Raw genomic sequence first — 144,179 nt, forward strand, 5'->3', positions numbered from 1 at the left:
TTGGGGCATTAACGTTGCGTGGTGTCGAAAGCGTTCCACAGGGATGCTGGCCCATGTTGACTCCAATGCTTCCTACAGTTGTGTCAAGTTGGCTGGATGTCCTTTGGGTGGGGGACCATTTTTCATAAATACGGTTGCTAGAATCTCGACAAGAACCAAAATATGTGATAATATTTATCCAGTGCTAGCCTCTCTACACTGGCTTTCTGTAAAGGCTAGGGCTGATTTTAAGGTTTTACTCCTAACCTACAAAGCATTACATTGGCTTGCTCCTACCTATGTCTCCGATTTGGTCCTGCAGGATATACCTACACGTATGCTACGGTCACAAGACGCAGGCCTCCTAATTGTCCCTAGAATTTCTAAGAAAACAGCTGGAGGCAGGGCTTTCTCCTATAGAGCTCAGTTTTTATGGAATGGTCTGCCTATCCAAGTGAGAGATGCAGACTCGGTCTCTACCTTTAAGTCTTAAGTCTTTACTGAGGACTCAATCTCTTCTATGATTGAGTTTAGTCTGGCCCAGGAGTGCAATGGTGGACTGCAATTCACTGGAGCGACGAACCGCCCTTGTCTCTGCCTGGCCTCCCCTATCTCCACTGGGATTCTCTGCCTCTGACCCTGTTATGGCTGAGTCACTGGCTTACTAGTGCTCTTCCATGCTGTCCTTAGGAGGAGTGCATCCCTTGAGTGGGTTGAGTCACAGTTGTGATCTTCCTGTCCGGTTTTGCGCCCCCCTCGGGCTTGTGCGGTGGAGGAGATCTTTGTGGGCTATACTCAGCCTTATCTCAGGGTAGTAAGTTGGTGGTCTGTTGATATCACTCTAGTGGTGTGGGGGCTGTGCTTTGGCAAAGTGGTTGGGGTTATTTACATGGATAACGTCGATGATAATGATATTGATGCTTGATTTTGACTGGCTAAGAAAAAGTAGAACTCATCTCCTCTGGGCACCGTTCACTCTATGTATGGTACCAGTGGCGATTTTAGCATGTAAATCTTAGTGGGGCAAATAAAATAACAATGTTTCAGATGTATGCCAGTAAAGCCACTACACAACACTAAACAGAACATTAATAGCACGATAACAGTGACAAACGGTTCCCACAAACTGTTAGGGCCTACATAAAGCTGTCCCAACAGCAGAGCTTTCTTTTCAGCACCATGGAGCGAATCCTTACCACCAATACACCTGGCTATCAGCGGAGCCTTGTCTGGCAGAGAAACAGTTCATTCCGCTTCATTTACTGCCTTTAAAAAAAGCATAGCTGACATGTCAGACTTGCTTAAACAAATGTGTTTTCTATTGACAATTGATGTACAAACTATGGCATAAGGGAACGACGAGCGGATAAGAGGCCATCCGTAATTTTGATTAATGAGCGAGCTAGGATGGACATAGTCAAAATAACTATTTTTTTAAGCAATTTTGAAATGTACAGCGACAGAATTCAGAACATGGGCCATTCTTACAGTATTCTCCCTGTACACCAAGTCAGACCCGTAGGATAAATAAATGGGGCATATAAGCAGTCAATGAAAGCTCTTACAATATTCAATGATGACATTTCTCTAAAACAGGCTATAGGCTACATGTGCACGACCAAGTCAGAACAGTAGGCTAAGTTAGGAGGGGGAAAGGGACCAAATTATTAGGTTGAGGCACATGGGCTACTTACTACACAGCTTACTACACAGCATACACTTAGTATTACTTTCTTAGCTACAGTACACATATAGCTCTGGCATATTACATAATTTATGCAGCAGCATACAAGACATTTTTGGACACACCTTGTTGTGCTGTGCTCACTTGAACAGGAAGGAGGTGCGGCGGTCTTTTGCGGGCAAATTTGTCATCAAAGTCTGGCATTCTCTGGATTTATGGTGCTTTCAAGACATCTGTGAACTCGGAAAAAACATGGTTGAATCATAATGCTAGTTATCTTCAGTTTGGAGCTCTAGAAAGAGACCAGAGTTCCCGACTTGGATTTCCGAGTTGGATGATGGTTCAAAATGTATTTTCCCAGTCGGAACTTGTTTTTTTCGAAGTTCCCAGTTGTCGTGAACTCACTGAAGTCTGAGATTTCCCAATTCCGAGTTTCCAGTTGTTTTGAACACGGCAGAAGTCATGCTGGATTGACAGCATGGCCAATGTATTCAACTTTTTCTGGCCCACTGTGTTGAATGTTAATCCTTTTAAACGTGGAAAAGAGAGCCTTAAACCCAGACTTGGACCACACACCCACTCCACTGAATAGCAGGCTATTGATTGCTTTCCAACGCTTGCAGTTAGGCACTGATTCCTTCAAAACCACTCATTGTTGAATTTGCGATTTCCAACTTGTTGTGTAATGTTTATGTCCAATGGCCGATGAGCACCGATACGTTTTATCTATAATTTCTCTTCAGAATTTATTTTCATATGACGAGGATTGAAAAGGATTTGCCTGTAGATTGTCGACTTGATATAACGTGACTTGATGTAATTTTATCTGTGGCCAATCACCTTGAACCTCATTGGATGGGCACTTCTAATGTAACTATGGCAGCACCCAAGGGACTTACATTTTTTTCGTGCTCTCCCTGTAGATTTTGTGGTTACGTAGTGTTCCCATGAGTGACAGAACACTGAGCCAATCACGGGGTAACTAGATATCATTACCAACCCCTACACTCCCTATTTTCCGCTGGCTGCCCCACCACCACAGAAAGCACTGAGCTTGGCTGAAACACCTGCATTTTGGAGCTGCATTACTCAACAAAGCAAAGATACCATGTTTGTATGCGGCTTTATTAACTCAATTATATATATATTTTTTATATTGTTTACAAACTGATATGTGACACATATTAATGCCAAAATAACCATGCTAAACAGGCAACAACAAAAAACAGCTAAACAAGTGGGTCTCTGCCCCACCTGCCTTGTATGACCGGTCGCCACTGTATGGTACTACACGGATCAAAATTAAAAAGTGAAACATTGTTTCCCAAAGTCGGACAGGCAGACTTCTAGGCTTATATTAACCCTGCTGTACCAAACTAAATGCTAGGCTGGAAGCACGGGGAAAACATGTGTGAATTGAAATAAATACAAGAGATGATTCAGACAGCAACATGATATTCTAATGGAGGCACAGTGATCATTTTCAGATGTAACTGTTAGCAGGCATAGGGGTGTCTATGACGGCCTACACAGCATGACCTGGAACGCTGCTTGTCCAATCAGCATCCAGGATACCAAACAACTCGTTTTATAATGTTTTGTGCACTGTGTATATATGGCTCTGCTGTCTGCTCCCACCTAACACTCATTATAAACTGGGTGGTTCGAGCCCTGAATGCTGATTGGCTGACAGACGTGGTATATCAGACCTTATACCACGGGTATGACAAAATATTTATTTTCACTTCTCTAATTACATTGGTAATATAATAGAAATAAGGCAACTTGCAAGGGATGTAACCAGGCAATCTGCGTTGTGTTGTACATTAAAACAGCCCTTAGCCGTGGTATATTAGCCATATACCACATCCCCTCGGGCCTTATTGCTTAAATAGTACTCCATCCGAACGTCATTGCCCATTGTCAGGTAGTCTAGAAAGCATGTTGGGAGTGTTGCAAATGAAAAGCACTGCATGAGGCACAGCACACTTTAGGCACAAAACATAACAGTCCATCCTCCGTCAGGTTAGGGCTCACAAACTCACTCCCTTTTCTGCTTAGGCAGCTGGACTGTTGAAAGTATACAATGGGCTGATCTGGCATCAGGTGTGTTTACTCAGATCTGGCCAAGCATCCCACTGCTGTCATCAGAACCCTTCCCCCTTCACACACATGCATGCTCTCTCGTTCTCTCAGTAGCACACACAATGTGGGATCTGCTTCAATGATGCAAAAAGAACAGTGTGCAGGACACCATGAAAACAAACTCAAAATCTATGAAAAATCTATGCCCCAGTTGAGATTTCATGAGGTTTTACTCAAAAGCCTAAGCAAATCTTAGATAATCCTTTGTGCTGTGTATTAACTCAGCAACCCTTTCCTCTGAAACATAATGTTTTTTTTCTCATCTCCCCAGCGGCTTCGTTTTTTTTTCTCCAGGATGTGGCTTACATTTTCTGCATCACCCATCTCAGTACACTTAAGTGGCACTCTTCCTCGACTTCACAGACGTTTGCATATTTGCATATAAACTTCAGAGAATATGCGAGTGACAATAAAATGACACAAGGACCGACTCTGGAAGTTGCAGACATTTTCAAACACACGGAAGCTGCGAGTGCAGCTCTAGACATTACTGCAATACTCTGGATGGATCCATATCTGATGTGATCCGATGTAAATCACCAACACAGTAAATAGCCTAAGTCTAGGGGCTACTTATAAAAGTAAAATGGATATTCTGAAACGTCCAGTTTTGAAGTTAGGCCTACTCTACCTTTTGGGCTCTGGATGCTGATTGAATCTAGCCATTGTGTTACAGGCACATCATTTTCAGGGGGGCGGTACAGATGCGTCTGCAGCTAAGGTAAGTTCCCGCCCCATGGGTGTGTGTCTATGTAGGCTACGGGCGAGCGCACTGCATTCACCTGCCAATGCGTCTCCCCTTCAGTAGCCTACAGAGCTGTCTGTGGTGTAGTGCGCCGCGTCAACTTTAGCAACTCCTCAATTTCAAGGAATAACAGATATTAACGAGAACAACAAAGTGGGATTGTACACTATTGACCGAGACAAGAGTAGAGAGCAGGAGACAAATATTGCAAGCTTAGGTGATTGCCAAGTTCATTTGGATCCATAGCTTTGTTGCTGGGGATTCGTGCAGGATCTCCGCGGCTTCATTCGTACACTGGGGACGGAGAAGGAGAATTTAGTAGGATTTTGTTATATGCCTTCTAAATGACTCTTATGACTGGAATCTGCGTAATTTCCACCGGGCAATAATAACCAGGTAGGCACAACCGTAGGCTACTTAATTGATCTAATATTTTCATGCATAAGGTTTTTTTCAGCCAAATCATGACTCATATGTCCGTGTTGAATTATTTATTATCCTAAGAGATTATTATCAAAACAATGCCTCCAGTAATTGAGTCGAACTACAATTGGTGATTTATACCTATTGTCTCTTATGTATTATTATTTTCAGTCCACTTAGCCAAACAATAAGTTAATGATGCTTTGTTAGGTCTCTGTTATTTTTTTAATTATTATTAGGCCTACACATTTATGATTTTTATTTTTGCTGTATGGCTGCACGAGGAACCATATAAGCGTTCAGATCCGGTAGGCTATGGTTTGATATTAGCCATAATATCTCTGCATTTCAAACCGCTGTAGGAGCTCTTGCATGGTCTTTTCAGCTACTTCTCACGAGCGTCACAAGAAGCCAGCATTTTATAGCGTTCAAGTTTCTTCATCCAACAACAGGCTGCAGAAGCCTGCGCTCCTAATTGTGTGAAAAGTCAAGACTGTTCGTTGTTCGCTTATAACAGGAACATTTTCCCACTTATAGCCAGCCTAATATCTTTTAAGCGTAGCCTAATTTATTTTCTATTGCACAGACTTTTAATGTTATTCTCGTTAATTATAGCCTAAACCCCATTCCCGAATAAATAAGGAATGTGTAGTGTTTTCTTTATATTCATTAAGCAGCGGTGGCCCATCTCTGTTGTCACCGCTGCAAAAAGCCTCTGCGTAAAAACAAAAAAAAACAAAAGAGTTCATATATACAGTGCTAGAGGCATCACTACAGACACCCTGGTTCAAATCCAGGCTGTATCAACAACCGGCCGTGTTTGGGAGTCCCATAGGGCGACGCACAATTGGGCCAGCGTCGTCCGGGTTTGGCCGGTATAGGCCGTCATTGTAAATTGTAACTGACTCGTCATTGTAACTGACTTGCCTAGTTAAATATCGGTTAAATATAATAATCATATATATATATATATATATGCCGAGACGCGCTTTTAAATGGATAGTCGCTCTCATTCAGAACTTGATCCAACGTCCTTTTATTGCAGTTTTAACCCCATACGCTCATGACCGAACAGAACAGTGATATATGACCAAAGAAAGTATTTAAATAGCCTTTATGGGTTCCAAACCCCATAAATCAAGCACAATATTTAAATTATCTTTACTAATGTGTTGTTTTGTTAAATATGCCTATCCTGGGTGCTTTTAGCGTTGCGGGTGTATTACATACACTAGCAGTGCTTTCAATTGAATTGGGTTGCACAAAAGATTCCTTCCGAAGCCAGAAGTTCAAGTTGTGCTGGTGGGCGGTATGGTTGTTCATTATGAAGGGGGGATTTGGGACAAAATATCTAAATCATCATATTATATTATTAAATAGACTTTCGAACGGTAGGTCTGTTGTAGACCCACTCATTTTCTGCATTGGTCATGTCAAAATAAAAGTCCCCCAAAACATATTCCTTTTTTGTTCACATATGGTGCATGTCAGTGGAGGTTCCTCAGAGGAGGAAGGGGAGGACCATCCTCCTCGGTGAATTTCATAAAAATAAAAATAGTGAACCATTAAAAACATATCCTTTTTAGATAAAACTATATTCACGTTTCACCAAACACAGTAATTGATTAAAACACACTGTTTTGCAATGAAGGTCTACAGTAGCCTCAACAGCATTCTGTGGGGTAGCACCATGGTGTAGCTGGAGGACAGCTAGTGTCCGTCCTCCTCTGGGTATATAGACTTGAATACAAAACCTAGGAGGATTGTGGTTCTTACCTTCTTCCATAGACATGCACAGTAATTATGGCAACTTCCGGAGGACGTCCTCCAACCTATCAGAACTCTTGCAGCATCAAATGACATGTTGTCAACCCAATCAAAGGATCAGAGAATTAATCTGGTATTGAACGCATAAACTACAGCTAGCTAGCACTGCAGTACATAACATTTGGTGAGTAGTTGACTCAAAGAGAGAGAAAGACAATAGTTGAACAGTTTTGGATAAATTAATGAATGTAAAAATTAAGGAAGAGAGAGAGCGGGAGAGAGAGAGAAAGAGAGAGATATTTCCTTGTAGTTTTCTTTTCACTTTCACTTAGCTAGTGAATGCAGCTAGGTAGTTTAGCCTACTCAAACAACCGGTTCAAACAGAGAGGGATGCTATGTTAGCTAGCTGGCTATGGCTAGCCAACACTCAAACTCTTCCAAGTCAAGGTAAGTTTCGCTTTTTTTTACATTTATTGCTAAACTGCTTGCTGACTGTACTCTGTAGTGCATGATTGTCGCGGGTTTACTAACGCGTTAGTTCTAGTAGGCATGTTGACTAGCTATGACGTTAGCTAATATGGTGACAATAATGTAGGCTGTGTGTAGCAGTTAGCTGTTATGATATGAAGGTTTGGCTTGGAAAGTTTTTTTTTCCAGGTCACAATATAGCTGATGTGTTGAGACTGAAGTCCCTAAGCAATAGGAAAAGGTGCGAGAAGGAATTCTACAGCGAGCAAAATTAACATGCTGTTCGTTGATCAGTAACTGTAATACAGTACTTAAATTGGAATCTTACTTCGTTATATTACTCATTACCGCAAAAAGTTATATTATTACTGTTACTTTGTAAAGTATTACCCCCAAAACTGGTGGCATGTGTGTGTGTCAGAGGTTTTTGTATGGGGTGTGATACAGAGCTGATCATCATCTCACTCTCTCCCTCTCTTTCCCCAGGTACCTGGACTCTCTCTCCTCTTCTTCTCTGTAAGCGGAGGGACCATGCTGTGGGACAAAATGTGGTGGCTGTCCACCATGCTGGCCCTTTCGGCCCAGGCACTGCCCACATTGCCCATTGAGCCCCTCTCTGCCCCTCGGGTTTTCCTCTCCTTCAAAGGTAAGACACACTTTTAGATATCTTGCCAAGTTGGTGTGGTTCTCTGTGACTCTGAAACAGGTAAATAGTATTTCCCTGTATGTGAGCTTTAGTGGTTGCTTTTATTTTCCCAGCTCATCCTAGCTTCGTGTTTGCTCTTGGTGAAATGTAGGGTTTAGGGGGACTAGGAAGGCGTTACAGACAGCTACGTGCTTGGCACACCGTGGTGTCAGTGTGAGCCCAGCCACTTCTCTCTGGCTGAAGCTTTTTTATCTGCTGAGAGAGGAGGTTGACGAGAGACATGAGCAGGGGAGAGAAGAAGTGCTGTTTGTGCCTACTGGTCAGGGCCAGAGACCAAATCTTCATTAAACAGACTGTCTGACTGACTACCACAGTCCTCCAACAGCGCTTCGTCTGCCCTCGGCAGAGCCCAGTGTATTATGAATACTTAAATTGGCACGTGAGGCCCTGTCTGTGTAGTGAACTGTACCTTGAAAGTGGACCTTTATGGTGTACCATAATCTCTGATGCTTTATCAATCCCGTTGCACTGTGTGCATGTAGGGCTAATTGTGATGTGAACCCCGGTGTGGAGCTCAAAAGAGAGGAGGCCTCGCTAAACCTCCAGATGTCTTTAAATCCTCATCACCTCATGTGGGGAATGAGAATAGATTTTGCACTTTTTTTTTTTTTTTTGCCTGTGAGTTATGTGGAATTGGGCAACCTGAGTCTCTCTCTCTCTCTCTCTCTCTCTCTCTCTCTCTCTCTCTCTCTCTCACTCTCTCCCTCTCCCTCTCCCTCTCCCTCTCCCTCTCCCTCTTTCATTTTGCTTACTTGTCGGTTTTCACTCTCTAATTAAATTGGTTTTCACAACCCACTGGTTTCAAGTTTACAATCGCACTGCTCCAAAATGGTCATTTCTTTCCAATTTCCTTTAAATCAGCTCCTTTTTTGTTGTTGTTATTCATTGGTTGTTGAGAGATCTATAGGGTCGTTCCATTTGAATTCAATCCCTTTTTGACCACATCCCTTTTGATTTGAACAAAACTTTCCATACATGTTTGCCCATAGTGGAAGTGTTCAGAAAGGGACTTTTTGGACCTGAATGTTAAAACATTGAGGTGCTCAAATTTGACCCATTTTGCATTCCCCGCCATACCATGAGACATCCAAGTCTTAGTCACTGGAAAAGATTAACGGTTGAGTTTGATATCATTTAAAAGCTTTTACAAACAGCGTTATCTATTTTATCATGTTGCATGCTCTTGAATACAGGGTGGGTGTCATATTCTGGAAAATAAATGTACTAGAATTTATAAAATTGACATTTAAAACTCAAATTGGGCCACAAAGATTGTTGGAAGCCCACACATCAGAGAATGTTGACTTGAATGGGGATATCAGTTGTTTTAAATTATACTGTCAATATTGTATAGGAAACCTATTTAAATGTAAATAATGGAATAGACAATTCCCAAATAAGTTGACATTCGATGGTGGGTGGACCGGCGGCCATCTTTGTGGTAGTGATTGGAAGTTACCATTTCAATTCAATTTCAATGGTGTTTCAGCTACATTGCAGTGGTCTGAAGGTCCAGTCTCTGAATCCTATTTCTATGATTGAAATGATACCCACCCTGAGCATGCTGTGTCTCAACCAATGGTGGGCACAACACAAACACATCAAACGATGTAAAATAGTGTCTAAGTTACAACATATGTAAAAATGGGGGTTTGTTGACGTTAAAGGTAAAAAATAAATAAAATAATCAATCATAATTTGTATTTAAAAAAGAAATTCAAGAAATTATCAGATAGGTTGAAAACATTGTCAGATTTGAAATTATATCAAACTCTGTTAATATTTTCCAGTAATGAATACTTGGATGTCTCATGGCATCGTGGGGTATGCAACTTTGAGCACCGATGTCTCTTGAATGTTTTTGGCATTTAGGTCAAAAAAGTCACTTTATGACCTTTTCTACCATGGGCAAAAAATGAATGGAAAGTTTTGTTCAAAACAAAAGGTCAAAGGTCAAAAAATATTTGAAATCAAATGGAACGACCCTATATGCTTGACAGAGCAACTTCACTTTGCTGGTGACTAGAATTGAACATGAGCTGCACATTTTCTAATTGTGTTGTTTTGGCTCACACTAAGGGGAATTGCTTTTAAATGTGCCTATATTGATTCCTTTATGGACCTTGGTGAGCCAAATAATTAGCTACACATTTTACAAAGCATACACATGGGGGCGGGGGTGGGGGGGGGGGGGGGGGGGGGGGGCAAGATTCCTTGGAGCTTTCCAAGGGGGCTCGACTGAATTTTAACAACCTCTTGAAAATGCAACTCTAATCTCCTTATAACCATCCAACTGTTTTTAACAAGCTTTTTGTTTTCAACGCTCCAAGCTTTACACAACCTATTGCACCCACTGGTTCATGCTGGCAATCTCTGTCTATTGGAACAGTTATACATTGTGGACTGTGTTGGCAAAATGCAGAAGCTAACCTGTGGCATTAATGTGGCTTGTGCTGGTCATCAGAGGGGTTAGACTTTGGCCAGCCCTATCTTCTGAGGAGGTATCAGACCGTCAGACAGAGTAACTAAAACAAGTTTGGGAGTTCATTTAGTATGTCTGGCATTATTGATTGCTTTGAATATTGCTTTGAATATATATATATATATATATATATATATATATATATATATATATATATATATATATATATATATATATATATATATATATATATATATATATATATATATATATATATAATATATAAATAAATACAAGCACTTCCTTCTTTGGATGAGGACTTGAGTGCTTGTAGGCTCCTGCTACTTGGAGAGCATGTTCATCATCAGTCAACTCATTCAGGGAACCTGCGCTACAGACAATCTCACAGAGACCTTGGACTGATGCATCTAAGATATAAGAGGCATTTTTTCAGTTAATACAACTACCCTGGTTGAATCCACATTCAAGTCATGTTGGTTCACATTGCCATTTAATGCACCTTTGTCATCAGTTCAAAATTGAGGTTGTATTTTAATATAAATGTTACAGTATAGATCTAGTTTATCTTCTGTCGTTTATTTCCTGAGAGAGAGAGAGAGAGAGAGAGAGAGAGAGAGAGAGAGAGAGAGAGAGAGAGAGAGAGAGAGAGAGAGAGAGAGAGAGAGAGAGAGAGAGAGAGAGAGAGAGAGAGAGAGAGAGAGAGAGAGAGAGAGAGAGAGAGAGAGAGAGAGAGAGAGAGAGAGAGAGAGAGAGAGAGAGAGAGAGAGAGAGAGAGAGAGAGAGAGAGAGAGAGAGAGAGATCTGCTGAATGAGTGAACGCTTTAAGGATTTACATGCTAAACGGTGGCCCGGAGGGGAGAGACGCGTCACATGCTAGCCATCACATAACTCCATTGTGACATGACAGCAGATTCACTATGATTAATTCCCAGCACAGTGGTTAGGAAAAGCTAAATGCTCAAGGTTGCACATGTTTTTTAGAATGTCGTTTTCTGTCCTTCTGAGCTGTATAATTTCTATATATTTATTCAACTGACATTCTCGTCTGAGCATTGAGTTCATTTCCAGTGTTCTTGACTCAGAAATCATTTTTAGTTTCCGTTGAATAATATCAGTCGGTCTACCTTATCTTCAAATCTATGCTTAAGTCCCCATCAGGTCTGAGCTTTCTTTATAAGTCCCTACCAGTTGTCTGTAGTATAGTGAGGTCTATAAAAAGCAACCAATGAGTGGGTCAGAGTCAGTGCAGGGCTCTGAGTTATCACCTGTGATACGGGAAGAGCAAACAGCGGCTCAGAGTAAAGGAATGTCCACTCAGGACTCGTAAGCATCGATCATCTCCCACACTGCTTTAGCAGTGTAAGCCGAAAGGGGAAGAAAAAACACTGGCCCGTGTAGAAACAGGCAGGCAGGCAGGCACACCATCTACACCTATTGTATACACCACAGTACCGTTGAATAAAGCTCTCCCTTATACAGTCACACACACACACAAAAACTGTCGTACGCGCTCGCATACAAGTACAAACACATTTTCAAAGTGCTCATCACAGGCTGCTTAGCCAACAGATTTGATGGTTATGAGATAAAGAGGGCACTTGGGTCTTCAAAGAACAGAGAGAGTGTGTTTACTGACATTGCTGAGACCCATACTAGATATGTAGACGTTGCCTCACTTCCTCTTCCGGCTGGTGGAAATTGCTGACAAAGTGGATGGTGGAGGTTGTAATACAATTGTTGCAGCACAAACAAAGCACCGCCGTTGTGTTCCTAATTCAGTGTACCTTTCTGCTGTCTTTGTTTGTGAAGAGTGAGTAGGACTGACTGGTTTTAGCTTCTGATTCTAGCTTCTTATTTATGCTCAAACAAGCTCTATAATTACATGCTATTTCAGGGTGTGGGGCTCCCCAGGGGTCATGACCCCCCCCCCCCAAAAAAAAACCAGGATCCAGTCACACTTGGGCTTAACTGACGGCCCCCACACCCTGGGAGAATGGGAGCATATTAGCTAGTAATAGCTTGTTACACTAATCTTCAGTCGCATTTGATCGCGTTTAACGTCGTTTTCCTTTTGCCTTTGGTTCAGGGTGAAACACCTGGAAACAGAGTTGCGAGGGAGAGAAAGGAAAAAAAAACAAAAAAAAACAACCCTTGAAATGGGAGAGAAAACGCGCGGCCAGACAGTCATATAATTGGACTACTTCTCACACCGAATCTCAAGGTCACTTCAACTTCCCCTGGCTTTTTTTTCTTTCCCCAACTCGCTTTATCTTTCTCTATCACACAACCTTACGGTTTAAATCGGGATCACAGTAGCACAAAGAGCTCAGCGTTAGCGCACCGCTCCTGTCCGTGCTCTCAGGGTGGACGATGTTAACGCCGAGAGATCGTGTCTGACTATGTGTCTGCGTCCCCTGTTCTGTGAATTAGGCTGCTGCTCACAGTGACCTTCACTTAGACTTCCTTCATTGTTGCTCTCTGGCTCTGCGATTACAATAGCCCAGATTTCTTAGATTAGGAGAAGAAGAAAAAGAACCGCGGGCAGACATAGTGCCATGCCTACTGTGGCTGGTAAGAGAGTAAAAACTATTCAGGGTTAAATGGCCTGCTGAAAGGTGCTTCCGAAGCTTTCCGCCTGCCTGTGGTTCGTTTCTCCACTGTATGGGTTGTCTGATACCCTTGCTGACGTGTCTGCTGAAAGGGGGAGCATTATGGCGGTCCATTTGTGCTCTGTCTGTCTGAGAGCCTTGCGACTGAGCGTTCAGTGTCTAAAAGAGAGAGAGGTGGCCAGCCGAGAAAGAAAGACAAGGGAGTGAGAGGAGAAAAGTCCGCAGTCAGGTCTCCATGTAATGGACACGAGGTGGGAGTGTGTGTGTGTGTGTGTGTGTTTGCGTGTGTTAGTTGGTGGGTGGGTGTCTGTGTGTGCGAATAGTGAAACAAAGAGAGTTACATGCCCATGCGTTTATCTCCCCCCATCTCCTTCCATCTCTCTCCCAGGCTCCAAGGTTCATATTTATTTGGGTCAATTGTAAGTGTGACACTGGAGCCAGAGCTAAGTGCCCCGGCAGGCCTTACCCAGAACAGAGGCCCTCAGCAATCAATGAGCCGCTGAAAGCTTATCCACAGCTAACCTGCCAAGAGACAGCAAGTGCACAGACCCAGGGTGACTTTGTCAAGCCTTCCCAAGTCTTCCCAGGCAGAACAAAAACCTGCCCCGGGCTCCAGACCGACATACTGACGCGGACACGGTTTCGGGGTGCAACACTCCCAATGAGACCAGAATCAAAACCATCAGTACAGTACAAGGCTTCTTGCTTGCCACTGCCAATCAGTTATGACATATCCACTGACTCCTTCAATAACCGTTGCCTCTCCCTTTGTATTAAACAAAAGTTCACTTAGAAGACATGAAACTTTGTAAAGGTATAATGATCACCGGGGAAACCGTGTCTGGGTCTCCGGTTATGTCCGCTACTCGCGATTACTCAACGTTTCATTTTCATAGCAAGCAGGTAGAGGTGAGAGGGTAGAAGCCATTGATGAACTTGTCTTAAAGTTGATTATGGTTCCAGGGTATCTGACCACATGACCAGGTACAGGGAACACCTGACAGAATGGCATCACATAGACCCAGCAGGAAACATAAAAAGAGACCGCAAATATCTTGATGATTTGCATCATTTGCTGACTATTGATGCACACCCTCCCACCTCTGTAGCACGGAGTCCCCTAACCCAGCTGACACAGAGACCCACTGCTGTTAGGTAAGGATGGAGTGTGCCATGTAAGACATACAATGTAAGGGGCAGCTGACATAGCTAGTACATCAGTCCACGCATGTAATGTCAAAGCCCCTGCCTGCTCTCCTCTCCTCTCCCCTCCCTACTGTGACTGAGCTATTCCACCCCCTCTGCTCTGCACATCTGCTGCTGCCGTGTCATATGTCATCTGCGTCCCGCCTCCTCCCTCCCTCGCTCCTCTCTGCCGGCTGTGTGTGTACACAAACGTTGATAAAGAGATGCACATCGCTGTCCCGGACAGACAATTTGTAATACATGCAGTCATGCCTTTGCTGTGTGTTTTGCAGAATGGGCTCTGAGAAGCCAAGTCGGTGCAGTTCCCACGTGTCACTTGGGCGGTCTGATAGTTTAGGTCTAGTGGGTTTGGTGCTCGTCCACTGATCTACAGATTGGGGGGCGGTGGATGGAGATCTCTGGGTTGCCAGTTTTCGACTCCCATGCATGAAATGTGTATCGGCAGTGTTATGGTCAGCAGGCTCATAGCTCCCCTTCACGTCTGTATTTTTTTCCTCGCTAAGGCCTCTGACAAATTGCTTCAACAGAATTATATGAGGTGGCTGTGGCACGCAAGCCTGGAGAGAACATGATTATCTCGCTGGCTGTGTTTCTCTCCGGAGATGACAGGGTGGTATATCCCAGCAACCTCTGCTCCACAGGATTCGTGCTGTCAAGCTGGGATTATTCAAGGGAGGAAAAACAGAAGGTGACAACTCAAGCTCTAAATATAGTGTCCTTCATGTCTCTGTTTCTCTGTGTGTATCCTCTCCTCCTCCACCTCCTCCTCTCCTTACACCCTCTCTTGTTGCTTGTTGATAAGGGGATGGCAGGGGAGGCGGAGGGAGGGAAGGAGGGGAGTGACTAGCATGCTTCCCACAGCTGGGGCACCCCGTTTTAGCACGCTCCAAAGGGGAAAGGGGAAACTGCCAGGTCTGCAAGGTCTCTGAAGTGACCAGACTTTCACTGGGGGAGAGGAGGGAGGGTAGTATATTTTTTTCCATGGCAAAATGTTTAACACAAAGCAGACCAAACTCAACTTTGAAAACCTGCTGTAGGCAAAATATTGTGTGCTATAGCACGGAAAATAAATACATGTGATTCTGGTTGACAACATAATGATGTTTGTTTCCAAGTATTCTCCTCTGTTCTTTTCTGTGTCGTTTTATGTCAGCCCTGTCGTATAATGGCTGGCATATTTCTACCATCAAGCTATTAATCCCTGGCTCTCCCCTCTCCAAATGATGTCATGGATTTAAAAGAAAGACTTGAAGCACTTCAAAACTATTCTTCAATCAACGCGAAGGGACAGCAAATGAAAAGCAGGCAGGCTGATGCAGTTTATACTAGTGTGAGCAGAGTAGTTCATGTTAGCAGGACGACAGTGACGAGACAGAGCCATTACCAAATAATTATTCACGCTGCAATCTCGCTCCATGGAGTTATAAAGGCACACCATCCAAATGAATTCCTAATCTGTACAGGGAAAGGACAGATTCCCTTATCTCCGGGATCTGCTTGTCAGCCTGTCTAACGTAGGCAGGCTGTCTAACGTAGGAGCCCTGTCTAACGTAGGAGCCCTGTCTAACGTAGGCAGGCTGTCTAACGTAGGAGCCCTGTCTAACGTAGGCGGCCTGTCTGACGTAGGAGGCCTGTCTGACGTAGGCGGCCTGTCTGACGTAGGAGGCCTGTCTGACGTAGGCGGCCTGTCTGACGTAGGAGGCCTGTCTGACGTAGGCGGCCTGTCTGACGTAGGAGGCCTGTCTGACGTAGGCGGCCTGTCTGACGTAGGAGGCCTGTCTGACGTTGGAGGCCTGTCTGACGTTGGCGGCCTGTCTGACGTAGGAGGCCTGTCTAACGTAGGAGGCCTGTCTAACGTAGGCGGCCTGTCTGACGTAGGAGGCCTGTCTAACGTAGGCGGCCTGTCTAACGTAGGCGGCCTGTCTAACGCAGGCAGGCAGGCAGGCAGGCAGGCAGGCAGGCAGGCAGGCAGGCAGGCAGGCAGGCAGGCAGGCAGGCAGGCAGACAGACAGACAGACAGACAGACAGACAGACAGACAGACAGACAGACAGACAGACAGACAGACAGACAGACAGACAGACAGACAGACAGACAGACAGACAGACAGACAGACAGACAGACAATGAGGTGTGGAGTGAGTTTGAGAAGATGCAAAAGTTGTCAGAACCAGAGCCTGCCTGTCAGTACAGTACTGACATACACACACTATACTCTTCCATATTCTCCTCGTTCTCACCCTCAATCTTTCTTTACTCTGTTTCTCTTTATTTCACCCACATACTGTACATTTTTTTACCTTCCAACCGTGTTCCTCCCCGTTACATTTAAGCTCCCTAGAGGGTGTGTACTTTAATAGCCTGATGTTTTTAAACTTCATTTTTATCTATGCGTGTGTGCATCTGTGGCATTATGTTTTGAAAACCAGATCGGATACAGCTTCCATGGTTTTCCCGTAGTGCGGGTTCCAGTTTCCCCAACACATGAAATGCTTCTTCAGAATGCAATATCACATGTAGATCATCGTTTACTTCACATGGGGCCGCTTTGGCATGCTTGGTAAATGGTCCTTCTGTTTCGCTCTCTATGCTGTGCAAAGGGGGGGCAACACTCAGCAGGGGTGAGAGACAGCCACATTCTGATGCATTTGTCTAAATGTGTGTGTGTGTGTGTGTGTGTGTGTGTGTGTGTGTGTGTGTGTGTGTGTGTGTGTGTGTGTGTGTGTGTGTGTGTGTGTGTGTGTGTGTGTGTGTGTGTGTGTGTGTGTGTGTGTGTGTGTGTGTGTGTGTGTGTGTGTGTGTGTGTGTGTGTGTGTGTGTGTGTGTGTGTGTGCGTGCGTTCGTGTCTCTTGATGTCTGCTGCGGCTTTTTTTATCCCAGTTGAAATGTGACAGACAGGATAAAAATAGGCTCAGTGGAAGATGCAACGATGATGTTGTCTAATTTCCTTTTTTATCCCCTATAAAACAGAATTGAGGACTGCTGAACATTCAAACATGTATTCAGATATATTCAGATATGTCTTAGGCCTAGTTTAGGTTTTTGTTTGGTTTTCACATGCAGTTGACCATTGACTATAGGCGTCAATGGTCTTCTGGCCATTGTTCCTCGTGAATGTCAGAAACTACTTGGTGAACCCTTGCCAATCCTTTGCTTCTAATGAAAGAGTATGCAGGCAGAGGCTATAGAGTAAACCACAGCCCCTGATATTAAGATGCTGTTTGACAGCAGCGGAGTGGGGAAGGCGAGGGATGGAGGATAAGGGGAGCACTTGCAGTTGGAAGGCACAGACAAAGATGATAATGGATATTTCGAGAAGTGTTTCTCTTAAGATTCAAAGTGACAGAGAAGGAGGAGGAGATGGAGGAGGATGAGTGTTTGAATATTCATCTCCTCAAGCCTGTGTGTGTGTGTGTGTGTGTGTGTGTGTGTGTGTGTGTGTGTGTGTGTGTGTGTGTGTGTGTGTGTGTTCACTCAGCTCTTGTTTTCAGGAGGACAAAGAAAAATGGAGCCACGTGTCTGGAAACAGGAACAGAGGTGGAGTGTGACAGTACTTTGGCGTGGTTGCCATAGCAGCGTTGCTGTCACTTCTCCTCTCAAACAAACCAAACTGAGTTCAAATGACTCTCTCTTCAGAGGGAAAAGGAATGCAATCTCTGGATTGGTCTTATTTCCCCTGGCTTTTGTTGTTGTGTCTGCACACAGATGGAGTCTGAAAAAGACAAGGATAGAGGTCTGCTAGGTAAGATAAATGTGGATTTTCGGAGATAGTTTAACCCTCATACGGATTCATACAGATTCAATATTGGGAATGCGATTGAGGTTTGGTTTGGTGTGTGTGTGTGTGTGTGTGTGTGTGTGTGTGTGTGTGTGTGTGTGTGTGTGTGTGAGAGAGAGAGAGAGAAATCAGAGACGTAGAGAAGGAGAAAGTGGAAAAGTCGATTCCCCAAGGACACAGACACCCTGTGGGTCCTCCAGATGTTGCCCCTGTGTTTGTGGGAGTTCTCTGGGGGTTAGCAGTCGGGCCCTGACCCCAGGGCTGAAATTAAAGGGACGGGAGTGATGGGGGGTCAAGGGCGCCTCTCTCTCGCCCTGCTGGCCCTGTTTATCCAGCCAGACATGAATGATTCCTCAAGAAACCCAGACAACGTATTATTTTTAAACAATGTTCTGAACAAGGAATTCATAGACTTTCAAACATATTGACTGATGAAGGTTTATTATCCTTTCATGACCTAAAAATATGTATAATTTACCTTGTTCGTCATTTTATTTAACTTGCAGTTGAGAACCGCTAGGCGTAATTATGACTTCCCATGGAATCCACCACTCCCCTTCCATCCACTGAGTTATTAGGTAGCCAGAACACAAGTTGAGGTTTTGTGTTCTATCTATATAAAGAAAGCTACTAGAAACCCTCCATAAACCAATGGGAGGAGTTACGAAATGGAACATATATTTTAAAGACTACTAACAAAATACATACTGGAAAAGAGTCTGGAACAATCTTCCAATGTTGTCCCGAAATCTGAGTCATCGACTAATACACCACAAATTAATTCACCGATTTTATTTGACTCTGCGGAAATGCCAATTTAAACTTGCTCCTATACTAATTTGTCTGTTGTGTTCTCAAATAAATATTGGAAGCTACATACACATGATGTGGGTCTGCCCCAGTGTGAAGACCTCCTGGTCACATGATGTGGGACTGCCCCAGTGTGAAGACCTCCTGGTCACATGATGTGGGACTGCCCCAGTGTGAAGACCTCCTGGTCACATGATGTGGGACTGCCCCAGTGTGAAGAGCTTTTGGTCACATGATGTGGGACTGCCCCAGTGTGAAGACCTCCTGGTCACATGATGTGGGACTGCCCCAGTGTGAAGACCTTTTGGTCATAGTTTGCCAGGTCTGTGTCGAGCATAGTTGGTGCTGCCATTCCCTATCTCCCCAATATATTATCGTTGAATGACGACTCTTCACTAACTCTCACAGTACCCCAGAAACGGTTGTCTGGACTGACTGAGGTGACCAGATAGTGACCAGATGGAAGCCTCCACATAAGCTCTGCATAACTCAATGGCTTCAAAAAGTCCTTGACATTCTTTCACTAGAGCTCTACACAGCTCATGTGAACAGCGCCAAACAGCATTAGATACATTCAATAGAGCAGTTGAAAAGGTCAAAAGCTTATAATGAGATAATGTAATATAATCATGTTTGTATTTCTATATTATATTTTGAGTATCTGTATCGAATATGTATCCAGGCTGATTCTATTCATGTGTGACTTGGTCCCACAAAGAATTTGACAAACATTAGATAGGTTACCCATGATGTTTTGTTTTATACAAAATGAGCCCCTGAGGGGAGGGAGGGAGTGAGTCACACATATTGAGAAGAGGGAGGGAGAGGGGAGATGGGACATTTCTCTACTGTTTTTCGTTACTTTATCTATATACATTTGAAGTCAGAGGTTTACATACACCTTAGCCAAATACATTTAAACTCCGTTTTTCACAATTCCTGACATTTAATCATGGCAAAAAATTCCCTGTCTTGGGTAATTTTGTTTTAAAAATGTGAAATGTCAGAATAATAGTAGAGAGAATGATATATTTCAGCTTTTAATTATTTCATAACATTCCCAGTGGGTCAGAAGTTTACATACACTCAATTAGTATTTGGTAGCATTGCCTTTGAATTGTTTAACTTGGGCCAAACGTTTCGGGATGCCTTCCACAAGCTTCCAACAATAAGTTGGGTGAATTTTAGTCCATTCCTCCTGACAGAGCGGAGTCAAGTTTGTAGGCCTCCTTGCTCGCACACGCATTTTCAGTTTTGCCCACAAATTTGCTATAGGATTGAGGTCAGGGCTTTGTGATGGCCACCTCAATACCTTGACTTTGTTGTCCTTAAGCCATTTTGCCACAACTTTGGAAGTATGCTTGGGGTTATTGTCCATTTGGAGGACCCATTTGCAACCAAGCTTTAACTTCCTGACTGATGTCTTGAGATGTTGCTTCAATATATCCACATCATTTTCCTACCTCATGATGCCATCTATTTTGTGAAGTGCACCAGTCCCTCCTGCAGCAAAACACCCCCACAACATGATGCTGCCACCCCTGTGCTTCACAGTTGGGATGGTGTTCTTCGGCTTGCAAGGCTTCCCCTTTTTCCTGCAAACATAACAATGGTCATTATGGCCAAACAGTTCTATTTTTGTTTCATCAGACCAGAGGACATTTCTCCAAAAAGTACAATCTTTGTCCCCATGTGCAGCTGCAAACCGTAGTCTGGCTTTTTTATGGCGGTTTTGGAGCAGTGGCTTCTTCCTTGCTGAGTAGCCTTTCAGGTTATGTCGATATAGGACTCATTTTACTGTGGATATAGATACTTTTGTACTTGATTCCTCCAGCATCTTCACAAGGTCCTTTGCTGTTGTTCTGGGATTGATTTGCACTTTTCACACCAAAGTACATTCATCTCCAGGAAACAGAACGCGTCTTCTACCTGAGCGGTATGACGGCTGCGTGGTCCCATGGTGTTTATACTTGCCTACTATTGTTTGTACAGATGAAAGTGGTACCTTCAGGCGTTTGGAAATTGCTCCCAAGGATTAACCAGACTTGTGGAGGTCTACAATTATTTTCTGAGGTCTTGGCTGATTTCTTTTGATTTTCCCATAATGTCAAGCAAAGAAGCACTGAGTTTGATGGTAGGCCTTGAAATACATCCACAGGTACACCTCCAATTGACTCAAATTATGTTAATTTTGCCTATTAGAAGCTTCTAAAGCCATGACATAATTTTCTGGAATTTTCCAAGCTGTTTAAAGGCACAGTCAACTTACTGTATGTAAACTTCCGACCCACTGGAATTGTGATACAGTGAATTATAACTGAAATAATCTGTCTGTAAACAATTGTTGTAAAAATTACTTCTGTCATGCACAAAGTAGATGTCCTTAACCGACTTGCCAAAACTATAATTTGTTAAAGGAGACCTGGGTGGTCAATGTGTAATAAATAGGCCTATGCCAACTTTGAGAAGTGATTTTTCAAATATGATTTTGTTGTGTGACCAACTTTTTATTACTTATTTTTTTGTGAGGGGTTCAGATCAGATACTCAATAATATTGAAAAAGTACAGTTGAAGTCATTAGTTTACATACACTTAGTCATTAAAACTCGTTTTTTAACCACTCGACAAATTTCTTTTTAAGACTCCATAATGTTTCATCTGTAGATGCTACTAAGCTAAAATTGGTGTCATATGAAGCTTAACCGCTTGCTCTGTAATGAGAAGTATTTAGATATAAAAAAAAAACATATTCATTGATTAATATATTTAACTATACTGTAAACATGATTATAGAAATGCATTGATTTTACTAATTGTTCAATATATTGTTAAACATAATAAACTCTACAGGCATATCAAAGTTCCAGAGTGGGACCTCTGCTACTTTTAATTGTTTTGGCCCTTTTTATACAGAGAAATTGGCATAGTAGGCAATGTAACCAATCACAGCCCTCCTTTTACTTGTATCATTGCACATCCTGCAAATCACCAGCATTTTGAATCCATTTTCACATTCATTCTGTTGGTAATGCTTACAAATTGGATCACAACTCTAAAAGTAGCAGAGGTCCCACTCTGAAACTTTGATATGCCCGTAGAGTTTATTATGTTCAACAATATCTAGAAACATGAACCAAATCAAAAGTGTTATATTTTCAATATTCATGTTTCTATTTGTCAATATTCATAAATGAATGTTAAAAAAGTTAATGAAATCACGATACCACTCGTATTACAGAGCAGTGGTGAAGCGTCAGATGACACTGTTTGTTTTATAGCAGCAGCAGATGATACACTATGGCGACTCAAAAGCGGCCTGGGTAAGCCCAAAATGTCATTAACAGGCCAACTTTGATAAATGATTTCTGAATTATGCTTTTAGATACAAATGTCAAAAAGGACTATTCTTTGGATTACATTTCGTGAAAATCCTAAAAACCCGGGTCTTTATTTGTCTTGTTATCATGAGGAATGACTCATATTGTTTATTAACATCAAAATCAAATCAAATGTTATTGGTCGCATAAGTGTATTTAGCAGATGTTATTGCGGGTGTAGCTAAATGCTTGTGTTCCTAGCTCATACAGTGCTGTAATATCTAACACACAAATCTAAAAAGTAGAAGAATGGATTTAAGAAATATCTAAATATTAGGATGAGCAATGTTGGAGTCCGGAGTATAAATATATATACACTACATGGCCAAAAGTATTCGTGCATTTGGCTATTTCAGCCACACTCGTTGCTGACAGGTGTATAATATCGAGTACACAGCCAACATTGGCAGTAGTGGCCCGTACTGAAGAGCACAGTGATTTTCAACGTGGCACAGTCATAGGATACCACCTTTCCAAATTTCTTCCCAACTAGAGCTGCCCTGGTCAACTGTAAGTGCTGTTATTGTGAAGTAGAAACGTCTAGGAGCAACAGCGACTCAGCTGCGAAGTAGTAGGCCACTCAAGTTCACAGAACTGGACCACCAAGCGCATAGCGAGTAAAAATTGTCTGTCCTCGGTTGCAACACTCACTACTGAGTCACAAACTGCCTCTGGAAGAAATGTCAGCACAATAACTGTTTGCTGGGAGCGTTATGAAGTGGGTTTCCATGGCCGAGCAGCCGCACACATGCTTAAGATCACCATGCGCAATGGCAAGCGTCGGCCGGAGTCGTGTAAAGCTCGCCCTCATTGGACTCTGGAGCAGTAGAAACGCGTTCTCTGGAGTGATGAATCATACTTCACCATCTGGCAGTCTGACGGACAAAGCTGGGTTTGGCAGATGCCAAGAGAACGCTACCTGCCCGAATGCATAGTGCCAACTGTAAAGTTTGGTGGAGGAGGAATAATGGTCTGGGGCTGTTTTCCTTGGTTTGGGCTAGGTCCCTTAGTTCCAGTGAAGGGAAATCTTAACTATACAGCATACAATGACATTCTAGACGATTCTGTGCTTCCAAATTTGTGGCAACAGTTTGGGGAAGGCCCTTTCCTGTTTCAGCATGACAATGTGCACAAAGCGTGCACAAAGCGTGCACAAAATGAGGTCCATACAGAAATGGTTTGTTAAGATCGGTGTAGAAGGACTTGACTGGCCTGCACAGAGCTCTGACCTCAACCCCATTGAACACCTTTGGGATGAATTGGAACCCTGACTGCGAGCCAGGCCTAATCGCCCAACATCAGTGCCCGGCCTCAATAAAGCTCTTGTGGCTGAATGGAAGCCAGTCCCTGCAGCAATGTTACAATATCTAGTGGAAAGCCTTCCCAGAAGAGTGGAGGCTGTTATAGCAGCAAAGGGAGGACCAACTCCACAGTAATGCCCATGATTTTGGAATGAGATGTTCGACAAGCAGGTGTGGATGTTCTTTTGGCCATATAGTGTATGGGGAGGACAGCTGACTGGCTATCTTATTAGAGATACTCGTTATCTCTGGGGAGTAGTAGGACGGGGCCGATGAACGGTGCAAAGGTAGTTAGTTATGGAGCTATTGCTGGTGGTAAGGAGGGAGAGCCTGTCCCATACCATCCCAGTGATGTGTTTTAGACGTGGAGCGACGAATCACCAGAGAATGTGCTGGCCTGGCTCTTCTCTTGTCGTGACAGTTAGAGGGACATGACGAACTGATGGACTAGACTTGTCTGGGAGAGAGAGATAATTAGGGGAGGGGAGTACAGGAGATGGTGGTGGATAGAGGGAGTGAGAGAGAGAGTGACAGAGAGAAAGGAGGGAAGAGTGACATGGATGGGAAAAAGATGGAGCGAAAGAGCGCTTCAGACTTGGGAGACTAAAAACAGGAGTGAGGGAGAGAGGAGGTGACGGAATGAAAACCTGGAGGGTGAGATGGAGAGGGCTGAGCTACTGCTAATGTATGGAGGGGCATCAATGTCAGGCCTGGTATCTTAAAAAGGCTAGGGCTGGATGGATGGATGCATGGGGGGGGGGGGGGGAGTGTGGGAGCTGGAGGCGTACTCAACAAATTGTCTGTCTGTTTCCCATTAGCTGTCTCTGAGTGTTGGTTGAGTGTTGGTTGAGTGTTGGTTGAGTGTTGGTTGTGTTGTGGTTGAGTACTGGTTGAGTGTCGACATTCTATAGAGTGATCCTTCATGCCAATGCTCTGACAGTAACCTCATATGCCTTAATCCTCGACTGTTAGGTCCTACTTGAACGTCAACAAACAAACCTACTTTATTCACAAATTTGAATTGTCATACAAATTATGTTAAACTAACTGTTTCAGATCACTTGGCATTGTGAGCCTATTTGGACTGAAGCCCAGATAATATAACTGAGCCATACCATTTACTCACTGATGATATAAGTTGTTGTCTGCCAAAATGAGAATATCTACAAATGTGTATTGTTTTTGTGTTCAGGAGTTGGACAACCTCAACAGTTACTCTGAGGATGGGGTTTTCTGTTTAAGGCGCAGGTCTGGGAGATCCCTACTGTGTGTGTGTGTGTGTGTGTGTGTGTGTGTGTGTGTGTGTGTGTGTGTGTGTGTGTGTGTGTGTGTGTGTGTGTGTGTGTGTGTGTGTGTGTGTGTGTGTGTGTGTGTGTGTGCTTGTGTGTGTGTGTGCTTGTGTGTGTGTGCTTGTGTGTGCTTGTGTGTGTGTCTTCACTGAGCTCTTGTTTTCAGGAGGACAAAGAGAAATGGAGCCACGTGTGTCTGGAAACGGGGACAATGCCCATGTTTGGAGGTGCAGTGTGACAGTACTTTGACTTGGTTGCCATAGCAGCGTTGCTGTCACTTCTTCTCTCAAACAAACCAAACTGAGTTCAAATGACTCTCTCTTCAGAGGGAAAAGAAATGCAATCTCTGGATTTGTCTTATTTCCCCTGGCGTTTGTTGTCGTCTCTGCACACAGATGGAGTCTGAAATAAACAAGGATAGAGGTCTGCTACTTAAGATAAGTGTGTGTGTGTGTGTGTGTGTGTGTGTGTGTGTGTGTGTGTGTGTGTGTGTGTGTGTGTGTGTGTGTGTGTGTGTGTGTGTGTGTGTGTGTGTGTGTGTGTGTGTGTGTGTGTGTGTGTGTGTGTGTGCATATACTGTATTTATAAAACTGCTTGTTTGGATCCTAGATGCTGATTGGTTGATGGCAGGGAGATATAGCAACACAATCCCCGCATTCCACAGGTAATGCCTATTAACAGTTCCATTAGATGTATCAATGCGCATGCACTGTCTCACAGCCCAGCCAGTTAATTTATAAATTTGATCTCCTCCAGAAAACAGTATCAAGACAACATTTCCCCATGCTACTAGCCTAGCATTTGGTTTGGTACAGCGGGGATTAATACAAACCTATGTGATCTATGCAAAGAAAATATATATATTTTTGCAATCTCCACCATGCCATGCGTAGGAACAAATTAATTTATCAGGATAAGTATCATGGACACTGTATATCCAAATAAATGGCAAATAGTATGCTGTCATGTCCGCTGCTTAATGTGATTGTTTGTTAGCTTGCCTTTAGTTAGCTAGCTAGCTCGCAAAGGATAAGTAATGTTAGCCTAGCACAGGGCTCTCCAACCCTGTTCCTGGAGAGCTACCCTCCTGTAGGTTTTCGCTCCAACCCCAGTTATACTAACCTGATTCAGTTTACCAACCAGCTAATTATTAGAATCAAGTGCGCTAGATAAGGGTTAGAGTGAAAACCTACAGGAACAGGGTTGGTGAGCCCTGGCCAAGCTATCCTCCATAACTATATTATTGACTTGACAATCAGCTGGTTTTTGCCTATTTATACATTATTTATCAAAGTATTATTTGCTGAAGTTCTTGTTTCCTATTTATAAATCATTTATGAAATCATTACTTATTGAAGCTTGTCTCTCGTCATCATTGAGCCTCTGCTAGCTTTCTAGCTAGCTATATTCCAATTATTTGTTTATCTTAGCAACATGGAATGAATAGAATGTACGACTGGGTCAAAACATCCCAAAATAAATAACGACCAGCCTCTTTGGTTGGCAATTTCTGAACCTCAGGAACTAACGACGGGCTTTTGTCAGGACCATATCGTCTGGTGGAAGGTGAAACAAAACAAATGTACTCATTAAAATCAGTTTTTTTTAATGAAAACATGTCATGAATCCTTTTTTTTTTAATGGTGGCAACAGTTTTATAAAAGCAATAAGGCCCTCGAACCCTGGGATCGATCACCCTCGGGTTCTCATGCCTTATTGCTTAAATATATCACTCAGGAGCACTCCCAGCTGCAAAACTCTCACCAGAGAGAAAGGACTTTCCCCTTTGGAACACACAGAAACCCATTTTCTCATTGCATGTGGTGGGACAGGGACCAACGAGCTGTCTGTCTATGGGAGTACGAGAGGGATCAGGGATGGGGCGTGTGGTTGGGAGTGACCGCTGATCTTGTGGGAGGGAGGCTTCTAGTTGTGCTCAACTGCTGGATGTAAAACAGCTTCAGCAGCATTCCTCCTCCTTCCCTCAGTGACAGCACTATTTCACCCCAGTTCCCTTCGCTAACCAACAGTGAGGTCATACCCTACATTCCTACCTCGCCCCCCTCCGCTAACCCATCAGGTGCACTTGGAGGGTATCAAAGTTCCCGCTTTTTTAAATACAAATAAACAGAGCATTTTGTCTGGCACGCCGTGCGTGTTAAAATGCACCGTGGTTTGGTCACACACCACAGAAATGTGTAGGCTACTATATTTGAGACCACATCCTGGATCCAGTGTTATCTCTCGCTCTCACCTTTCATACAGCATGCATATTGTACTGAACATGAATTCAAACAAGTGTGGAACAGTAGTGTGGCTGAGTCAAATGCTGAACACTTTCCAGCCCCACCTTCAGGCGTAGTATAATGCACAGGTCCAAGACTCCATCCACCTGGATGTATGTTCACATCTCTTTCCCATAGTCATTGTGGCTTTCAGGCTAGGGAAGGCAGAGTGCATGTGAGAGTCAGTCAGTGTGGGTGTCAGAACATTGAGGAGCAGTGACAACTCCTCAGAGAGCACCTTTGGGTGGACTAAGGCTTTTGGAGGCTTGGATCCCTCCAGCAGACTTTTTCCTGGAAGAGGAACAGAGAGAGAAAATGGCCTGAATTTAGAATGAAGAGACTGGGGGATTGTAGATTGTATGTGGTGGGACATGAGGTTCCGGACCTTGTTTTCGCGGTTCATGCACTGATGGGGTTTCTGTTGCGTGGATAATGTGCTGATTGTTGGAGGAGGAGATGGCCTCTCATCCCCAGTCATTGTGGTGGTTGCATTGACATGATGCCAAGATTCTCCCCATGTCCTGCCTCCTTCACCCCCCTTCACTCCCCTCTAACCCTCCTGCTTTGTCGGTTGCCCCTGTTCTCAGGAACCCTCTGTCGGTATCTCAAATGGTATGTTGGAAATGTGGGGCCTGCGTGGAAAAGTCTCTGTATGTGTGTGTGTCAGGGGAGAATGACTGCCCCCTCTCATTGAAACCACGGAAGTTCAAGGCCGACCTGCAGGCATTGTTTGCAGAAACAGGATCCCCCATTATAGTAAGTGAAAAATGGCGATCTTCGTGTAAACAATACATGCTTTTTGAAGAGAATCATGGTAACAGTAATTGCTTCTATTACACCAGATATATGTCCTTGAATTGATTATTGTAATATCGCACAAAGATAAGTTATAAGGATAATTTAGTTGCTAATGGCAGTCTGCAGTACCTCAGCCTAGCCTTCAATTTGAGTTCCTCAATGACAAGGCGGCAGCACTGAGCTAGCCTGCAACATCACTTCCTGGAGTAGCTCAAACTGTGCATGTTATGTCTCCATGAAACACCATCTTAACTGACTTAATTTGGCTTCAATGCGCTATTGAGTCTTCACATAGAAATGAATGGTGTCACGTGATGATCGATAGCTTTGTCCATTCATATACAGTCATTTGTGTGTGCATGTGTGTGTGTGAGAGAATGAAAAAGAAGAACAGGGGCCGCCGTTCCCAATGCTGTTGTTGTTGGTGGTGTCGCCTCCTCACTCATCCCAGTGAAAGGAATGCCACGTCTCAGTAGAAGGGCATTTGTGTGGGCTGGGTCCATCATTCAGTTACTGTCTCAATGGAAGCCAGGAGTAGTGGCAGACGACATTGGCACTGAATTCATGTTAAATTAATCTCACTCTCTTTCTTGCACTCTCTTTCTCCATTCTTTCTCCCTTACTCACTCCTCGTGGCGCCCCAGAACTTGGAAATGATCCAAGGCTTTTATGTTCTTGAGAATTTCACGTTACATGAACTGATGTTTTCTCGCTGTACCCTGTGTTAAACCTTCCATACCGTGAATCTACTGTCCTCTAGGAACCACATGGTGAACATTAATGCCATGATCAGTTAGACAATGACATTCTACTGCAGAGACACAGTATTTCTAAGAATCCCCAGAACAGTTAGAGAATGTGATAGTTCTACCCATTCCAGTGTTATGGTTCTATTGGAACCCCACCACAAAACACCTCGCAGCTTCACTTGTATCCCTTATGCTGGCTTTGGCCCCCATGGTTCACGTTAAGATAAAGTGTCTCTCTATGGTTTCAAATGAGGTGATGTACATTGCGCGCATGTGAATTGGGGGGCATGGCATTTCTTCTCATGGCATGCCTGCTCTGTAGAGTCATTTGTAATGGTGTCTACTCAGTTGAGCAACACAGAGAGAGAGGAAACAAAACCAACCTCTTTTGGCATGAAAACGATGGGGAGGAAACCGGCATAGTTGACAACAATAATCACCTCCTCTATTGACTCTCAGCTAGCCTGGAATATATTAGCCTGACTGTTAATTAATCCAGCGTCACTGGGGAATGGTTACGCACAGCAAGATTTAAATACTACCACCCATGACCAGATTATGTTGTTCCCGTTATTGAAAATGTTTGTGCTTAATTAAACCGTCGTTGCATGGTTAATTCATAATTAACAATGAAATGAAGACATTCATTTAGACCAGAACACATCCCAATGATGGCAAGGCTTACTCGATAGCTTGACAATTTACAACCGCCCTACTGTTGGCATAGGAAAGATGATCGCTATGAATCTTGTTCTCTCCTTGCTCCTGGTAGAAGTGGAAAGGTTAAGCTGTTGTAAAATGACAAAAAAAAAACTCTGGCTTCTGTCATTGTGCTGTGCAGGACTGGATACTCAGTGTCATGTTCCAAGAAGATCGGGGGAGAGAACATTTTGATGAATGACTTTAAAGGACTGGGTTTCTCAATGCTGTGTGAAATCACCAAGCTAACATGAAACAGTTTAAATGTAGTTGTAAAAGCTTCAGAGATGAAGAATTGGCTTTGTGCTTTTGACCTGAGCCAGGGAAGGATTTGGGATCTGGTAAGTGGAGGAATAATATAGATGACACTGAAGTCTTTTGGTCTGTAATAACACTGCCTAGGACAAATATCTCAATTTATTTGAAGTAGTTGTTTTATTCCCAGCATACCCATCACTGTTAAAATTCAACAAGATAGTCGACAGACATCATATAGATTTTTGTTCATCATCAACCCTACATGGTCTGATGAAATGCTTTTAAGAGGTGTCCAAATGTCCATGCAGGTTGAGTTTCTGAACTCTCAGAGGAAGTTTCCATGCTGAACCTTGACTGACGTCATACCGATACAGTCACGGCTACAGTTACCCAGAAAATAATATTGAAATTAAAGGTTTTGTCCCTTAATATTTTTCACAAGATTACAAGAGTCGTCCAGCTTGTATCCTGTGTGACCGGTCAGAGCAGTCCTTTGCCGATGTCAAACCGAATTCACGAGCGAGAGGCTGTGAGAGAGAACCTGGCAGGCTGCAAACAAACAAAACCTTAAGCGGGAAAAATAAGATGTCTGCTGTTGGAATGAGAGTGGTGAAAAACAGATAGCAGCGATATGAGGTAAAGGGAGAGAGTGTGGAATGGTCTATGTTTGGGTTTCTTATCAGAGTGGATGGCGTGAGCTTTGATTTCTGAGCAGGTATGACAGTGTGTGATAAGAGAGTTTTAATCCCCTCTGTGTGTCCCTGACTGGAGTCCCTGGCCTTCCCCAAACACACGCTCCACAGAGAGAGTGAGAGGGTGGAGCAGGAAGCAGGACCACCACTTCCCACTGTCACGCATGCTATTTTTGCCCCCGCCCTAAATGTGCAGGCCACAGAAAGAAAAAAAACGATGCTTCCAACTAATATTTCCTCTCCTCAAATCTGTCTGAGCATCTCCCGTTGGAGTGTTTTGTGTTTTACTTGGTGAAAATGCTAGGAATGTTATCGAAATGTTGGAGGGAGAAACCAAGTGGCCTGTATGAGGAGCTAATAAGCAGTCAGAAAGTTTCTCGTCCCGCAATCTGTCCCGACGAAGGAGAGAGGACGTCAGTGCCCATAGAGAAATAGCTCTTGCGGTGCTGTTTTCGAACTGTAGAGAGCTCTTTCTTGGCTGTGGTTGGGGGTGAAAAGGTCACTATAACGGTTCTTGTATGTATTTGCTGTTCTCGTCTCACACTGCGCAATAGCCAACAATTACATGCCATAGAAATTGGCAACATTTTATGATCTGCGGTTTCGTAGCTGTTCGTTGCTGAGAGTTTTGTTCCGCTTGGCGCATACATTGAATTCATCTCTTAGTCTGAACAAAGGGGCAATCTTATTAGCCAATTTCATGGCGGGTTTATGGTTAATTGCTGTAACGATGAAAAAAGAGAAGATAATTTAGACTGCACTAATGAGAGGAAAGGTTCATGGAGGTTACCAGCACCGACGCTGGGGCTCTGGTGGGGCTCTGGTGGGGTTGTGTTAAATCAAATCAAATCAAATTGCATTTGTCACACGCGCCGAATACAACAGGTGTAGTACTTACAAGCCCTTAACCAACAATGCAGTTTTAAGAAAAATATGTTTTAAGAAAGTGTTTACTAAAATAAACTGAGGTAAACCAAAAAATTCAAAATAATAATAATTTAAAAAGAAGAAAAAAAGAAAAATGACAAATAATTAAGGAGCAATAATAAAATAACAGTAGAGAGGCTATATACAGGGGGTACCGGTACAGAGTCAATGTGCAGGGGCACCGGTTAATTGGGGTAATATGTACATATAGGTAGAGGTAAAGTGACTATGCATGAATATTAAACAGAGAGTAGCAGCAGCGTGGGGGGTATAAGCTGTTAAGAAGCCTTTTGGACCTAGACTTGGTGCTCTGGTACCGCTTGCCGTGCGTTAGAAGAGAGAACAGTCTATGACTAGGGTGGCTGGAGTCCTTGGACATTTTTAGAGCCTTCCTCTGACACCACCTGACATAGAGGTCCTGGATGATAGGAAGCTTGGTCCCGGTGATGTACTGGGCCGTATACTCTACCCTCTGTAGTGCCTTGCTGTCAGAGGCAGAGCCGTTGCCATACCAGGTGGGGACGCAACCAGTCAGGATGTTCTCGATGGTGCAGCTGTTGAACCTTTTGAGGATCTGAGGACCCATGCCAAATCTTTTCAGTCTCCTGGGGGGGGGGGGAATAGGCAGTGTTGTGCCCTCTTTACGACCGTCTTGGTGTGTTTAGACCATGATAGTTTGTTGGTGATGTGGACACCAAGGAACTTTAAGCTCTCAACTTTCTCCACTACAGCCCCGTCGATGAGATGAAGGCGTACTCGGTCCTCTTTTTCCTGTAGTCCACAATCATCTCCTTTGTCTTGAGAGTGTGACGGACAAGATGAACTAGTCCCTGCCTCTCATCTTTTTCTCACTTAATTTTTCCTCTGAACGTTTTGTAGAATTAAGCAACCTGAGTGTCTCTCTCTCTATCTCTCTAGTCTATAGGCGGTATCTTTATCTATAGATGTCTCTGTATAGATCTGTGACGTGATCCATAGCGATATGGACCGTCACGGGTCACAGTCACTTTTGACTATTTTAGTAACTGAAGCAAATGCAAAGTCTCCTCCAGCTCCCCCACATTAACCCTACACTGCACACTGACCCTAGTTGTCACGGGTGAGAAAAGGGTTGCAGGGTCATAGGGTAGGATGTCCCATCTGTCTGTCAAACATGAAAGGGCTAAAGTGACTGGCTGGGCGATGGTGTTTTAATGGGCTGGGTTAGTGTGTCAGTCAGCACGGGGAGTTAAAAAGGCTCTGGATTACCGAGACAGACAGTAATCTATAGGCCTGTCAGCCTGTCCGTCAGACCAGCCTTGGGCAGCGTCTCACTAAATTACAGAGGAGGATGAGCAAGAAGGGCCTGCCCATTCCAGACTATTCACATTACCCATCGTAGATGTAATGGCTGCCGACATGTTTAATCTTGAACGACAAATCTTCCTTTCACAGCACATGAATTTGCACTATTGGAATGTAAAATGGCAGTTTTAGCCTGCAATTATTTTGTGAACGTTCCTCGTTTTGAAAGGTATTCGGGCCCATTAGGTTTGAAGAGCGTTGGCTTTTATTTTTCTATTCGCTCTGCTGTTTGGCTGTAGAGACCCAGACGGACCAAACAGACGTCCTTTAGGACAAAGCATAGGGTGTCTATTAGTTTGGACCCCACGCTACCTCTCCTATGCACAATATATATTTCAAGGTCATTCAATACTTCATGTTGGACAGCAGAGGTAGATCTCTCGTCACACCTCTGACAGGATACGTTCTCAGTTCTCACCTTGTCAAACCAGCCTCCATTGAGACCCTGTTCATATCACAACAAGCTAAAGCGACAGGAGTGTTTGTAGTGACTGAGGTTTCAATGGGGAAATGGGTTCAACTGTGAGATGTTTTGTCAACCGTTTCCTGCCGTTACAATCACCTCCACAGGCCCTTTCCACTATTTCCATCGAAACAAACGCCTATAGCACTCCCCTCATGACAACCCCAGCCCTAACAGACAAACAAATGGGACAGAGGGGAGGATTCAGCCTTGAGGATCTCCCTGTCAGTCAGAGCACCCTGCCGACTCCTCTTTCTCCTCTCCCGCTCCCCCTAACCCCCACCCACCACTCCTGCTGCGTTCTCCTCAAAGCCTGGGTCACATTTATGATGTGTGTGAACATACCAGAGGGTGAGTGTTTTGTATGTCGTCTTTTACGCTTCCCCATGAACGAGGTCCAACCGAAGTTTGCTGCATTCACACAGTCTGGTCATATTCAGAATGGTTCCATTGTAACAATGTAAAAGAGAGCGAGAAAGTGAGAGAGTGAGAAGATGCTCCTGGGTTGGGATAAACAGAGGTGGTGGTGGGATGCTCTCCATGCACACCAGCTGCTCTATTGCTCCTCTGCGTCTCCGCCACTGATTTCAAAGTGCACTTTGTGTTGAGCGTGAGATCCTCTGGGCCGCTCCCGCCGGAGCGGTCACGCCGCCAGGGAGTAGGCTGGTTGGATCAGTGGCCCGTAATTGACGGTGGTTTGTTCTTGCGGGGAACCAGATTCCAGTGGGGGTGTTTAGCCCTCGGATGAGCTGCTTCAGAGACGTCGAGAATCCAAAAGCCAAGGCCCGGCACAGAGATGGGAAAACAGAGTTCACATTTCTGAAGATCCGTTTCCCAATCTCTCCCCTTCTCTAATGTCTCTGAATGAAAACAGCATAGGAGTTAACTGGGATAACTTGTCAGAGGTTTCAGATTGTTTGAGAATTTACTCTGGAATTCTCTGAGTAACCTGTTGGTTAATATGTTATTTTAAAGCCAAGGTCATTTTGAGAGGGTATAACAAACCCGAGGGAGTGAGTTTGCTCTCTGAGTGTAATTATCCACAGAATCCTTATGCTGGATTCTGTGTTGATTTATTGATTTGTTATACCGTACCCGTGAGCAGCCTAGCTGCCGGTAATAGAATAGATTAGTCATGGAATGGTATGGTATGTTTTATCCTTTTTCTGAAGACTTCTCTTTAGGGAATTTGGGCAGACAGGAGACTTGACCTTCAGCAGAATCCATTGAATGGAATGGAATAGTATAGTAGCACTTTGTCAAAATTTGACTGCACTAGTCAATCAAGCAAATACAGACACAAACAAAAAGGTTCATATTTGATTTGTTCCTCAGACCATTCCACCAATGGGTTGAAAGGGAGGCCATACAGTAAGCATTGAGGAGGGATAGGAACATTAAATATAAGACAGATACTATACTATACAAACACGGATCAAGATGATTGATGTTGTTTTAAGAGGTGATTTCATATTTCTCTTGGTGAAGCTGAAATGGGGGGAGCATTTCGTTGTGGTGGGGGGTTGATGTCTCCCCCATCATGGACTCCATGCCTGTCACATCGTCTTAGTGGCAGGGCCTCCATCTGCTGCTCAGTGAGCACAAAGCCTGTCAGCTGAATGAGCCAGCCTCTCTGCAGGAAGGGCCCAACACTGACACCCCATCACAGACCCGCGCCTCCACGACTCCGCGCCACACAGCACAACAACCAGCCACCACGCCCTCTTTATCCCAGTGTCTTCTGCCTGTCACATGGCATTAGCTGGAAGAGGTCGGGCTTGTGGTCTCTGTTGACACCTACCTGGTCGGGGGTGACCCTGGCCTTTGTGTCCCACAGACGGAGGGGTCAAGTGGGTGTATGCAGGGCAGGCAAAGCCCTGGATGCCCCCATCCTGGTGGAGGCAGAGGGGTCTGAGGCTTGTAGTGTAATAACCACCCAGTCCCCAGTGACCCCTGTTCTGTAGGGCAGCTAGCCACAACATGCTGATGACTCTGAGAGGGGGATCTGTAGGGTTGAGTGTTGTAGTCACTCCCACCGAGTCAGGTTGTATAATATATTTTCACAATATAGACCTGTCCCCTCTCCCCACTGGCTCTCTTCATTCCGTACAGCGATAGGGGCTTTTATGAGGTACCACATCATGCAACAAGAAGAGTTAAAACATTCTCTATGGGCTCATCACTTGTGCTAAGGCCCCATGCGAGCCGTTTGAGTCTTATTTCACGTATCTATTATCATCCATAATTTATAATATAATATATCATTATTATAATTAGTATAATAGAATGATGAATATATGCCATTTAGCAGGCGCTTTTATCCAAAGCGACTTACAGTCATACATGCATACATTTTCCGCATGGATGGTTCCTTGCTCTACCAGCTGAGCTACAAGGGACCATTTAAAACTTCTTACGGCTGAAATCCCGGTAACGGGATCGATTTGACAACTGCCAGTGAAAGTGCAGGGCGCCAAATTCAAACAACAGAAATCTCATAATTAAAACTCCTCAAACATACAAGTATTATACACCATTTTAAATATAAACTTGTTGTTAATCACACCACAGTGTCAGATTTCAAAAAGGCTTTACGACGAAAGCATACCATGCGATTATGTTAGGTCGGTGCCTCACATGAAAACACAGCCATTTTTCCAGCCAAAGAGAGGAGTCACAAAAAGCAGAAATAGAGATAAAATGAATCACTAACCTTTGATGATCTTCATCAGATGGCACTCATAGGACTTCATGTTACACAATACATGTATGTTTTGTTCGATAAAGTTCATATTTATATCCAAAAATCTCAGTTTACATTGGCGCGTTATGTTCAGTAATGTTTTGCTTCCAAAACATCCAGTGATTTTGCAGAGAGCCACATCAATTTACAGAAATACTCATCATAAATGTTGATGAAATTACAAGTGTTATGCATGGAATTAAAGATATACTTCTCCTTAATGCAACTGCAGTGACAGATTTCAAAAAAGCTTTACAGCGAAAGCACACCATGGAATAATCTGAGTACAGCGCTCAGAGACCAAAACAAGCCATACAGATACCCACCATGTTGTGGAGTCAACAGAAATATAATTATAAATATTCACTTACCTTTGATGATCTTCATTGGAATGCACTCCCAGGAATCCCAGTTCCACAATAAATGTTTGTTTTGTTCGATAAAGTCCATAATTTATGTCCAAATACCTTAGTTCACAAATCCAAATTCAAAAGGCGCAGGCACTTAGTTCAGACGACAGTTCCATTACAGTTCGTAGAAACATGTCAAACAATGTATATAATTAATCTTTAGGATGTTTTTATCATAAATCTTCAATAATATTCCAACTGGACAATTCCTTTGTCTTTAGAAATGAAAAGGAACAGGGCTGGTGGTCACGGCCGCGCGCGAGACTTAGCTCATGGCATTCTGCCAGACACCTGGTTCAAACAGCTCTTATTCGCTCCCCCTTCACAGCCTGAAACAAGGTTCTAAAGACTGTTGACATCTAGTGGAAGCCTTAGGAAGTGCAATTGGACCAAATTTTACACTGTGTATTGGATAGGCAAAGACTTGAAAACCTACAAACCTCAGAGTTCCCACTTCCTGGTTGGATTTTTGCTCAGGTTTTTGCCTGCCATATGAGTTCTGTTATACTCATAGACATCATGCAAACAGTTTTAGAAATGTCAAAGTGTTTTATATCCAAATCTACTAATAATATGCATATATTAGCTTCTGGGCCTGAGTAGCAGGCAGGTTACTCTGGGCACCTTATTCATCCAAGCTACTCAATACTGCCCCCCAGCCATAAGAAGTTAAGGAACCATATAAGGAACCATTTAAGGGACCTTATAAGGAACCATTTATGGGACCATTTATTATGATCCAGTGGAATACCATTTAGGAGTGAACCATAAGCCCCTGCTTCAGAGTGAACTAGCAGGCCCTTATTGCATGCATCAAGTTTGGACTGCCTTCACCCCCCCGCTCTTTCTACCTGCGACACGCTGCCTGCCAGAGAAAGGACAGGAGGAATCAAGAAATGTAGGCTTGCGTTATCTGAATGAGCGGTTGGCGGAGTGTAGGGGGCGTGTTAGTCTAGAGGCTGCTGGCAGGATCAGACAAGGCGTGGTGGTGGGGAGTGAAGGTGTCCAAGGTAGCTAGGGGATAAATCAGAACACGACATTAACGCACCACGCACAGCCTGAGAGATGGTGGTGCCAGATTCCTCTCCCAGAACTGCCATGACAACACCTTCAAAGAATCCCCAGTGTTATGGATGGAGAATGGTGGAGGGGATATTAAAACAAACAGAGGAGGTTGATACATGGAAATAGTGTGTGAGAGACATTGGCTCAGTTTCCCCATCATTCCTTGCCACTGAAAGATGGGTGCTTTGATTATGTGAAATATGAAGCCGTTTCGGTTATCTTCCACTACCCGTCACCTTTATTTCAATGGAGCATCCCGATGCTGATTAATGGGTTGATTGCAACGATTGAGCAAAAATACTTTCCCTCAAGTAACACATGAGTTCTGTGGTTTTTGGAATGAGTTCAGATCTACAGTAGAATCACACTGCAGAATGTTTTGTGACACTGTAAACTGCGTTGTAAAGGTGGTTGCTCTTTGCATTTGATTAAAGCATGTCTCTGGCAAGGTGTGTTACGGGTGACCAAATGAGTACCTGGGACTTAACCGTAGGTAGATGTCATGTTGAGTCTTGGCCAAACTATTTTACCCTTGGCTAGCTGTTCCAGAGTCTGAGATTCGGCATAACCTGTGGCCTGGCTTAAAGTGACTGTGAAAGGGCACACTGTGGGATGCAGAGTAAATGTATATTTCTCCACACCTTTTCAGCCTTCAATCGTCTCGTAGGAGAATCAGGTGATAATTCGTGTTCAATGGAGGCCGTATTTACAGTTGCTTCAGAAAGAGTGTCTGCATGCTGCACATTTCCTGTCTATCAGAATGGATTGCCATACTGTAGCATGGCAAGACAATTTGCTTCTACATCCGATATAATGAACAGCATGGCTGTTGTTATACCTCCAGCTTATTCTAAACAATACAGTGTTTGCCTTCTTCTTTAACACTTGGCTAAATCGGGTCCCTCTAAAGCTCTGAGTAATGAGGTCAGGGGAATCGCAATGTTATTGTTGGCCACATTGTACGCTAAATCCATCTCAGACAGAGTCGAAAGGTTAACCAAGAAAACATGGCAGAGAAGAAGTGGAGGAACTCCAAACACACCTCACCGATGAATGTAATCGTACCTGATTCTGTGAAAACAACCTCTGGCAAAACGTATTAATTTCTCCGTCCTAAAAGTGACTTCTTACGCTCACCTTTCAGTCACAGGTTGGTCAGACGGCGAAGTAATGCAACCAAGCCCACATTACTGCCAGCCTCCCACACAGCATAGGTTTCATTTGTAAACTTCCAGCTGACTTTCTGTAAACCAAACCTAAATTATACAGGTAGCTGTAGGATGATTGTACACTCATTTTACAACCTTGCAGTAAAATGTAATTTTTCACTGTTCAACTCTGAGCCAGAGTGACTATATTATGACTATAATTATAGCTTTTTAAAACACTCTACTACAGTACTATATAAGCCCCCCTCTCTCTCTCTCTCTCTCTCTCTCTCTCTCTCTCTCTCTCTCTCTCTCTCTCTCTCTCTCTCTCTCTCTCTCTCTCTCTCTCTCTCTCTCTCTGTGATGTGTATTTAGCAGCCCTTTCCCTCAACACTACATAATTGGACAGCTGAGGCTGCAGCCTGGACATGTTGAGGTATAAAGAGGGAGGGAGAGTGACATTTCTTCTCTTGTTTGTTCTTGACGTAAAGAGACAAAAGCACAGGAAGACAAATGAACGGGAAAATGAATAGAGAATTGAGTATTTTGACATGGATAGAGAGGAAAGCGTCAGGAGGAGAGGAAAGAGTTGCCTGACTGTACAGAGTGTTCATGTAAGTCAGTGTGAATGCTGCTGGGGCCTCTTATCTCCCCAGTTCTGTGCTGCTGGCCTTGTGTTTCTATTTAAGGCCAGACAACTTTGGCTACCTGGGAGGGACCCTACAAGTCCAGTGCCTCCTAACTGGTGTGGTCCACTCAGCTCACACCAGTTCTCTTTCTTTCCCACCTCTGATGGCCACAGCCATTCATGTCGGTCAGTGTTCCTCTCAGTGTCAAGCCACTCGCTCATGGTTAGACCACGGAACGCCTCCCAAAGCTACGCCTGTGACTGTGACTGTGAGTGAGCTGCTTTGAAATGAAAATGAAAACCGAGTGGAGTGTTTTCTGCCCCCTTCAGTCAACCTGTAGCATCTCTCTCTATGTTTTTTTTGTTTTACAGTCATTCAGGCTCAGTGTCAGAGAGAGCAAACCCTGAGTTGCCAAGGCACTCCTGCTGCCAGGCTAGCATTGATAACTGACAGCTCTTAGGCCATGCTGTCAGACTCCTCCACCCTGGGGACTCCTCCCTCCATTCTCACCCCTCTAGCCCACCACCATCACTCCTGTCCTGCGGTTGTAAAAGGACCCGGCGTCCTAGGCTCCCCTCGCTGCCCTGGAGTGGAACACCCTGAGCGGGGAGAGGGAGAGCGGTGGATGACTCTGTCCCAGTAGACCCTGAGGCAACACTCAGTCCTAGTTGTCTCTCTAAATATACTTCCTAATTACCCGCACTCATTTCCCCATCTACCTCTCCTCACCTACCCCTAACTACCCCTACCTTCCTCTCACCATGCGGGCCACGACCCTGTTACAGGAGAGGGGGAAGGGGAAGACAGCGACACTACTCCCCAAATAAAGCCCAGCACTCCGTTGTATGTGTAAAGATATGTGGGAGGAGCATAGATCAGGCTAAAGAGTCAACCTAGTGCACCCCCTTTACTGTGGGGCTATGTGCGTGTTTTGTTTATATAATCCCCAGAAAAAAAACACTTTATGTAGGGTGGGAAGACATTTTAGATCCTTAAGTGAGTAGAAAGTGAATCTCCAGTGTGAATCCCATCATGGGCGTGTTTGTGCTGCTGACGGTGAGAGTGTGCCCGGTCAGAGGTCTGGTGGAGATAGAGAGAGATAGAGAAAGAAAAAATTGGATTCGCCTGTCTTTTCCCACGTAAAGGCCACAATGAGGATTTGGAGGTTCAGCGAGGCCTCCACTTCTTTGAGTGGAAGAGAGATGGAGAGATAGATGGATGCTCTGTTCATCCACGCCACCATCAACGTCTCTGTCTCATTATTCAGCCCCTCCCTGCTCCCTCTGACCTCTGCCCTCTAGTCTCAGCACCGGGCCAGCTACACACACAGAACCACCCTGACCCTACCCCACCCCACCACCGACTAGCCTATAGCACAGCTACAACAATAAACACAGCTTCCTCATCATAACAGAGGCTAGTTTAGCGGCTACGTATACCCCACTGCAGCCTCTAATCTACTATGAATACCCCACACCCACGCGCTAGCTCACTAGCCAGGAGCCCAGACAGCGCCACTGGGATACAGGCCCCATGGTAAACAAACAAAGAAAGGAACCATCGTTCCCCACGTTCACCAGAACCCAGGGATTAGTGTTCTGAGAAACGGGGTAGCCAATAGACTGATGTGCTGCAGGGCAACAGGGTTTACGGTATTAGCAGCTCTGCATAAATTTAGCATATTTTTGGCATCTCCAAGACTATTTTTTGCTGTTGAATATGGAAACTATATTTTGAGATTCTTGGAGACACGTTAGAATGATTTGGTGCAATGTGCTTTGTTTTAATTTTTTTTTTTACAGGTTATTGTTTTGTTGGAAGGATGCCATTGAATACAGAGAGACAATAAAGAGAGACAATAAAACATAATATGACTGTATTATGTCAAGGTTCAGTTCAATATTAAATTCAGGGACAACTCAACCCCTCCTCCCTTGACTGTCAACACCTTTCCAGTGTCTGACCATTTCACCTTCCTCCAGTATAGTTTTTCTGATGGTAACTCCGCCCCTAGGCTATTGCGCAGATAAGCCTGGGATATGAACGATTCAAAGTTGGCTTTAGTGGGAGTGGCCATCGAGTTATATGGGAGTAACCTTACTGAGTAAAGTATTTGTCATAATTACATTTTTTTGCGAATCACACCACATGAACTGTGGCTCCAAATGGAGGCAGAACCCAGGCAGGAACTTGAGGTGAACAAGACACAGACGCGGGAGGGTTAGGGGACGGTGTTGTGGGAGATGATTGTGGGAGATGATTGGTTGGTAGATTATGATAATTATGCCAATGCCTATGCGCCGGGAGTTTGATGCGTTGGTCCATCCAAGGTCTTTGCACATTTGGGCGGGAGTCACTGGGAGCGAAATTATTCTGATGGAGGCTGAAAGAAGTGCCTCCCCACTCTCCCCCTTCTCATCCCACTCCACCTATCCCTAGCCCCTGATTGTGATCAGGCAGAGGGGCGTGCCACCCTGACCCCTGAGATAATCCCAGATTATGCTGAAGCGTGTACGGGACCAGGATGAGCCTTTTCACCAGCCCCCTGGTGACCTTTCACCTTTAGCCCCTGACCCTGGGCTGCTGCGGGTCGGGCATCTGTCCATGGCCTTGTTTGGCGAGGGAGAGGGAAGGGTGTAAGCGACAGTCTCAACTATTTACCTCAGAATAATACTGTCCCACCCAAACAACCTCCCAGAGCTCAGTGTGTATTAGTGTGATCTAAACTCAAGGATTGTCCTCGACTGCTTTTCCCCAAGTGCAGAGTGCAGTTCTGCTAATTTGGTTAGGCAACTTGATTTTTGCGCTTGCAAAACTGAGAGATTACAGGTATTTTCTGGACAAAGTACAAGTGATGATTGAAGAGTCAAGCTTGCTTGGACTGTTTGGTTGAGTTATGCTTAAAAAAAGCCATTGGCATCACTCTGGAAAACATGTCACTTTTTGTTTCGTCAGTCGGTAACATCCCTGGCTGGGTTCTGGCAAGGACAAAAGTTAGTAATGGGATGGCACATTTTCAACTGCCTTTAAATTGACTGACGATGTATGCATTCACTCACCTTGAGGCAACTCCTTCCGAAGCAAGAAGTCCTCTCCTTCTTCCACTCACATCTGCAATTGATCCACGTCTCTTTTCTCTCAGTCGTTTTCCTTTAACGAAGAGAAGTCAAGATCAGGTACACTGACAAGAGGGACAGAGAGAGAGAGAGAAAAGTCCTGTCATCCGAAACAAGCCCAGATAGATTTTTGATAATCTCCTGTTTCCACCCAGGAGCTCAGCTGAAGGAACAGAGCTGCTCAAATCAATGTTTCCTCTTCCTGACCTCTGCACTGGGAGATAGGTGTCCCTGATTGAATGTAGGGATCAGAGATCTTTGCTCGCTGCTGCACTGTCACACACACACACACACACACACACACACACTGTCAGTCATAGCTGTGGAGGAGCATGAGAGCATCGGAGTGACAACCTCCAGAGGCTCGGAGATAAGACTTAATCTGGTGGCAATTATTTCTCCTTGACAGGTGAAGGTAAACACCAATCAGCTCCTGTGACTTGTGTTCTGTGTCAATAGTCCAAGCCCAGTGGTTGTTGGTGGTGGTAGGGGGCTGATTATGAGGTGTCGATCGGAGACAAACACCAAGCTGTCACATCACAGTTCCCTGTGATAAGGGGCTTTTCTTTCTGATCAACCTGGCTCTCCAGTTACTCAAATCCTTTCGTTCTTTTTTTTATTTCAAACCATCATTTTTTTTGTTCCGTTCCACTGTTCCGACCAGCAAAATAAAGTTCTGAACCGGGTTATAACTCGCAAAAATTGGTGAAAAAAAAAATCTGAATCTGTTTTTGTACATTAGGCTCGACCTTAAATTAGCAATGGATAGAGCAGCTTGCTATGGAGTTGGCAAGCTATGTACATGCATTGGACAGACAAGTGGTGCGACATGCGACTGAAATTTTGCGGGTGAGGAGAGCGCCTGGGCATGAAGTGCTGGGCATTTTGTTGTCATGTCATGCATTATCTGAATTAGGCCTACAGAATTATACCTAGGAGGAGCGGCTTCTCCTGGAAACAAATGCCTAGAAAGTAAAATAATGTTACTGTTCCGGGACAGTATAGATCCCTGGTTCTGTTTCTCAATTCAGTTCTGTTCCCTGAACCAGTTCCAACACCTGGTTCTCTCTGTGTCCCTGCCTCTGTGAGGCTCAATGAATGTCCTCTTTTTCTCACGCTTGCTTTTGAACACATAATTATGGGCAACTCTACGGTAACAGAGTGATGCTGAGATTTTTCACTTTAAAATGTATGCCAAAATAAACCCCAGTGATTGCAAAGTTAAATAAACAATGCAACTCTATACACCAGGACGACTTCTAACATGTTACTTGTGTTACTTGAAAAACAGTGCAGAATGATGGTTTGTGCTGTTGGTGCCCTCATTCTGTTACCAAACTTTGCATCTGCACTGTTCTTCAAGTAAATTTATTTTTTGCAAAAAAATGGGAAATTGTTCAAAGTGGTCATTGTGCAAGGAGTTGTGTGGTTTGTTTAACTTTGCAAGCAATGCTTTTAGTTTGACATGCATTTTAAAGTGAAAAGTCTAAGCATTACTCTGTCACCATGGAATTGCCCTTATACACTCATACCAAATCATGCAAGCTTTCTGATAGAGATTCATGTACGACCCAAGATAAGTGTGGCCGTCTTTGTGTCCCTTGGGGATGTGTCCCTTAGGGATGTGTCCCTTGGGCTTGGGGCTCAGTCTGGCCTTGGGGCTGGGAGTTGGGGCTGGGGTTGGGGCTCCAGCTGAGAGTTGGGGCTGGGGTTGGGGCTCAGGCTGTGGTTGGTGCTGGGAGTTGGGGCTGGGGTTGGGGCTCAGGCTGAGAGTTGGGGCTGGGGTTGGGGCTCAGGCTGGGGTTGGGGCTGGGAGTTGGGGCTCAGGCTGAGAGTTGGGGCTGGGGTTGGGGCTCAGGCTGAGAGTTGGGGCTGGGGTTGAGGCTCAGGCTGAAAGTTGTGGCTGAGGTTGGTGCTCAGGCTGAGAGTTGGGGCTGGGGTTGGGGCTGGGAGTTTGGGCTGGGGCTCGGGCTGGGTGCAGCTGGACAGGGTCACATTGTGTCCTTGGTGGACAGAGAGAGGTGGAGATAGATGTGTGGGAATAGGTAACAGATTGGAAGAGAAACAGTTAACTATTGAGAAAGTATTATTTTCTTATATGTAGCAGCTCGTCAGTAGGGTTGCAAAGGGTCGGAAACTTTCCGGTACATTTCCGGAAATATTCCTGAAATTTTCCATGAGAAGGTAAGCCTGGCAATTTGGAGAATGTTGCTTAAATTCGTCAAAAAAAGTTAACTTGTAACAATTAACCTTTTTTTGTGGGTACACATAAGGCAATTCTCTGCATATTTTGGTTAAACTATCCCCAATTCAATGGAATTGCAACCCTCTGCATGCACAGTGCATTCTTCCATCACATGTGCAGTGCACTCTTCCATCACATGTACAGCTGATTCTCAAGATCTTGCAAGCTAATGAGATGCTATTGAGCCCACACTACTACACTGTCTGAGCCAAGGACTACATGCTTTCTGGTAAGTTTTGATTACAATACTGGGTGGGGTGAATATATTTTGTATGACATAGATTATTTTTTGTTAATAGTAAATAGTAGCCTACAGCAAAGTGTGTTTAAATAATTTCTAACTTAATAGCAATTTCTGTTAGTTCGTTTTTGCTACCATGTGGGTTTTCACTTGCTTGAGCCTGCTAACTGAGGAGTGTTAATTCACCTGTTTCCATACGTGTTTCATTTTAAAACATTTATCTTACAAATGAGTTGTTTAATCTAACTGCTTAACTATTTATTTGTACATGGAATTGTGTTTGTTTGTTTTTACTCATTTTTTTCTAACCTTTACAGGAAAATTCCACAGGCACTATCTGATGTGTGGAGACATTTCACTGCAGCTAATTTAGAAGGAAAAGCTGTGTACATTTGCAAATACTGTGCCAAATCATATGTGAAGAATGCAACAAAGATGCAGAATCATCTGGCCAAGTGCATAAAGTTGAATCAGTGAATATGATGAATCAGACACCTTATTCGATAGCAACAGCTCATGGTCCTCCTGGAATCAGAAGTTTTTTTGACTCAATGGAAGAACGTAGTCAGAGAAATGCTGATGAATGTCTTGCTCAAGCTGTGTATGCAACTGGTTCACCTCTAATGCTCACAGACAATGTGTATTGGAAGAGATTTCTGAATGTTCTTAGTCCAGCATAGACCCCTCCAACCAGACATGCTTTATCTACTCATTTGCTGGATGCAGAGTTCAACAGAGTTCAAGTGAAGGTCAAGCAAATCAATGAGAAAGCAGACTATATTGCAATCCTCTCTGATGGGTGGTCGAATGTTCGTGGGCAAGGAATAATTAACTACATCATCTCCACCCCTCAACTAGTATTCGACAAGAGCACAGACACAAGAGACAACAGACACACCAGTCTCATTGGAGATGAGCTGAAGGCAGTCATCAATGACCTTGGACCACAGAAGATATTCGCACTGGTGACAGGCAATGCTGCAAACATGAAGGCTGCTTGGTCTAAAGTGGAGGAGTCATTCCCTCACATCACACCCATTGGCTGTGCTGCTCATGCATTGAATCTGCTCCTCAAGGACATCATGGCACTGAAAACAATGGATACCCTCTACAAGAGAGCCAAGGAAATGGTTAGGTATGTAAAGGCTCATCAAGTTATAGCAGCAATCTACCTCACCAAGCAAAGTGAGAGTAATAAGAGCACCACATTGAAGCTGCCCAGCAACACCCCTTGGGGTGGTGTTGTCATTATGTTTGACAGTCTCCTGGAGAGGTAGGAGTCTCTCCAAGAAATGGCCATATCAGTCTGCCAATATGGACAGCCCCATCAAGAGGATCCTCCTGGATGATGTATTTTGGGTGAGAGTTGTAAGCAGCCTGAAACTCCTGAATAGCAGTAGCCATCCTGTCATCCTGTTCAGACTCTACTTGCAGATGTAAGAGAAGAAATGTGTACTGCCCTGCCCATTTCACTGTTGCTCCAAGCTGTAGAAACGGAAGTTCGGAAATACATTAAAAAGCGTGAATACTTCTGCCTGAAGCCCAGAGTACATGTTGGACCCCAAGTATGCTGGCAAGAGCATCCTGTCTGGTGCAGAGATCAACAAGGCATATGGTGTCATCACTACTGTGTCTCGCCACCTTGGCCTGGATGAGGGCAAGGTTCTTGGCAGTCTGGCGAAGTACACTTCCAAGCAAGGGCTTTGGGATGGAGATGCAATATGGTAGTTGTGCCAACATATCTCATCAGCCACCTGGTGGAAGTGACTTTGTGGATCTGAGGCTCTTTCCCCTGTTGCTTCCATCATCCTCCAAATCCCACCAACATCAGTTGGTCGCTGTTTGGGAACACACACACCAAAGCACGCAACAGGCTGATTGATACAAGGGTTGAAAAATTTGTGGCCATCCAGGCAAATTGTTGGCGTTTTGAGCCTGACAACAAACCATCCTCAACAAGGTTGGAAAATTACAGTGACGATGAGGCCTCTGAGTCTGATGTTCAAGAGGTGGACATTGAGAAGGTCCAGGGAGAAGACATGGAAGCCTGAGAGGAAGACAGCCAAAGCTTTAATTTCTAGAATATCATTTTACAGATGAATGTTGAAAACGTTTTGGGGAGATGCGATGGATAATTGGGGATCATTCAATATTCCCTTTCTTTTGTTGTTCAGTGAAATCATCCCATGTGAAGAGTCAACTCATTTAATTAAAGTTAAATTTGTAACTAAATCGTTTTTTATTATTATTATTTCTATTGAAAGGATTTAATAATTTGCAAAAATGTCTACTTTTGACAAAATGTTTATGTTTCTGTCTCCATATGATATGGTAAATATATCCACTGCAAAAAACATCTACATTTAAATGGTATTAATATTAATTTGCATATATTCCCGTTAATTCCCATACAGTCCCGTTAATTTCCACGGAAAGTTTCCACCTCTGAATATTCCCCAACCCTACTCGTCAGTATGGTCAAACGGTGTCGTATGCTCTGTATCATACATGCAAGACGACACACACACCACACACACATGCACACACACATCACCCACACACACACACATGGCTGGAGACAAGCCAAAGCAAGGTGAGCCACACCTTCCCATTATGGGACTCTGAGTGGAGACGGGAAATTCAGACAACATGCCGGGGATGCCTGGGCAGGTATGTGGGATTTTCTGCTGTCTGCACCTTCCTTCCTCCTCCCCTCCCCACCTTAGTGCTGCAGGCAGATCAGGGGAGATCTCCAGGTCTGATAGCGGCTCCTCACACAGGAAGAATCATGTCGGGCAGAGGGGCTCTACAAACTCTCACAGCGCAGTTCACTCCCCAGCAGATCCTCACACAGAGAGACCTGGGCAGGTATACAATGGGTCTCTCTCTCTCTCTGTCCACCAAGGACACCGTGTAACCCTGTTCAGCTTCACCCAGTCCATTCCCCAGCCCCAACCCCAACCCCATCCCCAGCCCCAACCCCCAGCCTGTCCACGCACCTGGTAGAAAAGAACAGGGAGCAGAGGGATTAAATCAACAGGTGGACAGACAGACCATATCATTTTACCACCAGATGTCACTGACATGCTGGCCTTGGTCTGTGGTAGACAGAGCTCTTTACCAGTTACATTCTCAGGCCTACCTATGATGGGATGTTCCATTAGGTCTGCCCCATGTTCCATAGGGCCGAGGTCATCCCATTCTCGATTGCAATACCTTTTGTCGTTCTCCCTCATCTCACCTGTCAATCTCCCCTGAGCTGCAGTAAATGGGACAGGTGCTTAAATTCAAAGTCTCTTTCCTCCTTAACCTTATCTCCTCATCATAACCATGAGGTCCTGGGAAACACGTACACTCACGCGCACACACACACACACACACACACACACACACACACACACACACACACACACACACACACACCAGTGGAGTTGAGCCCTGTCTAGCTGTGGGTGGTTGTGGTTACAGAGGCCTTGGTGAGAGCTCCAGTGGTGTATACCAGATCCTTCTGCTCTGGATGGAACGCTTGCATCCCATCCCTGCTGGAGTTTTTATCACCAGAGTGTACAATTCATGTGAAGGGAACGTTTCTCCTCGATATGCTTCCTCTCACTTTCAATATATCGATATGAAGATAAGACGATCCGATTCGCAACTGAGACGAGCATATATCTTGCAAGGATCACATGCAAGTACTAAACGTTGCACTCGCTGGAATTGAAGTCGCTTTGGACAAATGGAATATAGTATATCATCCCCGAATGGCTTCGATCGACTCAGTGCAGATGATAGCTTTCCCGTCCCGTCTTTGTAGGATGATGTGGATTTGAGAGCCATCATCATACCATAGCTTGGATATCACCATGCCTCTACCAGTAGCTTAGTTACAGTGGACACATGCTGGAACCTGCTTATGGCAAAGGAAATTCATACTTCTCAGCTATGCCAGATTGCACTTCAGTTTGCCCATGGCCCATGGCAACGGGAAAGGATACGCTGAATGAGAACGATACGCCGTTCACCAGGAGTACTGGGTGCCAGGCAGTCTTTCAGTCCAGTGTACTGTAGCTGTCACAAAAGGGATTGCTAATCTGATTCGGAGGTGAGAGCGCTAAGTAGCCATATAGCCCGTCCTGGCTGTGGCTTGAGTTCAATCCTGTGTTCGTTCCTTCGTCCGTGTCATTTCCTACAGTAGACCTTTAGTGCTCAGTAATTCTGGACAGATACAGAGGAAGAGGACAGGCAGGCAGGAGAGAAGCAGACATCTCACCTCAGTGTGGATCCCGTTCAGTCACTCCCTCAGTGTCCCCCCCCCCCCCCCCCCCCCTCCCAGTCTCCAGATCCCCAGTCAGATGTCATGCAGGGGCATGCTTTACTGTACGTTCGGCACTCCTGATGCTTCTCATTCAGCCAATTTGAAACTAGAGACACCTCCCGTGTTTGACAGTGCAGTCAGTTTAGCCACAAGGAATGTGCATCGCGAAGTCCCATGCCAAGATTTTTTTCCTCTGTTTTGTTTTATGTTAAACACAGCCAGAGAATGTTTCCATTATCCGATAATGCTCTTTGCTTACAATGGAAATTTGCTCTGAGAAAGAAAATGCAGCAAGGGGTGAGATGTATTTTTAAGATGATTGTTGGATGCAGTGATCGTTCCAAAACACAATTACATGAAATGTCCATTTTGCAAAACAAACCACAGTGCACAAGTAGTATTTAATGTAACTTAAGACTGTAATTATTCTATTTTAAAAGTGATTCATTTAACGTAATGTTTTGATATCGTTTCAAGGCAGAGAACATGCACCTCCACTGTATATTTGTTCAACTAAACTCAGCAAAAAAAAAGAAACATCCTTTTTTCTGGACCCTGTCTTTCAAAGATAATTTGTAAAAATCCAAATAACTTCACAGATCATCATTGTAAAGGTTTTAAACACTGTTTCCCATGCTTGTTCAATGAACCATAAACAATTAATGAACATGCACATGTGGAACGGTCGTTAAGACACTAACAGCTAACAGACAGTAGGCAATTAAGGTCACAGTTATGAAAACTTAGGACACTAAAGAGGCCTTTCTACTGACTATGAAACACACCAAACGAAAGATGCCCAGGGTCCCTGCTCATCTGCGTGAACGTGCCTTAGGCATGCTGCAAGGAGGCATGAGGACTGCAGATGTGGCCAGGGCAATGAATTACAATGTCCGTACTGTGAGAGGCCTAAGACAGTGCTACAGGGAGACAGAATGGACAGCTGATCATCTTCGCAGTGGCAGACCACGTGTAACAACACCTGCACAGGATCGGTACGTTCGAACATCACACCTGCGGGACAGGTACAGGATGGCAACAACAACTGCCTGAGTTACACCAGGAACGCACAATCCCTCCATCAGTGCTCAGACTGTCCACAAGCTCAGACTGTCCAGCTGAGAGAGGCTGGACTGAGGGCTTGTAGGCCTGTAGTAAGGCAGGTCCTCACCAGACATCACCGGCAACAACGTTGCCTATGGGCACAAACCCACCGTCACTGGACCAGACAGGATTGGCAAAAAGTGCTCTTCACTGACGAGTCGTGGTTTTGTCTCACCAGGTGTGATTGTCGGATTCGCGTTTATCGTCGAAGGAATGAGCAGTACATCGTACTCTGTACTCTGGAGCTGGATCGATTTGGAGATGGAGGGTTCATCATTGTCTGGGGCTGTGTGTCACAGCATCATCGGGCTGAGCTTGTTGTCATTGCTGGCAATCTCAACGCTGTGCGTTACTGGGAAGACATCCTCCTCCCTTCCTGCAGGCTCATCCTGACATGACCCTCCAGCATGACAATGCCACCAGCCATACTGCTTGTTCTGTGCCTGATTTCCTGCAAGACAGGAATGTCAGTGTTCTGACATGGCCAGCGAGGAGCCCGAATCTCAATCCCTTTGAGCAAATCTGGGACCTGTTGGATCGGAGGGTGAGCGCTAGGGCCATTCCCCCCAGGAATGTCTGGGAACTTGCAGGGGCCTTGGTAGAAGAGTGGGGTAACATCTCACTGCAATAACTAGCAAATCTGGTGCAGTCCATGAGGAGGAGATGCACTGCAGTACTTAATGCAGCTGGTGGCCACACCAGATACTGACTGTTACTTTTGATTTTGACCCCTGCCCCCCCCCCCCCCCCCCCCCCCTCCCCCCTTTGTTCAGGGACACAGTATTCAATTTCTGTTAGTCACATGTCTGTGGAACTTGTTTAGTTTATGTCTCAGTTATTGAATCCTGTTCCTATAAATATTTACACTTGTTAAGTTTGCTGAAAATAAACGCATTTGACAATGAGAACCACAATGGGAATAAGTCCCAGACTCTATTGTGTGTTATTCTCAATGATTTTATTCATGTGCATGTATGGCTTTTTCAAGTTTTATGTGTGCTTGTTTTTGAACCTTTCTAGGGCAGGTATTCCGCTAGCGTGCAAAATTCAAAAATATTTTTGGGAAATATACAGCAAATGAAAGATAAACATCTTGTTAATCTACCCATTGTGTACGATTTCAAAAATGCTTTACAGTGAAAGCACAACATATGATTATGTTAGGTCATAGCCAAGTCAAAAAAACACAGCCATTTATCCAGCCAAAGATAGGAGTCACAAAAGGCAGAAATATAGATAAAATGAATCACTAACCTTTGATGCTGCACTTGTAGGACATCATGTTACACAATACATGTATGTTTTGTTCAATAATGTGCATATTTATATCCAAAAATCTCAGTTTACATTAGTGCGCTATGTGCAGTAATGTTTTGATTCTAAAACATCCGGTGACATTGCAGAATTACTCATAATAAACATTGATAAAAGATACAAGTGTTATTCACAGAATTAAAGATAGATTTCTCCTTAATGCAACCGCTGTGTCAGAATTTTTTTTTACATTTCGTAAAAAGCATAATCTGAGAACGGCGATCAGTGCCCAATCCAGCCAGAGAAATATCCACCATTTTGGAGTCAACAGAAGTTAGAAATAACACTATAAATCATCAGAAGGCACTCCCAGGAATCCCAGTTCGACAATAAATGACTGATTTGTTCCATAAAGTTCCAGAAAGTCCATAATTTATGTCCAAATAGCCACTTGTTGTTAGCGTGTTGAAAAGTTCCGTTACAGGTCGTAGAAACAAGTCAAACGATTTATGGAATCAATCTTTAGGATGTTTTTAACATAAAACATCAATAATGTTCCAACGGGAGAATTCCTATGTCTGAAGAAAAGCAATGGAATGAGAGCTAACTCTGTCGGGAGCGCGCATCATGAGCCTGAGACACTCTGCCAGACCAATGAATGGTTGGATTTTTCTCAGGTTTTCGCCTGCCATAAGAGTTCTGGTATATTTACAGACATCATTCAAACAGTTTTAGAAACTTCAGAATGTATTCTATCCAATACTAATAATAATATGCATATATTAGCATCTGGGACAGAGTAGGAGGCAGTTCACTCTGGGCACGCTATTCATCCAAAAGTGAAAATGCTGCCCCCTATCCCAAAAGAGTTGAAATAGTCGAATTAATCAACTAAACTGAAGACAGCGAGCGGACGTTTCTTTTTTTGCTGAGTTTATGTTGCCCTGATTAGGGAGTTGAATTAGAAGCTCCACTGAGTAGCTACTGTGTATCCCGAATGGTACCCTATTCTCTATGTAGTTCGCTGCTTTTGACCAGAGCGCTATGAAGGTAGTGCACTATGTAGGGGACGGACTCAAGCAGAATGTGCAGATATTAAGTGTCCTGCTACTCCAACATTCTCTGTAGGTTTCTCAATATCTGTTACAGTTCATGTCGTTTCTTCTTTGTTGCCAGCTGGAGAATACAAGTGTTCTTAGAAGCCAAATTCAGAGTTCTATATCTGTAGGTTGTTGGTCTTAAGTTATCTCTGTCTGGGCGCTACACTGGAGCTATTTCACTAAGGGTTAAACGATTTCTATGCTCTACATCAGAAATGATAGAAATTGATAAAAAAAGATTTTGAGAGACAGGTTATTGGAGTATAGAGAGGCAGTTGAGAGATGTCCTGACAGACTTACACTAGAGGACTGATAAAGGTTTGTGATGGATGTCTGCCTGTCACTTGTAATATTCCTATGTCTGTCTGTCTCGCTGTCTGTGTCTGTGTCTCTCCTATGACCTTGGACTTGCTATGGACTTTGGCACTGCCTAACTTCCCCCCCATGCAGTCAAGCGTTAGAAACAGAGCAAGCAGGCTGCAGCGGTTCCATTCAAATGACCCTGAGTGCTAATCTCAGCGCGGAGGTGATGAATGCCACATGTCAGCTGGTGACGGCTTGTCCTCTGAACTCAGCGTCTCCAGTATCCCCTCAGCCCGGTGCTCCAGCCAGCAGCACCACGGGATGGGACGGGAGTGATGTCTGGGCACGGCAAGGAAGGGCTGGCTGGCTGGTGTCCCGCCTGCTGATGACCTGAGTTGACAACAACACAGGGCTGCTCAGACTGGGGTGTTTATGAAGGGAGATGACCTTTTAATGTGTGTGTGTGTGTGTGTGTGTGTGTGTGTGTGTGTGTGTGTGTGTGTGTGTGTGTGTGTGTGTGTGTGTGTGTGTGTGTGTGTGTGTGTGCGTTGCATTGCGTTGCGTGTGTGTGTTCTGTATCTGTTCTGGAAGGGGTGCTCTTGTCTGTCTGGGTTATGGTTAGTGAGGGTTAGTGCATGTGTTTGGAAGTGCATTCACGTTAACCGGCGGAGAAAGGGAAGACGCCTTGCACTATATATCACCATCTCCTCTGTGTGGCTAGATCACACCTGCTAAACCATAACAATACCGTAACAGAGTTTCCAAAAGACAGAAGCTAGCGCTCACCACGTTAACAGCTGAGGAGCTCTCTGCCAGTGGGCCCATGTCAGTATTACAGTTACACCATCTCCTGTGTCTCTGTGTGCAGTGGAGAGCTCCCCAGCTCACTCAATCACTTCTCCCATCTGGGTAAACACAATAGTATACACTTTTATTTCCACATGGACAGATGTTCACTAAAGCTGTTGTGGGGAGGACTTTTTTACTGAGAGTAATCCGTCTCCAGCTTTCTCCTTTCGATTCAATGCAGCGTACAATTCGGTGCAGGGGAGTTGAGAGGGCTCTGGAGATGTAGTAGAAGTTACAGAGGACAGCGGGTCATTTGTCTGCACCCATTGGAGTGGAAAATGAACAGGACTTCCATCGTGGTGTCCTCTGGGACGTTCGGGATCCAAGTGCTGGATCAACTTTCCCGAGCTGCACGGAGAGAGAAGGCCCACCTTGAGGGAGAGAGATAGATTGTCTGTCAGATTCCCGCCCAGCTCAAGTCTTCTCTCACAACCTCTAATGGAGCCATTTTCATACCACACCAGATTAGCTGAAACTAATGGCAAGAGGAGAGGGATAAAGTTCTACTCTGTGTCCCAGACCTCCCATCCATCTGCCCTCACGCCCGCTGATCTCACACAGAAGCGCGCACACACACACTAATCCCCGGCAGCAATCTGCCATTAACGGCAGAGATGAGTCATTTGCGAGAGATTTTATTTCCAGATTGTTTAAAAACCATTACGATGAGTTCAACATGACATTTGAAGCTACGTGTAATATTGGACTGTGGTGTGGCCAGAATGTTTCGTTTTCTTAAAGTGATCCTTTTCGTTTTAAAGAAGTTGTTCCTCACCTTGTGTCAGGCAGCCTGATTCAGCTGGGCTGTTCTCTACAGGTGGCCCTGCGATACTAGAACACTAGGACGGGAGTCCCGTTACAAGTCTTCCATTACCAGGGCCAGATCAGAGATGATAGCCGGTATCTGGCACGCAGGCTGTCTGCTCCCATGTTTCAGCCTCCTCTGTCTCTCTCGACCCCTCCCCGCCCCCCCCTCCCCGCCCCCACCTCTCAGACAGGCTATGAGGTTTATGGTGGCTTATGATATTGTGCAGCATGGCAATTTACATCGAAAAACACTCTTTCTTGCAAACTCAGGTTGTGTTTTCTTTCTGAGTGTGCCTTCCTTTAGTTTCCCACGTTACAACGGAACAGATCGCGTCCATTCCCCGCTAGTCTTGCATCACCCACGGGCACCTTTTAAATTTGACTTTTTTTTTACACAGAATGAAAACGTCTATGGAAAGGCTCTTTGTGTGTCACGTTTGGGATGTGTATATTACATTTCTATACTATGAGTCACACCAAAACCATAATAACAGGCTGTGAAGGTCCGTATTGCATACAGAACAACAGACTCCAAGCAACAGATTGGAGTAGCAGGCTCGCTCTACCACAGCTACTGTAGATGTTAGCTGGGTAGTGGGGGTGTCGGAGGTCTAGATTTGGAGCGTGTTTTTATGAGCGGTTGAAGTTGCTTTAAGCATGGTATGGTACAACATTTGTTTTTGTGTGTGTGCTTGGATATGTTTGGCATGACTTTATGTGGAGGAAATATCATTTCCAGAAACAGTATTTTCAGAGTTTTGGCAAGCAAAAGACTGTTACTGTGAAGTTCCTGTGCCAGTTCTAGGATTGTGTTGCCCTGAACTGACTCCCAATAAATGCTAATCGCTCGGTGGGTGAAACACTCTGTGGGCTACACGTGTTTCTCAATGCGTATATATGCTGCACTTTACGGCCACAGTGTTCATGACGGCAGTGATTAAACCTATTTCTCTCTCTCTCTCTCTCTCTCTCTCTAGAGCTGCGATCTACTGGCACTGCCCACCACTTCTCCTTCCTGCTCAACTCAACAGACTACCGTATCCTGCGTATGGACGAGGACCACGACCGCATGTATGTGGGCAGCAAGGACTACATCCTGTCCCTGGACCTGCATGACATCAACAAGGAGCCGCTCATAGTAAGAGACGCCCCAAACCACCATTGATCCTAGACCGGCTGTATAGTGAAGCATTAAAACTAACCAGCTCTTTCCTTTCTCTCTCAGATTCACTGGCCTGTGGCTCCTCAGAGGAAGACAGAGTGTGTTTTGTCGGGGAAGGATACCAACGTAAGTACCGTGCTCTCTCAACCATCGTGACATTTGGGTTAGTTGCGCTGTTGACATCATTCATTCCTTATCCAACATTACCCTCCCATTACCCCTTTGAATCATGCTAAAATGGCCGTTAGGGTGTGAAGGACTGTAGCTGGAGGCTAAAGCTCCTGTTTAACCACATCTGTTTCAGAGGTACCTTTACACACACATGCACACACATGCACACACGCACGCACACACACACACACACACACACACACACACACACACACACACACACACACACACACACACACACACACAAGCCCCCCGTGGACCTGAGAGCACCATTTAAATCCATATCAAGGTCTGATCCTCCTCTGAATTCGCTGTTGATTTGTTCACACATGTCGACACCCCCACACACAGCCCTAAGGGGTGTATTTGGGCAGTGGCATGCAGGATGGGGTATGGTGGAGAGGTGAAGGGGGGTTTGGATAATAACCGTGCTCCCCTGCTGGTATTGAGAAAGCAGGCCTCTGTTTATCCTACTGGAATGTTCATTTAAACGTGCTCGCTGACCCGCACATCTCACCGCCTTTGGTTACATAGTATGGGCCACTGTGTGTGCGTATGCATGTATGAGCTAGCGTGCATGTGTGCGTGTGTGTGTGTTGTGCAGGCATATGTGAGAGAGGGGTGGAATTCCAACGCCGTAATAATAAAATATTAAATTGGCTGTAGACATCTTGGCAAACCTGGCCCCTCTTTAGGGAATGACAGATGATGACAATTCAAAAGCAATTCAAAGGGGATGTCAGTTCAGGCAAGAGGTCAAAGGCAATCATGCACACTGCACTCTTGGGGGGGGAGCACAACTGTGGAATGAATAATGCACACACCTGTGCACACACGCATGCGCGCACACACCAACACACACACAATGAAATGAATTGACTGGTGTGCATCTGTCATGTTTTTTGGGTTAGCTATGCTAAAATGGCTTATCCCCTATTCTACACACATCTCATTGTGGATGGTTGGTACATCCTTTTCTCCTGCAACAAGATGGACAGCATGCAGCACTCACAGAGATCGTATCTGCCCGGACTGGCCCTAGCTGTGTAATCCTGTATTACTGTGGCCAGCAAGGAGGCCTGGCTGGGGTTAAGGCAGGGGGCCTGGCTGGGGTTAAGGCAGGGGGCCTGGCTGGGGTTAAGGCAGGGGATCTGGCTGAGGTTAAGGCAGGGGGCCTGGCTGAGGTTAAGGCAGGGGGCCTGGCTGAGGTTAAGGCAGGGGGCCTGGCTGAGGTTAAGGCAGGGGGCCTGGCTGAGGTTAAGACAGGGGGCCTGGCTGAGGTTAAGACAGGTGGCCTGGCTGGGGTTAAGACAGGGGGACTGGCTCGGGTTAAGGCAGGGGGACTGGCTGGGGTTAAGGCAGGGGGACTGGCTGGGGTTAAGGCAAGGGGACTGTCTGGGGTTAAGGCAAGGGGACTGTCTGGGGTTAAGGCAGGGGGCCTGGCTGGTGTTAAGGCAAGGGCACTGTCTGGGGTTAAGGCACGGGGACTGGGTTTCCATACAGCTGGTAGGTGAGATTAGGGGCCTCAGATCGTAGAGGCACAGATCTGTTCTCATTACCAGCACCTCCAAGAAGGGGCCGCTGACCTGTCCTATTCTAAAGCCGGACTCTGTGTGTGTTTGTGTTCCAGCGTGCGTGTACAAGTGTGTGCGTGTGTGTGTCCAATAAAGAAAGCCAGCAGGGAGTAGTGCTGCAGCAAAACACCAGACTCAGATCAATCAGAAATGGTAGCTGAGGGTGTTTGAGGTGGTTAGCTGAAGGTTATTGATCATCAATTTGACATTTTGTTTTTCTCAGAAGGCCTAAAAGTCTCCTATTATTAACGTTTTTTGATTTTCTCTTTCAGGGGGAATGTGGGAACTTCATCCGTCTGATCGAGCCGTGGAACCGGACCCACCTATACGTGTGTGGAACAGGGGCCTACAACCCCGTCTGCACCTATGTGGACCGCGGACGCAGGTCCCAGGTAACCAGAGACCAGATGTATCTGACCATGGTGACACTGACCCCTGAACTCCCCCCTCTTTCAGAGTCAGATCTGTCAATCAACCCACCTCGTCTGTCATTGTCACGGTCTGTTCCTTTCCTGCCGCTCATTTTCTGCTCCCCTGTTCACATTGACTCGCTCTGTCCATGGTCTTGTGAACCCAGAGAAAGGCTTATAGTGAGCTCTCCACAAGATGTGTAACTCTCCTTTGTCCCGGGCACTTTGTGTCACACTGTTATGGTGGATCCTGTTGGTGAGGCAGCTAACGTCCACCATAGGAAGCTAACTGCCAGCTATAGTACCGGTGGGAAGAGCATGTTGAAAGTGTGTCTAAAACAGCTGCTACTATTTCCCCCCTCTAGCGGCGGTCTCCTCTCCCCCCTCACCTGTTTATGCGTAGTGTTCTGGCCTGACTGGAAGGCTCTGAAAGCCCATCATTACTGATGGAGCCTCTCATCCATCACCGGCCTTGTAACTCACCCCCGTCCCCCCCCCCCCGTCCCCCCCGTCCCCCCCGTCCCTCCATTCCTCCCTCTGTCCCTCATAGACCAGCAGACATCAGAGCTTCGGCAGCTGCCGTCCCCAGTGCACACTTACTGTTGCTATCCCGCCTGTTTAGTCTCAGCGTTTAATAGGAGGACTTGGGTTTCAATGTACAGGCCAGTCGCCCCCTTGTCATTCATCCGCTAGCTACGTCACTTGTACTGTAAAGGTTTTCCTTGGGTAAAATTAGAGCTGTAAACAGAAACCATTTGTTTTGGGAGTTCTCCCAGTGTTCGTTCCAAAGGCCTCGCACGTGTTGAGTCCTTAGACAGCTAACCAAGGTTTTCCAGATATGACCTACACATCGCCTTCTCTGAGATCACTCCCGCCATTGTCCTTTTTTCTCTCTGAGCTCCTTTTCACCTATATGGGTCCACCTTTGTCTGTTTGTCTTGTATATGTTGCTGAACCTTGGCTATGTGTGCACGTGCATGACATACCATGTTTTCTGCATGTATCTGGCAACCTAGATAGAGGCTGGTACTGATGCTCATCCAGATTGATTTATGCACATGACATCATCACTGAACTCTCTGTTGAACTCTCTAGCGCGGTTTACTAGAGTTCTGATTTGTTACTTTTTTGAGTTCTATTCTCTCACCTCTGTCAGTCTTTACATTCCTCATGGAGTCCAAACTAATTTCTTCTGTTGTGGTCATGTTTTTTTTTTTTTTTTTTACAGTTATGGGTCTTTCTTTGAGCTTTTTCTGTTCTGCTCCTGGTCAACTCTTCGGTTGAATTTTCACTGAATTTTCCATTGGTTTTGGGGTCTCCGATTGGGTGCAGCCGATGGGACCGTCGTGGTAATCGCGTGGCACGTGTCCTCTTTTTTTAGGCCCACTACCTGCAGGCGGCCCAGTCCGGAGGGAGGACCAACCGGGCGGCAGATTTCACCACTACGGCAGGGCCTGTGGAGCCAAAGGTGGGCCGTGGGCCGAGGGGAGGCTACTGTAGAACCTGGTCCTGGGTCAGGTGCCCATTTGGGGTCTTAGAGGCCCTGTCTTATCATGTTCCTCCTGCTGAGATTCAAAATGGACGCAGCTGACTATGGTGTGGATGAAATAAGGTGTTAGAGATTTGGATTCAAGTGTTTATGATCACAGTTAAATAGTAGAGCTGTTTTATTCATAGGTTAAGTTGGTTAGTATAACAGAGTCCAGTCCTTTACATTCACTAGCATCCAATATGACTTGATTTTTGTGACCTCAAAAGGCCTACTTTAAAAAAAGGGATTTTACTGTACTTGGTCTATAATTCATCTTGGCTACTAGAATGTTGAGAGGTAGGCTACGTACTAATATTAGCCCAATCATTCAAAGGTATGCAATAAAAACATGTGTGGTGGAGGACAATGGCAAGATCCATTCCAATGAGTACCACAACAAGTCAGAGAAGATACACAACTTTGGCCATAAATATATACTGTCAAAAGTTTGCAATAAATGGACTCCTTACAAATGTAGAGATCCTGATTCACCCTAGTAGCTTGGAAAACAAAATGAATGCTTTGTAAATGTACTGCCTTCATGTGTCATGGGAGCCACCCAGGGAGGGTATGTACTGAAGCTACGTCAAGTGGAACCATAGACACCAGGGTATAAGAACACAGTCCAACTATAGCATCCTAGCTTCAGTTCGAAACAGTCTGCAAACAGTCTTTTTTTGGGGGAGGGGGAAGTGTATATGTCCAACTCGCCTTTTAGGCAAATATGTAATCCTGACGTGTGTAATGAGCATTTTTTGGCATGTGATAATTAATTGTCAGCTAAGTGAAAGGACAGTTTTCTTCTTAGGTGCAAAAGGAAAGCGTTTACGTTTCATGTTTCTTGAAAGCCAATCTGTTTAGGTTTTCCATTACTGTGCCTAAATCACATTATTATTACTACCAACCCTCAGTAGTACAGCAAGCTACTTGACACAATGTTGAGACAGATGCTAAAAATGTCCTCCTGGCTCGCAGACCTGAGCTATCCTCCGCATCACTAACACTAGGAGCATGGTGGATGAGTTTTCTATCGCTCTCTGCATATTTTAGCTCAAGCACTCCATCACGCCGATAACCCGGCCTTGTACGCGTCGTACTCCCTTGCTCAGCGCTAATACGCTAATATGTGAGTGTGTGTTTTACATAGTTTCAAGTAATGCCTTTCTTGCAAGCTCTTTCCCAACAATGTAGTAAACAATGTCCGTAGTATTATAAAATAAAGGGAAGTAGAACAAAAACACACAAGAAATAGAAATAAGAAGGACAGGAGAATGTAAGTAAGCTATATACAGGGTCAGTTCGAATACCAAGGTGACTTGGCATCAGGATATATGATGAACAGAATAGCAGCAGCATACAGGATATGATATGTGTGTGTGTGTGTGTGTGTGTGTGTGTGTGTGTGTGTGTGTGTGTGTGTGTGTGTGCGTGTGCGTGCGTGGGTGGGTTTGTAGCTGTTTTCTATCCTTTCTGGATAGGCTGTATAAAAGGGGTGCTCTAGTCTATCTCTGGGTTAGGTTTAGTGCGGGTGTGTGTGTGTGTGTGAAGAGTCAGTATGAATGTGTGTGCGTGTTATGTGTGGGAGCCATTGAAGTGTGTGTGTGTGTGTGTGTGTGTGTGTGTGTGTGTGTGTGTGTGTGTGTTTGAATGTGTAGGGTCCTGTGAGTGTGCATAGAGTCAGTGCAAAAATAGAAATGAAAGGGTCAATGCAGATAGTCCATGTAGCTATTTAGTTAGATATTTAGTTAGCTATTTAGCAGTCTTATGGCTTGGGGATCGAAGCTCTTCAGGAGCCTGCTGGTGTCAGACGTGTTGCTCTGGCACCGCTTGTTGTGTGGAAGCAGAGAGAACATCTGGATCAGTACAAAAACAGCATTTGAGAGACGTGCTCAGAAACCATTTGTGTACCAACCTCTAGTCTGCCCATCACTTCATGGTGTTGCCCTTACTGGTCTGCCAATGTCTCGTCATCCATGTGTCAGTATCTCCCTCCACAGGACTACAGTATGTGAAAACTTGTAATACACAAATTCTATAAGGCCGGGATCAACTCTGCTCTGTGTTCTCAATGGAAATGACAGAATAATGAATGGTAGTTTACATATTTTATTGTTTATTGCAGGAATATATATTCCGTTTGGAGCCGGGCAAGGTGGATTCGGGTAAAGGCAAATGTCCTTACGACCCTAAACTCAACAGCGTCTCAGCTTTGATCAGTAAGTTCCCGTTTATCTCCTTTCTCTCAGCTCACGTCTTCCATTATTGGAAGACTTGAATGTCTTTCTATGGAAACAAAAGGTTTGTTTCCCGTCAAGGTTTATTCCTCTCTTCCCCAAGGAATGTTTGTGGTCAGTCCAACCCTTGTGGAAGCTATTAATGCACCATTGGCCAGTCACACTCTGGAGCTTGTTAATTCAAATACTTCTGCCTCGTTTCATGTGCAGCTGCCCTGTGGTGACGTTAACTGTCCCATTGTCACATTATTGTCATAATCAAAAAGAGTGTACTGCAAAGTTATTTGCTGGATTGAACATTCTTAATGGGTAAAGCATGCATCGGTATGTAAGGTCTCATATCAGTAGGTGGTCTGGTGTTGTCAGCAGCTTAAAGGCAGGTGGTCAGACTTGGCAGTTGACCTCTTCCTCTCTGGCTTGACTCCACTGACCTCCCAGCCACCCAGAGTTGTGTGACACTACCCATGACCCCCCTCTGTGACTTCCTATGTCAGCCCCAGTGGTGGAAAAAGTGCCCAATTGTCATACAGAAAATGACTCAAGTAAAATTGAAAGTCACCCAGCAAAATACTACTTGAGTAATAGTTTTGTTTTAAGTATTTGCTTTTAAATATGCTTAAGTATCAAAAGTAAAAGTATAAATAATTTTGAATTCCTTACATTAACACTTCTTCGGGATTGGTGTCCAGTCCACGGGACGGTTGAGCTAACGTAGGCTAATGCGATTAGCATGAGGTTGTAAGTAACAATAACATTTTCCAGGACACAGACTTATCACAGAAAGCTTAAATTCTTGTTAATCTAACTGCACTGTCCAATTTACAGTAGCTATTACAGTGAAATAATATCATACTATTGTTTGAGGAGAGTGCACAATTTTAAACATGAAAAGTTATTAATAAACAAATTAGGCACATTTGGGCAGTCTTGATACAACATTTTTAACAGAAATGCAATGGTTCATTGGATCAGTCTAAAACTTTGCACATACACTGATGCCATCTAGTGACCAAAATCTAAATTGCACCTGGGCTGGAATAACACGTTATGGCCTTTCTCTTGCATTTCAAAGATGATGGTACAAAAAAATATGTTTTTTTTCTCTTTGTACTATCTTTTTCCAGATATATTGTGTTATATTCTACTACATTCCTTTCACATTTCCATCAACTTCAAAGTGTTTATTTTCAAATGGCATCAAAAGCGGCAGGTAGCCTAGTGGTTAGAGTGTTGGACTAGTAATGGAATGGTTGCAAGATCGAATCCCTGAGCTGACAAGAATCAAATCTGTCTTTCTGCCCCTGAACAAGGCAGTTAACCCACTGTTCCTAGGCATTTGTTCTTTACTGACTTGCCTAGTTAAATAAAGGTAAAAATATGTATTTCCTTGCTACAAGCGGTTAGATTTGGGTATGTCATTTTAGGCAGAAATTGAAAAAAGGAGCTAATCCTTATTAAGCAAACCAGACTGAACTTTTTTCTTGTTTTTATTTATTTACGGATAGCCAGGGGCTATCTCCAACACTCAGACATGATTTACAAATGAAGCGTGTGTGTTTAGTGTGTCCGCCAAATCAGAGGCAGTAGGGATGACCAGGGATGTTCTGTTGATAGGTGCATAAATTGGACCATTTTCCTGTCCTGCTAAGCCTTCAAAATGTAACGAGTACTTTTGGCTGTCAGGGAAAATGTATGGAGTAAAAAGTACATTACTTTCTTTAGGAATGTAATGAAGTAAAAGTAAAAGTTGTCAAAAATATAAATGGTAAAGTACAGATACTCAAAAAACTACTTAAGTAGTACTTTACACCACTGAGTAAAAGTAAAGATACCTTAATAGAAAGAAAATTACTTAAGTAAAAGTGAAAGTCACCCAGTAAAATACTACTTGAGTAAAAGTCTAAAAGTATTTGGTTTTAAATATACTTAAGTATAATTTCAAATAGCTTATATTAAGCAAACCAGACAGCACAATTTTATTTTTAAAATGTTATTTACAGATAGGCAGGGGCACACTCCAATACTCAGACATGATATACAATTAAAGTATTAGTGTTTAGCGAGTCTACCAAATCAGAAGCAGTAGGGATGACCAGGGATGTTCTCTTGATGTTGTAAGTGTGTGAATCCTGTCCTGCTAAGCCTTCAAAATGTAACGAGTACTGTTGGCTGTCAGGGAAAATGTATGGAGTAAAAAGTAAATGATTTTTTTTAGGAATGTAGAGAAGTAAAAGTAACAGTTGACAAAAATCTTAATATTAAAGTACAGATACCCCCAAAACTCATTTAAATACTACTTTAAAGTATTTTTACTAAAGTACTTTACACCACCGGTCAGCCCACACCTAGAGCTGACCTGGTTGAAACTACCAAGCATCCACTTACTGCAGCAACTCAGCTATTATATAACCAACCTACTATGCGGCCAGAGTCATACTGTACCACACAAATTCAAAACAAGGAATTCCTCTGTTATTGATTTCAATGTACTTCTGTTGACCCCAATATTTCTGTCGTGTTTGGTCGCTATGAGGAAGAGGTTCAATCTGATCCGATTGTAGAAGGAAAATGCTGTCTTGTCTTTAGGGAGATCTGTCAACTCTCTAAACAGGTCCCATACTGGGGCAGCGCCTGCTCACTCACACTCAGCCACAATCAACTGGGGGTGGGCATTTCCCAGGTCTCCACCCCACACTGTTAGCATGACCTGCGCCAATGACCACATCCTCACATCCTGCCCCAGGTCCCCAGTGTCTACCCTGGGATCTATCTCCTCTTTGTCCAGCCTGACCCTGGCCACCAGCTGAGGGCTACTGTTGGTTATGGTGAGCGGAGGGATACAGTGTGTTCCTGCCCTAAAGAAAACAGGGCCATATCTCCATAACAAAGGACTGTAGTCACTAATCACCTGTGGTTTTCTTCCTGTCAACCTCTTTGTTATTGTCTTTCTATGATCTTCCCATTGATTTCTCTCTCTCGCTCTTTCTCTCTCTCTCTCTCACCCCTTCTCTCTCAATTCAATTTCAATTTAAGGGCTTTATTGGCACGGTAAACATATGTTTACATTGCCAAAGCAAGTGAAATAGATAATAAACACTTAGTGAAATAAACAATTAAAAAATGGACAGTAAACATTACACTTCCAAAAGTTCCAAAAGAATAAAGACATTTCAAATGTCATATTATGTCTAAAAGTGGGTCTCTCTCTCTCTCTCTCTCTCTCTCTCTCTCTCTGTGATTGACAGATGGGGAGCTCTACGCGGGGGTCTACATTGACTTCATGGGGACAGACGCGTCCATTTTCCGTACTCTGGGGAAGCAGACAGCCATGAGGACGGACCAATACAACTCCAAATGGTTAAATGGTAACGTCTAACGTCTCATCCTGACAAACATCATCTCTCTATGGCGTTTGTCTTTATACTTCCGTTGTGTGTCAATCGATTCCTCAGTCTCTACATTCCGGTGCTGTCTCACAGTACCTATCTCATACTGTATATATGGCTCTGGTCCAAGCCTCTAGCTGTTCCAACCATTAGAAAGTCAACAATGCCTATCACATCAAACCAGTAATTCCTGCACTCAACTCACTGAGTGCCTTTTCTAGGAACTGTTAAGGAAACGTTTCTCCTCACTGTCATGCGTCAGCCTCGACACATGCTGTATGTGCTGTGGATGAGTCATCGATATTTTGTTCTAATGCCATACATGTCTGCTGGCATTTCATCATGTATGGATTGCTCTTTGTTGGATCCTGGTCTCTTATTCTCCATAGTCTAAAGTTACGAGACTGTACACGTTAGTTCTGCTGGCTGGGTGGGTGGGTTTGGGAGGTCAGTGTTGCCACCTTTGATTATTTCAGAGTAGGGCTGGGTCCCAGGCAGTTCTCCAAAGTGACCCTGTTGCCCCCCCAACCGTCTACCAGCAGGAGGCATACCCCATCCCCTCCTGAGTCCTGTTCATCAGCCCCAGGGCCACACTAGGACATCCTGCTCTTCCAATATGGCTTAATGTTCCCCACCCTCCACAGGGTCTGCCCCCATTTGGGTTGTGTCTCTGTAGCAGCAGGGAGGACCGGGTTAATTTGATGTGTCCAGCAGTGCCCCAATCAGTGAGCCAGCATGAGAAGAGAGGGCGACGCCATATTGTGCTCATAGAGTGAGAATAATGAGGGATATTTGGAATGTACAGCAGTGACATGAGCTCAAATTTAGGCCTCAATTGACTCTCACTAGCATCTGTCTCATTATCAGCGCTCTCTCTCGCTCTCTCTCTCTTTCTCTCCCTCCCTCTCTCTCTTTCTTTCTCTGCCCATCTCTCCCTCCCTCCCTCTCTCTCTCTCTCTCTCTCTCCCTCTCTCTCTCTCTCTCTTTCTCTCGCACTTTCTCTGTCTTTCAGATCCCACATTCATCAAGGCACACCTCATTCCAGACAGTGCTGAGAAGAACGATGACAAGCTCTACTTCTTCTTCCGGGAGAAGGCTTCAGAGATGGGCCAGAGCCCCATGGCCCAGTCCAGGATAGGCAGGATCTGTCTGGTAAGTGGCCATCATAACCACATACTGTAACTCATTATCTGCAAAAAAATACAGTCAATAAGAATGTGAAAGAGGTCATATTTTGACCCTTGCCTCATATTGTCACCTTTGACCCTGTGAACCCAGTACCCCGCCACTAATGATACTGAGACATCCCCAGAGTAGAGGGGTCTCCTTGGAAACTCTGCATAAACCATGAATGTATCTTAGCATTCAACACAGTCAGACATAAAACAACACAGCCCTGCCCCCCCCCCCCCTTCCTCAACAGCCAATGAGCAGTCTAAGAAACCCAAACTAAAGGGAATGCTGTTGTCCCCTTGTGATAAACTGTTGGAGTGGGAGAGTTTGCCTTTGGCCTCCAGTATTTACACATAAGCGCAAACATACACATACACACTCAGGGTAATGTTTATCTAATGATGTATGTATGTCCCAGTGGTTGCTGTGACTCAGAACGTTGTTTATCCTTAGAGGGGGACCCTGGGCTGTGTGCAAGCCTTCCCCCTCTCGCTGCACGCCTGGTAATGGACCCTAGGGACGCTGGTTCCTGCCTGTGTCTGGATCCTAAGCCCCTGTCCTCTGATGACTCCCACTAGACATAGCACTACTGGCATAGATACACATACAAGTACATGGTAGAAAAAGCACACAACTTGATCGAATTTTGAGTACATCACTATAAAAGCTACAACATAATGGAATATAACTTTGGATTTGGATGACGATTATTATATTACTCCAATATAAATTGTGGCACAAATGGCATTCTCTGATTTCTCCACTTGAACATTGTCTCTCAAACTCCTATTTTCTCTGTTCAACAAGTCTAGAAGATGTTTTGTAATGTACAAGGAGTTCTGGATTGGGAATAATTGTCAACGCGTTTCACCTCACTCCCTTTACTCTCTGCAGGGGTTGGCGTCTGTCCACAACAGATGGGGCAGACAGACTGAAACACAGCTGATGGTTTTACTCTCGGCTTCTCTCTAAACTAGTGTTGGCTGCTAGTTGTCTAAAACAGCTGTTGATTTGGATCTTTGGACCGGTCCACTTGTGGTGTTTGTGTAGGGGTCAGGTGTGAGTGACACTGCCTTTTGTCCCCCCCCCCCCCCCCTTGCAGAATGATGATGGTGGACACTGCTGTCTGGTCAACAAGTGGAGCACTTTCCTGAAGGCCAGACTCATTTGCTCGGTTCCTGGAGTGGACGGCATAGAGACCCACTTTGATGAGCTCCGTAAGTAGGCGGAATTATTACAACAGTGGTATAACCCAATTGTTAAGATATGTTCTTAAGGCTCGCACACATCCCACCGAATGTGGTTCTGGCGTTCGTCTACCGATTGTTCAACGCGCTGTGTTTTACAGACCACTGCTGACTGACTGACAACATTTTCATGCGATTCAATGGGTGCGCACTCGTTAATCAAATTACAACCGCCACTCTGTTCAGAGGTGCTAAGTACTCTCGGGCCAGCAAACGTTATTGGTGTGTCCGAGCCCTTGCACTAACTTCCCAGTTTTCCTCAAGTTTGGTCTTACTCCTCTGCTCCCTCATCTTCTAAACACTAAACATGGTCGGCCGCACATGAAAGCGACAACATGTAAAATGACCAACCATCCATTCAGACCCCACTCTGCAATCATACTGTGATATCTCTGTAACATCCGAGTTATTTTGAACCGTTTCAAAGTGCACTCCTGTTTCGTTTGGGCTTTGAAACGGACACTGTGTGTGTGTGTGTGTGTGTGTGTGTGTGTGTGTGTGTGTGTGTGTGTGTGTGTGTGTGTGTGTGTGTGTGTGTGTGTGTGTGTGTGTGTTCTGGTTCGACACACATCCGCCCGTACAGGAATCATGTGTCTGGATTCTAGAGTTCTGTAACATTGTGGCGTCTGGGATTCTGCTGTCCACTATTCCATCACTGTGGGAGCAGATCTTACAGGAGAGTCTACCTGGAGAATGAAAGCTCCTATGTGACCAAGTGACCGGGCTAGTCGGAAAACAAGAGTACTGTACGTAGGGTTACTGCTGACCTTTACCGTAGCCAAACAGGGATTTCTCACAGACCGTAACTCTTCCATTTTGTTTTAACATATACCATGTCTTCAGCTTTCCTTTCTGGTATAGTTTGATTTAGCGCAACAACAAAAAAAAGGAAATGGGCAAAGCGTTTATGACTGCTCCAACGTTGTAACGATGGGTCTGTAAAATCATTGTACTCTTCTTCTCTGCCCTTGTAAACCAAATGAAAGGGGGAATTCTGAGGAAGGTACTGCAGGGATCAAGATACCGCTGTCCCACCCAGCTTGCAGCCTGTTTTGCTTTAGACATCAACATCGCTCCTGTATGATAAGCATGTCTGGGTTCAGGTTGGCTCCATCAGACAGCAGTGGAAGTGCTGAGGGTAGAGGTGTGTGTGGAGGTGTCTGGGGAGGACTGGTAATGAAGCGCAGGGCTTTAAGGTCGGTCTCTGAACCAGCCAGGGGGGGGAGCTCCTGCCTGTCAATCACATCTCTCCTCTCACATGACTGGTGGCTCACCGTCTCAGGGAAACATTAGTGTGATGCGCTGTGCTGTGGAGGTCGGACTCTGAGGAGACTTGAGCGCTCTCCTTGAAATGATTATGAACACTAGTTATTAGTAGGACAGTCAAATGCAAATCACAACAACTGATTTTGTTTTATTGCAGGTCATTTGTTTTTACTGATTCTGTTTGTTTTATACTATAGCCCAGTGGAGGCTCATTTTAGCTTAAGCCTGAGGGCTGTGAATGACCAGTTTTGATACCACATGTCTACCCAAACCACTCACTTATGTTGAGCAATTCGTCCTAATTTCTTTGTCAATGTAAATGTCCCATCTGCAGGTCAATTGCAGTCCGGGTCACTCTCAGTGAGGGTCATACTAGGCTTGTCACCCCTGAACGTTTAGCTACCCACCACACGTCTGTCTGTGGTTTGGTTTCCCACAACCACTACCATCAGGCAGCCTATAGCAGAGAGGGGTTCAGAGTGGGGCTGAGGGGGTGGTTGAGGGGGGGGTGGTGAGAAGGGGCTGAGGGGGTGGTTGAGGGGGGGGTGGTGAGAGGGGGGCTGAGAGGGTGGTTGAGGGGGGGGGGTGGTGAGAGGAGGCTGAGGGGGTGGGGGGGCTTATAGGGTGATTGGGGGGGGGGGTGCAAGGGGGGCTGAGAGGGTGGTTGAGGGGGGGTGGTGAGAGGGGGCTGATGGGGTGGGGTGAGGGCAGAGATTGGAGTGAAGTCTGATGTTGAGAAAGTCTTCTTGTCTTTCCAGGCCAGCATTGGAACTACTGTATGTACAGTAGAGTCTGAAAAGGAAGACGGATTTGGGGGGGGGGGGGGGGAAGTGAGTTTGCAGGTTTCCAGACAGTGTCTCTGTCAGAGTAAATTATTTTTTTTATTGCCTTTTCAAAAGTGTAATGGGGGAAAGGAACATTTGGTTTCTGGTTCATTTCATAGTTCCTTATAATAACAGAAAGGGCAAAACCTCAGAAGCCACCTCTTTCCCTTCCTTCGACAGTCAAAGTTGTTTATCATCTGCCGTTCTTTTTCTCGTAGTCGTCGTTCTTGAGCAATGGGCTTTTGTGTGGACATTTTGAATACATATTTTTCTGTGTCACCAAGGGAGTCGTGTGGTTTTTATTTGTGTTTGCTGTTGTAACGCTGTGCAGTCAGACGGGTCCCTAGGGTAGAGACCATATATACAGTACCATCTGACCGTCATCAGACAGACGAACAGACAGACAGAGAGCGTGTGTGTGTGTGTGTATTAGTAACTGTTTTCCACCATCATCAACAAAACACCAAATGATGGATTTTCTCGTTGAAGAATGGTGTTGCATCCTTCCAATAGAGTTCCAGACACTTGTAGAATCTTTGTCAAGGCGCATTGAAGCTTTTCTGGCCCGTGGTGATCCAACGCCCTGTTAAGACACTTTATGGTGGTGTTTCCTTTATTTTTGTCAGTTACCTGTATATTATATTGCACTTCCTGGTGATATGGAATTGTATTTTGGGCATTCATAGGGAAAATGAAAGGTGCAGTAGATTTATTGGTCTTTAATAACACCATACTGTGTACATACACATTGCAGAATAACGGCGTTTCTCTCACAGATGTGGTATTTCTGCAGGAACAATGTGCTGACTTTAGAGACTCAGTGAGCCTCAAGGAGTCTTTGTCTGCTATGACACATCAAAAAAGATCCAGCATAAAAGCCAATGATGCAACTTGTTCCAAATTTTCTTGATACCCCCCCCCCCCCCCCCCCCGTCTGTAGCCAGGAGGGCTGTCAAACTGGCGTCAGATGTGTTAGGAGTTTCTCTCCCGTTTACCAAAGTTAATTCCCGTTCTCGTTTACGGCCTGTACCTGTTATTCTCTTACCCTGCCAATAAAAAAGGGAGGATTTTCTTTGTGATGATTACCAACATCATTTCAATGCAACTCAGTCACAGCTACAGCTTTTATTAGGGGCCATCTCTCTTTAGAAAAACAAGGAGCGGTGGTTTAAAACTCTTAAAGTTTATTCTTTGGGAGAACCCTCTTAGGGCTTGATAAGGCCTTGGGCAGTAACATTTTGTTCTTCAACTTGAATCCAGAAGGGTTTGGAGAGTGTGTGATTGGAGAAACCTGCTGTTTTGTTCTTTGAGTATTTTCCATTTCAACTTGATCTTTGCCCAGAGATTTCTTTGAAAAGTTCAGGGCGTGGAGCTGCTTGATATCTATGAGGCTCAATATCTTAGTAATGCTTGGCTTCATAAATGCACATGACAGAGGTTCCAGAGTTATAAATGGAGGGTATAATGTTTCCTGCTTCATCTAATCATTAGATATTCTTAGTGATTGGCATTTCCAATGACTTGTGGCTGTGGGTTAACACATCCTATCTACTCTCCCTGTCCTTGAAAGAGTCAGCCGATGTCTCCCCCCCCCCCCCCCCCCCCCCCCCCCCCCCCCTCTCCTCCCCTCATTATTTTTCTCTCGATGGAAACCATTTACCCTGGAATTGTGTTTCCAACAAAGGGCTGAAGTGTTACACTTTTCAACTGAGGTAGTCGACTCTAAATTGATTTAAATGTTCCCCTTTTTTTATTGTTTTTCCTTTCGCTTCTCGCTCATTAAACCATTGGAGGATACAGGGTCCAATTACCACAGCTCTGAGGATCATGGGAAGCATATGGCTTCCATTAAAGCCTTGTTACCCCACAGATCTCCATTTCTTACCTTCCCCCTCTGAGACCCAGGAATTGGGGTCTGCTCTGGAAGCGTTCTGATTCAGGACCCCACAGTGGCCGGAAAGCCTGCTGACTTAACTAACCACTGCTGTGCTGTCCAATCCAAAAAGGGCTTCCCCTTGAACCCGCCTCCTGTCCAGGAAGTAGTAACTGTCCGTATGTCACGCTTTGAATTAGATCTGGTTGCTCAGGAATCCCAGGTGGAATAATAGAGCCTCCGGGTTAACTAAGAGAGAGAGAAGAGAATAGACTCCATCCTTCAATGTTTATCTCAGATTACCACTGCTTTACCAGAGTCCTTCGTACTGTTATTGTACAGTGAGAGCGTAAGACATTTTGCTGTGCCACTTTTGGTAATGTGTAATTCTCGCTTTGTCTAACAGGGGACGTGTTCATCCAGCCAACTCAGGACACCAAGAATCCTGTCATCTATGGCGTGTTCTCAGTTTCAGGGTGAGTCACGGACTGTGTGCCTCTGTGTCCCCCCTTAATTAAATCGCATTTCCACAAGTATCTGTCTCCATTAAAGGATGTGTAGAATAGATGTTTTTTTGGGGGGGGTTCCTCCCGTGGTCTCCCGTCTCCCATGAATATTCATCGTGCCCAAAGGCGCCTCTGTAACACGGTCTGTTATTGAAAAAGCCTATTCCGCACAGTCTGCTCTGCACACTAAAAAGGCAGAGGAGGAAGTCGGTCGGGAAGGGGTTCTCCAGTGAGAGACTTGACCTGTGTTCCCACATAGCTGAGCTTTGATAACAAGTCATCAGTCAGCAGCACAGCATTAGGAGTCAAGGAATCGGCTCGCGGCTCCTGCCCCAGCATATACAGCGGGAGATTTTGAGTGGAGGATGCACACACGGAGAGTTCGCTCTCACACTCACGCCCAGTCATAATAAACACGGCTGTACTGTATGTGTGTCTGCGTTGGCTTCTGTGAGATACCTAAGCAATAAGGCATGAGGGGATGTGGTATATAGGGCAATATACCACGTCTAAGGGGCGTTCTTAGGCATGACGCATCACCAAGTGTCTGGACATAGCCCTTAGCCGCCGTGGTATATTGGCCATATACTGTACCACAACCCCCCCCCCGAGGTGCCTTATTGCCATTATAAACTAGTTACCAATGTAATTAGAGCAGTAAAAATACATGTTTTGTCATACCCGTGATATACGGTCTGATATACCACGCCTGTCAGCCAATCAGCATTCAGGGCTCAAGCCATCCAGTTTTTAATGTACTGTATATGTTTCCCTCAAGGCCTCAATACCCCTTAAAGCCCAGTTGATCAGAACTACTGTAGTGCTAATGATAGGGCCCTCGATGGAAGATACTAATATAATGCTGTACTGTACACCCACCACAGCACAGCAGAGATGATTAGCTTGGCTGTGTGTGGGTGTTTGCATGTCAGTGTGTCAGACAGCCTGTCTGTGGTGGAGAGTGTTTGTGCGGCATCGTAGTGTTGGAGTACGCCTGCTTCGTGTCTCTGAGTTGGGATGCGAGTTGATTCTATGAGCGGGAGAATGTAGCTAATTGCTCGCAGAGTGAGTAGTAATCCCATGTCTCCTAAAGCTGTCTGCCCCCTTTCGTGTTTCTGACCCTCCTCATCCCTTTACCCTGCAGGTCAGTGTTTAAGGGCTCAGCAGTGTGTGTCTACTCCATGGCTGACATCCGTCAGGTCTTCAATGGACCCTATGCTCACAAGGAGGGGCCCAACTACCAGTGGGTGGCCTACACTGGGAAGATCCCTTACCCTCGGCCTGGGACGGTGAGTGACATGCAGAGGGTGGCACACACACACACACACATATATATATATATTTGTAAATTCAATTAAATAATACATTTAACATGGCTGGTTCTGCCCTCTTTCTAAACCCAGTGTCCCGGAGGTACGTTCACCCCCAACATGAAGTCCACTAAGGATTACCCAGACGAGGTGATTAACTTCATGCGGAACCACCCCACCATGTACCACGCTGTATACCCAATACACAAGCGCCCCCTGGTGGTCCGGAACAACGTGGACTATGAGTTCACCACCATCACCGTGGACCAGGTGGCCGCTGCCGATGGGAGCTACGAGGTCCTATTCCTGGGGACAGGTCAGTGCCCGCCTGTTGGTTGATTTGATAGACTTGTTATTGTATGTGTGTTTTCACATCTGTGATAGATTCAGAGATCTAAAACAATCTACGATCTGGGGAACCTATTGTGGTTAGGATTTTATTAGAAGGGCTTGTCTTCTCAAAGACTGGAGAACATAAAGCCTACTATCTTTACAGACGGGAGAGTTACTGTAATTTGAGTTACTGTAATTAGAGTTACTGTAATTGTTTTGGGAATGTACGGTAGAACTACCCTGGTCATCGTCTGGCAGTACTTCACACAGCCTTTCCCTGTGGCCATAAATCATGTGGATCTGAGGGTGGGAGCTGGGAACCCCTAGGGCTGCTGACTTTACGGTGTCCAGCCTGGTGATGAATGTTTGTCGAACACTGTACAAGACGAGGGGGATCCTCCTATTATCCTCATGGCATTTGACCTTATATGGACAAATGTTTTGGAGGGAAGTGGATATGAGTAGAGGATGTGTGAGGGAGGGAGCAGGCCAGAGAGGACTAGATTAGAGGTTAACCTGATCACTCCTCTTGGCAGAGATGGGCAATATTTCTGTTACATTTATTTGAAATTCGTATTTTGTCATTTGAATTACATTGGGCTACACTCCAATGTATTTTGATATTTGGTGTTTTCCAAATACTGTATTTTGTATTTTCAAAATACAAAATACTTTAATATACCATTTTTTTGTGGTTTGCATTTTGTGTCTCCCTTTCACCCTGCATTGGTATTAGAAGTCTGACTATAGTGAGGACTATAGGACTATAGTGTGATAAGAGTGTCTGCTAAATCAACTAAATATAAATGTATATGTAAAAATAAACAACTGAAAAGCATGTTGAGTATTATTCTAATGAGCTCCGCCCTGAAACAAGGCCAATAATATTACCCAGTGTGCTTTGCACTTAATTTTGGTATGTTCATTTTCACATATACATGTACATTTTGGTCGTTTAGCAAAGGATTTCCCAAACTCAGTCCTTGATCTTTAGGGTATTTTGTCATTGTATTTTGTATTTTTTTCTTTTTGGGTCTTCAGACAGGGGGACAGTTCAGAAGGTGATTGTCCTGCCCAGAGATGACCTGCAGACTGAAGAGCTGGTCCTGGAGGAGGTGGAAGTGTTCAGGGTGAGTCTCTTATTCTCTCTTATGCTCTCTTCTCTGTTGTCTTTCTCATTCTCTTTATTTCTCTCTCCCTCTTTCTCTCCCTCTTTCTCTCTCTCTCTCTCTCTTTCTCTCTCTCTCTCTCTCTCTCTCTCTCGTAGTATCTTTCTATTTTTGTCTATTTATTTCTTTGTTCATTTGACATGCCATTGCACCAGATGTAGCTATTTTCATCCATAGTCTCTGGAGTATTCCTCAGATGAGAAACATTTATTGTGTGGGAACGCCTTTCCAACTTCCATTCTGCTCCTATAAAGATCTGCTGCTATCTTTTACGATTCAGGTGCCAACTCCCATAACCACCATGAAGATTTCATCCAAAAGGGTAAGCTGATACATGTCCACGGTCTGATGGTTCAGTGTGCACAATTTCAGAATTGTGTCTTCCCATAAAATATCCCATGAATCAATGCAGAGTGTAAAAAGTGAAATGCCAACATCTGGATGACGCAACATTTCCCCACTTGGTCTCTCTTTCTCTCTCACTCTCTGTCTCTCCATCTCTTTCTCCCTACAGCAACAGCTGTACGTGGGTTCAGTGTTGGGTGTGACCCACCTGGCCCTCCATCGCTGTGACGTGTACGGGGAGGCGTGTGCTGACTGCTGCCTGGCCCGGGACCCTTACTGCGCCTGGGATGGCAAGTCCTGTACCCGCTACTCCGCCTCGCAGAAGAGGTGAGTTCCAAGAGAGTGCGTTTGTCTTTGTCTGTTGCTCATCTGTCGGGAACGACAACCCTTACCGATATAATGTTTTCCATCATGGCTATACTATTTCATTTGTCCGATTTTTATTTTATTCACTGCACATTTTCAGTTTGTGGAACGTAGCGTAGTTAACCTCTTTTTATTTGGCGAATGTTGATCTGACCCCTCTAGGCGCAGCCGTCGACAGGATGTAAAGTATGGCAACCCAATCCGCCAGTGCAGAGGCTATAACTCTAACGGTGAGCTGACAAGAACACTCTAACGTACCCCAAAATAGACACTCAAACGGTGCCGAAATGTTCACTGTGACAGAAGCGGTACCCACTAGTGTCGTATGTGACTCACGGAACGTGGGTGCGGTTGACATTTCTGCCGAGGAATAGTTGACCGATTTGGTCGGTTGCAGTAAAGAGACGTTGAGAAATGAGAAATGACGCCTCAAACGTGTTTGAATAATGCTTGTGACGATGCTTTGCCGCAGCCAATAAGAACACGCTGGAGATGGTGCAGTATGGGGTGGAGGGCAGCACTACGTTCCTGGAGTGTCAGGCCCGGTCCCCTCATGTGTCTCTCAAATGGCACCTGCAGAGGGAGAACAGCGACAGGAAGAAAGAGGTGAGTCGGGAACTCTCATCCCACTGCAGCTATGTACTGTATTGGGTCTTCTACTGCTTGACATCGAAAGGATAGGTCGACAATCAGAGGGACTCCTTAGTCATTGAACAATATGGCCTGCTGTTTGTGTGTGTGTGGGGGGGGGGGGGGGGGGGAATGGTTGCTAAAGTGCAATGATAAATGAATGGCGTCTCGCTCTCCCTGCTCTTAGATCCGCTCTGAGGGCCGGACTGTGAAAACAGAGCAAGGTCTGCTGCTGCGTTCCCTCCAATCGTCCGACAGCGGCGTCTACCAGTGCACGTCCACAGAGAAGAACTTCAAACACACGCTGGTCAAGCTGCAGCTGGTGGTCCTGTCCAGTCGCACGGTCAACAGTGTCCTGGTGGAGACGGGCAACCCGGCCCTGCCACCCCTCCAGTCCAGCGCCTGGACCCCCAGCGCGGGTCAGTACAAGGACCTGCTGACCATCCTGAGCCAGCCGGAGATGGGTCTGATCAACCAGTACTGTCAGGACTACTGGCAGCTGGGAGAGGGCAGTCCGGGGGACCCCATACTGGCCATCAGCAAGGCCCGGGGACTCAAGGAGCTGAAAGAGCAGAAGAAGCCCCGCAACCGCCGGCATCACAACGATGAGGATAAGCACGAGGACGACAAAGATGAGCACACCAACCTAGCCGAGACATGAGGCCCCTGGACTTACACCACATGCCGCACACTAACCCCCTACACCACGACACCCAATCCCTTGTCCCCTCCGCTCTCTCCCTCTCTGCACAGCCCTCCGAAAATGGGAAAGACTTCAATTGAAAGCATTCAAAAACTGAATAATCAAAAGCAACCAGAAAGAGAAACCACTACAAATAGCAAAAATAGTAAGCAACGAACAGATTCTTCTTAACTGTTAAAAAAAAAAAAAGATACACAGTATTTATTGTAGGTTGTACATAGTAAGATTCTGTGGATTTCTTTGTCCTTAAATAGAAAAACTAGGCTTTTTTTTTTGTGAATAGGTAGATCTGTGCAAATATTATTGTTATTATGATGCTATTATCGTTGTTAGTGTCATTGTTTATTACAACTTGTGTTATTATATGGCAAAGATCTTTGTGTTCTGTCTTTTGGAGGGAGCGCGGAGAAACGTTGAAAGGACATTTGAAGGTGTAAATACCTCCAGCTGTTTGGACTCAGAGGAATACCTTCAGAAAGGTTTTGGTATGTTGGCACCATGTTGGGTCCATTTGACTGCTGGCAGTATGTAGTCTTTGAGGTGGGACGAGTCAGATCACTGATGGAGTGACGACCCGGAACCTCCCCCAAAGCCATGATGGACAATTAATTCCCACAGCCAATGGACTATAAGGATGACACTTCATAGCATTTCATTGGACACGCAGAGAGACGAGGAAATTGACCGTAAGAGACTGCAGCTTCGAGTTGGTCCCACGGCCACAGAGAGACACTAGAGTGAAAAGTCTGGTGGGAAATTAACGCCCTCCTTCTCCGCTGAACTGACCCTGGGGTGAAACAACTGACCCTGGGGTGACCCCAAATCCCCTCAACCCCAAATCCCCTGTGTTCCACTCTTCTTGGGCCATGTGGTCCAATATGGCTTTCTGTCTATCCCATGTGTTACATTTGCTTTCATATTCCCAGTCTCCTCCAGAACTAGTTGATGTGGGCTGTTTGTGTAGAGTATCTGTAAATATAACACTCAATGTTGTACCCTTGAGGCCATGATGGTTAGAATAAGCTGTTTTGTTTTTTGGGGGGGGGGATTGTTTGTTGTTATGGGATTTAAATAGCATTGCCTTCTCTTTGTACACCATTGTTCAATTGAGATTAAAACGTCAAGCAGGCAGCTAAATCATTTGTGCCAATTTGATTATGCACAGTTATGACAAGAGATAGAGAACTTTTTCACTTCTTGTTGAATCTGATCCCATTCTCTGAGTTTCCAAACTAAGCCGTAAATATACTGGTTTGCATTCCAGCCATTACCCGGTCTCCTTATGGGTTCAGTTGTTTCATAGGAAATGTACATAACATTTCTCAACTCCTCCAATCGTCCCATGTAGTTTAATATCACAGCTCTCTTAGTAATGCACCGTTAGTCCACATCAACTAGCGGGAGGATTCCGCCCGCACTGATTTGTCAGTTGAGGGACTAGCATCGCGTAGGAGTGATGCCACCTGACGTACGACAACGGTTAGCCCATGTAAGTCACGAAAGCGAAAGTGCATGAAGACTGTTTGATTGGTTGGAGAGGGACACCGTAGGTTTCTCTGAGCTGTTATCCAGCTCCCACAGAAGGTAAACGTTACATAACTCTCACTAGAATTTAAGCAACTTCTCTGATCAGCCGGTGTTTCCGCCTGGAAAGGTGTCACATGCCACAAATGTGTATCGCGGAACGTCTCCATGTATATAGCTACAGTCACTAGAATGATCAGCTCTTGAAAACACACGCCAAACTCTTTGGGACGGTGGCTTTTCATTGTGCGCATGAAATGTATAATGTCCTGTTTGTGATACTAGTTCAACAAGCTACAGTATGTTGCTGCGGATGTCAGTGGATGTCTCTCTTGTTGCGGGAACATGGGAATAATGTCAGTGCAAGGAAAGGCAGATAGACTCATACCCTAGTGATGGAATAGTCAAAACACAGGAGATGTACACTGAGTGTATAAAATATTAGGAACACCTTCCTAATATTGAGTTACACCCCACCCCCTTTTGCCCTCAGAACAGGCTCAATTCGATGTTCTTAATGTTTTGTACACTCAGTGTAGGCCCCTATGTCTCTCCCTCTCTTTCTCTCTCCCTCTCTCCTCCTCTCTCTTTCTCGCTCTCTTTCCCTCTCGCCTCTCTCTTTCTTTATCTCTCCCTCCAAAAAGGTACAATTGATTTGCATATTTTAAATATATGCATATTTGGTTATTGTTTGGTATGGGTCAATGAGGAAAAATCAGTTCATATAACATAAAGCACAGTTGATGTTATTGTAATGACTTGTGTAAATTACTCTAACCTTTCTCGTTGATGTTGCTGACTAAAAAAAATTAAAGCTCTATATTTGATAAAAACAGATCCGTTTTTGATATTCATATGGTGCATGGATATCTATATACAGTTAGGGAACATAGACAGGTTTTGGGTCTCGTACCCTGGCCTTACGCATTTTATTGTGTCAACTGAACCCTAATTGGTTTGTGCTTTGACGGCAGTGGTTCTTTCAACTACCAAAACTGAGTGGTGGAGTTGAGTGAGAATGGATGAGTAGGTGTCTCTCTCTTTCTTTCTCTCTCTCGCTCTCTCTCTCTCTCCCTCCGTCGCTCAGAGGACACAGTGAGGATTAGGATCTGTTGCCGTCTTCAGATTGAGGTCAATGCGATCTGTCAGGTGAGACTGTAAAAGCCCCGTAAGTACCTTAGAGATCCCACACCTCAATGGAGAAAATACAGTATCCTCAATGTGTTCCACAAGCGTGAGCTGACTATTGTATGTTGTAGGGTCCCTGTAGTCTTTCACTAAACGGTGATGTCAGCCCTGGCATGAAAGGCACAGCTGAAATACACTGAGCCTCTAAAGCGTAGGACAGTGAACACAGCAGTAACTACCCCTGCCCTGCTATAGACCAGACTAGTGTTTCTATAGACGATAGGAGCTATAGGTGAGCTTCTCATAAACAAGTGATAAAATGCCTCATTGAACATGCTTCATGAACCACACTGATCAACTCTACACCTGGTTCCCTCTTTCTACCTCACCCACTACTTACTGCGGCCTTTTACTCCTCCTGGAACACAGGCCAGTGGGTAAATAGATGCCTTTCTCCCTCACTCTTATCAAGGCAGCTGAGGACAGAGTAGACAGATAAGCACTTGAGCCGATGTGCATCTTCCGCTGAGCACAGCAAAGTCCCCCTAAACCTCAACCTAAAAAAGGGTTAGGTCACTCCTACGCCCATGTACCCCCCGGCCTCCCGCTCCCTTTCCCCCTGCCCCAGGAGTCTCCTGTCCTTGTGCCCCATTGGCCATCGCTGATCAGGTGGACAGAGGATGCCCAAAATCTTCCCTAAGACTCGAAAACACGCCATCATTCGCCTCTCCCGCGTTCCTTGGAAGCAGTTGACGTGCCAGCTGCGTATTTGACGGTGCCAGTCGGCCCTCTAGACGATCAGCTAGGACCCGTTTTCCCCCCGTCGTTTGGTTTTGAGCACTACAGGGCCGAAGCCGGCGTGTGAGGATGGGGGCCGGAGCGAGTGCAGAGGACAAGCACTCCAAAGAGCTGGAGAAGAAACTCAAGGAGGATGCAGAGAAGGACGCCAGGACAGTCAAGCTGCTGCTGCTGGGTAACATCTGCATGTCTGGTCCTCTTGCCCTCTGCTCTGGGGAATGGCCTGGGTTGAGGGTGTTCTATGGGGTGTCTCATCATAACCTGGTATCCTCCAGACTATACACAGTGTCCAGTGATTGGCTTGTATCTTATCTGGTCAAAGGTCTATTGTTTCCATAGCATGTGTAATAGAAATGTGAACATTTTGTGAAAAGCAACCTTTTGACCCTAAGCGTATAATCCCATGTTTATATTGATGAGTAGACTATACTGTGGATGGGGATAGAGATTGTTTTTTCCTCTGCCGTTTAGCTTTGACAGAGATGAGAAGATAAAGTCCGTGGTATTTTTTATTTGTATTTATTATGGATCCCCATTAGCTGCTGCCTTCCTGGGGTCCAGCAAAATGAAGACAGTTTATACAATTTTAAAAAAACATTGCAATACATTCACAGATTTCACAATGCACTGTGTGCCCTCAGGCCCCTATTCCACCACTACCACATACCCACGGTACAAGATCCATGTGTACGTGTGTGTGTATGCACGTGGCTGTGCCTATGTTTGTGTTGCTTCACAGTCCCCGCTGTTCCATAAGGTGTTTTTTTATCTGTTTTTAAATCAAATTTTACTGCTTGCATGAGTTACTGTAGTACTGTACGCCGTCCATGGTCTGTTTTGGACTTGGGGACTGTGACGAGACATCTTGTGGCATGTCTTGTGGGGTACACATGGGTGTCCGAGCTGTGCGCCAGTAGTTCAAATAGACAGGTCAGTGCATTCAACATGCCTCTCATAAATACAAGTAGTGATGAAGCCAATCTCTCTTCCACCTTGAGCCAGGAGAGATTGACATGCAAATGATTAATATTAGCTCTATGTGTACATCCAAGGGCTAGCCGTGCTGCCCTGTTCTGAGCCAATTGCAATTTTCCTAAATCCGGTGTTGTTGAATAATTCAGATGTGTAGACAGAGACAATGTTATCTTGGCTCTTGGTATTATATCATTCATCGTTAATCACCCAGTAACAGTTCCAACAGCCTGGTCTCATAGACTAGACGTAACATAGTAAATGCAAATCCGGGACACTCAAATTAGTATGATAAGTTACGTTTGGTATGGTTACATAAGACAGATGGTTAAGACAAAAACGAAAGCAAGCTGGTTGGTTGGGGTGGACGGGTGAGCGTGTAATGCGAACTTCCAGCAAACCAAATGTTGCGAGTTCAAATCTCATGTATAATTTTAGCTATTTAGCAACTTTTCAACTGCTTACTACTTTTTAGCTACTGTTAGCTAACTCTTCCACTAACACTAACCCTAACCTTAAGCTTTAACTGAACTACTAAACTTAACCCTAAACTTAACCCTAACCCCTAGCCTAGCTAACGTTAGCAAGCTAGCTAATGTTAGCTACCTAGCGACCTAGCTAGAATTCGTAATATATCATATGTTTTGCAAATTTGTAAGATATTATATGAATAGTAATTCTTAATATATTATACTAAATGGGCAATGGACATTCACAAATTAATATATACAATACGAAGCGTAACAAATCATAATAAATGGAGTGTCTCGGATTTACACACAGAATAATAAGAAATGCTCTGAGACCAAGTTGGTTCTAAGAATGGTCTTAGTCCTAAACCAAGTTGGATTATAATTTAAATTTTACCAGCCTTGCAAACACTATTTTCATTGAAGAGATAATTACACAGATTATTTTTCATGATTTTGTCTTTATTGGGGATGAATCAAGGGAAATGTCAACGATAATAGGATTACTATGCCAAATACATTTACCCTCTTGTAGACATTTGCTAAAAATAATTGACTGAAACTGCTGATATTCAGAGGCACTACATTTTGCATCAGCAACATTGGTGGGACTAAGCATCGGTCTCTATGTAAAGGCCAGAGGCCTAGCTTATCCACCCCTGGCTGTCACACTATTGTTCTAAACACTTTGGTAATTAATCACCTCAATCTCCCGGTAATCCTAAAACAACGACTGTTGCATTACAGAAGGTTTAACCTCACACTACTGCACACACACATGCCCTACAGCCTAATTACCCCCAAGGCAAACCTATTATAGCGCTACTGACCCCAATGTCCACCCTCAACATAACACCCTGCACCAATACTGAACTAAGGGCTAGATTCAATCAGATCAAGTGTTAACCTGCGATAGCAAAAAAAAAAAAAAACTCATAGTGGATATTTCGGAGCATTGGAGCCGTCGAACTGGTGAGCAACTGCTCTTGCGATCATTGACACGAAGACACTCATTGACACGAAGACACGCCAGCCCGGCTCTCGTCGGAGGTTCAGAACGAGAGAGTGGAGACTACACAGAAATAACGATGCTTAGCATACACAACCCGTTCATTTCCATTGAAGGACCTAAAGGATGAGAGGGGGAGAGAGAGGCAGTGGGAGGGAGCACGTTCATGTCATCAGACACTTGATTAGGGCCACAACATGGATTGTAAATCCCTGAGGTGTAGTAGCCATGTCATGAGCAAGTGGAACACATGCAGATTCCAGGTGGTGCTGCTGACATAACAACATAGGACTCTGCGCCCAGTTGTCACATTGACACTGTCCCTGAGGGGCCTCCACAACTCATAGAAACTCTAATAGAAAGTAAAGTAGTGTGTTTCTCACTGGCCCTGCAAAGAGCAAGCAATGCAGATGCAGAAGCACAGTGGCTAGGATAAACTCCCTAGAAGGCAGGAACCTAGGAAGAAAACTAGAGATGAATCAGGACTTGAGGGGTGGCCAGTCCTCTTCTGGCTGTACCGAGTGGAGATTTAAGAGAACATGTGGCCATTAAGGCCTGATCATTTTTCAAGACGTTCCAACGTTCATAGATGATCGGCAGGGACAAATAATAACCATGGTGGCTATAGAGGGCGCAGCAGGAGAGTGAGTCATACTATATCTCCGTGACAAAGTTCTTCCTGCCATCAGCTTTGGAGGGGCTTAGGAGAGGAGTAATGAGCTTGGTGCCCTTGTGTGGATCATCTGTGGGTCAGGGCACACACCGATTCAACGGAGGAGACCATAACAGGGCAGGAAAGAAAACGGAGGGAATAGTAGGAGAGGAAAAGAAAGGGGTAAATGTGAAATGGAAGAAGGGAGTACACTTTGGGACCTGTCACTCCAGGTATAAAATAGTCTAACACTGCGGCCCAGTGGTCATCTTTGGTACTGTAAATGTGAATCCTGCTTCCTACATACAGACTGATCGACACACTCCCCAAAACCTCACCATGCAGTAGATCACTGTCTCTTACAACAGGCTGCCATTTCTATATACATACCTCAGATATAAATAATTGTATTGCGTGTCACTAAACCTCTCCCCCCCCCCCCCCCCCCTGTACTTGTGTACAGGTGCTGGAGAATCAGGAAAGAGCACAATCGTCAAACAGATGAAGTGAGTCTGGTGACACTATTGTACCCAGTGCAATATGTCATAAAACATATTGGTGTCTCAAAGGTCAAACGTCAACTTTATCTGTGGCTGCTTGTCTTCTCGCAACAGAATTATCCATCAAGATGGTTACTCTCTTGAAGAGTCCATGGAGTTTGTCACCATCATCTACAGCAATACCCTTCAGTCCATCATGGCGATTGTAAAGGGCATGACTCAACTCAACATCGGCTACGGTGACACCGCTCAGCAGGTAGCTAGCTACTGAACACCGACTGTCTACAGTACACTGTTCAGACAGGTGGATTATATAACATACCCGAGCCAGGCATCCTATTGTTTGGGATGTGACATAAAACCCTTTGACAAACCGAGTACAGTGAGCATGATGTGTGTTTTTGGTGCTTGTGTGTGTCTGTAGGACGATTCCAGGAAGCTCATGCACCTGGCAGACACCATTGAGGAGGGTTCCATGCCCAAAGAGCTGTCTGACATCATCATCCGGCTGTGGAAGGACACTGGTATCCAGGCATGCTACGACAGGGCCTCTGAGTACCAGCTTAACGACTCCGCTGGATAGTAGGTTTACTCTCCTGGACTGGACCGACCCCATCCCTGTTCCCTTTCCCCAATCCCTATGAAACCATTACCATCATATCCACATAAACAAAGGACTGGTTTTCTAAGACTAAAAAGCTCTTTCAAATTGAGAATCTCCATTGAGAATGCTTTTTAGTCCAGGGCCTGGCTCTGTGTCTGGGAAACTGGCCCTAAGAGCTTTGGACCTCTTGCTAGACTTTTATATAGATAAATCGTTAATCCTATATTAGTGTGTTGGTGAACCAGGCGAAAGAAGGAGATTGTTCCTCTCTCTGTGTCCCACCTAGCTATCTGAATGACTTGGAGAGGCTGGTCCAGCCTGGATACATCCCCACTGAGCAGGACATGTTGCGATCAAGAGTAAAGACCACTGGTATCATAGAGACCCAGTTCGGCTTAAAAGACCTCAACTTCAGGTGAGGCTGGAAACACAACGAAGTCTGCATTAATCCCCATTGATCAGAATCCCCAAAACACTGAAAAGCAGCATTTCTCTTTAAGTAATCCAATGAGCTCAGATGACAATAACATTGTAACAACATATTAATAACATTGTAATAACATTGGCGAGCAACACAGTGACATCTGCAAGCGCTCCCTCTCTCTCTCCTGCAGGATGTTTGACGTGGGCGGCCAGCGCTCAGAGAGGAAGAAATGGATCCACTGCTTTGAGGGTGTGACCTGTATTATCTTCATCGCGGCTCTGAGCGCCTACGACATGGTGCTGGTGGAGGATGACGAAGTGGTGAGATACATTACCGTCACATTGTAGACGCTAGATTGAAGGAGCCACTGTTGGAACGAAAGATTGAAGGAGCCACTGTTGGAACGAAGTGAAGAGACGCCACGATCAAAGAGGGTAGATTGAGGTAGTGACTGTGGCACTGTAGTAGTAGTAGTAGTAGTGTCGTGGTCAAATGAGCTTTTGTGAGCTATCGGACAGATGAATTGCAGAGAAATTTGTTTCATAGGCGTGTTTCATGCAATGCAATCCATTTGTCCCTCTTTTTCTGAATGTGGTTCTCTCCTCATGAAGAACCGAATGCACGAGAGTCTCCACCTGTTCAACAGCATCTGCAACCACCGCTACTTTATTGCCACCTCCATCGTACTCTTCCTCAACAAGAAAGACGTCTTCACCGAGAAGATCAAGAAGGCTCACCTCAGCATGTGCTTCCCCGACTACGACGGTGGGCTCGCAACAGCAGATCTGTCACTCAAGCAATGTTCTCTTTGGAACACGCCTTTTTTTCCCCTCTCTATGTTCTTTTGATGTCAGGAGCCATGTCAGAGCTCAACTATTGCATACTGTGTTCGTCATCTATAGCCTAAGGCAGCTCTGATTTCTGTTCAGTCTTTTGACAATATAGGTATTATTTCCCTAAATGTTGTTGGATTCCCTGTAGGCCCCAACACCTATGAGGATGCTGGCAACTACATCAAACTCCAGTTCCTGGACCTGAACTTGCGGCGAGATATCAAGGAGGTCTACTCACACATGACCTGTGCCACAGACACAGAGAACGTCAAGTTTGTGTTTGACGCCGTAACCGACATCATCATCAAAGAAAACCTAAAGAGTTGTGGTCTCTTCTAAGAGCCACGCCGTATAGGTGAGTGGAACTCTTCTGGCCTAGACTATGATACTGAGAGATTGTCTGCCTCTGGGATGGTACTCTGCCCATTGAATCACAGAGCCCCGTAGTTAACTGTAGTTCACCCGGAAGATAGCTCACTAGGAATTAGCACGTCATTTCTCTGTCACTCCCCCCAATGGCCCACGCCGTCTGTGATTTCCACTAAACACTCCTCTGTTTCAGGGTGTCGGTTTACCCTCTGAATCCTATCCCCTTCCCCCTTCAAACTGCGGGTAACAATCTCCTCAAGAAGACCGGACGAAGGAGACCAACACAGCGACTGTCTCTGGAAGCTGCCATTCACAAATATGATACTACACACACACACACACACACACACACGCACACACACACTCGCACACACACACACACACACACACACACACAAATTCATACAAAACGCAGCATCATAACCAAAGACATTTAAGTTCATTTGAGACCTGGAAAATAGGTGTACTGTCAAAGTAAGAGGATCTATACTGTACAGATTTATGTTATAAGTCAATCATAGTCAAGCTATCGTCCTTTGTTAAATGTCTTGAATAGGAACTCCTTTTCCATTGCAGTGCTATGCAACCTGTAGTTGAAACATCAGCACCTGTCAGCAGAAAGAGCTTCTTCCCCCAGACAGTACATTTGAATAGGTGTAAGGCAATGTATCATCTCTATGCTCCAGTAACTGGCATAAAAAGCTTTAAGAGATGGCCTCATCACCTGCAGACATATTTCAACTTGCGTGACAAGTTACAAAACCCATTCATCAGCAAAAATGGGTTGTATGTGTAGAACAGATATTGAGCTGTACATATAGTGGGCACAATATGAAAGACCTCAAGCTACAGGAGAGGACCAATGACATGAAATCGGACCAATTCATTCTTATATGTCAAACATCACAGAATTGTAAAGTTGAGGGTAACTTGTATCTAGAAATATTTCACTGATGAGCGACTGTAGTAAAGATGCAGTATTTTTATGGATGTAGCTTGGTCACATACTAATTTGAATACCTTATAAGTCTTTGGGCCACATTCTGTACAGAAATAAAAACATGGAATGTTCATGTGAAATCAGAAATTAAGTTAAAGCTTCTGTAGAAAACGAACCTCTGAACTAATTACTAAATAAATTCACCTCAATGTTGTCATGTTCTGTACTTTGCATTTATTTCAGACTATTTTTTTGAAAAGAGATTTCTGACATGAAGAGAAACCCCATTGTTACAACATGGTCTGAACAGTACCATAGAGGAGAAAATCATTAGTTTAAATTCAAGACGGCCTAAGAGAAGAATGGTTCAGTCCTGATTCGTTTATCAAAAAGACCAAAATAACTGAGACGGTTTCGAAGACAACGGAGGGCAAAAACAAGATGTCAAGAAGATCATCTTTAACAAAAACCATCGAGAGTTCACTCCCAGAAAAGAAACATGACATTTGTCAATCCCTGAGTTTCCTCTCCACATACAGGAACTTAAAAACATTCTGATAGCAGCATTAAGGGATGGTTGTCGATGGGAAGGACCATCTGCTTCCACATACACATACTGTATTACTACGTACTACAACTTTGGATATAGAGCTAAGCTAACAGGAGCGTGAACAAAGCCGTACAACCTGCATGCTCAACAGAAAATATATTCCGCATGAGTGTCTGACATGATATTAGCCCTTTCTCGAATAGGAATACTACGAATAGAAATGTATCGTTGTTGTTCAATGGAGACATGACACTCTTACACAGCGACCTTAAAAACATGACACACTTTATGGCTTTGTTCAAACATACAGGTATGACAGACTGTATGTCAGGTATTACATACCAGGTAAAGGTAAGTCTGTATTAACAATGAACCAAAAAGCCCAAGGCACTATTGTCCATGTGATTGTGTAAATCTATAGCTCACGGTCATGGCACATAAAATGACATGCATACATCTGCCTATTGCAAGGGCCATTGCATGATAGTCAGAGATGCATATATCACACATTCACCTCACAAACGTAATATTACTGAATGAAAAAAAAAAGATAAAAAGCTGGATGACTCCGAAGTGGAGGCCTCTGAAAACTTCTCAGTTGAAAACATAAGAACTGTGACTTTCCAAAGAGGCCTTTGGAAATCCCAAGCAGTGAGGCACTAGTCCCCTTGTGTAGTGAGATCTATTTTTTAGTAATGCACTTAAAAACTACGCTGTGGACTACAAACCTGTATCTGGATGGCACTGTTCCCCGAACCCAAAAAATATTTCACAGATCAGCTGTATGTTCAGAAAACCTAGCTACAGACCCACACCCAAACACTAAATCCCTCATTGCTTGGTTCATTTATTCCTGAAACAAAAAATCCCAGTCGTACTGGCACCAACCCTGACGAATCACAATCAAAACATATATATATTTTTTTAAAGTCTCCTTTAAAAAATAAATGTCTCCCTCTGTACACTAAATGATGCATATTATAAGACAATAACGCAAAAAAAAAAAAATTATAATTCAAAGGTGTTCTAGAGAGTTGGTATTGTCCACCTTGGTCCTGAGCAGCAGAAGAGTTTGGAGTGGGGGGGGTGAGGTGAGACGATAAGGGTTTATTCCCCTGTCCTATTCGCACAACAAGCTGTGCCTGAGTGAGTCTACTGACTGGGGACCCGTTCACACCAGTGTCCTCCTCTCCTCCAAGAGCTCAAAACAGTCCCACCATGTGATCGATCTGTCTCATGTACACACTCTTCAGAGGCAGAGAATACCTCCGCTCCTCGGGGATCCGGTCACACTGAAAGAGAGAAAGAAGAGGAGAGCGGAAGATTTGTACAGAAAAAAAGATTATACACAAGTAACCTATCAGCAATCTTACTCCGCATATTTCACATATTTTAGCAAAAAGAAATGTACGTTATTCATTACTGTATATTTTAAACTGCGGTACTTGATCCTGCAGGCAGTGCCATAGTAATATGTATTTATATATCAGAGGGTCATTACGTTGCTATTGTTAGAGAAAGGCCCGTTGGAAGTTTCCTGATCTGGTACCACCTTCTCACAGGGTGACAGGTCGTTCCACTGCTTCTCCCGAAAACGCTTGTCGATAGGCACTACATGGCCCTCCGTGGTGAAGATGTACTTGTTCTCAGATTTGTGCAAGGGGTTGTCATCGTCAAAAAGCTGGAAGGAGAGGGTCATAGGATTAACTAGAAGGAAAGTCAGGTTATATTAGCTTAGAAAAGCCCATTCCAGTTTCTGACAGTACAGGTCCACATACCAGGTAAAGGTTTATGCAGACAGTACAGGTCCACATACCAGGTAAAGGTATTTGCAGACAGTACAGGTCCACATACCAGGTAAAGGTATTTGCAGACAGTACAGGTCCACATACCAGGTAAAGGTATTTGCAGACAGTACAGGTCCACATACCAGGTAAAGGTATTTGCAGACAGTACAGGTCCACATACCAGGTAAAGGTATGTGCAGACAGTACAGGTCCACATACCAGGTAAAGGTATGTGCAGACAGTACAGGTACACATACCAGGTAACGGTATATGCAGACAGTACAGGTACACATACCAGGTAAAGGTATTTGCAGGTCTCGCTGAGGAAGAAGCTCTCCATGCGATCCTCTTTGGACTTGTCCACCACGTGGTGGAGAGTGGCATACCCACACCTGCCAAATACACACATCCGTTTAGGGAACCCAGGTGTGACGTCAAGTCAGTAGAACGAGACATCCTAAAACACTCTAAAGTTGTGTTCCTCCCAGATCCGACTCATACCTGACTTTGGCATTTTTTTCTAGGCTCTCAAGGATATCCATTCCAACGTGTAAATAGAAAGGATTCTTGGTTGCCTGGGAGGGGAAATGAAATAGCTCACTCAGAGCAGCTCATAACATTCAAACATTGTGTTTCAAATGAATGTGAAGCACTGGTACCTGGTACAGGAGATAGGTGGACTCCACCAGTTCTGGCCTCAGGGGGTAGAAGAGCACGTCAGGCGCCTGTAGCTGCCAGTTGTACCTCTCCGGCAGGGCCCCGAAGCGCTTCCAGATGGCGTAGTAGAATGCATGCAGGCAAATGGCCTCCTCCACATCACCATTCAACACCTGGCGAGTACAACACAAGGTCAGAGGTCAACACAGGGAAAACATCATCATCACAAACAGTAATAACACTGTCAGGATGAACATACAACATTCATTGGGACAATGTTGGCTGAGGACATATGCAGGGCTGCGCAGCTCCCCATTCCCAGAGAGAGAGGTGTCTACCAGGAGGCCAGGGAAGAAGGCCTGCAGGGAGTCGATCCAGGTGTTCATGATCTGGCCGTTGAACATGTTCACATTGACGTAGAGAGGAGGGTCCCCTTCTCCTTCATTACATGACTCCCTCCTGCAGGTTCAACAGGGGAGAAGGTTCTCAGACGACATCATCATACACATTACCTTCACAGAGCGTAGATCAACACTAAACAACACGCCGCCAATATACCAACACACACACACAAAAAAATCAAGTCAATTCAAGCACAGGACTGACCCTCTTCTCAGGTGGTTCTGGATGCTCTCATAAGAAGCTTGGAACATCCGGTAGTCCTCTTTCTCTCCAAACAGGATGTAAGACTTGAGCAGGTACTCGTAGAACGAGTCCATCCCTGCTCCCAGGCCACTCTGCTTGCTAACCCACTGTCCCGTTTGGATGTTCACCACGTTCCCTGAGAGTTCAAAGAGAAGAGGTAACCATTTGACGTGCAACAAGAAGGGAAAGACACTGCTACGCATAAGCAAACATCTACATACAAACATAAGACTACACCAAAAAAAAACAGATCTCTACTCACCTAGCAAGCCCGTCTCATTGCTCCTCAGTTTCCACAAGGCTCGGACAGCCCGTCTGGCCACCCACTCGAACGTGGAGTCGCCAATCAGACGGCTGAGAATGCCAAACTCCACCAGCAGGGAGCCAGCCCCTGCTGTGCAAGTCTCATTTATGCTGTCTGGAGGGACACCACTCTTCAGGTTCACCTGAGGAAATGAAGTGACAGGGCGATCCAGTCACTGAGGAACATTACAGTCATTTCAGTTGTACTCGTAATATATTGTAAACAACAGGTAAATGTCAATGAGACATACTGTAGTGGATCTCTGTGGTTGTTTAATGGTCTAAGATCTCCCTCCACCCCTGTTTGGTATTTCCCCCCTGTCTACAAAACCAGGACTGTCAAATCGCTATGAACACAGGCAATATCAGGTAACCCACTATGCAGCTCTCCTCTCCTCTTACCCTGGGGTAGGGAATGCCTGTGCTGGTGTTCTCGAAGGCTGGCAGCAGGCGTACTGCCAGGTCGTGGGCCAGGTGCAGTAGCTCATTGTCATAGTCCACCAGGCCCACGTTGCCGAAGGGATGCTTGGGGTCAGTCAGGAGGATGTGAGCAGAGATCAAGCTACCCAGGATCCTGGAGGGACAGAGAATGAACGAATGAACATCAAGTGATGTTAGAAGGTAGTCCTTGTTTAGGCATTTAGATATGCTTCAGAGAAATGCATTGAACTCTGCTACCAACCACTAGATAAGAGCTACCATTGCCCTACTTTTAAACAATACTTAAACAATACCTCATCTACAATCACAACACTTGTATTGCTTCTTTCTTTTTTTTTTGTTGCCACTCGTGAAGACAACGAAATGTTCTTTGCGGTTCACTGAAACGTTAGCGGCAACTCCACCGTGGTTGTAAATCTGTTTGCGCCACCTTTACATCTGTAACTTGACCCGAAGCTAATCAAACACATTTCATTCACTATTTGAAAGGAATGACATGTGTAATACCTGATGTTAGCCTCAAACACCTGCACAGTGGAGTCCTTGTCGAAAGAGACGGTGTCTATCACCAACTTCACAGCTCTGTGAAACTCCGACACATTCCCCAGTACCTGGAATGAGAGACATTATCGGGATCATTAAAAAGACCCTTGACAGTAAACTGTTTTAGCAATACCATTCCCCTTAAAAGCCCACAAAAATAAATAAAACAGGAATACAGAATAAGGCTGCTTACCAGTAAGGTGTCAAGGGTGTCAATGAGTGTCAGGGAATAGTTTCCCAAAACATCATTGATGTTGATGTTTGACCTGAAAAAACAATGAAGCAATGAAAAAGATAACAGGCTTGACAATAACCGAGGGCATGTATATGTAGGCTATATTGCAAGCACCAAGTCATTCATAATGGAATAACATTCAACTTGATCACACGTTGAACAAGTTAAATGGATTGACCGTTTCAGCTTGAGAGAAATAAAGTTTTGTCCAGCTGTGCCTTTAGTTATCAGATTTTAAAGAATGTCAAGGTGAAAAGGCTAAACGTTGTGGTATATGGTCTCACATATGAATGCTGTTTTAGCCAATCAGCACCCAGTATCCAAACTACCTGGTATATAAAGTCAATAATAAACTGGGTGGTTCGAGCCCTGACTGGCTGACAGCCGTGGTATATCAGACCGTATACCACGCACATGACAAAAAAAATGTAGTTTTACTGCTCTAATTATGTTGGTAACCAGTTTATAATAGCAATAAGGTACCTCTCAGGTTTGTGGTATATGGCCAATATACCACAGCTAAGGGCTGTATCAGGCCCCCTGCTTTGCGTTGTGCATAAGAACATCCAAAAGCCATATTGCTTAAATAGAACCCTTGCCTGGTCTCCAGGCAAATAGAACCCCCAGCCTTACTGTAACTATATTTATTTAGATATTTACATAACTTTTTAACCAGATCTGTTAGTAAGTCCTGCATGACAGACCGATGCAAATTACACTAACCACAAGACACAGTTACCAGACATCAGTCAGAATGGAAATGTTGAACGGAGAGTGGACACACCTAGTAAAACAGGGTAGTCTACCAACCTAATACATCAATCAATCCAGCACGTCATCGTGCACACACATACCCGTAGCCTAATAATCAATTTCACGTGAGTGTGACCAGATTGGTTCTAGGCCTAGCTATCGGGCTATAGATGACTCACGGGTTGAGAACGTCAGGCCCTCTCCCTTGACAGTCAATGGGATTCAGCTCATCCTCAGGAAAGGCATATTTCATGTAGTTGTCATATCCAAAGTAGAACATGTCTTTGGCCATGCCTTTCATCTTTATCTTGAGTGTGTCCGGGAAGGAGCTATATCTCCTGTCATACTCGTCCCTGTCCCCCTCAAAGAGGCTAAGGTAAGACTTCTTAGGTGAGTCCTCTTTACTGGCACAAGAGGTCCTGCATTGTGCGTCTCCATGGCCGTGTATTCGTTGTGACCAGGAATTGGCCTTTGCGGATTCCCCATCGTCTTGCTTAAAAAGTTCTATTTTGTGCAAATTGAAATTGAAATTAAGGGGGAAGTTGAACCCCCAGCTAGGTCCCAGTCCAAACGCTAGCCATAGCAGACAACTGACAGTGAGTCTGAGCACGACGAGAGCAACCACTATTGACCTCCATTGCATATTTGCCCTGGATCGGTCTTAAAAACCATAGTTCAATTTGACAATCCTTTGATGAATAGATGGCTGAATTGTCTTCTGTGTATTGCTTAAAAGCCACCTAGGCAGCCTGGCTGACAAAGTCGACAGCGCACCACACTCTTCCTGTCAACAAAACCAGCCCCTCCCCGGTTCCCCGGTGTGATTGGAGCTCCAGTCATATCGTCATCGAGAAAGAGGGGGCCGGCGCGTTTCAGCAATTGGCTACCATGCATGCCCGTTTTGCTGTATGTCAAGCAATATAACTTTAGAGCCAATAGAAAATAGCCACAAGCATGAAAAAGTAGTGGGGGCAGAGACAGGCGGTGTCAGAAAATAACATTCGACCAGAAAAATCACATCAGCATACTTTGCATTATTTGCAGTCAGAACAAATGACATCAAATCGTTTTTTGTTTTTACTATCTGAGGCGGGGCGACAGTGTAGCCTAGCGTTGGACTAGTAACCGAAAGGTTGCAAGTTCATATTCCCCGAGCTGACAAGGTACAAATCTGTCGTTCTGCCCCTGAACAGGCAGTTAACCCACTGTTCCTAGGTCGTCATTGAAAATAAGAATTTGTTCTTAACTGACTTGCCTAGTTAAATAAAGGTAAAATAAAAATTTGTTTGTGCCTCTGTTTGAGTTACAATCATAGCCTACCAGTCATCTGAGATTATTGGTACAATTATTAGTCCAATGATGAGTGTAGACTAAATCAAACGTTTCCCTTAATTTTTATTACAAACTTACTCTAAGCACAGCTCAACTCTTCTTATCAACCCAGATTTAACATATTTACAAAATAATAAATTGACACCATTAATATCTATCATTTACAAAAGTGTACCACAGCAAATATTGCAATTTGAGTGCAAACACAACAGTACAATGTCTAAATTAAAAGCATGCCTTTTTATTTCTGCAATATATCCCAGTGGTGTTCATGTTTTATTGCAAAGGTAAGCACACCTTGCATGCTGCTTTACTTCAGGGATGAGAGGTATTACACAAGGCACTTTGAATTCTCTCTCTCTCTCTCATAGACTGCAGAGGACATCATCCCACTGAGGCAAATTCAAAACAAACCACACAACCAACACACTACAGCTTTACCTTCAGTACATTCAAACTTTTCATATATAATCATACGCTCATGTCAGTAAAAATCTTACCAGCTTGATATGTGTACACACATGGCTGCTGAGCTATTTACTTATTCCATTGCTCTCATTTCAAAAATATAAAAAATGTCCTCAAAATAAAAACATTTGGATTTGGCAATAGCCATAAAAGTTACAATCTGACAAACAGGAGGGGAACCTGGAAGTCCCAATGATGTATATAAACAGGTCTATGTACTTTCTTCTAGCATCATACAGGACTGTCTGGAGAACATGTATCATGATTAGAGGCCCCAGTGAGTGGCTGAACAACTACAATAGCATACCCTGCACTGGTGTTATAGAGTTGGGCTATTGGGCTTACAGACCTGGGAAACATCTGCCGTGCCGCCTGGAGGACGCAGAAGGCAGACTGAATCGCTCTGTTCAGGACACTGAAGTAGCCCCTCTTGGAGGAGGTGCAACGCCGATTCTGTGACTCATGGGCCTTGGAATATGATATAGACCAGGGGGTACCATCTTGTAGTAGTGCAAGGGGTTGTGGGGAGATAACAACAACAGGGGGAGGCACAAGCAGCACAGTGCAGCAACTGAGTTAGGAGGGACAACTATACATCAGCGTGAGCATGGTGTGGCATGAGGGTAATATGGCAGATGGAGCTGGGAGGGTGCAGTTCCGGTACATTCAGTTTCTCTGAGATTTTGAGTGTTGGATGAGCCACTGCAGTGTGATATCTGGAAGGCAGGAGAGGCATGGGGGGGGGGGGGTCAGCGTGAGAAACAGGAGACAGCAGGTGAATGGGTGAAACAACGGACACCTATATAGCCACTTTGGGTGCACAGTGTTGTAGTGCTCTCTCCTTCAGCCTTCCACTGGGACACAAACGAGACCTGTCACCCTCCTGTCACCATCTTACTCACCCATGTTGTCTTTCTCTTTGCAGGAAACAGAGTAGCAGCAAATCTCTCGGTCTTGAATAGCTGCCAAGTTCCTGTAGAAAGGAAGAGCGGTAAAGGAAACTGTTGAACTGGCCAGCAGAGGGAGCTGGTTCATTTTGAAAACCTGGATCATTTCTAATAGCAGTTCGGTACAAGTGACCGAGAAAATAGAATGCAGTGTTTCTCAATGGAAAACGAGGGCCATGGTTCAGTAAGAACAACGCTTCTATATATAAAAATAAATTAAAATGGCAAAAAAAGAAATGTATAAATCATAACTGCTCCTCCTCTAAAATAAAAACCATTAGCTCTTTGCTGATGTGAGATTAAGATAGACATGTTTAAAACCTCCAGCAAAGTAGCCCTTTATAAAAGCAAACTTCATGTTCAAGAATGGTAACTGTAATCTTCCAAGATAGTTAAGGTCATAAATATATACACTACTGTTCAAACGTTTGAGGTCACTTAGACATTTTTGTCCATTAAAATAACGTCAAATAGATGGCCAGCATCCCGGAGTCGCCTCTTCACTGTTGACGTTGAGACTGGTATTTTGCGAGTGCTATTTAATGAAGCTGCCAGTTGAGGACTTGTGAGGCGTCTGTTTCTCAAACTTGACACTCTAATGCACTACTAGTCCTTTTGCACAGTTGTGCACCGGGGCCTCCCACTCATCTTTCTATTCTGGTTAGAGCCCGATGTTCTGTGACGGGAGTAGTACACAGCGTTGTTCGAGATCTTCAGTTTCTTGGCAATTTCTCGGATGTAAGCGCCTTCATTTCTCAGAACAAGAATAGCCTGACAAGTTTCAGAAGAAAGTACTTTGTTTCTGGCCATTTTGAGCCTGTAATCGAACACACAAATGCTGATGCTCCAGATACTCAACTAGTCTAAAAGGCCAGTTTTATTGCTTCTTTAATCAGGACAACATTTTTCAGCTGTGCTAATATAATTGCAAAAGGGTTTTCTAATGATCAATTAGTCTTTTAAAATGATAAACTTGGATTAGCTAACACAACGTGCCATTGGAACACAGGAGTGATGGTTGTTGATTATGGGCCTCGGTACTCTGTATTCCATTTAAACAATCCAGCTACAATAGTAATTTACAACATTAACAATGTCTACACTGTATTTCTGATCAATGTGATGTTATTTTAAATGGACAAAAAAAAAGTGTTTTTCTTTCAAAAACAAGGACATTTCTAAGTGACCCCAAACTTTTGAACAGTTGGGTAGATTAAAAAAAATAGAAAATGTGACTGAGTCATTGTGTGCGATATGAACGTCTTTCTCCTGCTACCACATTAGGGTACCCATCTTGAAGTGAATAAGCGCATCCAAGGTCACAGCATGGAAGACAAATGAACAGCTCTTTTGTTTAAAAGTTAGGAGGCACAACGTATGCCTAAATCTAGTTGTTGCCATAATCTCTCGTGGAAAGAAACACTTTCCAGCCGTTTGAACCATTTACTTTATCGTTCATATTTGTTTTATTTCATCCTTTACCTTTGCTGTATTATACCTTTTTGACTTCATCAATATCACTTGGAATTGGTTTAGTGAACTGCACTGTTGGTTAAGGGAAGTATGCATTTCACGGTAAAGTCTACACTTGTTGTCTTCGGCGCATGTGACAAATAAAGTTTGATTTGAACACCCATAAACTCTTGCTTTGTTATGCCATTCATCAACTGGAATCTGTGTGACAAATCTGGATGTTCTTCCTGTGCGAGTAATGAATTACATTATGAATTGCAACAAGAACAAAACTCTCAAGACTCTCTCAATTGGGGAAAAGTGTTTGAACTAGTCCTTGTAAAAGCATCTAAAGTAGTGGCCTTTTGAAATGTTAGAACCTAGCCACTACAGGCCCTAACTCGCAATGGCAAGGCAAAATGAGAGGGACATTCCTGTCATTCTGTTAGAATTAGAGTTGTTAAACTACCTCCGCTCTGCTGTGGGTTTACTGGTAGGGAACGACTCATACCAGTGCTGTAGTCGAGTCCCAAGTCCCCTGTACTCAAGTCCGAGTCACTATGGCTGAAGTCCGGGTCACCAATGGTCAAGTCACGAGTCCATCAATTTATAATAGGTCTTATTATGCAATAGTTTCTAGTCGCCACAGAATGTCAGTATATCGCCACTCCCTCATGAAAACCCCCAACTAATTTACTATTGATCACTACCTCAGTTCTACACTCAATACCTGTGTTTCAATACTTATTTATTACATAAAGGAATGATAAGTCAGGCTTTCAGGTACTTTTTTTGTAATCGCTCACTGATTTTATTTTGTTGCAGTGCAAACTAAAAGTTAGACTTCATCGAACCTGGCTATGGAATACAGGGGGAAAAGCAGAAGGGTAGAGAGGAAGGGTAGAGCCTACTTTTCTATATTCAAGGGGAGAGAGAGAAAAATAGCTAGACTGTTGTTTTACTATTAAAACCTCAGGATGTAAGGTCTCCTTTTTAGAGGACCTGCATGGTTCTGGTACCAGTTCCGATCAACATTTTATCTTATAAATCGATCTGTGGATACCGTAGATCCAAATTGTTCCCACTGACACAGTAGTATTTCTTCGGAACATGAACACGACGTGAAATCTGAAACCCCTTGAAGCTGGGATGTCCCTCCTACCATTTCATTCACTCTTCCGACTGTCCATCAACTCCTTGCTGAACCCTATATCACAGCCACGGACAAAGCACATTCCTGCAATTGTTACATCATAAGCAGGAGAGAGTCGTTTCATCATGGTAGCACATTCGGAGATCGATTTATAGCCCTTAATCTAAAATCATTCAGATTTTAAACACAAAAAAAACACTGTCACAGAGGGACAGGATTACTATGAAATGAAAGGTGAGTTCAGGAAGCCAAGCTAGATCTCTGACGTTCTAAGCCATGCGAAGAGACGTTTTGATCAAGAGAAACCATTCGAAAATAAGATACTGTTCTCGAACTCTAAACACACATATGTACATATTGTACAGTTAAGGAAGTTAGTCGTTTTATAATTAAATTATGCTATATTTAGAAAGCATAGGTCTTATTCATAGTTTTGTTGAATAAGAAATTCACCATAAAATATTTCATATTTTTATAATTTGTACTTGAGCTTGTGTCCTCAAAAGTGAGATTTTAACCTTTCTTTTGAGTATGCAGCATTACTAGTTATTGTTTATGGCCTTCTCATGATAAACGTCATTTTGGGGATGACGTAGATGACATTTGATGACATTTAGATATATTTAACTGGTTAAACGCCATACGATTGTTTTCAATTTTCGTAAAGCAGTAGGCTGGTGGCTAGGAGGAAGCAAATGTTGTTTGCACAATATGTAGCCTTTGATCGGAGGCGGAGTGGAGCCTGCCTGCCCACAAACATTTTTTCCTTCCCCAGCAACTCACCAGCTGATGTAGGCTGTGTACGCCTGATTTGGCATGTCCTTTCCACTGCTAGAGGACAGAACCCTTGATGCTATGCACAACCCAGTGCTGCTAATATTCTGTGTAACATAGTAGCCCATCCAATCAAAGTGCAAATACCGAGAAGTCACGAGAAGGCATGTCTGAGTCATGGTAGAGTCCAAGGCATGAAAACAAAACAACAACAAAAAAATTGGGACTTGAGTATTACAACACTGCCTTATCTTTATACTCACAGTTTTTCAATGAGCTGCTTCTCATCTAGAGCACTGGGGAGATCTCTTTTGTTGCCAAGCACCAAAACCTAAAAAGCATAACAGTTTAGATCTTGTGTGGCAGAAATGTCTGCTGACTGATCATATAAAGAAACTCCCTCATTTACATGTGTTCGTAGCAGTTTCTGGAGTGTAGGCCTACTTACAGGAATTCCTTGCAACTGAGGCTTGTCTAACAAATTGTGTAGCTCATTTCTGGAAGCTTCCACCTTCTCATGGTCTGCTGCGTCCACCATATATCTAAAAGTTTTTTTAAATTATTATTTTTTAAACAGGTCACAAGTTTACAATTGCATCAAAAATCTAAAAGAACAAGTGTTGTGCATATTGAAAAGGAATGGAAGTGTACAAAACCTGCCCATCACAATGTTCGAACACCGACTTCTAGCCACTGAACTAACCCTAACAGAACAATCCATCTTCAGCATTTCTGTCCTCTTCCCGCATTTCAAGTTGTACCCATGCAGACTGACAGGAATGGCCAAACTCAGATACTCACACAATTGCGTTAACTCCCCGACAGTAGCGCTCCCACATGCTCCTGAACCTCGGCTGCCCTCCTATATCCCAGATCTGGGAAAACCAGAAGAACGAAAATTAGCCTAGGTATTTTCATTTCCTCATGCAGTTGGTATAGATTGTCACTGCGGAACATTACAGTAACCGACACACCGTAGTGACTGAAGACCTACCTTGATGGTAACGTTGCCTTTTGTGACCTTCCTCATGTTGAATCCGACTGTTGGGATCATGTCTTCACTAAATTGCCCAGACTGAAAAAGAAGAGAAGGCTGTCGATACATTTTTAGATGTACAAGCTGGGCTGACATAAACAAAACAGAAAATCTAGGTCAAATTGCATGTGATGTCATCTGGAATTGCCACTATACTTACTAAGAATGTCAGACAAACCTAGGCCTCATTGTAGTTTACTAGATTTTGCACATTTCCTGTTATTCCATTTGAGAAAATAGATAATCACGTGCAAAAGGTTCATGGTAGTTTCACAAGTTCCGTTAGGCCTAAAGGCATGTGAAGGTCACAGACTAGATCAGGGGAGGGGACTGAACTTGGGAAACACTGCTCTAGAACTACGAGGTCTGGCGCTTGCTGGTTCTATTCTACCTGATAATTAAATTGCACCCCCCCCCCCCCCCCCCCCCCCCCCCACAAAGGTGCGGACTCCCGGCCGCACACCTAAACCCATAGGGGGGACTTGGACCCCACTCCAACACAGTCTTAGTCCGCTTACTTAGCGTCGGTTGAGTGGCGACCTTCACCGCCGACCTTGGCCTAGTAACCTTAACTTAGCTGTGGAACCGACTTCGAAATCCAAAGTTGGCTGAGGGCTCTAGAGGAAATATGTTTGGCATGCAGACCCAATCTTCTATAATAATTCTAAGATCACTGAAAATTGTGTATTTTTAGCCAACCCTAAATCACAGGCTACACTCTTGACGATAGGGCAGGGAAATAATTTCAGTCATTCTGATGTCTGCCCTCTTCCCCGTCTGTGTAATCCAAACAGTATCTCAGCAAGAAATAGGCCAATGCTTTGTCTAGCGCATATACAGTATGCAACAGCACATGACTTAGTCACTTGACTAGGGATAAGAGGAAGTGGGTGCGAAAGGTCTAATTACGAGCCGAGCTGGAACCACCACCCACATCCTACTCCTTTTTACTCAAGTCAAACAGATTACAACCAACCACGTGGGCACTTCCCTATCAACGGCAAGTATCTCATTCACTACAGCACTGGTGGAAGAGTTAGGGTAAGTGTACCTATTAAGCCCATGTACCCATTAAACCCACTTCAATCTTTGGATTCAAAAGACAAAAATAAACACTTTCTGCTATTTAATGTTTTAACCAGTTCATTTAGTTGTATCCATACCAGATTTTCATTCTAAGCCAATCAGATGCTTTATTATTAAGGTTATTGACAGTTGTGTAAGTTCCTACTATTGGCCAATTTCAAAGCTGCAAAAAATATTTGTATGGGGCGACTCAGACATTTTTCAGATATTTGTAGCATCTTCTCAGATAAGTGATCTGGCTTAATGTAAAATTACGAGATTCCTGTGTTGACATATGCACATGACAGTACTTAATACCCATCTAGAATGCCATTTCTTGCCAACTGAAAGTGTTTTTCATGCTAACAGTACCACATGTCAGTCAATACAGTGGCAACATAACTGGTGAACCACAAAAATATAATAGATCAAGCATTCACAGCTAACATTTAATGCAATTTGTCTTATATTACTGTTAAATTAACCTTGCTTTGTTATAAATAGATGGGTTTTTTTTTTGTCAATTTTACATCACTATCAGATGGGCTTAAAGATAAAAAGTAGCACCCTCTATACAGAATGTAAATAAATGAATATTGTTCAATATTATCAACACTAACTTTGCATAATATTGTAGTATATAGTGTATATTTACACCCCAGACCATTGGTTTCCAAATATTGAGGAAACTTTTCAAAAAATATTTTTTTAACATAATTCATTGCAATCATCCAATTAAGCCCAGTATGCATTGAAACATGGAGATTGTGTGTTGATATCCTGAGCATTTCTTCAGATTTAAGTTGATTAAAATACTCAAACTACCATTATGCATATCATGCATCTAGCCATGGTTCCTTTACAAAAACTGAAAGCCTCTGTACTCTCTCCAAGATGTATGGAGTGGACAGGTAGTCATTGATACAGAGAGATAAGAATAAGATCAAGGTTGAAGGATATCATGGATAGAAGACCTGCAAGTAGTGGTGAAAAAAAAAAGAACAAATGAGGGACGAGAAAATGGACTACTTGTGCAGTTAGGGACAGGACATTGTCATATTGTTGTCCCTCATTCGTCTAGGTGTTTACATTTTTTTTGGTCCAACAGTAGAGAGGGAGATTTTAAAAACGTCTTCAGACAGGCTTAAGGAAGACAAGTTGAACTACACTGAACAAAAATAAACGCAACATGTAAAAGGTGTTGGTCACATGTTTCATGAGCTGAAATAAGATCCCAGACATTTTCCATATGCACAAAAAGCTTCAAATTTTACACACAAAATTGGTTTACATCCCTATTAGTGAGAATTTCTCAATTGCCAAGATAATCCATCCACCTGACAGGTGTGGCACATCAAGAAGCTAATTAAATAGCATGATCATTACACAGGTGCACCTTATGCTGGGGACAATAAAAGGCAACTCTAAAAGGTGTAGTTGTGTCACAGGACAATGCCACAGATGTCGCAAGTTGAGGGAGCGTACATTTGGCATGCTGACTGCAGGTATGACCCCCAGAGCTTTTGCCAGAGAATTAAAGGCTAATTTCTCTACCATAAACCACCTCCGTAATTTTAGAGTATTTGGCCAACAGGCCTCACAACCGCAGGCTAAATTTAACCACGCCAGCCCAGGACCTCCACCTCAGGCTTCATCACCTGTGGGATTGTCTGAGACCAGCCACCCGGACAGCTGATGAAACTGAGGAGTATTTCTGTCTCTAATAAAGCCCTTGTGGGGAAAAACTGGCTGGGCCTTGTTCCCCAGTGGGTGGGCCTATGCCCTCCAAGGCCCACCCATGGCTGCACCCCTGCCCAGTCATGTGAAATCAATAGATTAGGGCCTAATGAAATTATTTCAATTGACTGATTTCCTTATATGAACTATAAACTCAGAAAAACCATTTATTGTTGCATGTTTCATTTATATTTTGGTTCAGTATAATTAACAAGAATAGGAGTACAGCAAATGTAAATCAGCTTTCAGAAAAGTAATTAAAAGATGTTTGTGCATGGCGTCTTATCCCCAGAGGGCCAGCACGGGTGAAGGTTTTTGTTCCAACCAAGCAGTAACACACATGATTCAACAAATGAACACTCCATTGAAGTATATGATTAGTTTAAGGTATGTACTAGTTGGCAAGAACAAAATCCTAGCCCCAAATTATCTTTGCGGACACCCCATTATGAATACTTCTTACATGATGAATAGTAATAATCAATTGATTTTAATAACTTTAGGGGAGATAATTGTAATTTAAGCTTACATAAGAACTCGGTTTGTAATTTGACTTTTGGAGAAAAAAAAAAGGATTATTTAAGAAGTGGGCTTTTTTGGAACACTAATGGGCTTAAAGGATACATTCTGTACCGATTAAGTCCAGTCCAAACTTTCACATATTTTATCAATAATTTTTATCGCACCGAAAAAAATTAAGTCATATTAATCTTTCATTGCATCTCCACAGTTGAAGTCGGAAGTTTACACACACTTAGGTTGGAGTCATTAAAACTCATTTTTCAATCACTCCACAAATATCTTGTTAACAAACTATAATATTGGCAAGTTGGTTAGGACATCTACATTGTGCATGACAAGTAATTTTTCCAAAAATTGTTTAGAAAGATTATTTCACTTATCAGTCACTGTTTCACAATTCCAGTGGGTCAGAAGTTTACATACACTAAATTGACTGTGCCTTTAAACAGCTTGGGAAATTCGAGAAAATGATGTCATGGCTTTAGAAGCTTCTGGTAGGCTAATTGACATAATTTGAGTCAATTGGAGGTGTACCTGTGTGGGTGTATTTCAAGGCCTACATTCAATCTCAGTGCCTCTTTGCTTGACATCATGGGAAAATCAAAAGAAATCAGCCAAAAAAAATTGTAGATCTCCACAAGTCTGGTTCATCCTTGGAAGCAATTTCCAAATGCCTGAAGGTACCACATTCATCTGTACAAACAATAGTACGCAAGTATAAACACCATGGGACCACGGAGCCGTCATACCGCTCAGGAAGGAGACGCGTTCTGTCTCCTAAAGATGAACGTACTTGGTGCGAAAAGTGAAAATCAATCGAAGAACAACAGCGAAGGACCTTATGAAGATGCTGGAGGAAACAAGTACAAAAGTATCTAAACTCAGCAAAAAAAGAAACGTCCTTTCACTGTCAAATGCGTTTATTTTCAGCAAACTTAACAAGTGTAAATATTTGTAGGAAAATAACAAGATTCAACAACTGAAACTCAGTCAATCCAAAAATGGATTAATGTGTCCCTGAACAAAGGGGGGGGGTCAAAATCTAAAGTAACAGTCAGTATCTGGTTTGGCCACCAGCTGCATTAAGTACTGCAGTGCATCTCCTCCTCATGGACTGCAACCGATTTGCCAGTTCTTGCTGTGAGATGTTACCCCACTCTTCCACCAAAGCACATGCAAGTTCCCGGACATTTCTGGGGGGGAATGGCCCTAGCCCTCACCGTCCAATCCAACAGGTCCCAGACATAATCAATGGGATTGAGATCTGGGCTCTTTGCTGGTCATGGCAGAACACTGACATTCCTGTCTTGCAGGAAATCACGCACAGAACGAGCAGTACGGCTAATGACATTGTGATGCTGGAGGGTCATGGCAGGATGAGCCTGTAGGAAGGTACCACATGAGGGAGGAAGATGTCTTCCCTGTAACGCACAGCATTGAGATTGCCTGCAATGACAACAAGCTCAGTCCGATGATGCTGTGACACACCGCCCCTACCATGACGAACCCTCCGCCTCCAAATCGATCCCGCTCCAGAGTAGAGGCCTCAGTGTAACGGCAGTTCCTTCGACGATAAACGCGAATCTGACCATCACCCTTGGTGAAACAAAACTGCGAATCGTCAGTGAAGAACACTTTTTGCCAGTCCTGTCTGGTCCAGCAATGGTGGGTTTGTGCCCATAGGCAACGTTGTTGCCGGTGATGTCTGGTGAGGACCTGCCTTACAACAGGCCTACAAGCCCTCAGTCCAGCCTCTCTCAGCCTATTGCGGACAGTTGTGCGTTCCTGGTATAACTTGGGCAGTTGTTGTTGCCATCCTGTACCTGTCCCACAGGTGTGATGTTCAGATGTACCGATCCTGTGCAGGTGTTGTTACACGTGGTCTGCAACTGCGAGGACGATCAGCTGTCCATCCTGTCTACCTGTAGCGCTGTGTTAGGCGTCTCACAGTACGGACATTGCAATTTATTGCCCTGGCCACATCTGCAGTCCTCATGCCTCCTTGCAGCATGCCTAAGGCACATTCACAGATGAGCAGGGGCCCTGGGCATCTTTCATTTGTGTTTTTCAGAGTGAGTAGAAAGGCATCTTTAATGTCCTAAGTTTTCATAACTGTAACCTTAATTGCCTAACGTCTGTAGTGTCTTAACGACTGTTCCACAGGTTCATTAATTGTTTATGGTTCATTGAACAAGCATGGGAAACAGTATTTAAACCCTTTACAATGAAGATCTGTGAAGTTATTTGGATTTTTACACATTTTCTTTGAAAGACAGGGTCCTGAAAAAAAGGGACGTTATTTTTTTTGCTGAGTTTATATCCACAGTAAAACAAGTCCTATATTGACATAACCTGAAAGGCCGCTCAGAAAAGAAGACACTGCTCAAAAACCGCCATAAAAAAAGCCAGACTACGGTTTGCAACTGCACATAGGGAAAAATATCATACTTTTTGGAGAAATGTCTTCTGGTCTGATGAAACAAAAATAGAACTGATTGGCCATAATGAGCATTGTTATGTTTGGAGGCTTGCAAGCCAAAGAACCCCATCCCAACTGTGAAGCACGGGGGTTGCAGCATCATGTTGTGGGGGTGCTTTGCTGCAGGAGGGACTGGTGCACTTCACAAAATATATGGCATCATGAGGATGGAAAATTACGTGGATATATTGAAGCAACATCTCAAGACATCAGTCAGGAAGATAGAGCTTGGTCGCAAATGGGTCTTCCAAATGGACAATGACCCCAAGCTTACTTCCAAAGTTGTGGCAAAATGGCTTAAGGACAACAAAGTCAAGGTATTGGAGTGGCCATCACAAAGCCCTGACCTCAATCCAATCAAAAATGTGTGGGCAGAACTGAAAAAGTGTGTGTTAGCAAGGAGGCCTACAAACCTGACTCAGTTACACCAGCTCTGTCAGGAGGAATGGGCCAAAATTCACCCAACTTATTGTGGGGAACTTGTGGAAGGCTACCTGAAACGTTTGACCCAAGTTAAACAACTTAAAGGCAACGCTACCAAATACTAATTGAGTGTATGTAAACTTCTGACCCACTGGGAACGTGATGAAAGAAATAAAAGCTTAAATAAAATCACTAGACATTTCACATTCTTAAAATAAAGTGGCAATCCTAACTGACCTGAGACAGATAATTTTTACTAGGATTAAATGTCAGGAATTGTGAGACTGAGTTTAAAATCTATTTGGCTAAGGTGTATGTAAACTTCCGACTTCAACTCTATGTTAGAAATGTCTAAACATAGATTTTGGTGGGCTTAATATGTATACCTACCCTACTCGTTCTACATCCTATAAGACATACCTGGAATTATAGGCTACCTGGAAGCTTTAAGTATCAAATCCTGATCCATTTCTGATATATTTGTTAGCAATGACAGTAGAAAAAGAGATTGTGTTGGTGTTGAGGCAAGCATGCTGCTGAAGGGAGTCAGAGCATGGCATAGGTCATCAAGTTCATTCTGTTCTGTTGGAACTGTTCTATTGGACCTACAACTGCCTTTCACAATCTTTTGATCAGCTAGCGTCTTTCGGTCTTTGATCTTGCACATCCAAACTGCTGCTATGCCAATAAGAAAGGATTACAATTTCCAAAGAATCTGGACAAAGGATCACCATTTTCTGCTTTTGAGAAATCATAGTTGCAACACTAGTGACTGCGTAAGAGGCCCTGTCCTGCTTGTTTTACCAACAACTGGTGAAAAGACGGCTTTGAGTCAAAGGGAGCAAAGACAACGACACTGTGGCAGTAGGGGGACCCCGCCAACTCTGGACCATATCCTTGCTTCCTGAACTCAGTTATACCTGTCCATATCAGGAGTCATGACTAATTATGTATATTTGACTGCAGAAAGTATTCATACCCCTTATTCCATATTTGTTGTTACAGCATGAATTCAAAATGGATTAAATAGAAATCAGAAATCTCATTTACACAGCACCCTTAGCTGCGATTACAGCTTTGAGTCATTTTAGGTGTGTATCAGCTTTGCTCATCTGGATTTGGAGATTTTCTCCCATTCTTCCTTGTAGATTTTCTCAAGCTCTGTTTAAATTAGATGGGGAGCAGTGGTGAACAGCAATCCCCAAGTCTTTCCACAGATTTACAATGGGATTCAAGTCTGGGCTTTGGCTGTGCCACTCAAGGCCTTTCACATAGGGTTAGGCTTTATACAGTTTTTTACTATATAACGGTATTGATGCGTGGACCGGTTACTTTCGCTTCCATAACGGTATTTGAAGGTTTGGTTTGTTAAATGTGATACGCAACTCAGGCAGGTGTAATGTCAGTTTTTAGAGTTTACTCTGTATGCTACTTGAGTCTTCTTTCTACCTCAGCCTGCTGAAGGCCGTTTCACACACCAAGCCCTGCACCGTCACTCAAGGAGAGAGCAGTTGCTCGACCATGGAGTCATGAACACTTTCTTGCCATTCACGCTGCAGTCTCCATGGTCAACATGTTGGTGAAAACTATGCTGGCTTTCCACAAGCATTCTACAATTACACAATTACCTTGTGTATCTTACTGTCTGCAAACTACTGTCTGCAAGTTTGTCTTTTCTTAGCAAGTTGTGACTAAATTAAATCTTGTTAGCTGATAATGCTAATCGCTAGTTAGTACATTTAGCAAGCTAGTTAGACAGCTAAGAGTCAGAGCACAAGTAGATAGCTAATACAGCCTGGTACCCCTAGATAAGCATATTATTTGTGTAACGTTATCTGAGAGAGGAATAGGTATAACATGAATGTTGGTTAGCTATATAAGGTAAGAAAAACATGGAATGTAACACTAGTGTCACCTGGAAACAATGACCAACACTATATATTATATATATAAAACTCAATATTTCCTTCCTGGTTTATTCATTATCATGTCAAACAACAATGATTTCAAGGTGACGCCCACTATATTACAACTATAGAACTAAAATTATTATTATTATATTCCCATGATTCCAACAGTTTTGCCCATATCATGCAGCCCTGCGTGGCACAAGTGTGGAAATACCTAAGTGCAGGAAATGCAGAAATGTACAAAAATGTCGATTTACATTTCTCGTTGTTTAAAGTTGGATTAAAACAGTATATAAATCAGAAGGGAGAAAGCCCAATTGAAATCGTGTATAATGTGTTGTCACCCTAGGTTCATGAACTACTCAAAGCATATTTAAAACTTGTAATAATCAAAAACGTAAAATACCTTAATTCTTTTAAAACATTATATTTTGGCCATAACGTCCAGCCCTACTTTCACATTCTTGTTCTGAAGCCATTCCAGCATTGCTTTGGCTGTATGCTTAGGATCATTGTCCTGTTGGAATGTAAATCTTCGCCCCCAGTTGAAGGTCGTTTGCAGTCGGAAGCAGGTTCTCATCAAGAGTTTTCCTGTATTTGGCTCCATTCATGGTTCCCTCTATCCTTACCAGTCTCCCAGTCCCTGCTACTGAAAAGCATCCCCATAGCATGATGCTGCCACCACCATGCTTCACAGTGAAGATGGTGTTAGAAAGGTGATGAGCTGTGCTTGTTTTTTTCTCCAGACATGGCACTTCGCATTATCTCATCAGACCACAGAATATTTTGCCTTATGCTCAGAATATTTGTGTTTTTTTTTTTCAAATTCCAGGCGTTCTCAGCAGTTGCTTCCATCTGGCTACTCTCCCATAAAGCCCAGATTGGTGAAGTGCTGTAGAAACTATTGTCCTTCTGGTAAGTTCTCCCATCTCAGCCAAGGAACTCTGTAGTCATTGGGTTCTTGGTCACCTCCCTGACCAAGATCCTTCTTGCCCGGTTGCTCAGTTTGTTGGGACGGCCAGCTCTAGACAGTTCCATATTTTTTCAATGTCCCAATGATGGAGACCACTGTGATCTCAGACACTTAACAGTCTAGAAAAAAATTACACTTCTCCAGATATGGCTCATCACAATTTTTCCATGGACCTCATGGTCTAGTTTCTGATCTGACACTGTCAACGTTGGGACCTTATATAGACAGGTGTGCATGTCTAACCAATTGAATGGGCCACAGATGGTCTCCAATCAAGTTGTAGTGACATCAAGGATGATCAAAGGAAATTGGATACACCTGAGCTCAATTTGGAGTGTCATAGCAAAGGGCTGTAAATATTTCTGTAAATGAGATTTCTGTAACTCATTTTCAATACATTTGCAAAAAAAGTATGTTTTCACTGTCATTATGTGTAGCAGGGTTTCCTTTATTAAAATGTGGTTCCAGACATTTTAATTTACTGGACATTTGAGAAATTGACCATGCCCATATGCATTGGGTGTGTAACCTGATGAGCGTGTCCACCCGCGGTGCTCAGAATGAGAAAAAAAAACACATTTGGATGATGGTAAGTCGAGAATGCAATGACTTGTGTCCTTAACATGCACTTTGAAGATGTTACTGTCCACATTTACTTTTCCTCAGCCAATAAGACAATTAACGAACAGCGAAATCACTAGAGTATGCATAGACGGAGCATGAGTTTCAAATTTGGGGAAGCAAATGTTAACCATAAAAATGCACCTTTATAATAAAGCATTTCATCCATCATCGCATTTGCAGAAGTATGTAAGATAGCCCACTACTCATAATTTAGGCTAATAATATAAACCTCAAATCACTGTTGGCAAAAAATGTTCATTGCATGGCTGAGCGTGTATAGTGTAGGAAATTGCCCCAAAACAAACTTTTAAGTGGCACTGACCCAACATCAGGGCATACAATTTCCTTTTTGGTCCACCAGCCCCTGTGGCAGGAAGATTAAAACAACTACCAATCAATCACTCAGATTTTTTAGTAGCCAAAATATTTTAGTTGAGCTACAATTACATCAACACACAAAAAAACTGATCAGCATGATTTGTAATGTTTCTGCCTGTGAGACTGAGTATGACTAGTGGAAGTGTTGTCTTCTCTTCCATATCAGTTGAAACTCAAACATAGAAAACAACCTTGTGTAGATCTCAGGAAGAGAAGATACTGCTTTTGCAGCTAACAGCTAATGGTGATCCTAATAAAACAAACAAAAAACTAGCTTGTGAACAAAATGTATATTTCCAAGAAACACAAGGACAAAGTCTCACTTCAGTAAGCTTTCGTGTCAAGGAAATTAGACCAACTTTTATACCTGTGCGCTTCTAAAAATTAATCTTTCACTTAGCTCTTCAGACGCACAGCACCCAGCCAGGCAGTGTTGCAGCACGTGCTGGAATAGGCTATATAGGACTCATAGTTCTTTGACTTTGTGTGATTAATTTACAAGCTATGAAACAAAGCGGAATAAATACTTTGAAAACATCTACCGCAGCATTTATTTTACTATAACATGTGGTCATACTTGACTATTTTTATTGACAAATGCAAGTGAAATGCTCGCAATTGGCAGGTGTTCAATTTATCAATCATATTTTCTACTTTTTTTTGTGGCAAAAAACAACTAATGGGAACTCTGGTGTGTAGATGGGTGAGAGAAAAAAATCTATTTAATATATTTTGTATGCAGGCTGTAACATAATGTGAAATAAGTCAAGGGGTATTTATACTTTCTGAAGGCACTGTAGAAAACCCCGGATTGTTGATGCTACGTATTGGCCAATTCAAGGCGTTGAAGCCACCGGTCCTCATATTGGCAATTCCTCCTCATAGGAATGAATGGAATTCTACAGTAATTCAATAAAATGTTTCAAGGACAAAATTAGAGTATTTTAGTATTTGTTTGTTGTAGTGGGGACAGTAAGATTAGTATTTAAAAAATAATTTTAAAAGGTAGATATGACATACAGTACCAGTCAAATGTTGGGACAGATACTCATTCAAATTTTCCACATTGACTGACATTCAAGTCTTAAAGTAATCATGGACTGTCGTTTCTCTTTGCTTATTTGAGCTGTTCTTGTCATAATATGGATTCGGTCTTTTACCAAATAGGGCTATCTTCTGTATACCACCTCCACCTTGTTAATTTGTGGAATTTCTTTCCTTCTTAACTTCTAACAAGGCACACCTGTTCATTTAAATGCATTCCAGGTGACTACCTCATGAAGCTAGTTGAGAGAATGCCAGGAGTGGGCACAGCTGTGGCTACTTTGAAGAATCTCAAATATAAAATATATTTTGATTTGTTTAACATGTTTTTGGTTACTACATGATTCCATATGTGTTATTTCATAGTTTGATGTCTTCACTGTTTTTCTACAATGTAGAAAATTGTAAAAAATTAAGAAAAACCCTGGAATGAGTAGGTGTGTCCTAACTTATGACTGGTACTATAGATGCAGAAAGTAAACATCATTGAGAGTGTTGAAGGGCCAAACTTCTCTGCTGTTTAGGTCGGATACAGCCTCAGAGGCCGTGTGACAGCCTCAGAGGCCGTGTGACAGCCTCAGAGGCCGTGTGACGTCTGGTCTGCACAATGTTCAATGTAGCCGTGTACATCAATGGGAAATCCACCTCTGTACAATGATGCCACCACAATAAATATCATCATCTGAAATCTACTGTAGTTCAAAACAACTGGGAACTCGGAAAAAATCATTTTGAACTGTCATCCAACTCGGAATTCCAACTTGGTAACTCGGGCCACTTTCTAGAGCTCCGACTTTCCGACCGGAACATTACTGACGTCATGGTTTGACCACCTATTTTCCGAGGTCCCAGTTGTTTTGAACGCGGCATAACACTTGACAGTCTGTGATGACCAACAATTGGGCCTACTCTCTGGGAAGATAAGGGCTAGGCAGCTAACTAGCTAGCCAAGTTGTAAACATGAAAAGTTGACAGCTAACGTGGCTAGCTAGTTAATCCAGATGTTTTAGAAAGAAACCTAGTCTAGGGAGAAAAACATGATCTGTAGCCAAATTCCAATAAAGTGGTTAGCTAGCTAACGTAGTCCTCTGCTTCTAATCGCCATCAAACAAATATCAACATACATATAACGTTAGCTAACTAGCTAGTTACCGGCTATAGCTAGCTAACCTTACAAACTAGTACAGTAAGTTTAAGGTATACTAATTAGCTATGCTTAATTGTACGTTAACGGTGGCTAGCTGGATAACTTTACGATACTAGCTAAGTTGATATTGCATATCGCTAGCTAGTGTTAACATTAGCCAGCACAGCAGCACAATAAAAACTTACAGCTATCACATTAACAAATGTCGTTTTCCCCGAGTATTGAAGTCCAACCAGGGTTAACTCCATCTCCTCTTTCCAAAAGAGGGACTTAAACCAGTCCAAAAGCCGGTTTATAAGTGTCAGCATCTTGAATTTGATATTCCCACTGAACTTCGGCAGAAAGCTGGCAGTGGGAGGATTCGATTATGCTAAGCGGTGGGGCACCGGGCGTAAGCGGGGAGGGAAGAGTGCCCTTCTCATTTTGTCAACAAGGCAGCATGGTGCGCTGTACAGAAACATATAGCTCTTTTCCAGAAAGTAAATGTTAGAATCTTCTAGGCAGATATAGCGTTTTTATCAAAAGCAATCACTTTTCGTGGGAAAACACAGAATTCTATGAATTACTTATTATATGGTATATTGGCGATCACACAATGTAATGGAAACATGATTCTCCCAAAACATTTTTTTAAAATAAATAAATCAAACAACTTTTCTGTTAAAAAAAACAAATACATAAAACAGATATAATCGCTACACAGGCTCAAGGGGAACCTGAGAGGGCAGGTCTTCCGGCGCCAGCACGTCTCCTTGCAAGTCGTTCGATGTAAAATTCCCAGCCACAATATTGTCTAGTTTCTTTGACTTATTTGAGACTTGTGCTGTACAGTTTATAACTGTGAAAATGAATGCAACAAAATCCACCCTTTTAACACACAAGGTATCTTTTGTCTGGCAGCAAACATTTACTACAGACTGTGGTGTTTCCAGTACCATCTCTTCACTAGCTTCACTTGTTTTCTCATTTCTATTAATCACCTCCACATAGGAGATTCAATTGACCACTCTAACTTTTGCCACCTCAATTTCCTTCACATGGCACCCCAGGAGCTCCGGATAATGATACCCACCAGATCCCCACTGTTCGTCTGCACACATTTGAAACATGGCCAAATCCTTTACAAATCTTACTCTGCTTTGGTTTTGGGACGAAAGCTTTTACGGCGTGTCTTACATAACCAAGCTTCAAATGCAGGTATTCACAGGTATTCAACCTGAACATCCATCGTCACCCCTGAGATGACTCCTTTGACGGATGCTCTACTCCGAAGTTCAAAACACAAAACTTTTATTGTCCTAATTCTTTTGAGGCCCACTGTAATCTTCCTCTGCTCTTCAGAAATACAACAAAACAAAATAAGACCACTCCTGGATCACTCTGACAGACTCTACCTTTCCAAGGGCATACTTCCCCATTTTCTACACCTCAAACGGGTTTCCCACATATGCATCCTTACTCAACAAACGCATCCCAACAAAACGCGTTTCATTGTAATTTACACAATTATTTTCCACTTCAATTTTAGACAATTTCCTTTTTGTTCCAGTTTTCAATATTACTGTTGTCCATTCAGAACATTAATCTTCACCAAATGTACTTGATGCACTGCTTAATTCGAACTCAGCATCCACTTCCCTACTAATTACTACACGTTCTAAATTGTTGTGAGCTTGGGAGGCAGCCTGGGTGCACAGGGACCCAGCGAGATTAATCAAACCCCCTCAGTGTTGGGGCCAACGATGGGAATGAATTGACCACTTAGAGGCTTTGAAGCCACCGGTCGGCCATATTTGCAATGCCTACTAGGAGCAGTCCTCCGTAGGAATGAATGGAATTCTATAGTATTCAATTAAATGTTTCAAAGACAACAAAAAAATACATGTATTTAAGTATTTTGTTATAGTTGGGACAGTAGCATTAGTAATTAGTATTTACTTTTTTTCTGTGTATGTTTAGCTCACATAATATCATTTAAAAGTATGCATTAAGGTGTCTAATAGAATACATGTGGCAAAAACGAATGAGGACATCAATAAATGCATTTCTACAGCTTTCAAAATATATTTTTTTCACTGGTGAAGGAGTGCCAAAATGAAGGCACAGTTATTTTAACACAGCACACCCTATAAGTCATCTAGTGTATAGATAAATCATTGGTTGTGGTGTGCACCACTGGTTTGCACAAGTGTGCACTGTCATATGACTTGCAACTGCTAACAACCAATTAGCTTTGTATTCGTGTGTTGCATTTCGCAGGTCAGAGTGCGGATTAGACAATTTGGTCTCTAAAAAGAATTTATGCAAAAGGGTAATGAGAATCTTTAAATACACCAATATATAAACCTTTGCCTATACACTATCCCAAAAAACCCACCACCCCATCCCACACTAAACAATCGTACACCAGGATTTCGACCTGGGAGGATGGAACCCCTTCTCTCTAAACTTCCTGTAGATCTTCTGCACTAAAATCTCTCACACCCAAATATTTAACTCCTGCTGCAACTACCACATCTAATCACATTCTGTGATATCCACTCAATCAGTGCATTGCAGTTGATCACTATGGCTATACAGTGCCTTGCGAAAGTATTCGGCCCCTTTGAACTTTGCGACCTTTTGACACATTTCAGGCTTCAAACATAAAGATATAAAACTGTATTTTTTGTGAAGAATCAACAACAAGTGGGACACAATCATGAAGTGGAACGACATTTATTGGACATTTCAAACTTTTTTAACAAATCAAAAACTGAAAAATTGGGCGTGCAAAATTATTCAGCCCCTTTACTTTCAGTGCAGCAAACTCTCTCCAGAAGTTCAGTGAGGATCTCTGAATGATCCAATGTTGACCTAAATGACTAATGATGATAAATACAATCCACCTGTGTGTAATCAAGTCTCCGTATAAATGCACCTGCACTGTGATAGTCTCAGAGGTCCGTTAAAAGCGCTGAGAGCATCATGAAGAACAAGGAACACACCAGGCAGGTCCGAGATACTGTTGTGAAGAAGTTTAAAGCCGGATTTGGATACAAAAAGATTTCCCAGGCTTTAAACATCCCAAGGAGTACTGTGCAAGCGATAATATTGAAATGGAAGGAGTATCAGACCACTGCAAATCTACCAAGACCTGGCCGTCCCTCTAAACTTTCAGCTCATACAAGGAGAAGACTGATCAGAGATGCAGCCAAGAGGCCCATGATCACTCTGGATGAACTGCAGAGATCTACAGCTGAGGTGGGAGACTCTGTCCATAGGACAACAATCAGTCGTATATTGCACAAATCTGGCCTTTATGGAAGAGTGGCAAGAAGAAAGCCATTTCTGAAAGATATCCATAAAAAGTGTCGTTTAAAGTTTGCCACAAGCCACCTGGGAGATACACCAAACATGTGGAAGAAGGTGCTCTGGTCAGATGAAACCAAAATTGAACTTTTTGGCAACAATGCAAAACGTTATGTTTGGCGTAAAAGCAACACAGCTGAACACACCATCCCCACTGTCAAACATGGTGGTGGCAGCATCATGGTTTGGGCCTGCTTTTCTTCAGCAGGGACAGGGAAGATGGTTAAAATTGATGGGAAGATGGATGGAGCCAAATACAGGACCATTCTGGAAGAAAACCTGATGGAGTCTGCAAAAGACCTGAGACTGGGACGGAGATTTGTCTTCCAACAAGACAATGATCCAAAACATAAAGCAAAATCTACAATGGAATGGTTCAAAAATAAACATATCCAGGTGTTAGAATGGCCAAGTCAAAGTCCAGAACTGAATCCAATCGAGAATCTGTGGAAAGAACTGAAAACTGCTGTTCACAAATGCTCTCCATCCAACCAAGGAGGAATGGGAAAAAAATTCAGTCTCTCGATGTGCAAAACTGATAGAGACATACCCCAAGCGACTTACAGCTGTAATCGCAGCAAAAGGTGGTGCTACAAAGTATTAACTTAAGGAGGCTGAATAATTTTGCACGCCCAATTTTTCAGTTTTTGATTTGTTAAAAAAGTTTGAAATATCCAATAAAAGTCGTTCCACTTCATGATTGTGTCCCACTTGTTGTTGATTCTTCACAAAAAATACAGTTTTATATCTTTATGTTTGAAGCCTGAAATGTGGCAAAAGGTCGCAAAGTTCAAGGGGGCCAAATACTTTCGCAAGGCACTGTATCTCCCTGACATTTTTGGACTCACCTTGTTGAGATATGTATACTGTAGCTAAGAAAGTAATACTACGTGTATGTTAGGTAGTAAGCTGTTAGTAGCCCATGTGCCTCACGCTAATCATTTGGTCCCTTTTCCCCTCTTAATTTTACATACTGTTCTGACTTGGTGGTGCCCATGTAGCCTATAGCCTGTTTTAGAGAAAAGTAATCATTGAATACTGTAAGCGCTTTCGTTGTCTGCTTATATGCCCCCGTTATTTATTCTACGATTCTGACGTGGTGTACAGGGAGAATACTGTAAGAATGGCCCATGTTCTGAATTCTGTCGCTGTACATTTCAAAAGTCGTGAACAAATGGTTCTATTGACAACGTCCATCGTAGCTCGCTCATTAATGTCTTAAACGAAATTACGGATTGCCTCTTAATGGCTTGTTTTTCTCTTATGCCATAGTTTGTAAATCTCAATTGTCAGTAGAAACCACATTTGTTTAAACAAGTCAGCCATATCAACTATGATTTTTAAAAAGGCAGTAAATGAGGCTGAATGAAATGTTTCGCTGCCAGACAAGGCTCCGCTGATAGCCCGGTGTAGCAGTGGTTAGGTGTTGGGACTCTGCTGTTTTGGACAGCTTTCTGTAGGCCATAAGAGTTTGTGGGTGCCGTTTGTCACTGTTATAGTGCAATTAATGTATTGTTTAGTATTGTGTAGTGGCTTTGCTGGCATGCATATATTATTTTTGGGGGATTTGTTTGCCCCACCAAGATTTCCATGCTAAAATCACAGCTGAAAAGGGTAAACTGAAAAGCAGACTGGCTGACATACACATGACTAGGGGTGTGGGGGTCATTACATTTTGTCACCCAGTGATTGTTAAGCAAATAACTGCCAAAAATGTTTGCACGTTTATTAAAAATTAAAAACGGAAATAACTTATTTACATAAGTATTCAGACCCTTTGCTATGAGACTCGAAATTGAGCTCAGGTGCATCCTCTTTCCATTGATCATCCTTGAGATGTTTATACAACTTGATTGTAGTCCACCTGTGGTAAATTCAATTGATTGGCCATGATTTGGAAATGCACACACCTGTCTATATAACGTCCCACAGTTGACAGTACATGTCAGAGCAAAAACCAAACCATGTGGTCGAATTAATTGTATGTAGAGCTCCGAGACAAGATTATGTCGAGGCACAGATCTGGGGAAGGATACCAAAACATTTCTGCAGCATTGATGGTCTCCAAGAACACAGTGGCCTCCGTCATTCTTATATGGAAGAAGTTTGGAACCACCAAGTGTCACGTTCTGACCATCGTTCGTGTGTGTTTTCCTTGTTTTAGTGTTGGTCAGGACGTGAGCTGGGTGGGCATTCTATGTTGGATGCCTTGTTTGTCTATTTCTATGTCTGGCCTGATATGGTTCTCAATCAGAGGCAGGTGTTAGTCATTGTCTCTGATTGGGAACCATATTTAGGTAGCCTGGGTTTCACTGTGTGTTTGTGGGTGATTGTCCTTTTTCCTGTCTGTGTTAGTTTGCACCAGTTTAGGCTGTTTCGGTTTTCTCATTACGTTCTTTTTTTTGTAGTTTATTCATGTATAGTTTTTTCTTTATTAAAGAAACATGAATCATCACAACGCTGCGTTTTGGTCCGACTTTACTTCACCCAAAGAAAGCCGTTACAGAATCACCCACCACAACAGGACCAAGCGGCGTTGTGAAAGGCAGCAGGAGCAGCGTAAAGAGGAATGGACATGGGAGGACGTTTTGGACGGCAAGGGTTGTTTACACTTGGGAGGAGATACTGGCTGGAAGAGATCGCCTCCCATGGGAACAGGTGGAGGCATTTAGTAGAGCAGAGGCAGCCGGAGAGAGGCGCCGGCGATACGAGGGAACACGGTTGGCAAGGAAGCCCGGGAGTCAGCCCCAAAAATGTATTGGGGGGGGGGCTCACAGGGAGTATGGCTACGCCAGGTAGGAGACCTGCGCGAACTCCCTGTGCTTACCGGGGGGGCTAGAGAGACCGGGCAGGCACCGTGTTATGCTGTGGTGCACAGGGTGTCTCCAGTGCGGGTGCATAGCCCGGTGCGGTACATTCCAGCTCTGCGTATCGGCAGGGCTAGAGTGAGCATCGAGCCAAGTGCCATGAAGCCGGCTCTACGCATCTGGTCCCCAGTGCGTCTCCTTGGGCCGGCTTACATCAAATCAAATCAAATCAAATTTTATTTGTCACATACACATGGTTAGCAGATGTTAATGCGAGTGTAGCGAAATGCTTGTGCTTCTAGTTCCGACAATGCAGTAATAACCAACAAGTAATCTAACTAACAATTCCAAAACTACTGTCTTGTACACAGTGTGAGGGGATAAAGAATATGTACATAAGGATATATGAATGAGTGATGGTACAGAGCAGCATAGGCAGATACAGTAGATTGTATCGAGTACAGTATATACATATGAGATGAGTATGTAAACAAAGTGGCATAGTTAAAGTGGCTAGTGATACATGTATTACATAAGGATACAGTCGATGATATAGAGTACAGTATATACGTATGCCTATGAGATGAATAATGTAGGGTAAGTAACATTATATAAGGTTGCATTGTTTAAAGTGGCTAGTGATATATTTACATCATTTCCCATCAATTCCCATTATTAAAGTGGCTGGAGTTGAGTCAGTGTCAGTGTGTTGGCAGCAGCCACTCAATGTTAGTGGTGGCTGTTTAACAGTCTGATAGCCTTGAGATAGAAGCTGTTTTTCAGTCTCTCGGTCCCAGCTTTGATGCACCTGTACTGACCTCGCCTTCTGGATGATAGCGGGGTGAACAGGCAGTGGCTCGGGTGGTTGATGTCCTTGATGATCTTTATGGCCTTCCTGTGACATCGGGTGGTGTAGGTGTCCTGGAGGGCAGGTAGTTTGCCCCCGGTGATGCGTTGTGCAGACCTCACTACCCTCTGGAGAGCCTTACGGTTGAGGGCGGAGCAGTTGCCGTACCAGGCGGTGATACAGCCCGCCAGGATGCTCTCGATTGTGCATCTGTAGAAGTTTGTGAGTGCTTTTGGTGACAAGCCAAATTTCTTCAGCCTCCTGAGGTTGAAGAGGCGCTGCTGCGCCTTCTTCACAATGCTGTCTGTGTGAGTGGACCAATTCAGTTTGTCTGTGATGTGTATGCCGAGGAACTTAAAACTTGCTACCCTCTCCACTACTGTTCCATCGATGTGGATAGGGGGGTGTTCCCTCTGCTGTTTCCTGAAGTCCACAATCATCTCCTTAGTTTTGTTGACGTTGAGTGTGAGGTTATTTTCCTGACACCACACTCCGAGGGCCCTCACCTCCTCCCTGTAGGCCGTCTCGTCGTTGTTGGTAATCAAGCCTACCACTGTTGTGTCGTCCGCAAACTTGATGATTGAGTTGGAGGCGTGCGTGGCCACGCAGTCGTGGGTGAACAGGGAGTACAGGAGAGGGCTCAGAACGCACCCTTGTGGGGCCCCAGTGTTGAGGATCAGCGGGGAGGAGATGTTGTTGCCTACCCTCACCACCTGGGGGCGGCCCGTCAGGAAGTCCAGTACCCAGTTGCACAGGGCGGGGTCGAGACCCAGGGTCTCGAGCTTGATGACGAGCTTGGAGGGTACTATGGTGTTGAATGCCGAGCTGTAGTCAATGAACAGCATTCTCACATAGGTATTCCTCTTGTCCAGATGGGTTAGGGCAGTGTGCAGTGTGGTTGAGATTGCATCGTCTGTGGACCTATTTGGGCGGTAAGCAAATTGGAGTGGGTCTAGGGTGTCAGGTAGGGTGGAGGTGATATGGTCCTTGACTAGTCTCTCAAAGCACTTCATGATGACGGAAGTGAGTGCTACGGGGCGGTAGTCGTTTAGCTCAGTTACCTTAGCTTTCTTGGGAACAGGAACAATGGTGGCCCTCTTGAAGCATGTGGGAACAGCAGACTGGTATAGGGATTGATTGAATATGTCCGTAAACACACCGGCCAGCTGGTCTGCGCATGCTCTGAGGGCGCGGCTGGGGATGCCGTCTGGGCCTGCAGCCTTGCGAGGGTTAACACGTTTAAATGTCTTACTCACCTCGGCTGCAGTGAAGGAGAGACCGCAAGTTTTCGTTGCAGGCCGTGTCAGTGGCACTGTATTGTCCTCAAAGCGGGCAAAAAAGTTATTTAGTCTGCCTGGGAGTAGGACATCCTGGTCCGTGACTGGGCTGGATTTCTTCCTGTAGTCCGTGATTGACTGTAGACCCTGCCACATGCCTCTTGTGTCTGAGCCGTTGAATTGAGATTCTACTTTGTCTCTGTACTGACGCTTAGCTTGTTTGATAGCCTTGCGGAGGGAATAGCTGCACTGTTTGTATTCGGTCATGTTACCAGACACCTTGCCCTGATTAAAAGCAGTGGTTCGCGCTTTCAGTTTCACACGAATGCTGCCATCAATCCACGGTTTCTGGTTGGGAATGTTTTAATCGTTGCTATGGGAACGACATCTTCAACGCACGTTCTAATGAACTCGCACACCGAATCAGCGTATTCGTCAATGTTGTTGTCTGACGCAATACGAAACATGTCCCAGTCCACGTGATGGAAGCAGTCTTGGAGTGTGGAGTCAGCTTGGTCGGACCAGCGTTGGACAGACCTCAGCGTGGGAGCCTCTTGTTTTAGTTTCTGTCTGTAGGCAGGGATCAACAAAATGGAGTCGTGGTCAGCTTTTCCGAAAGGGGGGCGGGGCAGGGCCTTATATGCGTCGCGGAAGTTAGAGTAACAATGATCCAAGGTCTTTCCACCCCTGGTTGCGCAATCGATATGCTGATAAAATTTGGGGAGTCTTGTTTTCAGATTAGCCTTGTTAAAATCCCCAGCTACAATAAATGCAGCCTCCGGATAAATGGTTTCCAGTTTGCAAAGAGTCAAATAAAGTTCATTCAGAGCCAACGATGTGTCTGCTTGGGGGGGGATATATACGGCTGTGATTATAATCGAAGAGAATTCTCTTGGTAGATAATGCGGTCTACATTTGATTGTGAGGAATTCTAAATCAGGTGAACAGAAGGATTTGAGTTCCTGTATGTTTCTTTCATCACACCATGTCACGTTAGTCATAAGGCATACGCCCCCGCCCCTCTTTTTACCAGAAAGATGTTTTTTCCTGTCTGCGCGATGCGTGGAGAAACCTGTTGGCTGCACCGCTTCGGATAGCGTCTCTCCAGTAAGCCACGTTTCCGTGAAGCAAAGAACGTTACAGTCTCTGATGTCCCTCTGGAATGCTACCCTTGCTCGGATTTCATCAACCTTGTTGTCAAGAGACTGGACATTGGCAAGAAGAATGCTAGGGAATGGTGCACGATGTGCCCGTCTCCGGAGTCTGACCAGAAGACCGCCTCGTTTCCCTCTTTTTCGGAGTCGTTTTTTTGGGTCGCTGCATGGGATCCACTCCGTTGTCCTGTTTGTAAGGCAGAGCACAGGATCCGCGTCGCGAAAAGCGTATTCTTGGTCGTACTGATGGTGAGTTGACGCTGATCTTATATTCAGTAGTTCTTCTCGACTGTATGTGATGAAACCTAAGATGACCTGGGGAACGCGAAGCGAGGCGGCCATCTCTGTCGGCGCCGGAAGTTTAAAATGGCACCAGCCTTGCGCTCGGTGTCTCCGGTTCGCCTGCAAAGCCCAGTGCGGGCTATTCCACCTCGCCGCACTGGCAGGGCGACCGAGAGCTTTCAACCAGGTAAGGTTGGGCAGGCTCGGTGCTCAAGAGCTCCAGTGCGCCTGCACGGTCCGGTCTACCCAGTACCACCTCCACGCACCAGCCCTCCGGTGGCAGCTCCCCGCACCAGGCTTCCTGTGCGTGTTCTCGGCCCAGTACCACCAGTGCCAGCACCACGCATCAGGCCTACAGTGCGCCTCGCCTGTCCAGCGCTGCCAGAGCCTTCCTCCTCTCCAGCGCTGCCGGAGTCTCCCGCCTGTTCAGCGCAGTTGGAGCCTTCCTCCTCTCCAGCGCTGCCGGAGTCTCCCGCCTGTTTAGCGCTGCCAGAGCCTTCCGTCTCTACAGCGCTGCCGGAGTCTCCAGTCTGCATGGAGCTGCCCGTCTGCAAGGAGCTGCCCGTCTGCAAGGAGCTGCCCGTCTGCAAGGAGCTGCCCGTCTGCAAGGAGCTGCCAGTCTGCAAGGAGCTGCCAGTCTGCAAGGAGCTGCCAGTCTGCAAGGAGCTGCCAGTCTGCAAGGAGCCGCCAGAGCTGCCAGTCTGCAGGATGCCGTCAGAGCTGCCAGTCTGCAAGGAGCCGCCAGAGCTGCCAGTCAGCATGGAGCAGCCAGGGCCGCCAGTCAGCATGGAGCAGCCAGAGCTGCCAGTCAGCATGGAGCAGCCAGTCAGCATGGAGCAGCCAGAGCAGCCAGTCAGCATGGAGCAGCCAGAGCTGCCAGTCAGCATGGAGCAGCCAGAGCTGCCAGTCAGCATGGAGCAGCCAGAGCTGCCAGTCAGCATGGAGCAGCCAGAGCTGCCAGTCAGCATGGAACAGCCAGAGCTGCCAGTCAGCATGGAACAGCCAGAGCTGCCAGTCAGCATGGAACAGCCAGAGCTGCCAGTCAGCATGGAGCAGCCAGAGCTGCCAGTCAGCCAGGATCTTCCAGATCCGCCAGTCAGCCAGGATCCGCTATTCAGCCAGGATCCGCCATTCAGCCAGGATCTTCCAGATCCGCCAGTCAGCCAGGAAGCGCCAGTCAGCCGGGATCTGCCAGAACTGCCAGCCAGCCGGGATCTGCCAGAGCCAACTACCTGCCTGGGCTTCCTCTCAGTGCTGAGCTTCCTCTCAGTGCTGAGCTTCCTCTCAGTGCTGAGCTTCCTCTCAGTGTTGAGCTACCCCTCAGTCCCGAGCTGTCCCTCTGTCCCGAGCTGTCCCTCTGTCCCGAGCTGTCCCTCTGTCCCGAGCTGCCCCTCTGTCCCGAGCTGCCCCTCTGTCCCGAGCTGCCATTAAGGAGGGTAACCTATCTAGGGACGCTAAGGAGGTGGACTAAGACTATTATGGAGTGGGGTCCACGTCCAGCGCCAGAGCCACCACCGCGGACAGATGCCCACCCACACCCTCCCCTATAGGTTTAGGTTGTGCGTCCGGAGTCCGCACCTTGGAGGGGGGGTACTGTCACGTTCTGACCATCGTTCGTGTGTGTTTTCCTTGTTTTAGTGTTGGTCAGGACGTGAGCTGGGTGGGCATTCTATGTTGGATGCCTTGTTTGTCTATTTCTATGTCTGGCCTGATATGGTTCTCAATCAGAGGCAGGTGTTAGTCATTGTCTCTGATTGGGAACCATATTTAGGTAGCCTGGGTTTCACTGTGTGTTTGTGGGTGATTGTCCTTTTTCCTGTCTGTGTTAGTTTGCACCAGTTTAGGCTGTTTCGGTTTTCTCATTACGTTCTTTTTTTTGTAGTTTATTCATGTATAGTTTTTTCTTTATTAAAGAAACATGAATCATCACAACGCTGCGTTTTGGTCCGACTTTACTTCACCCAAAGAAAGCCGTTACACCAAGACTCTTCCTAGAGCTGGTCGCCCAGTCAAACTGAGCAATCGGGGGAGAAGGGCCTTGGTCAGGGAGGTGACCAAGAACCCGATGGTCACTCTGACAGAGTTCCTTTGTGGAGATGGGAGAACCTTCCAGAAGCATAGAACAAGAAGGCCTGCACACTGTTAAAGCTCCCAATTCACTGTTTTATTGACAACATTTCGATTCGAAACAGATCTTCATCGGGTTCAACACACTGAGTGTTCACATCCCAAAATATTTCATCTCACATGACCATTGCGGGCATGACCCATGGTGGTGCCATTTTTTTTATTTTATATCTCTAATAATTAAATAACAATGAGATGGGTACATGTAATGGTTCCAGAAAATAATATATATTTACAAAATGACCAAGTGGGTAACCTGGAAGGAAAGACAAATCAAAGTAAAGTAACATATTCAGGTAAGAAATGGTCTGATCCCGACGGTCACTCTGACAGAGCTACAGAGCTCCTCTGTAGAGATGATAGAGCCTTCAAGACAGACGTCAAGACAGTGTCCAGACGGAAGCCACTCCTCAGTAAAAGGCACATGACAGCCCGCTTGGAATTTGCCAGAAGTCACCTAAAGGACTGACTATGAGAAACAAGATTATCTGGTCTGATGAAACCAAGATTGAACTCTTTGGCCTGAATGCCAAGCGTTATGTCTGGAGGAAACCAGGCACCTTCCCTACAGTGCAGCATGGTGGTGGCAGCATCATGCTATGGGGATCTTTTTCAGCTGCAGGGACTTGGATTCTAGTCAGGATCGAGGGAAAGATGAAGGGAGCAAAGTACAGAGAGATCCTTGATGAAAACCTGCTCCAGAGCGCTCAAAGTTAACCTTCCAACAGGACAACAACCCTAAGCACACAGCTGACTGCTTTGAAGAATCTAATTCATAAAATATATTTTGATTTGTTTAACACTTTTTTGGATACTACATGATTCCATATGTGTTATTTCATAGATTTGATGTCTTCACTTTTATTCCACAATGTTGAAAATAGAAAAGTAAAGAAAAACCTTTGAATGAGTTGGTGTGTCCAAACTTTTGACTGGTACTGTGTATATATACAGGCCTCAACTACTACCCTGAGAGCACTTCATTCAGCATATCATGAGGCCCTCAGGTTCATTACCAATCAAAAATGTCTAACATGTCATTGTGATCTCTACTGCGCCGTTGGCAGGTCGTCATTGACCTTGCGTAGTCTTAAACACAGGTATACACTGATTTAAAAGGCCATATTGGGTATAATGTCACTATCTCTGTTCTTTTTTAATCAGGTCAGTAAATAAATATAGATTACGGTCCTATTCTCATTTGCTTTCTTGCAGTACCAAGAATTAGAACAGATCATGGTCTAAATAGTTTTAGTTACTCATCTCCATTGTCCTGGAATTATCTCCTGAACATTTTAAAATGAGATGATCTAGTCACGTTGGTGGAGTTTAAACACTTGGTCGATGTAAATATCATAAAGTGTAATTGTCGTTAGGACAGCTGTTTTTTAGTTATGACGTGTTTTTTTATGTAATATGTAATTGTGTTACTGTATGTGTGTTTAATGTTTTGTTAAATGTTGTAAGATGTTTTGCCTGAAACTTTGTCCCCCCTGTAGCTGTTGGACCAGGTCTCTCTTGAAAAATAGATTTTTATCTTAATGTGAAAAAACCTGTAAAAAATAAAGGTTAAATAAAAAAATAAAAATGTTAGGATTCTTTAGAAAGAGTAAAAACAGTATTAATTGTGCAAAAAAAGTAAGAAAGTTATATAAAATAATACTTAGTATTGATGAAAGACTGCACAAATACACTAAATAGCAACAAACAAGATTACAAAAGACAAGGAAATTATAGCAGGCTAACTGCAAAACAAATTGTAGAAGTAACATTTGGTCATTCAGGACTAGCTGACATGCTACCCTGAAGTCAAAGCACTCCTGCAAGCAGATGTAAGATATCACACAGTGGAGATGCTTGCCATTGACAGCAGAATCTGGCTGGCATTGTCCTTGGTTTCAGCCTGCTGGATGAGCTGGCTTCCACTCTCCTCTTTTGACAGTGGGAAGCCATGTATATCTGGAGAAGTGATGGAAATACTTGTTGCAGGGCAGTTCACTGAAGGCTGTTTTTAAAACATCAGTACTTGAACTTCACTGTAATTAATTTGAGAATAAATTGTAGCCTAAGCTATGTGTTCCAAGGTATTCCAAATAGACCGGCACACAGTATCATCGACTTAACCAACTCTGTGGTACTCACTAGCGTTAGGCTTGTGCCTGATTCTCCTGATGCAGGCATAAGTGAGGAACACCAAGAGGACGACAGCAAAGAAGAAGAAGCCAATGGCCAGAATGTAATGCCCGTCCTCTTTGTTTCCTTGCTCTGACAAACAGAAAAAATGATTACAACCCAAATACATTTCTAATACCTATGAATTGCTTGACTGTAATTGCCAACATACCATGTATACCACATTTAGAGTTATGGGTCTTGTTCCCAGGGAAGATCACAATAAATCCATGTGTATCACACCTGTTGGTGACAAGGTATTACAAGTTATTTAGGAGCCTCTAAAAACATTTCACACGATAGAGGAACTGATATTTGGCTATTTTTCAAAACTGTGTTCTTACTGTGTCAATGGTTTGCAGTGACCCTGTTCGGTGTCAGAGTATGTGTTATTAGGACATGGGACACATTTCCAAGTGTATTCCCTGGAACCTGCCATTGGAAAACATACTTTAAGTTAGCAGTAGTATGGACATGGCTGTTGATCCTTTCGCTACATTTGTAAATATTCAGTGACAAGTAGTGAGGAAGGAAAATGAATGAATGTCTTACCTGTTCTCTTCAGTTCCTCTCCCTTGCGGCATTTCTTTTCCTTTTCACAATTTGAGCAGACATGGTCTGAGCACAGGAAACCAGAGCCACACAAACAGATTGCGTTTGCAGTTGAGGTGCATGCTCTTGCATAGACTGCCCAGAAGAGCAAAGAGAGAAAGAAGACAACAATGACATGAACAAACAATGACATGAGAAGTGTGAGCCCCAGAAGCCCCAGAATCATTCTGACATTCTTTCTTTCCTACTGTATCATTACTTGTTTTTGACCATTTGAGGGTCCATCAACAATCAAAGTATAGGACGCTAATATTTTTCAGAGCTAGATTTTGTTTATGTCACCTCTCATCTTAACCCTTACCCTGTTGGCATTTGAGGCATGGTTGACAGTTCTCTACGCGGTCACTGAACTCAGAGTAGGAGTCCGCTGGGCAGTCACCACAGTCGGTTTTGGCATGAGTGGTGCAGTGCTTCTTCAAAAATTTGCCTATGAACCAAGACAGGATTGTATATCATAATCACTACCACTCACAGAATCACTCATTCAATATTTCTTTATATGTCTTATACATCAAGCAATCATCACACAGGGTCCAACTAACATTTGCATACATAATGTTTCGTAATAATTATGATAAAACATTTTTTTTTAAGGATTTCAATTGGTATAATAATTTGATATCATATGTTCAGTTGTTTAATCCCATGGTCAGTAGTCTACTGAATTGTCGTTAAAGGCTAAAAACAAACCTGGTGGACAAAGTTCACAACATCTGCCATCTTTTTCATACATATCATTGCATCGTAGATCCGCTGCTAAACCCATAGTCCAAAAACACAGAAGACATATGACTGTCATCTGTATGTATTGAGTGTCCATAATGTTAAGCATCCTCTCCTTTCAACCGTGGGGGTTTTATTTGCTCTGCACAGTGACGTTGCACAGTGGCGTCAGGTCTCTCTCTCTCTCTCTCTCTCTCTCTCTCTCTCTCTCTCTCTCTCTCTCTCTCTCTCTCTCTCTCTCTCTCTCTCTCTCTCTCTCTCTCTCTCTCTCTCTCTCTCTCTCTCTCTCTCTCTCTCTCTCTCTCTCTCTCTCTCTCTCTCTCTCTCTCTCTCTCTCTCTCTCTCTCTCTCTCTCTCTCTCTCTCTCTCTCTCTCTCTCTCTCTCTCTCTCTCTCTCTCTCTCTCTCTCTCTCTCTCTCTCTCTCTCTCTCTCTCTCTCTCTCTCTCTCTCTCTCTCTCTGTCAGTGTGGTGAGCTTTTCTGTGAAAAGGTACAGTGAAAGCAGACTCTGCTGACACACGCATGACTAGGGCTGTGGCGGTCATTACATTTTGTTAGCTGGTGATTGTCAAGCAAAAAACTGCCGGTCTCACGGTAAAACTTGAGCACATTTGTGACCGACCCCTCAAATCGGTCTTATGTAGCAAAATTTGAGATTGTTTTTTGTACATTGGATTAAAGTAGAGACTACAACATGGTATATCATACACTACAGTTGAGGAACAATGGGAAAGTTATTCTGCTTTGAAAGTTGATAAACTTGTATAGTCACTTTTGAGAAAATGGCCTTTGAATGTTTTGGTACTACTACTGGAGAGCCCTTCTTTGTCTACACCCATTCAGCATCGTTCACACCCTCTTAAGCTTTAGCCCCATCCATCTCTTTAAGGGTTGATCCGAGCGTTCTGTACTGACATCAGCAGTCAAGCACCTAAGCTAACTTGCTAGATACTTCCAGACACAAATGAGAGAACAGCTCACTGAACATTACTCGCCCTCGCAGAGCTGGTTAGGCTGTTATGTTATCCAGAGCATTGGTGACTGCAACTGTGCTGTCCAGTTGTCCAGAGCATTGGTGACTGTAACTGTGCTGCCAGCAACAATTTAGTTACGCTTTTATGCCAACGTTTACTGTCACCGGCCATATTCAACTGGTGTTGAGCGTTCCTAAATTCATCAGTTATCCAGACTGCATTTACGAACGCACTCAAAATGTTTACTTGCATATTGGAGTTTTTTGTTAAGACGTAACTAGCTAGCTAAACAATGAACCATTATCACAACTCATGATGTTGCTACCATTTATGCATCTGCAGGTAGATAACCAACATCTCTCAACAGTTGTCGCAGTGACATTCTATTGAAATGGATACTTGCACAGTGGTGTCCCCAGCTAGCACAGTGGATCTGGGCCGATTCCGGCTTAGAGTCTGGGCACTCGGCTGAGAGTCAGACTCAGCCAACGTCATGTGGCCTATTACTTGTGGCTAGGATGTGAGGATTGAGCTCGGTCCGATTCCGGTGTGAGTTATCTGGCCCAAATGTATTACTTGGAGCTCGGGTCGATTGGGGCGACTCTCTGGCAGATGATTACAAGGGCTGATTTATATAATTAACATTTCAGTATTTATTTTTCCATATTTTCTTATTGTTTCTGTGATAAAAAAAAATACAATTAACATTTCAATTAATTCTTTAAGAATTCTGCGTAGTATTTTAGTTTTTTCATATGTGCAAGGCAATTGATAAGCATTAAAAACTTTGCAGATGGAGCCTTCACAGTGGCGCAGTGGTCTAAGACACTGTGTTGCAGTGCCAACTGCCGGTCGTGTTCTGACTGAAAAACAGCTTCTATCTCAAGGCCATCAGACTGTTAAACAGCCATCAGTGACATTGAGTGGCTGCTGCCAACATACTGACTCATCTCTTGATGTAATAAATGTATCACTAGCCACTTTAAACAATGCCACTTTATATAATGTTTACATACCCTACATTACTCACCTAATATGTATATACTGTACTCTATATCATCTACTGCATCTTGACTATGCCGTTCGGCCATCGCTCATCCATAATATTTGTATGTACATATTCTTATTCATTCCTTTACACTTGTGTGAATGAGGTAGTTGTTGTGAAATTGTTAGGTTAGATTACTTGTTGGATATTACTGTATGGTCGGAACTAGAAGCACAAGCATTTCGCTACACTCGCATTAACATCTGCTAGCCATGTGTATGTGACAAATAAAATCTGATTTGATTTGGTGTTTCCTCCGACACAAAATGTTTTTGGGGGATTTGTATAATTTGGATGTATAAAATAGTAATATTTAAAATGACTAAATCAGGTAATTTTGTATACCTTTATTTGAATTCTGGGATGATTCTGTTAAGATACCGGCAAAGTCGGCTGAATTCCGGTAGATGGAAGCGGCCTGAAGGTACTTGGGCCGATTCTGGGCAGTCATTCATTTTGATTCCGGGCCGAGTCCGACACCCGATTCTGGGCCAATTCAATCTGTTCTGGCCCCCCGTAAGAGGGACGCTTCTGGGCCAATTCCTCATTGCTAGATGGGTCTTTGTTCAGACATGTAGCTAGCTAGCTAAACAATGAACCATAATCACAACTCACGCATGAATCTACAGGTAGCTAACCAACCAGGTTCAATCTTAGCAAGCCAAGCAAATGGCTCTGAGATACGAATAATAATATCATGCACATAACGTTCGCTAGCGAGCCAGCCACCTAACGTTAGCTAGCTAACATTACACTTTAACTGGAAATTAAACCACTTTCTTACCTGTATACATCATATATGGATGAGTCTCCTGTCACGGATGCCATGGTTGCCGTTAGTTTGAAGATGTAATCTGGAGACAGGTGTTTTCTCCAACAGATTTTCAATCCTGTGCTGCTTGTAACTACCTTGGTAGTTTGACTGAAAACCTGATCCAGATTGCAGGCACCTGTTACAGTTTGAGGCTTTTTCTTGAGTGAGCAGCTTGATGAAAGCCAGTCTATATTTAAATCACCCAGAAAATCTTCCTCTCTGTTGACATCACATACATCATCAAGCATTTCACACATATTATCCAGATACTGACTGTTAGCACTTGGTGGTCTATAGCAGTTTCCCACAAGAATGGACTTTAGGTGAGGCAAATGAACCTGTAGCCATATTACTTCAACAGTATTTAACATGAAATGCTCTCTAACCTTTACAGGAATGTGGTTCTGAATATAAACCGCAACACCGCCCCATTGTCATTTCTGTCTTTTCAGTAGATGTTATAATCATGTTTTGCTACCACTGTATCATCAAAGGTATTATCTAAGTGACTTTCAGAGATAGTCAGAATATGAATTGAATATTTTACAAGCAAGTAATGGACTTCATGAACCTTGTTTCTTAGGCTACACATGTTAATATGGACTATTTTGAGCATTTCTGGTTTGCTTGTTTGTTTTTAATGATTTACTGGGAAGCTTATCAGAAGTAGACTTGCTCATGTTATTTAAAGTGCATTCAGAAAGTATTCAGACCCCTTGACTTTTTTCACATTTTATTAGGTTACAGCCTTATTCTAAAATTGATTTAAGTAATTTTATCCTTCATCAATCTACACACAATACACCATAATGAAAAAGCGAAAACAGGTTTTTAGACATTTTTGCAAATGTATTAAAAATAAACAGATACCTTATTTACATAAGTATTCAAACCCTTTCCTACGAGACTCGAAATTGAGCTCAAGTGCGTCTTGTTTCCATTGATCATCCTTGAGATGTTTCTACAACTTGATTGGAGTCTACAACTTGATTGGAAATGCACACGCCTGTCTACACAAGGTCACACAGTTGACAGTGCATGTCAGAGCAAAAACCAAGCCATGAGGTTTAAGGAATTGTGCGTAGAGCTCTGAGACAGGATTATGTCGAGGCACAGATCGGGGGAAGGATGCCAAAAAATGTCTGCAGCATTGATGGTCTCCAAGATCACAGTGGCCTCCATAATTCTTATATGGAAGAAGTTTAGGACCACAAAGACTCTTCCTAGAGCTGGCCGCCCGGCCAAACTGAGCAATCGGGAGAGAAGGGCCTTGGTCAGGGAGGTGACCAAGAACCCGATGGTCACTCTGACAGAGATCCAGAGTTCCTCTGTGTAGATGGGAGAACCTTCCAGAAGGACAACCACCTCTACAGCACGCAACCAATCAGGCTGTAATGCTCCGGGTGTCGTGGGTGTGGAGTCAAACACAGGAGACAGAGAGTGCAATGCTGTGCTCTTTAATTGCACTAACGCACCACAGGGTGCTCACAATAATAACGGCCCCAAACACAGGGAATGAAAAATATACAACTGAAAAATGCACGACCAGGAACTAACACGTTCCTCTACTACAGGGCCGAAGGTTACAATGATTAATCCCGCACAACAAACAGGCGGGCCGGCTGTCTAAAGAAGCCCAACTAATCATCACAAACAGGTGCTACCAATAAACATACAAGGAGGGGGAGGAAAGACAATCAATGGCAGCTAATAGGCCGGTGACGACGACCGCCGAGCGCCACCCGACCGGGAAGGGAAGCCACCCTCGGTCGGACTCGTGACACAGGCCTTTATGGTAGAGCGGCCAGATTGAGACACTCAGTAAAAGGCACATGACAGCCCGCTTGGAGTTTGTCAAATGTCACCTAAAGAACTCTGACCCTCATAAACAAGATTCTCTGGTCTGATGAAACCAAGATTAAACTCTTTGGCATGAATGCTTCCCTACCACGAAGCATGGTGGAGCAAGCATCATGCTGTGGGAACTTGGAGACTAGTCAGGATTGAGGGAAAGATGAACAGAGCAAAGTACAGAGAGATCCTTGATGAAAACCTGCTCCAGAGTGCTCAGGATTTCAGACTGGGTTGAAGGTTCACCTTCCAACAACAGGACAACTACCCTAAGCACACAGCCAAGACAATGCAGGAGTGACTTCGTGACAAGTCTCTGAATGTCCTTGAGCAGCCCAGCAAGAGCCCGAACTTGAACACGATTGAACATCTCTGGAGAGAACAGAAAATAGCTGTGCAGCGACGCTCCCCATCCAACCTGACAGCTGGGGAGAATCTGCAGAGAAGAATGAGAGAAAATCACCAAATATAAGTGTGCCAAGCTTGTAGCGTCATAACCCAGAAGACTCAAAGCTGCCAAAGATGCTTCAACAAAGTACTGAGTAAAGGATCTGAATACTTAGAAAACTGAAATATTACATATACATATTTGTAATACATTTATCAACTGTATTAAAAACATGCCCACGTCAGGGGAGATACCTATTTAGGCAATCCCTAGCTGCTGGGCTGCTCAGTCCTGGCCGTTAGGTTCTGCCGTCCTGTGGGTTGTCCCTCTGGCCTTAGACAAACACACCGGAAACTAATAATGAATCAGGGTGGTGGACCCCTAGGGACACGGAAGGGCAACCCAGCTATTTTGTGTGCAAGTTAAAAGAGCTCTACAGAACTATTAGACCTATGAGATTAATTATACAGAGGATTTTCTGTTTATGTGTTAATGTACTCTACCGTTCAAAAGTTTGGGGTCACTTACAAATATCCTTGTTTTTGAAAGAAAAGCAGATTTTTTTGTCCATTAAAATAACATCAAATTGATCAAAAATACAGTGTAGACATTGTTAATGGTGTAAATGACTATCGTAGCTGGAAAGGCTGATTTTTTATGAAATATCTACATAGGTCCATTATCAGCAACCATCACTCCTGTGTCCAAATGGCACGTTGTGTTAGCTAATCCAAGTTTATCATTTAAAAAAGGCTAATTGATCATAAGAAAACCCTTTTGCAATTATGTTAGTACAACTGAAAACTGTTGTCCTGATTAAAGAAGCAATAAAACTGGCCTTATTTCGACTATTTGAATATCTGGAGCATCAGCATTTGTAGGTTCGATTACAGGCTCAAAACGGCAGCTTTATTAAATAGTACTTGCAAAACACCAGTCTCGACGTCAACAGTGAAGAGGCGACTCTGGGATGTTGGCCTTCATTAGATTGTCCGTTCATAAATTCAGAGCGTTTTGATCTTGGAGAGTTTTGTGAGCACACTGGACGCTCTGGCCGAGGAGTAGAGTTGATCCAAGCATTCTGACCTAACAACAGCAGTCAAGCAGCTAAGCCAACTGGCTAACATTGGCTAGCTTGCTAGCTACTTCCAGGCACTAATTTTGCTCACCCTAGCAGAGCTGGTTAGGCTGTTTTTATTTTTTATCCAGAGCGTTGGTGACTGTAACTGTGCTGCTGTCAACAATTTAATTACGCTTTTTTGCCAATGTTTACTGACACCGGCCATATTCAACAGGTGTTGAGCATTCGTAAATTCATCAAATTTACCAGCTACTGTATGTCTATCGACAGTTGTCGCAATGACATTATGGATATTCTATTGAAATGCATAGTTGCATACTTGCATAGTGGAGTCTTTTGTTTAGACATGTAGCTAGCTAGCTAAACAATGAACCATAATCCCAACTCATAACAGTACCCTGTATGAAACTACAGATAGCTAAACAACCATGTGCAATGTTAGGATGTTAAGTTAGCAATGCAAATGGATCTGTGATATGAATAATATAACTACACAGATCTCATACACGTAACATTAGCTATCGAGCCAGTCAGCTAAAGTCAGCTAGCTAGCTAACAGTACACTTCTAATTCTAATTTCTGACAAAATTACAAACGTGTAATATCTGAAAATGTAGCTTACTCGACTATCTTACCTGTAAACATGGATGGACACTTCTCCCTCTCTGTCACAGATGCCATGGTTGCCCTTTGTTTTAAGATGTGATCCGGGGACCAATGTTTGATACAACAGTGTGTTCTCTTTTCGAATCCGTCTGCATATTTGAAATCAAACATCAGAATTTTCTCCATCTCCTTAGCTATCATACTCTAAAACTTGGTCCTCCAGAAAGTGGAGAGCAACACTTATGCAGTTCTACTACGTGATTTAAAAAAAAAAAAGCTGCTTTAGAAAGGATTACCGACACACACTGACCAGCTCATGTTATAGACAGAATCGTGCTACTTGGCAGACCAATCTGAAATCATCCCTCGGCATATCCAACCTACTCATTATCTCAGCTAATCATGTCTAGCAGGAAGGTTGATTACTTTTTTCTGTGGCTAAACCAACTAGCCTCATTATTTAACACTTTTATTTGTATTTACAGATGGCATACACCTTTTTTAATACGGTACATGAAAGTGCATATGTTCCAGAAGGCATTTCTGCCAAAAACGTTTACGTTCAAATGGCTCTCCTGTGAAGTAGTGACACGCGACATACGCCTAGTTTCCTGAAACGAGTCACATATTTAATAATGATCCCTTACCTAGCTTGATGACTGTGGGCATTTTTTCTTACTTTTTGTTCTAAATAGAGACAGCAGATTTGATTGTGTAAAAATGCATGAAATGAGCTGAAGATGCCCAAAACTATTCTGGGGAAGGACAGCAGACCCCCCATTAGGTTATGTCCCCCCCACTTTTAAAACCAAAGTGGTGCCCATGGTGCTTTCACGCCCTGACCTTAGAGATCCCTATTATTCTCTATGTTTGGTTAGGTCAGGGTGTGACTCGGGTGGGAAAGTCTGTTTTCTATTTCTTTGTTTTTGTCATAGTGTGGTTCCCAATCAGAGGCAGCTGTCTATCGTTGTCTCTGATTGGGGATCATATATAAGTTGTCATTTTCCTTTTGGGTTTTGTGGGATCTTGTTTTCTGTTTAGTGTCTGTGCCTGACAGAACTGGTCGCTTTGGTTTTCGAGGTGTTATTTTGTTTAGGTGTTGTTTGAATAAAAGGAATCATGAACACTTACCACGCTGCGCTTTGGTCCATTCTTCCTACCATCAACGAGAGCCGTTGCAGGTGCTTAATATTAGGAAAGTTGAGAAATAAATATAGTAGGCCAAGCCTATAGAAAGCTGATGGGATCCTACTTTTTTCAAAGTAAGATTTATTAAGAAGCACAGGTGACAATCAAATCAGGCTACTGTACAACATTACAGGAGTGCAGTATAGTTCATTACTATAACAGGTTAGGAAGGCCTGAATGATACATGTCAGTCACCAGTCTCAGCGAAGCTTGCTCTCCCCTTCCCTGTAATGACCAACACGTTGGCGAAACTTGTGAAGGAAGGAGAAGGAGAGGCGGACCAAAACGCAGCATGGTGGTTATTCATGGTTCTTTAATAAAGCAACTACACATGAATAAACTAACAAAACAAGAAACGTGAAAAACCAAAACAGCCCTATCTGGTGCAAACACAGAGACAGGAACAATCACCCACAAACACACAGTGAAACCCAGGCTACCTAAGTATGATTCTCAATCAGAGACAACTAATGACACCTGTCTCTGATTGAGAACCATACTGGGCCGAAACATAGAAATACCCAAAACCTAGAAAAACAAACATAGACTGCCCACCCAACTCACGCCCTGACCATACTAAATAAATACAAAACAAAGGAAATAAAAGGTCAGAACGTGACAAGGACGTGCATTTAGAAGAACAATGAGCTAGTTGCAAGACGATGTTTGATGTAACATCCACAAACAATATATCATGGTTTTATATCTATTTTATATCTACTGTAACATTACTGTGGACTGTGAATACAAGTTCCCGAACCCCCGTCCCTGTATTCCAAACAGGGGGCTACAGTTTTCAGGGCTACAGTTTTCTTTAAAACTATTGATCTGTGAACATCATCACATTCATGTTTTTGTATCAATACATTGTGTTAAGTTATTACCGCCACACCGGAAGTCGCAAGTCATGACGGCAGTCAAATTCCATTTGACCGTTTAGTCACGGTAACTAGGCTTCTCCAAGCTCTGATGCTGCTGATGCTCATTAGTAGCCTACTAAACTTGTTAACTGCCTGGTACTCAGCACTCTATTATCCCTCTAATCACTCTGACATCAATGCAAATGTTTCAAAAATCTAATCAAACACTTAATGAGAGCCCATGAGCTCATGTTGTACAACATTTCTATAGAAAGGGAGGGCTATATGGAATTGTTTTAAGCAGGTCACACCAAGGATCATTTTACTATTTGATTTTGAATTTTTAGACCCCTTGATGCATTAAAAAAATATGTTGAAAAAATATTTAATGAACAATTATTTTTGTCCTTACAGCTTTTAGGCCGTACAGATGCATTGAACAACAAATTCACTACCCAGAACAACAGATAGTCCCCCCCGAAAAAAATCTAAAGGAAGATGTTCTGAAGTGTCTGTCCTATATCTGAGAGATTTAGGACAGATGTATTTAATGAACTATTATTTGAAGTGAAAGAGATTTGCACCAGTATATGTGAAATCCAAGTGTGTCTCTGTACACATTACATTATGTTTTCTTATGGCAAGACCATTCTCAGCCTGAGTCAGAGGTTCATGCATACCCCTGTGAGCTAGTTGATATTAGGTATTGCTTGTGGGTAACACTTTCTCAAAAAATGTCACGAGGCAATCCCACACGCCTACTAAACTTCTCTAGACAGCCTCCTTTAAAGTCTCTGTCACTCTTTCATTCCTAACCAACCTATATTGACTGCATCAACTAAGAGCCAAAGGAACACGTCACAACTGTCACATCGCCTCTTCAATGTGGTGTCGACTGCAGATAAAGACCACAGATAAGACGAAGTGTGTGGGTGGGTGGGTCACAATAACCGTCACAATACTGTCACAGCCTACAGACACTGCAGTAGTTTCCCTTACTGAAGCCGCTCTGCCAACAAGAGTCAGGGCACATATCACTTACAGCCATCACAACCACCCACAGCATCACACATCACCTGGTTTACTCTACCCTGTAGTGGAGGAGTCTCACATGTTAATTAACCTTTGACGTGATCAAGTATATTGTTTCTCACAAGTGGTGATTTCCATGTAAAAGTACCCATGAGTACGTTTATAGGAGCATGTCAAATTTGATGTCAAATGAAAACTAAAAGTGGGAAATTATGGGAATTTATGGGATATTTATGGGAAATTAAGTCATAGGTACGTTTTTCAACCATTTTCCATCCTGAAAATGTGGAATACGCAAAAGCTTTGATTTCTGGTCACACAGATGGAAAAGGGGTCTTAAAAAACATCTAGCAAAAGTTGGTAAAACTGTACGTGACACTCCGCATCATAACATGATATGTCATGACAGCTGACCTAACTTGTTAACCTGTTATAACCTGTTATAATATGGTCATAACACTGCCACAATATATATATTTAGACCTGTTGTGACTTATGTTGCATTATTTTATGGCTGGTTATGACATCTACATAAGAATGTCAAAACCCACAAAACCTACCACACAAGGCAAAGCATTCCATTACATAGCCTACGTGTCAACATTTTTTTTAATTGACCATGTTAAATTAGCACTGTAATTGCACACACATTGATGTCAGACAAGCACCTACCCCAATGCTCTGTTGCTGATGACTGAGATGAATGCAGGAGCAGATTTTTAGGAGCAGGACAAGACACCCTCTTTTTGACTGATATAAGGGCATGTATGTGATAGGCCTATCTGGCTTATATGATTATGATGGTCTTAATTTTATTTTTATTTTTTTATTTCACCTTTATTTAACCAGGTAGGCTAGTTGAGAACAAGTTCTCATTTGCAACTGCGACCTGGCCAAGATAAGGCATAGCAGTGTGAACAGACAACACAGAGTTACACATGGAGTAAACAATTAACAAGTCAATAACACAGTAGAAAAAAGGGGAGTCTATATATACATTGTGTGCAAAAGGCATGAGAAGGTAGGCAAATAATTACAATTATGCAGATTAACACTGGAGTGATAAATGATCAGATGGTTATGTACAGGTAGAGATATTGGTGTGCAAAAGAGCAGAAAAATAAAAATAAATAAATAAAAACAGTATGGGGATGAGGTAGGTGAAAATGGGTGGGCTATTTACCAATAGACTATGTACAGCTGCAGCGATCGGTTAGCTGCTCAGATAGCAGATGTTTGAAGTTGGTGAGGGAGATAAAAGTCTCCAACTTCAGCGATTTTTGCAATTCGTTCCAGTCACAGGCAGCAGAGAACTGGAACGAAAGGCGGCCAAATGAGGTGTTGGCTTTAGGGATGATCAGTGAGATACACCTGCTGGAGCGCGTGCTACGGATGGGTGTTGCCATCGTAACCAGTGAACTGAGATAAGGCGGAGCTTTACCTAGCATGGACTTGTAGATGACCTGGAGCCAGTGGGTCTGGCGACGAATATGTAGCGAGGGCCAGCCGACTAGAGCATACAAGTTGCAGTGGTGGGTGGTATAAGGTGCTTTAGTGACAAAACGGATGGCACTGTGATAAACTGCATCCAGTTTGCTGAGTAGAGTGTTGGAAGCAATTTTGTCGATGACGTCGCCGAAGTCGAGGATCAGTAGGATAGTCAGTTTTACTAGGGTAAGTTTGGCGGCGTGAGTGAAGGAGGCTTTGTTGCGGAATAGAAAGCCGACTCTTGATTTGATTTTCGATTGGAGATGTTTGATATGGGTCTGGAAGGAGAGTTTAGAGTCTAGCCAGACACCTAGGTACTTATAGATGTCCACATATTCAAGGTCGGAACCATCCAGGGTGGTGATGCTGGTCAGGCGTGCGGGTGCAGGCAGCGAACGGTTGAAAAGCATGCATTTGGTTTTACTAGCGTTTAAGAGCAGTTGGAGGCCACGGAAGGAGTGCTGTATGGCATTGAAGCTCGTTTGGAGGTTAGATAGCACAGTGTCCAAGGACGGGCCGGAAGTATATAGAATGGTGTCGTCTGCGTAGAGGTGGATCAGGGAATCGCCCGCAGCATGAGAAACATCATTGATATATACAGAGAAAAGAGTCGGCCCGAGAATTGAACCCTGTGGCACCCCCATAGAGACTGCCAGAGGACCGGACAGCATGCCCTCCGATTTGACACACTGAACTCTGTCTGCAAAGTAATTGGTGAACCAGGCAAGGCAGTCATCCGAAAAACCGAGGCTACTGAGTCTGCCGATAAGAATACGGTGATTGACAGAGTCGAAAGCCTTGGCAAGGTCTATGAAGACGGCTGCACAGTACTGTCTTTTATCGATGGCGGTTATGATATCGTTTAGTACCTTGAGCGTGGCTGAGGTACACCCGTGACCGGCTCGGAAACCAGATTGCACAGCGGAGAAGGTACGGTGGGATTCAAGATTGTCAGTGACCTGTTTGTTGACTTGGCTTTTGAAGACCTTAGATAGGCAGGGCAGGATGGATATAGGTCTGTAACAGTTTGGGTCCAGGGTGTCGCCCCCTTTGAAGAGGGGGATGACTGCGGCAGCTTTCCAATCCTTGGGGATCTCAGACGATATGAAAGAGAGGTTGAACAGGCTGGTAATAGGGGTTGCGACAATGGCGGCGGATAGTTTCAGGAATAGAGGGTCCAGATTGTCCAGCCCAGCTGATTTGTACGGGTCCAGGTTTTGCAGCTCTTTCAGGACATCTGCTATCTGGATTTGGGTAAAGGAGAACCTGGAGAGGCTTGGGCGAGTAGCTGCGGGGGGGGGGGAGCTGTTGTCCGAGGTTGGAGTAGCCAGGCGGAAGGCATGGCCAGCCGTTGAGAAATGCTTGTTGAAGTTTTCGATAATCATGGATTTATCGGTGGTGACCATGTTACCTAGTCTCAGTGCAGTGGGCAGCTGGGAGGAGGTGCTCTTGTTCTCCATGGACTTCACAGTGTCCCAGAACTTTTTGGAGTTGGAGCTACAGGATGCAAACTTCTGCCTGAAGAAGTTGGCTTTAGCTTTCCTGACTGACTGTGTGTATTGGTTCCTGACTTCCCTGAACAGTTGCATATCGCGGGGACTATTCGATGTTAGCGCAGTCCGCCACAGGATGTTTTTGTGCTGGTCGAGGGCAGTCAGATCTGGAGTGAACCAGGGGCTATATCTGTTCTTAGTTCTGCATTTTTTGAACAGAGCATGCTTATCTAAAATGGTGAGGAAGTTACTTTTAAAGAAAGACCAGGCATCCTCAACTGACGGGATGAGGTCAATGTCCTTCCAGGATACCCGGGCCAGGTCGATTAGAAAGGCCTGCTCACAGAAGTGTTTTAGGGAGCGTTTGACAGTGATGAGGGGTGGTCGTTTGACTGCGGCTCCGTAGCGGATACAGGCAATGAGGCAGTGATCGCTGAGATCCTGGTTGTAGACAGCGGAGGTGTATTTGGAGGGCCAGTTGGTCAGGATGACGTCAATGAGGGTGCCCTTGTTTACAGAGTTAGGGTTGTACCTAGTGGGTTCCTTGATGATTTGAGTGAGATTGAGGGCATCTAGCTTAGATTGTAGGACTGCCGGGGTGTTAAGCATATCCCAGTTTAGGTCACCTAACAGAACAAACTCTGAAGCTAGATGGGGGGCGATCAATTCACAAATGGTGTCCAGGGCACAGCTGGGAGCTGAGGGGGGTCGGTAGCAGGCGGCAACAGTGAGAGACTTATTTCTGGAGAGAGTAATTTTCAAAATTAGTAGTTCGAACTGTTTGGGTATGGACCTGGAGAGTATGACATTACTTTGCAGGCTATCTCTGCAGTAGACTGCAACTCCTCCCCCTTTGGCAGTTCTATCTTGACGGAAGATGTTATAGTTGGGTATGGAAATCTCAGAATTTTTGGTGGCCTTCCTGAGCCAGGATTCAGACACGGCAAGGACATCAGGGTTAGCAGAGTGTGCTAGAGCAGTGAGTAAGACACACTTAGGGAGGAGGCTTCTGATGTTGACATGCATGAAACCAAGGCTTTTTCGATCACAGAAGTCAACAAATGAGGGTGCCTGGGGACATGCAGGGCCTGGGTTTACCTCCACATCACCCGCGGAACAGAGAAGGAGTAGTATGAGGGTACGGCTGAAGGCTATCAAAACTGGTCGCCTAGGGCGTTGGGGACAGAGAATAAGAGGAGCAGGTTTCTGGGCATGGTAGAATATATTCAGGGCATAATGCGCAAACAGGGGTATGGTGGGGTGCGGGTACAGCGGAGGTAAGCCCAGGCACTGGGTGATGATGAGAGAGGTTGTATCTCTGGACATGCTGGTTGTAATGGGTGAGGTCACCGCATGTGTGGGGGGTGGGACAAAGGAGGTATCAGGGGTATAAAGAGTGGAACTAGGGGCTCCATTGTAAACTAAAACAATGATAACTAACCTGCACAACAGTATACAAGGCATATTGACATTTGAGAGAGACATACAGCAAGGCATACAGTAATCACAGGTGTTGAATTGGGAGAGCTAGCTAAAACAGTAGGTGAGACAACAACAGCTAATCAGCTAGCACAACAACAGCAGGTAGAATGGCGATTGATTAGGCAGAGAGGGTCGGATTAACTACACACAGAGCCTAAGTGCGGCTGGGGCCGACAGATAAAACATAAACAAGCAGAATGGATTACCGTGAATTAATGGACAGTCCAGCATGCATCAGCTATGTAGCCAAGTGATCAGTGTCCAAGGGGCAGCGGTGGATGGGGCAGGGAAGCTGGACTGGCGAGTGTTATCCAGGTTAGAAAACTAACAATGACTAAATAGCTTGTAGCCAGTTAGCTGGTTAGCTTCTGAAGGTTCTTGAGTGTGTTCTAAAAATGTAAAGATAATAGCGGTTCCGTATCACATTGGGTGAGGCAGGTTACCGGAAGGTATAAACAAATTAAAAATCGAAAAGGGATAGAAAGTAAATATGGGTTCAGTGAGTGTTTGGGACGCGGCGATTCAGATGGTTAGCAGGCCTGTGCTAACAAGCTAACAGTTAGTAGACGGTGCTAAACACGGTAGCAGTTAGCGGACCGGGCTAAACAAGCTAGCAGTTAGCAGGCCGAATTTGCAAGCAAGGAGATAGCAAGGGCTAGAGAGTTAGCCTTTGGGGACGTCGCGATGGGGGGAGTCTGTTTATTCCTCTTCATGCGGTGACATCAATGGACCGGTCGTGGGTCTGGATATCGTAGCCCAGGAGCTCAAAATGTTCCGTTTGCGATGGGAATCCGGGGGTGAAAAATAAAATAATAGATAGGTCCGTTATGCTCTGGTTAGAGTCGCGTTGTTCGAACTGGCGAGAGCTTTCCGAGCTAAAGGTTAGCTGATGACCGGTTAGCTGACCGGTTAGCTGAAGACCGCTAGCAATGTTTTGCTGAAGCTGGTAGTTAGTTGGCTAGTTGGCTAGCTTCAGTTGAGGGGTTCCAGATCCGAAGTAAATATAAATACTTTAGGAAAAAAAGCTACGTTGGGTGAGGCGGGTTGCAGGAGAGTATTTAGAAGAAGTTGAGGTTCAGCAAAAAGTTTTAAAGATATGTGAAGAAAAAAAATGAAAACAAACGATATATACAAGGGACACGACAACACGTCCTACTGCTACGCCATCTTGGATTGTTCTAATGCTTCTTGGCAGTGTCATAAAGTGTATTTTCTACAAGTTATTTAAAATACGATGACAAAAACATGACTGTAAAGAATTCATTACAACAACAACAAAGGACTTAAGAAACAAACTTTCGAATGAAAGGAAACTTCTTGGCAGAGAAAAAAACTCCTTTAAATAAACGTGGGTTATGACACTTATGTAGGTGTCAAAATCAGCCATAAAATAACGCAATATATGTCACAACAGGTGTAAATATATGGGTCATGACACTGTCATAATGTGTTACCGTATGACACTGGGTGTCAAGTAAAGTGTTACCCAACATTTGTATTTAGTTTTGGAGAATTTATTTGCCTTCTGTAAGTTTAAGAAATATTGCCTAATGTCTTGTCATTTTGTTAGCAAAAACCCACATCTCTTTAAGATCGTTTCTCTCATTTCTCTCACTCACTAGGAAGGAGGATTATGAACGTTCACAGAAGTAACAAGTAAAGGTAGCAATTACTTATGGTGTTTTTAATGATAATGTTGTTTATGAATTATTAAGTGATTAAAACACATCCCTCTGTTACCAAATCAGTAACAGACTGACCACAAAATCTGTCACATAATGACTGTAATTGAATTGGCCACAATGGGAAATTATAGTAGTCACAAACCAGAGTTTCAGTAGAGCACAGAATAGCACAGTAGATTATAGTACAGTACAGTAGAGCACACATGAGTAGAGTACAGTATAATGTAATGTACTCTACTGGACTGTACTTTACTGTACTGAAGTATACTATACTCTATATTTCTTTACTCTATTGTACTGTGCTGTGCTCTACTGTATTGTACTTTACTGTGCTCTACTATATTGTACTATACTGTACTTTACTGTGCTCTGCTATATTGTACTATACTGTACTGAACTAATCTCTACTCTACTTTTCTTTACTTTGTTGTACTGTTCTCTACTCTGCTCTTCTGTACTCTATTGTGCTGTACTGTGATGTCCAAACATGGATGTCTATGCTTAGATACAGATTTGGTATGGCCTGGACCAACCACATTTGGTCTTGTTTGGGGGCCGAGCTCATTCAAAAAATAGGCCGTGTGAATAATACCCAAACATGCAAAGGAGGATATAAAATGTTTCTACTTTGGGTACCTATTCAGGATACAGCACCATGATGAAAATGACATTCATATGCATTTCTGTATAGTACAGATCAAGGACCCATGATGTCATTCTGTAACTATAATTCTGTTATCGGGTGTTGATCC

The 144,179-nt window shown here is 43.9% G+C and overlaps 5 protein-coding genes across 9 annotated transcripts; 2 read left to right on the forward strand and 3 right to left on the reverse strand.

The window, feature by feature from the left end:
- Nucleotides 1-4,584: 4,584 nt before the first annotated feature.
- On the forward strand, nucleotides 4,585-78,844 carry LOC110527789 (semaphorin-3F). 4 transcript variants are annotated; one of them, XM_036983267.1, is made up of 19 exons: nucleotides 4,585-4,949; nucleotides 7,698-7,857; nucleotides 55,250-55,410; nucleotides 55,498-55,560; nucleotides 57,452-57,571; nucleotides 58,971-59,057; nucleotides 61,243-61,336; nucleotides 64,600-64,719; nucleotides 65,753-65,892; nucleotides 67,016-67,130; nucleotides 71,530-71,599; nucleotides 72,774-72,918; nucleotides 73,033-73,255; nucleotides 74,314-74,402; nucleotides 74,722-74,763; nucleotides 74,956-75,113; nucleotides 75,300-75,382; nucleotides 75,625-75,758; nucleotides 75,970-78,844. In XM_036983267.1, exons 2-19 carry the CDS (start codon nucleotides 7,743-7,745, stop codon nucleotides 76,441-76,443), a joined length of 2,433 nt encoding a protein of 810 aa, XP_036839162.1. In that variant the 5' UTR covers nucleotides 4,585-4,949; nucleotides 7,698-7,742; the 3' UTR covers nucleotides 76,444-78,844. The 4 variants fall into 4 exon arrangements, with proteins under 4 accessions (XP_036839162.1, XP_036839163.1, XP_036839164.1 ...); XM_036983268.1 differs by having other exon boundaries at nucleotides 75,315-75,382; XM_036983269.1 differs by lacking the exon at nucleotides 58,971-59,057.
- A 981-nt stretch (nucleotides 78,845-79,825) lies between these two features.
- Nucleotides 79,826-86,836, forward strand: gnat1 (guanine nucleotide binding protein (G protein), alpha transducing activity polypeptide 1). Its single transcript, XM_021609306.2, has 9 exons — nucleotides 79,826-80,110; nucleotides 83,502-83,544; nucleotides 83,653-83,794; nucleotides 83,963-84,120; nucleotides 84,429-84,557; nucleotides 84,757-84,886; nucleotides 85,178-85,331; nucleotides 85,548-85,754; nucleotides 85,962-86,836. The coding sequence occupies exons 1-8, from the start codon at nucleotides 80,005-80,007 to the stop codon at nucleotides 85,736-85,738; spliced, it is 1,053 nt and encodes a 350-aa protein (XP_021464981.1). The 5' UTR covers nucleotides 79,826-80,004; the 3' UTR covers nucleotides 85,739-85,754; nucleotides 85,962-86,836.
- A 690-nt stretch (nucleotides 86,837-87,526) lies between these two features.
- Nucleotides 87,527-93,439, reverse strand: edem1 (ER degradation enhancer, mannosidase alpha-like 1). Its single transcript, XM_021609305.2, has 12 exons — nucleotides 92,802-93,439; nucleotides 91,828-91,900; nucleotides 91,599-91,702; nucleotides 91,053-91,224; nucleotides 90,610-90,793; nucleotides 90,309-90,483; nucleotides 90,041-90,161; nucleotides 89,705-89,875; nucleotides 89,547-89,620; nucleotides 89,341-89,437; nucleotides 88,760-88,939; nucleotides 87,527-88,550 (listed from the first exon to the last, which is right to left on the reverse strand). Exons 1-12 carry the CDS (start codon nucleotides 93,263-93,265, stop codon nucleotides 88,461-88,463), a joined length of 1,905 nt encoding a protein of 634 aa, XP_021464980.1. The 5' UTR covers nucleotides 93,266-93,439; the 3' UTR covers nucleotides 87,527-88,460.
- Nucleotides 93,440-94,916: 1,477 nt separating this feature from the next.
- Nucleotides 94,917-112,478, reverse strand: LOC110527792 (ADP-ribosylation factor-like protein 8B-A). Its single transcript, XM_021609307.2, has 7 exons — nucleotides 112,272-112,478; nucleotides 99,743-99,823; nucleotides 99,550-99,623; nucleotides 99,197-99,290; nucleotides 99,012-99,079; nucleotides 95,325-95,395; nucleotides 94,917-95,138 (listed from the first exon to the last, which is right to left on the reverse strand). Exons 1-7 carry the CDS (start codon nucleotides 112,392-112,394, stop codon nucleotides 95,089-95,091), a joined length of 561 nt encoding a protein of 186 aa, XP_021464982.1. The 5' UTR covers nucleotides 112,395-112,478; the 3' UTR covers nucleotides 94,917-95,088.
- Nucleotides 112,479-124,781: 12,303 nt separating this feature from the next.
- LOC110527110 (tumor necrosis factor receptor superfamily member 5-like) lies at nucleotides 124,782-134,477 on the reverse strand. Of its 2 annotated transcripts, none has more exons than XM_036984482.1 (7): nucleotides 134,229-134,477; nucleotides 127,017-127,142; nucleotides 126,656-126,790; nucleotides 126,448-126,535; nucleotides 126,276-126,346; nucleotides 126,074-126,196; nucleotides 124,782-125,890 (listed from the first exon to the last, which is right to left on the reverse strand). In XM_036984482.1, exons 1-7 carry the CDS (start codon nucleotides 134,398-134,400, stop codon nucleotides 125,772-125,774), a joined length of 834 nt encoding a protein of 277 aa, XP_036840377.1. In that variant the 5' UTR covers nucleotides 134,401-134,477; the 3' UTR covers nucleotides 124,782-125,771. The 2 variants fall into 2 exon arrangements, with proteins under 2 accessions (XP_036840377.1, XP_021463943.2); XM_021608268.2 differs by lacking the exon at nucleotides 134,229-134,477 and adding an exon at nucleotides 127,406-127,528.
- Nucleotides 134,478-144,179: the final 9,702 nt, after the last annotated feature.

Source organism: Oncorhynchus mykiss, chromosome 7, assembly GCF_013265735.2.
Source record: "Oncorhynchus mykiss isolate Arlee chromosome 7, USDA_OmykA_1.1, whole genome shotgun sequence".
Classification (NCBI taxonomy): Eukaryota; Metazoa; Chordata; class Actinopteri; order Salmoniformes; family Salmonidae; genus Oncorhynchus; species Oncorhynchus mykiss.

Bases quoted from the DNA above. Each gene is read 5' to 3' on its own strand.
- LOC110527789 (XM_036983267.1), top strand. From the start codon at position 7,743: ATGCTGTGGGACAAAATGTGGTGGCTGTCCACCATGCTGGCCCTTTCG. The intron at 55,561-57,451 runs GTAAGTACCGTG...TTTCTCTTTCAG, and splicing joins TGTCGGGGAAGGATACCAAC to GGGGAATGTGGGAACTTCAT. The intron at 71,600-72,773 runs GTGAGTCACGGA...TTTACCCTGCAG, and splicing joins GGCGTGTTCTCAGTTTCAGG to GTCAGTGTTTAAGGGCTCAG.
- LOC110527110 (XM_036984482.1), bottom strand. From the start codon at position 134,400: ATGATAGCTAAGGAGATGGAGAAAATTCTGATGTTTGATTTCAAATAT. The intron at 126,536-126,655 runs GTAAGACATTCA...TTCCAATGGCAG, and splicing joins AGAGGAACTGAAGAGAACAG to GTTCCAGGGAATACACTTGG. The intron at 126,197-126,275 runs GTATGTTGGCAA...TCTGTTTGTCAG, and splicing joins CTCTAAATGTGGTATACATG to AGCAAGGAAACAAAGAGGAC.
- gnat1 (XM_021609306.2), top strand. From the start codon at position 80,005: ATGGGGGCCGGAGCGAGTGCAGAGGACAAGCACTCCAAAGAGCTGGAG. The intron at 80,111-83,501 runs GTAACATCTGCA...ACTTGTGTACAG, and splicing joins AGTCAAGCTGCTGCTGCTGG to GTGCTGGAGAATCAGGAAAG. The intron at 83,545-83,652 runs GTGAGTCTGGTG...TTCTCGCAACAG, and splicing joins ACAATCGTCAAACAGATGAA to AATTATCCATCAAGATGGTT.
- edem1 (XM_021609305.2), bottom strand. From the start codon at position 93,265: ATGCAATGGAGGTCAATAGTGGTTGCTCTCGTCGTGCTCAGACTCACT. The intron at 91,703-91,827 runs GTAAGCAGCCTT...CTCTCATTCCAG, and splicing joins ACACCCTTGACACCTTACTG to GTACTGGGGAATGTGTCGGA. The intron at 88,551-88,759 runs GTAATGACCCTC...TCTCTCTTTCAG, and splicing joins CTTTCTCTAACAATAGCAAC to TGTGACCGGATCCCCGAGGA.
- LOC110527792 (XM_021609307.2), bottom strand. From the start codon at position 112,394: ATGCTGACACTTATAAACCGGCTTTTGGACTGGTTTAAGTCCCTCTTT. The intron at 99,291-99,549 runs GTGAGTATCTGA...AAAAACTTTTAG, and splicing joins CGGGGAGTTAACGCAATTGT to ATATATGGTGGACGCAGCAG. The intron at 95,396-99,011 runs GTGAGTATAAAG...TCCTTTCTACAG, and splicing joins AAGCAGCTCATTGAAAAACT to GAACTTGGCAGCTATTCAAG.